The following is a 114,388-nucleotide window of genomic DNA, read 5'->3' on the forward strand; positions in this document are numbered from 1 at the left end:
TGTCCGCTTTGGCCTCCCAAAGTGCTGGGATTGCAGGCGTGAGCCACCGCGCCCGGACTTTTTTTTGTTTTTGTTTTAGAGACAAGATCTTGCCCTGCTGCCCAGGCTGGAGTGCAATGGTGTGATCATGGCTCACTGCAGCTTTGAACTTTTGGGCTCAAGCCATCCTCCCACCTTCTTGGCCTCCCAAGTAACTGCAACTACAGGTGTGAACCACCATGCCTGGCTAATTTTATTTTTATTTTGTAGAAACAGAGTCTTGCTGTGTTGACTGTTCTTGAACTCCTGGCCTTAAGCAATCCTCCCATCTTAGCCTCCCAAAGTGTTGGGATTACAGGCATGAGCCACTGTGCCTGGCCTTTTACTACAAATAAAAATAAACTTATAAGTGTATAAATCCCTTATTATGGAGTTTCTATCCCTTGCAGAACCCAGTTGTAGCACACATACTTCATGCTATCTCAGACTTGGAGCTTATTAATGAGGTTTGATTTCTCCTTGGAGTTACCAAGGGGAATAGAGCACAGGTGCTTTTGGTTTTAGATCTTCAGATTTATTTGGGGATTCTATCATGCATTCTCCTTCTCAGAGACACTCACCAGTGCCTAATCTGGGACTTCTTTTCTGGCTTTTTTTTTCTCCCTTCACTCAATTCAGAGATTCTTAATCTCTTAATCTAGAGCCGGAAAAAAAAATATTCTCTTGCATTCATCCAAATCTATTAATTCTGCCATAAACTGCCTGTCCTGAGTTCCTTGGGGCTTTGACGGTTAACATTCAAACCTTTGTCTCTGCTGGGTGCTGTGGCTCATGCCTGTAATCCCAGCACTTTGGGAGGCCAAGGCAGGCGGATCTTCTGAGGTCAGGAGTTGAAGATCAGCTTGGCCAACATGGTGAAACCCCGTCTCTACTAAAAATACAAAAAAAAAAAAAAAGTTAGCTGGGCATGGTGGCATGCGTCTGTATTCCCAGCTACTCTGGAGGCTGAGGCAGGAGAATCGCTTGAACCCGGGAGGCAAAGTTTGCAGTGAGCCAAGATCACGCCACTGCACTCCAGCCTGGGTGGCAGAGTGAGCTTCCGTCTCAAAAAACAAAACAAAAAAAAAACTTTGTCTCCTTTTGTTGTCTCAAAGATGTACTTTGAAAACCAGAAATTCAGAATGGACATTTTTGCATTTCTGTGCCCCTCTTTCCCTGGGACCGGGAGCCTGGAGTGCTGTAGTGGATGCCCAATAGGGGAAAGGTCACAGGGACCAGGAATGACCAGGGTGAAGACACATTGGCTAGTTTATCAAATGATCCTGCCACATGAGCATTCACCTAGATGTAGTATCAGAAAATGCCAATACAGAAAACATGAAAAGTCTTCAAGAAACTTTCCCCCCAAAAGATTCTGTGTTCAAGTAAGTTTGAGAAACACTTGGAGCTTCTAATATGCTAATATTCACTGTGAGATGGATAGAGTACTATATTTCCAAAATTTACTCCCCGACTCCCCGAACCACTTACTAACACATCAAAGCACACACAGGGTTCTATGTTCTAAAATGCATTTCTGTGTAAGTACATGGGGTGTGTGGATGCAGAGATGATGTCCGGGAGGAAACAGAAGATGCAGGTACAAACAGTCGCCTCAGGGAGACGAGGTGGGAAGGAGACCCCTTTTCACTGCGTATCTTTTGGTATTTTTGGCTTCTGTTTACCATGTGCATGTATTAAAATAGATGAAATTAATTTGTGGAAGCTTAGATGAGCCCAAAGCTGAAAATGTATTGACATCATATTTAACTGAATGCTTATGAATGATAACTACCGGACTTACTGAGGGTCATCTTAAGAAATATCCCTCATTGGTGAGGATGTGGAGAAAAGGGAACCCTTGTACACTGTTGGTGGGAATGTAAATTAGTACAGCCATTTCAAAACCCATGGAGGTTCCTCAAAAAACTAAAAATAGAATTACCATATGATGCAGCAATCCCACTTCTGGGTATATTTCCAAAGGAACTGAAATCAGTGTGCCAATGAGATGCCTGCACTCCCATGTCCATTGCTGTGTTACTCACAATAACTAAGATACGGCAACAACAAAAGTGCCCATCAATGGGTGAATGGATTTTTTAAAGGGGGCAAATATACGTAATGGAATACTACTCAGCCTTTAAACAGCAGGAAATTCTGTCTTCTGTAACAGCATGAATGGGCCTAAAAGGACCCAAGAGAAATAAGCCAGGCACAGAGAGACAAATACCAAATGATCTCATTTATAGGTGGAATCTAAAAAAGTTGAACTCGAAGAAGTAGAAAGTAGAATGGTAGTTGCCAGAGGCTGGGCCAGTGGGAGTAGTGGGGAATGTGGGTGGGAAAAGGGGGGATGTTGGTCAAAGGATACATTTCAGTTAGACAGGAAGACTAGGTTCTGGTAATCTATTCTACAACCTTAATCCTAACCCTAACCTAATTATCTACAGCATGGTGACTATAGACAATGTATTGTATATTTCAAAATAGCCAAAAGAATGGATTTTAAATATTCTCATCACAAAGAAAAGATGAGTATCTGAGGTGATGGATATGCTAATAAGCCTGATTTGATTACTGCACACCATACATATATTGAAACGTCACATTGTACCCCATAAATATATCTGGTTATTATTGTCAACTAAAAATAAAATAAAATGAAAAATGAAGAGAAATATCTCTCAGAAACTTTTCATTGAACCTGATATAAGAATGGCATTGAAGATGCTATAAAAGAAGAAGCAAGAAAAATAAAAACAAAAAATGAATTTAACTGGTGTGGTGTGGAACTGACGCTACTAAATTTTTTTTAAAGCTCTAATGTGCAGCTGGAGTTGAGACCTATTGGGATTTAGGGAGATCTTTAAGAGGTCCTCACTCAATAGCCATTTCCCTTGTATTAGACAAGGTACTAGACAATGGGAAATTTTAAAGTGATACTCAGTCTCTATCCTCAAATGGCTCATGGAGATGGAAGTCACTTGGTTTCTTATCAAAGATGTGTCCAGAAACAGCCTTTTCTGCACCCATTGAGCCCAGCCCCCTTGTGTATGTGCTAGGGAAGGGCTTGGCATCAAAGTGAGGCCAGAGATGGGCTTGCCCAGATAATGACTAAAAGGAGCTTATCAAGTCAGCCTAGGAAGCTAAAGAGCTTTGGGTCACCTGCAACCCTGAGGGCAGCCTGGTCCTTCCAGGCACTGCAGGGAGTTCTACATCCCTGGTGACATTCTCAGGCCTAGGAAGTGCAGGAGGGGGTCAGCTTGAATAGCAGTGGCTCCTGGATTTTGCTCTAAAAAAGCTTTTCCACTTGCCAGGCCTCTAATCACATTTTTTTTTTTTTAAGCATCTCAGATATAGAATCACCCAGCTTCTATTTTAAACTCCAGCAAATGGAGAAATCACCGTTTCAGGGAAGAGAGCATGTCAGTTTTGGACAACTCTAATTTTATTTTATCTCAAACTTTCTATTGGAAATAATTATAAACTCAGAGAAAATTACAAAATTAGTACAGAGTCCTTTCCCTGCATAGTGACGCCTTCCATGGGTATAGTGCAATATCAAAGCTGGGAAATTTGCATTGGCACATTACTGTTTTAGACTACAGGTTTTATTTCACCATTAAAAAAATCCTTCATGCATTTTTTGTGTATGTATATTCTTCAATGCAATTTTATCCCATGTAGAAATTTGTGTAACCACCACCACAATTAAGATGCAGAACTGTTCTGTCACTGCAAAAGACCTCTCTCCTGCTACTTTATACTCACACCTACTCCTTCACTCCCCACCCCTCCCCTGGAAACCACTTATCTTTTTTCTCCATCTCTACACAGACAATGTTATATAAATGGAATCATTCAGGATGCAATCTTTAAATATAACAGCTTTATTGAGATATAATTAATATAACATGTAATTCCTCCATTAAAAGTGTACAATTCAATGGTTTTTAATCTATTAAAAGAGTCATGCAACGATCACCACAATCAATTTTAGAACTTTTTCATCACTGAAAAAGGAAACCTTATATCCATTAGCAGTCACTCCCTATTTCTCCCAAACTCTCAATCTTAGGCAACCACTGATCCACTTTCTTTTTTATTTATTTTTTGACTGTGTGCTGAACTCTTAATTTGCTTTCTGTACCTATAGATTTGTCTATTCTGGACATTTCATATAAATAGAATTACACAACATGTGGTCTTTTGTGACTGGCTTCTTTCACTTACTATAATGTTTTCCAAGTTCATGTATGTTGCAACACATACCTCATTATTTTTTATAGCTGAATAATAATCCAATGGATAGATCACATTTTGTTTACCTATTTGTCAGCTGATGAACATTTGGAGGTTTCCATTTGTTGGCTGTTATGAATTATGCTACTATGAACATTTGCATACGAGCTTTTGTGTGCACACAGTGTTTTCATTTCTCTCAGGTATACACGTGGAAGTGGAATGCCAGATCATATGACAACTCTATGTTTAACTTTTTCAGGAACCGTCAAACTATTTTCCAAAAGCTGTACTATTTTACCATCCCACCAGCAGCGTATGAGGGATCCAATTTCTCCACAACCTTATCAACACTTATTATCATCTATTTATTTTATATTTTTTTGAGACAGGGTCTTGCTCTGTTGCCTAGGATGGAGTGCAGTGGCGTGTGCATGGCTCGCTACAGCCTCAGCATCCCAGGTTCAAATGATCCTCCCGCCTCAGCCTCCTGAGTAGCTGGGACTATAGGAGCATGCCCTGACACCTGGCTAATTTTTAATTTTTTTGTAGAGATGCGATCTCATTATGTTGCCCAGGCTGGTCTCGCAAGCAATCCTTTTGCCTTGGCCTCCCAAAGTGCTGGGATTACAGGCATGAGCCTTGATTATAGGATGGCTATAATCAAGAGCCATCTGTCTTAATTATAGCCATCCTACTCGGTGTGAAGTAGGAGCTCGCTGTGGTTTTAATTTGCAATTTCACTAATGACTAATGATGTTGAGGGTCTTTTCATTTGCTTATTAGCCATTTGCCTATATTCTTTGGAGAAATATTCAGATTCTTTGCCCATTTTAAAATCGAATTATTAGTCTTTTTATTATTGAGTTGGAAGAGTTTTTTTAATATATGCTAGATATAAGTCCTTTATCAGATACACAGTTTGAAAATATTTTTTTCCATTCCATGAGTTGTCTTTATGCTTTCTTCATGGTATCCCTTGAAGAAAACAAGTTTTTAATTTTGTTTTGGCTTCTGTTTATGAAACACAGTCTTGCTCTGTCACCCAGGCTGGAGTGCAGTGGTACGATCTCCACTCACTGCAACCTCCACCTTTCGGTTCAAGCAATTCTCCTGCTGCAGCCTCCCGAGTAGCTGGGATTACAGGCGCCTGCTACCACACTCGGCTAATTTTTGAATTTTTAGTAGAGACAGGATTTCACCATGTTGGCCAGGTTGGTCTCAAACTCCTGACATCAAGTGGTCCACCTGCCTTGGCCTCCCAAAGTGCTGGGATTACAGTTGTAAGTCACCACACTTGACTACTTTTTGTATTTTTAGTAGAGCTGGGATTTCATCATGTTGGCCAGATTGGTCTTGAATTCCTGACATCAAGTGATCTGCTCACTTCAGCCTCCCAAAGTGATGGGATTATAGGCATGAGCCATTACACCCAGCCCAAAAGAGTCTGTTTTGTCAGTCTTTTTTTTTTTGAGATGGAGTTTCACTCTTGTTGCCCAGGCTGGAGTGCAACTGCACACGATCTTGACTCACCGCAACCTCCGCCTCCCAGGTTCAATTTTGCCTCAGCCTCCCGAGTAGCTGGGATTACAGGCATGTGCCACCAGGCCTGGCTAATCAGCTCACTGCAACCTCCGCCTCCCAGTATGCACCACCATGCCCAGTTAGTTTTTTTTTTTTTTTTGTATTTTTAGTAGAGACGGGGTTTCTCCATGTTGGTCAAGCTGGTCTCGAACTCCCAACCTCAGGCAATCCACCTGCCTCGGCCTCCCAAAGTGCTGGGATTACAGGCATGAGCCACCGCACCCAGCCTTGTCAGTCTTAAGAACTCTGTTTTAATGTTAATGTTGGTCAACTGTTCTGAATTCCAAAGGGAGGGAGGTACAATGAGGCATCCTGGACCCCTCCTTTCCATCGTGACCTTAACTAGATGTTCAAGTTTACATTGGAATGCCCTTGGCTGAGAGGGGGTCCATCAGTTGATTGGGGGGGCTCAGAATTTTATTTTTGGTTTATATTTTTCACGTATAGTTTGAGGAAGAAGTTCAATTTTATTTGCATGTGGATATTCAGTTGTCCCAGCGCCATTTTGTTAAAAAGACTTTCTTCCCCTTTTGAATTATTTTGGCACCCTTGTCAAAAATCAATTGATCATAAATGTAAGGGTTTGTTTCTAGACTTTCAAGTCTATTTCATTGATCTATTTGTCTATTCTTATGTCAGTACCACACAGTCGTGATTACTCTAGCTTTGTAATAAGTTTTGATATCATGAGGTGTGACTGCTCCAACTTTGTTCTTTTCTAAGATTGTTTTGACTGTTCTGGATCCCCTGAATTTCCATATGAATTTTAGAATCAGCTTGTCAGTTTCCTTGAAAAAATTAGCAGAGTTTTGATAAGAATTCCACTAAATATGTAGATCATTTAGGGGAGTATTGCTATCTTAGCAATACTGTATTAATTCTTCCAAACCAGTATGTTTTCTATTTATGTAAGTCTTCTGTAATTTCTTTCAGCAAATTTTTGTAATTTTCAGGCTATAAGTTTTCCAATTCTTTTTTTCTTTTTTTGAGACAGAGTCTTGCTCTGTCACCCAGGCTGGAGTGCAGTGGCACAATCTCAGCTCACTGCAACCTCCGCCTCCTGGGTTCAAGCCATTCTCCTGCCTTGGCCTCCTGAGTAGCTGGGATTACAGGTGCACCCCACCACCCCCAGCTAGTTTTTGTATTTTTAGTAGAGACAGGGTTTCACCATGTTAGCCAGGCTGGTCTTGAACTCCTGTCGTCGTGATCCAACCTCCTTGGCCTCCCAAAGTGCTGGGTGTGAGCCACTGTGCCTGGCCAAGTTTTCCAATTCTTTTGTTAAATTTATTCCTAGGTATTTTATTCTTTTGAAACAATTATAAGTGGAATTGATAATACGACTTAAGAAGAAATCACTTAAGCAGATAGTAAGGGTATGGGAGTCCTCGACAAGGCTTTTCTCTTTAATGAAAAGCAGCCCAAATCATTTTCTATCAAAGAGCAGCCGGTAAAGCTGAGCTGCAGACATAGACAAGCAAGCTGGGAGCTTGCAGGGGTGAATGCTGGCAGGAACTGGGGACTAGACATGTTCAAGATGGAGGCTCCATCTTCCCTTCTCAGCCAGACACGCGTACAGTAAGGAGCAGACAAGATGGCGCAGTCCAAGGAGAATTCATCTGCATAATAAGATTAGAGTGGGGCAACCAGCCTTCCCCCGCTCTCCACCGCCCCCGCCCCCACCCCCACCCCCACCCCCACCCCCACCCTCCGCCCCACACTATGTAAATGTCATACCTGATCAAACCAATCTGTGAGCCCTATGTAAATCAGACACCGCCTCCTCAAGCCGGACTATAAAATAAGGTACATTTGCGCCAGCCAGTCTTTTCTGCTCAGAAGACCCCTCTCCATATGTAGAAAGAGTTGTTTTTCTTTATCTTCTCTTCTGCCTATTAAACCTCCGTTCCTAAACTCCTGGTGTGTGTCTGGTCCTAAATTTCCCTGGCATGAGACGACGAACCCTAGGGTATGTAACCCAGACAACGTAGCCACTTCAGAATTATTATGTTTTAAAAATCACTTTTGTTGGGTTGTTTATAGCTGGTGAATAGAAATGGAATTGACTTTTGTATATTGATCTTCTTCTACTCTGCAATCATACTGAACTCGTTTATGAGTTCAATTAATTTTTAATGGATTCTTTAGGATTTTCTGTACACAGCATTATGTCACCTGCAAACAGAGTTATATTTCTCTCTTCCTGTGGTGTTATTTTATATATATATAGGTTTTTATCCGTGGTTCCTGGCCCATAGCCTTTTATAGTCTCTTGTTATAATGTTGGGTGTGTTAGGCCTCAGGAAACAGAATCTCTTGCCTGCCCTCCTTTCACCTGTCCCAAGGCAGGACTCTAATCTTCCCAACTTTCTGATTGTGGGTCTTATGACCCTCCTCTGAGAGGATCCTGCCTCATACCCTGGGGGAAGGAATGCTGACTTCCTGAAGCTTCCATAGAAACCCAAGAGAATTGGGTTCAGGAGTTTCCAAATAGCTGAAAATGTGGAGGTTCCTGGAGGGCGGTGCCCCAGGGAGGGCATGAGATCCCTTAGCCCGTTCCCCCACACCTTACCCTATGTACCTCTTCATCTGTATGCTTTGTAATATCCTTTATAATAAGCTGATAAATGTGTTTCCTGAGTTCTGTGAGCTGCTCCAGCAAACTAATTAAACCCAAAGAGGAGATTGTGGGAACCCTGACCCAAACCCAGTGGTCAGAAGTTCTGGAGGCCCAGGTTTGTGGTTGATGTCTGTGGAGCAAGGGTAGTCTTGGGGACAGAGTATTCAACCAGTGGAATCTGATGCTATCTCCAGATAGATAGTGTCAGACTTGAATTGGAGGACAACCAGCTGGTGACCCCTGCTTGACAGTAGGGAGAAACTCCTAAAATTTTGTCACAGAAGTCTTCTTCTATATAGATGATTATTGTTGTGGTGTAAGAGTAGAGGAAAAATGTGGTTTGAGAGAGTTTTTCCTGACATAATTTGTGTCAGTGAATTGGGATTTGCTGGAAAGGCCCTGACCACAGAAACATGTGGTTTGGGAAAAGAAAGAAAAAAAAGGGTGGGCGGGGGGGTGGGGCAGTGGTGAGAAATCTTTGATTCCTGGGTGGCCACGTGGTCACCCATGTATGAGGCGGCAGCTGTGTTGAGATTGTAAACCGAAAATAAAATTCTAAGCCCCGTGACCAACTGAATGGGCCTACTCCCTCTTGGCTAAGGAGATCACACCTAAAACCTGAAAAACTAGTTCAGGCCATGACAGGAATGAGGGTGCTGATGTTAGAGTAGGTAGCTAGGCAGACATGAGAAGGGCAGGAGAGGAGGTTTCCCCTGCCCAATCGCCAGCAATGTTAGGCAACCATCAGGTGAAGGTGGTTGTTAAACTGCCTAAAATAATAATTGGTAGTCTCCCAATAGATGGAAAACACCTGAAGCTGGTGATCAGCAGCTTTCCAAAAAGATCTGAGGATTTGGGCAAGCAGGGTTAATCATGCACACTAAGGGGCAAAATGGCAGAGTTTCACTGGTGTATGACCTTCTTCTAGGAACATTTGACTGGTGTGGGAAAAAAATGCCTCAGACGAGCACATTGCACAACTTCAGTAAACACGCTGCTCATGTGGCCCCTCTCAAGTGCTGACAGGCCACTGTGTGTTTGGACAGCCCACCCCAAAGGAAGAATCAAGGGAGAGGAAACACAAACCCTGGAACGATGCCAGTGTATAAAACCCCTATTTGGCCAGGTGTGGTGGCTCACACCTGTAATCCCAGCACTTTGGGAGGCTGAAGTGGGTGGATCACAAGGTCAAGAGATCGAGACCATCCTGGCCAACATGGTGAAACCCCATCTGTACTAAAAATATATAAGTTAGCTGGGCCTGGTGGCATGCGCCTGTAGTCCCAGCTACTTGGGAGGCTGGGGCAGGAGAATTGCTTGAACCTGAGAGGCAGAGGTGGCAGTGAGCCAAGATTGCACCACTGCACTCCAGCCTGGTGACAGAGCAAGATTCCATCTCAAAAAAAAAAAAAAAAGAAAATTCAAGGATTGGATGGGGCACTTAGATCTCTCAAGTCACCTGCTTGGCCTTCTTCCAAGTGTAATTTGCTTCCTTTTGTTCTTGCCCTAAGGCTTTTTAATAAACTCTCGCTCCTGCCCTAAACTTGCCTTATTCTCTCACTCTGCCTTATGCCCCTTTTCTGAATTCTTTCCTTTGAGGAAGCAAGAATCAAGTTTGCTGCAGACCCATCGGATTCTTACTGCCAATACAGACATGTCTCATTATACTCTCCTCCCTTTAGAATTCAGGCACAATTGACCAGCATTAACATTAAAACAGAGATCTTAAGACTGTCAAAACAGACAGTTTGTAGCAATAAGATACCAAATTTCAAACCAGTGCTAATATAGCATCACATGACAGATAGCAGGACCTGAAGAAAATCCAAAACATATTTCTTTGACATATTTTGAAATGACCCTCAAAGCCTCTTTGTGTGTGGGGAAATTTTGCGTATGTAAAGAGTCTCTATTAACATAGCTAGAGCTTTCCCGTTCCAGGTGCTCCCAATCCTGAAGAGACTCACTGAAAGTCTAGCATCTTTTAAAGGTCTACATAGGAAACATTTGCCATCTATTATCTCTAAGGTCGCTACCTATGAGACTTCATCTATATAATAGGAACCTTGGTCTCCACAACCCCTTATCTTACCCTAGACACTTCTTTCTATTGAGTCCAGGTTTTTAGGTAATAACTCTTTCAACTAATTGCCAATCAGAAAATCTTTGAATCCATCTATAACCTGAAAGCCCCCTTCCCCACTTCTCCAGCTTCAAGTTGTCCTGCCTTTCAAGACAGAATTAAGGCATGTATATGAGGTATCAGTTGATGTCTTATGTCCCCCTAAATTGTATAAAATCCAGCCATAACTCAACCACCTTGGGCACATGTTCTCAGGACCTCTTGAGACTTTGCCTTGGGCCATGGCCACTCATATTTGGCTCAGAATATTAAAAATTTTAGAGTGTCTTTTTTCATCAATAAGGTAAATGTTTCCAGTGGAATTTAAAGATGTATCCAACTCCCAGGGAGTTGGGTCAGTGGAGGCATAAGGAAATGCAAACTAATAAGAAAAAAATAAAATATTCAATCTCTTGGCTACTGTTATCTATAATAGCTAAAATGAAAGTAAAAGAGGCTGGGCACGATGGCTCACACCTGTAATCCCAGCCCTTTGGGAGGCTGAGGCGGGTGGATCATGAGGTCAGGAGATTGAGACCATGCTGGCTAACAGGGTGAAACCCCGTCTCCACTAAAAAATACAAAAAAAAAAAAAAAAAATTAGCCAGGCGTAGTGGCGGGTGGCTGTGGTCCCAGCTACTCAGGAGGCTGAGGCAGGAGAATGGAGTGAACCTGGGAGGTGGAGCTTGCAGTGAGCTGAGATCACGCCATTGCACTCTGGCCTGGGCAACAGAGTGAGACTCTGTCTCAAAAAAAAAAGAAAGTAAAAGAGAGTGTGAAGTTGGGTCTTGAGGCTGGACCAAGCTCAGATGTAGGTCTGAGCTCAGGCCACTAGCCTCAATGCTACCCACAAATGGGAACATTATGCCAGGACAACAAAAAGTACCTCTAAGAACTGTGGTTACCAAGAAGGTATTCAACGTGGCAGAAGGACGAAACCAAATAACGACTGAAGCCGGAGGGAATACTGTGAAGGAATTGTTTCATTTTGTGGATTGGTATCATCAGCTTCCTAAGGCATCTTTACAAAAATGGATTATGAGAATAACTAATTCAGGAGCAGTATCTTTGGTTTTAAATGCTGAGAGTGGAAGAGCATGTTTGGGTTGATGCAGGACCCATAGCTCACTATTGAACAGTCACAGATGGGTATATATGATCTGGACACACAGGAGGTTATGCCCGAGGGAACAGCCAGCCTGGTGCACTGGATAAAAGCCACTGTGAGGTCTGTTTACCCTGGGAAGGGAAACTGTTTAACTTCACCTATAAAGGCCAATGGACACCCCAGATGAGGCAGCTGATTCACTTCATATGCAAGCCATGTGCAATTGACTCTATGACCTCAGGGATATTCACCCACTGAATATGTCTGCTACCCAGGTCATAGATAATTAATTTTATAATTTTTTATACAGACAGTGTCTCATCATCTTGCCCAGGTTGGTCTCAAACTCCTGGGCTCAAGCCATCCTCCCTGGCTCAAGACATCCTCCCACCACAGCCTCTCAAAGTGCTGGGATTACAGGTATGACCCACCATGCCCAGCCCTATTTTAATTTTAATTTTGTTTCTTTTTTTTTTTTTTTGGAGACAGAGTCTCGCTTTGATGCCCAGGCTAGAGTGCAGTGGCGTGAGCTCGGCTTACTGCAACCTCCATCTCCTGGGTTCAAGCGATTCTCCTGCCTCAGCCTCCTGAGTAGCTGGGACTACAGGTGCATGCTGCCACACCCAACTAATTTTTGGTATTTTAGTAGAGACAGGGTTTCACTGTTGTTGCCCAGGCTGGTCTCGAACTCCTGAGCTCAGGCAATCCACCCGCCTTGGCCTCCCAAATTGCTAGGATTACAGGCATGAGCCACTGCGCCTGGCCAATTTTGTTTCTTTTAAAGACAGAGTTCTCACTATGTTACCTAGGCTGGTCTCAAATTTCTGGCCTGAAGTGATCCTGCCCCCTCAGCTTCCCAAAGCATTGGGATTACAGGCATGAACCACCAAGCCTAGCCTATTCTCTCTACTCTTAGGAATGGATCCAAAATTTTCCATAATAAAAAGTTAAAATGTTAACACTGCTCAATGAAAGTTAATGGCTTAGTGACTCTGCATTTCTTTCTTCTTTTTGTCGTCTTCAATGACACTTCCTATGTTGTTTTACACTGTTCACAGAGTCTGCCTCTCTTTCTCCTGAAGTGTCCTGGTGGGCAGGAACTGTGTCCTGTTCACAGTCTTATCTCTGCAACAACGCCACTCACTCCAACAAATACATGATGATGTAAAATACATGTCCTGGGGACATGATAGTGTGTAAAAGCAGATATGGTTGCCAAATCATTGAACTCAGAGTTCAGGGGAACCCTCAATCATTAATTAAATAGTTGTGCCCGTAAACGTACAATTGCTCCTAAGTGTTGCATAGGAGGATATGTAGAGTTAACAGGTGGGGACTCGATTAGTTAGGCAGCTCAGGGAGGCCTCCCTTAGAAAGTAACAATCAGCCTGAGGGATAAGAAGCTTCAGTCTGAAGGATGAGAAGGAATTAACCTTGTTTATCAGTTAGGATGCTTTTGGCTTCAAGTATTGAAAACCGTAACTTAGTTGACTCAACAATAAGGAAAATGGATCATCCCATATAAGATGCCCAGAAATAAAGAAACTTCAACATTGGACAACTCAGTAGTTCAACAATGTCATCAAGAACCCAGGTCCCTTGGGAGGCTGAGGTGGGAGGATTGCTTAAGGCAAGGAGCTTCAGACCAGCCTGGACAATGTAGCAAGACCTCATCTCTACAAATATTTTAAAAATTAGCCAGGCATGGTGGCATGTGCCTATAGTCCCAGCTAATTGGGAGGCTGAGGTGAGAGGATCACTTTACCCAGGAGTTTGAGGCAGCACTGAGCTATGATTGCATTACTGCACTCCAGCATGGTTGACAGAGCAAGATCTTGTCAATAATTAAAATAAACAAACAACAACAACAACGACAAAAACCCACGTCCCCTTCATCTTCCTCTTGCTATTGTCAGTGTTGGCTCATTTCCCCTCATATTGCAAAAATGGCTTTCACAGTTCCAGATGTTATGTGCAGAGACAAACGTGACCAACAGAAGAGGAGCCACTACTCCCTGTGCATCTACATTTAGCAGAAAATCTTCCCATGAAGTCTTGAGACAGCATCCCAAGTCTTATTGGCTAGAATCACATGATGCCTAGTCCAGTCGATGGCAGGGGGAATGGAATCATCCTATTTGCTTAGACCAATCAAACATGATTTACTCCCTGGAGCTAGAATTGAGCCTTCAGCCTCTTTTCATACAGAAAAGAATGGATTCCTGAACAAAACTGGGCTGTACCAGAAAGGAAAATGGTTGGTGGAGGAATAAATTTGGGGTAGGAACCAATGTTGTTTGCTATGCTTGACAAAGAGGAATGTGAAAGAGGTTTTCCAGCAGTGGGACTAGCATGTGCAAAGGCTCTGAATTGGGAAGGGATACAAGAAACGAGTGTGGCTGAAACATGGAGTGCCAGGGGAAGGGAGCACAGCATAAGATGGGGAGAGCTTGCAAGGCCCAGTGAGTCTTGTGCATTAGTTTCCTGTTGCTGATATGACAAATTATCTCAAATTTAGTGACTTGAAACAGCACAGACTTATCTTACAGTCCTGAAGATCAGAAGCCCAAAATGGGTTTTATGGAGCTAAAATCAAGGTGTCAGCAGAGCTGCATGTGTTCCTTCTGGAGGCTCTAGTGGGGAATCTGCTTTTTGGCATTTCCCACTTCTAGAGGCTGCCTGCATTCCTGGGCTCCTGGCGTCACAACTCTCATTCTCTGCTTGCATCTTCCCATCTCCTTCTCTGACTCTCTGACTCTTACTCTCCTGCCTCCATCTTAGAAGGACCCTTAAGATTACACTGGACCCACCGAGATAATCTGGGATAGTCATCTCATCTCAAAATCCTTAACTTAATCATACCTGCAAAGTCCCTTTTGCCATATAAGATAATAACATATCCACAGGTTATGGGAATTAGGAAATGGACATCTTTGGGGGGCTATTTTGCAGCTCACCACACTATTTTTGGAGTCCTGTATTTATCTTAAAAAGACTGCTCTCACAGGTTGTTGAGTGCCTGTGGCTTTTCCAAGTGCAGGATGCAAGCTGCTGGTCTATCTACCATTCTCCGATCTGGATGGTGGGTGGTCCCTTCTCACAGCTCCACTAGAAGGTGTCCCAGTGGGGAATCTATGTGGGGGCTCCAACCCCACATTTTCCCTTGGTACTACCCTAAATAGAAGTTCTTTTTGAGGGCTCCACCCCTGTAGCAGGCTTCTGCCTGGACACCCAGGCTTTTCCATACTGAAATCTAGGCAGAGGCTCCCAAGCCTCCTTCACTTTTGCATTCTGTGTGCCTGCAGGCTTAACACCAAGTGGAAGTCATCAAGGCTTAAGGCTTACATTCTCCCAAGTGGCAGCTCAAGCTGTACCTGGGCCCCTTTGTGCCCTGGCTGGAGCTGGAATGGCCAGGATGCAGGGAGCGATGTCCCAAGCTATGTAGGACAGCAGGGCCCTGGGTCTGGCCCATGAAACCATTCTTTCCTCCTTGGCCTCTGGGCCTATGATGGGAGGGGCTGCCACAAAGTTCTCTGAAATGCCTTTGAGGCCTTTTCCCCATTGTTTTGGTTATCAGCACTTGCCTCCCTTTTAGTTTTGCAAATTTCTCTAGCAAATGGTTGCTCCACAACCTGCTTGAATTCCTCTCCTAGAAAAGCTTTTTCTTCCTCTGCTACATGGCCAGGCTGCAAATTTTCCAAATTTTTATGCTCTGCTTCCCTTTTAAATATAAATTCCAGCTGCTTATGCCTGTAATTCCAACACTTCGGGTGGCTGAGGCAGATGGATCTCTTGAGTCTAGGAGTTTGAGACCAGACTGGGCAACATGGCAAAACCCTGTATCTACTAAAAAAACAAAAACAAAAAACGTTAGCGGGGTGTGGTGGTGCATGTCTATATTCCCAACTAGTGAGCAGGCAAAGGCAGGAGAATTGCTTGAACTCAGGAGGCGGAGGTTGCAGTGAGCCAAGATCATGCCATTGCACTCCAGCCTGGGTGACAGAGGGAGACCCTGTCTCAAAAAAATTAATAAGGTTTATTAAAAAATGAATATAAATTCCAACTTTAAGTCATTTCTTTGCTCCTGCATTTGAGCATAGGCTGTTAGAAGCAGCCAGGCCATATCTCAAATGCTTTTCTGCTTAGAAATTTATTCCACCAGATACCCTAAATCAATCATCACACTTTAGTTCAAACTTCCAAAGACCCTTAGAGCATGGACACAATGTAGCCAAGCTCTTTGCTAAGGTGTAACATACATGACCTTTCCTCCAGTTCCCAATAAGTTTGCCATTTCCATCTAAGACCTCAGAAGCCTGGACTTCATTTTCCATATCACTATCACCATTTTGGTCACAATCATTTAACCCATCTCTAAGAAGTTTCAAACTTTCCCTCATCTTCCTGTTTTCTGAGCCCTCCAAACTCTTCCAACCTTGGCCCGTTACCCAATTCTAAAGTTGCTCCCACATTTTCAGGTCTCCTTATAGCAATACCCCCTCCTGGTACCAATTTTCTGTATTAGTCTGTTCTTGCATTGCTATAAAGAAATACCTGAAACTAAGTAATCTATAAAGAAAAGAGGTTTAATTGGCTCATGGTTCTGCAGGCTATACAGGAAGCATGGCGCCAACATCAGCTCAGCTTCTTGGGAGGCCTCAGGAAGCTTACAATCATGGCAGAAAAGGGGGCGGACATGTCACATGGTGAAAGCAGGAGCAAGTGAGATGGAAGGGGAGGTACCACACACTTTTTAATGACCAGATTTCATGAGAACTCACCATCATGAAGACAGCACCAAGCCATGAGGGATCCACCTCCTGCCATGACCCAAACACCTCCCACCAGGGCCCACCTCCAGCACTGGGGATTTCAATTCAACATGAGATTTGAGTGGGGACAGATATCCAACATATATCACCTGCTGAGCCCTGCATACCCTGACAATCACTAGCTGTCCTTTTAAGGCTCATTTGTCATGATAACTTGTCAGAAGGTTTGTGGCTTCTCTCTTGGAAATGGTTATTGACCTTTGAATAAGGACAGTGCTTCATCTGAAGCCTCCTCCCAGCAGTGGAGCAAACTTACAAAGCAGTTGTCAATTTCCCGGAATCTAATGTTTCCTTCTCTCTTTGGCAGATATGTAGTGGGACAGGGGGATTACCTAGATATGCTACTGGCCAGCCTTTTCACCAGAGGCTGCAGCTGCTGCTCAGCATTTTCCTGTTTTCCTTTTTCTATTGTTTAAAAATTCTGTGTTGATACAAGCTCTTGATGTTAATGTGTCTCAGAATAAATACAACTGTGACATAGGCTTCACAATGTGTTTTGCTGATTTCATCATGTATTATCATTCTCATTTACTATCACTTTCCTGAGACAGTATTTTCTTTCTGGGACTGTGAGAGTGTGATGTGCTGGGGGCAGGATAAGAGAGACACAAGATGTGATGTGATATGCAGGTGTCTGTGCACCTTCACCTCCATGCTCCACTTATGCTATTGGCCCTCTCAAGAAGATTTGCCTTTGGTGATGCAAGCTGACCCCCAAAATAGAGAATCAAGGTGAAGGCAGGCTGCTTTCGTTTAGTGGTTTGAATCAGTGAACCACCTCATAATTCCCAAAATGCAGCCTCGCTCACATCCAATGCAATGGGGCCTGAAAATCAAACCCCACAAACTCTTGGAGCCGGTATCTCAGGTTGCTCTAAAAAATTCTTCAAGAATGAAATTCTTCGTCAGTGCTTAACCATGTGCTCTCTATATATCTAGGGTCAAAACATTGAATGATTCAATCTCTCCAGTCTCTCAGTCAATGAGTAAAAGTGTATTGAAGGCCTCTTCTAAGTCAGAACTTTCGTATCAGGGGCCAAAGAGAATATTCATCCCCACATTAATGGTCTCTCGAGTTTGCCTCTCCCCCGGTGCTCCAGGCCTTCAGTGAGGCTGAGAGAGGAGCCTTCTCTGTAACTAGTCAGGTATCTCTGACCTGTCCTTCCTTCTAGGGTCCTTATGCTCCATATCCCCATCTTCCTGGCAGGAACTCCAGATATTGTTGAAAGATACTAGAGTGGGATAGAAAGAACACGAGAGACTCAGCCAGCAGTGCAAGATTAAGTCTTCCTAGCTGTGACCTTGCACAGGCCACCTGGTCTCTGCAGACTTCACTTCTTTGTTCCCATGACTTGCCATCTGAGGGTACTTTCAGTGCTAAGACTCAGTGAATACAAAGGTGTGGCAACCTGAATCTCTGGTTCCTTAAACTAGAGTCTCCCAGTTTCTTCTTTCCAACATAAAACATGGACTTCAGGGGTATTGTCAATGGTTTCATTGGTGCCAAGCAGAATGTCACACAGAAACTGCTTTTACAGAGAATAGGGGGCCAGCCACAGAGAGAACTTTTCTCTGCATTTAAAATATATATACCCTGTACTAAAAATAGCTTATTTTTTTGTAAAATCCTCACAATAACCCTAGGAATTAGGCACTGACTAGGAGTTTCACAGTGAAGAACCTGGGGTTCAAGGAAGTTCCTCAAGGCAAATGAGAAAGGATGGAGGCCAAATTTGAATTTCAGTTCATCACACTCTGAGAACCCTCAGACTATTGTGCTGTCTCCATTTAAAGCACCCTCAGCCCCCACCCAGAACTTGGAAAGGTAAATAGGAAGAGCTTGAAATTAGCAGACTGATGACTCGGCTGGATGTGGTGGCTTACGCCTCTAGTCTCAGCTACTCAGGAGGCTGAAGTAGGAGGATCACTAGAGTCCAGGAGGTCGAGGCTGCAGTGAGCTATGATCATGCCACTGTACTCCAGCCTGGGCAACAGAATGAGACCCTGTCTCTAAAAAAAAAGACAAAGATGACAGATGCTTTTTTTTTTTTTCGATGGGGGTCTCACTTTGTTGCCCAGGCTGGTCTCAAACTCCTGGGCTCAAGTGATCCTCCCATCTCACCCTCCATAGGCATGAACCACCATGACTTTTTCTTTTTCCTTTTTTAATTGAAGCTCTGCATTCTAATTTTGCTTCTTATGTTACTTCGGTGATCCTGTGCAAATTATCTTTCTTCCGATCTATAAACTGAGGGAATGGCTCCTAAGGTGCCTTTTAGGCCAACTTCTAGGATTCTAGGAAAACCATCTAAATATCTACCCATTGAATCCGTTGAATCTGGCATTCTTTTTTGTTGTTGTTGTTGTTGTTGTTTGAGATGGAGTCTTACTCTGTCACCCAGGCTGGAGTGCAGTGGTGCAATCTCTGCTCACAGCCAACCTCCACCTCCCAGGTTCAAGCAATTCTCTTGCCTCAGGCTCCCAAGTAGCTGGGATTATAGGTGTGCACCACCGTGCCCAACTAATTTTTGTAATTTTAGTAGAGACAGGGTTTCACCATGTTGGCTAGGCTGGTCTCAAACTCCTGACTTTTGGTGATCCACCCGCTTTGGCCTCCCAAAGTGCTGGGATTACAGGTGGGAGCCACTGCGCCCAGCCGAATCTGGCACTCTTTACAAAGACCAGTCCATAAACAAATAAAAGAGCTGGCATGTGATGATGCAGCTCTCAGGGCTATAACCTGAAATCCACTTCACTTCCATCATAGACCAGTTACCTGTCAGCAGAGGCTCAGAAGTTAGCTCTAATACCTGCTTCCAATTCAACAAGCCCCAAAATTGTCTTCAGGAGTATTTTCTAAGTACTATATGCTTGCAAGCACCTAAATGCTTTTCTGTTTATTTTCCTTGGGGCTTTTGATGAAAGCAATCTTTTATCAGATATCTGACAGTTTTTCTATCAGATTAGCCTTGCAAGTTTTCATGTGTCTCATATCCTCTCTTAAACAGATGTTAACTGTTCCTCCACCCTGTCCCCAGCCCCATCAATGGTGCCTGGGTCCTGATTGAGAATAGATGACCAAACCTCACTTCCTGCCCATTTGCCGTGCACCCACAAGGTATTGTCTACAGTAGCTGCATGCAGAACTGCTACAGTAGAGGACTGAAATGATTTTGCAGTTAAAAAAATATGGGAGGAAAGCTCTGAGCTGCCAAAGGAATGCTGCCTCTTTACTGATGTTATGGAAAAAGCAGAGTCAGACCTGGCTCCACAGCTAAGCTCTGCACAAGGTTTTGCCTCTTGGCTCTTGATCCTCTTAGCAACCAGGCTGCAAGCACAAGAAGCCTCTTTCCCATTCACACAGCAACATCTGCAAGCTTTCAGTCATTCAAGAGGCTGCAGCCCTGGGGAAATCTCGGGTGTTTCCCACTTTAGTATAGCCAATAACTAACTGTAATCTGAGCTCCATTCTGTTGCTTCTCCACTGTGCAGTGATTAATAAGAGCACGGACTCAGAGCCAGACTACTTTGCTTCCAATCTCAGTTAATAATGACCAGTTCTGTGGCCTTGGGGAAGTTATTCAAATTCTCTATGCCTCAGTTCCAACATCTGCAAAGTAAGGATTAATGGCACTATCTACCTCATTGGGTTAAGTATTAAATTTAGATATATAAAAATACAGTATCTTGCATGTCAGATATACTCTTTGCTAATATTATATGGATTGACGATCATTAAGAAATAAGGGGCCTAGTTCGGCATAAGGAGAATGAGACCACCTCTAATCTTTTTGAAACTTCACTTCCTCTCCTTATACATGGGGTACTTTCTTCAGTATGAATCTCTGCAATTGTCCCTTACGCCTGTTTGTCCTTCACTTGCGTATTCCCAACCGAACCCACAGCAGGCAGTCCATCAAAATCTATTGAATACTAAAGGCACAAAGACCTCTACTGACCTGCCATTCTTGACTTCAGACACCAAAGGAGGCTTTTTTTTTTTTTAAATACAGATAGGGTCTCACTTTGTCCCCAGTGGCTGAAGTGGCTTGTTCATAGCTCAATGCTGCCTCGAAATCCTGGGCTCAGTGGATCCTCCTGCCTCAGCCTCCCTGGTAGCTGGGATTACAGGCGCGTGTCACTGTGCCTGGCTAATTTTTTGATTTTTTTGTAGACATGAGGTCTCACCATGTTGCCCAGGCTAGTCTTCACTCTTGGGCTCAAGCAACCTGCCCACTATGGCCTCCCAAAGTGCTGGGATTACAGACTTCGCCTAAAGGAGACTTCTGACACTGGATTACTCTGAAACCTCTACAGAAATTTTAGTAAATGCTTTGATAGCTTAAGGTAGTAACATAAAGTTGCCAAATTTTTACGTTCTTCTCACAAAATTTTGGGACATGACTTTCTAACTCCTTCAGGTGAGCAAGACCATGCCCAGCTAATTTTTTAATTTTTTTGTAAATGGGGCTATGTTGTCCAGGCTGGTCTCGAACTCTTGGGCTCAAGCAAACCTCCTGCCTTGGCCTCTCAAAATGCTGGGATTATGAGGCATAGTATTTAACATCATATTCCATATTGGTGTTAAGGATCTGTACACACAATGAGATTTAAAATTATGCCAATTATTACTTAAATGTGCTCATTCTAGCACTGCTTATGAGTTACGAAATTAAAATGAACCAGATTTTGAAAGGCTGTGCTCAATATTGGGCCGGATTGTTTCTAACTTGCAGGCTATTCGATAGTTAATAGGCCACGCTTCCCTCAAACGTTGGCCTGAAGCTTGGTGAAATGGTACAGGGTGTCATTCTTCCCACAGTTTGGAAATTGTCTCTGGGGGTCATTCTGATTAGAAAATGAATATAAAGCTGTCACCTATTCATTCTAGAGTTTGGAGCATTCTAAAAGTAATGTACACATTTGTCATTTCATGACGGCATAGAATATCTTCAATGTAGTTGTACACGAGTCCTTCCATTTCTGAGCCTTGATTAAATCTGAGCAATGCTGACACTGTTATTTAGGAAATCTGGCATTACACAAAAGAAGTCTCCAAACTGAGAGCTCAAAAGATTTAGTTTGGTAAAGATGCCTCATTCGATACATTTGAATGTTACGTGTTACATTGTAAACACCAAGTAACACCACAAACATTTTAAAAAAGGAAGTTTATTGGTCTTTAAATGGCTCAAATTGCAAATAAACAAATCGGGTAGTGGCATCAGCCTAAGATACGTGATGCATCTTTGTCAGTTGGCTTCATAGCACCTCAGTACCCAGGAGAGGAAAGGTCTCAAAGCAAAGTCACAATGTTAGTGGTTAGGACCCCTGGTTAAATAAGACTGTAATGAGTACACATGGAGATTGTTGGGCCCGCTGGCCAGTGTTACATTGGTAACTTGAATTCCGCACATGGCATAGCCTATGAGAAATACGAAATGAAAGATGTACATCTCAAACCCTTTAAGGACAAATATTTAACATGAGAAGCTGGATGTAAATATCTAAAGAGTGAGTTCCTAAAAAGACTATTTTTAACTTTACATACACACCTGTTACCTGGAATGCCTGAACACATCTTTGACCTGTTCAAATTAGGACTGAGAAAAAAGAAAAAAATACTTTGTTGAATCAACTGTCCTAGCCCCACTGCAAAGAGGAAAAAAAAAAATCTGACAGTGGCATATTTCCCACTGAAATTATGTCCCCAAGTAGCATGCTAGAATTCTTCCAGCAGGTACACCACACAATGGTGACACAGCCTAACGTGTGGTCAGTGTGTGCCACACGTTTTCTGCACTATACCCAGGTTTGATGGCTTGATGTTAACTTCTGAAAATGCAGCTACAGTGTTCATTATAAACATAAACAAAAGAATTACTCCTAATAATTCCTGTATCAAACTGTAACTTTATGAATATAAATTTAGAAATGAACAGATGGCAAGCATGAATATTTTCCCGAAGTGTTCTAGTGCAAAATGCATTAGCACTACTGACATTTTCTTCCTATGCCCTGCTCCCAGATTAAAAACTTAACACTTACATGCTCACCACTAGCAGAAAGGAATTTCCAGGGACCAGAATCTCAGAGAAAAGGAGGGTTCATTCAAACGTAACTGGTGCTGAATCCTCGCAGTTGAAAATTATCTTGCAAGTATATGCTGGCCCTTCATTTAAAATGAAATTGCAGTTTATTATAAAGCGATCAAAGAGCTCTGGAATCTTATTTTCAAGAACCAGAGTATGGCACACATTTTAAATTTGGACAGACTTCTAGCGGACAGTTACTTCTCAAGAATTTTCTATACAAAAGCTGTGCCAGGCATGTATTTTCTCACCAGGACACATGGGGCAGCAGACCCCTGGCGTCAGTAAGAACACACCCAGAATGATACAACCGGATATTTTTCAGTTTCTAAATTAAGGCATATTCAAAAAATTCCATGTACAAGTTTACACCACTTTTCTAAGTTACTCACCAGGTAATTAAAGCAGATTCACAGATGAATTACTCTCAGTTTAACTATATGCAACAACCATGCCAATAACTTTTCTTCTAAATTTTGCATAATAATGGTTAAAAAAAGTGGTAGTTTAACTATCATGTTCACAATTGTCATTTTTCAAGGCAGTAGAAGACCAAGACATTTTAAAATGATATAAAATTTAAGCTTTATAATAAACACCAGAGGAAGTCACCTTTCCTCCCACTCCCCACCCCCATTTCACCTCTTCAATTTCAAGAAAGACTGCCCGAGAAACACAAGCTTACACGCTACATTCAGGACCATGATAAATGTAGGCAATTATGAAATAAGTTGAACTCTGCTTCTTGGTGAAGCCACATTAATTTCTTTTTAAAGTAAATTTGACTTTCATTGCAGTTCCAATTCATGCTTTTAGTGATATACAACAATTTCCAAAATGTTAAAGTAATTTCAGTCAATTAAGCCTTCAATGGCAATGCTTATAAATTATATTTATTAGTATGGTCAAGATAAGAAAGGAGTTTGGGCTTTGATTATAAAATGCAGCATCTTTCTCTGATTCTCTTGGCTAAACTTTTCCTCTTCTTTTTTCCATTCTTTTCTTTGCTGTCTTCCATCTTTCTCGCTCGAATTTCTCTCATTAAATCAAAAAATACCTAGAAAGAAAAAAAATAGGATAAATAAAGCAAACAGATACATGAACTTGGTACTTCTCCAAATCACAGCAGTAAACTTTGGGGGTAACAGAAGTATAAATATTTAAGAGCTCTTGTTTGGGAGTACAGAGCGGAAAGCATAAAACTAAAGCCTGATTTTCCTAGTATCTTCAAAAAAGGAGGAAACTAGGAAGTTTTCTGAATTACACTTTATGGTAAAAATGTTCATATGTAATAAAACCTGATCTTTCTGTTCCAGTTTTCGAGGCAAAAGTCTAAAAAGTTCTATAAGGTGACGACAGACCCAAAGATAGAACTCAATGGATTATATTTAAGTACTTTATAATCAATAAATGTATTTTATTAATTTATATTTAATAATATATGCTTAAATTTATATTTAATAATTTGATTATATTTCATAACTTGGTTTCCTCAGTTCCATTTTTAGAAATGAAGCTGAGGAAGATGGGTGTATGCTTTATCATCTTGATACCAGACACTATGAAACAACTTTGTCTGTTACTCTGTATTTGAGAATTTATCAGTTTTTGTCTGATGTCTAGGAACCGGTAAATAATGAGATATTAGCATAGTAACTAAGAAAATTAAGAGTATAACAATTCAAAGTTAAATTTCAATAAGAAATTCCTCTGTTCTATAACATAGAAGGGTCTGGAAGGCTACACACTCACACTCCTACTCCACATAAACGGCTGAGAGTATATGATAAAAGGAGGAATAACTTTTATGATCACTTTTGAATTCTGGATTTAAAAAATGTTTTTACTTATACAATTAAAAAACTCAGTAAGACTAAAGCAAGAAATATGAAAGCGACAATGAGTGCTGTGAGTAAAGAAGCGTGTGTATGTCATGACTGATGTGGCCTTTCCTAACGCGTCTGAAAAAAGCAAGGCACAGAATAGCAGATGGAGTGCTACCTGTGTGTGTGTGTAGGGCAGGAGTATACATGGATTTGTTCGCCCTTGCACAAAGAACAATGAAATAATAAACCAAACCCTAATAATCAATTTCATTTTGAAGAAGGGAGGAGGGTACAAGGAAGAGTGAGGCATCTCTGAGTGTATCTTGTTATAGAATTTCTACTTTAGAGACATAGGTGTTTTACGTATTCAAAAATAAAATTAGGCCAGGCATGGTGACTCACACCTGTAATCTCAGCACTCTGGGAGGCCGAGGCGGGCAGATCACCTGAGGTCAGGAGTTCTAGACTACCCTGGCCAACATGGTGAAACCTTGTCTCTACAAAAAATACAAAAATTAGCTGGGTGTGGTGGCGGGCACTTGTAATCCCAGCTACTGGGAAGGCTGAGGCACAAGAATTGCTTGAACCCAGGAGGTGGAGGTTGCACTGAGCCGAGATTGTGCCACTGCACTCCAGCCTGGGCGAAAGAGCAAGACTCAGTCTCAAAAAAATAAAATTAAAAAAAAAATTGAAAATAAAACAAAATAGCAAATCCTAAAAATTGAAAATCAAATTAAAATAAATTAAGACTGGCCGGGCGTGGTGGTTCATGCCTGTAGTCCCAGTACTTTGGGAGGCTGAGGTGGGCGGATCACCTGAGGTCAGGAGTTCAAGACCAGCCTGGCCAACATAGAGAAATCCCATCTCTACTAAAAATACAAAAATTAGCCAGGTGTGGTGGCGTATGCCTGTAATCCCAGCTACTCGAGAGGCTGAGGCAGATCACTTGAATTCAGGAGGCGGAGGTTGCGGTGAGCTGAGATCGTGCCGCTGAACTCCAGCCTGGGCAACAGAGTGAGACTCCATTTCAAAAAACAAACAAACAAACAAGACACAAACAAGTAAGACTGACTAGAGGAATTATTTCAAAGGTCTATAAGACAGCATAGAAAGTATCTATTTTAGAATAGATGCTAAGGATAAAAATAGAAACAAAATTCCAACAAAACAAAACAAAGACAAATCTTAAACTTTTTTTTTTTTTTTTGAGAGAGTCTCTGTTGCCCAGGTTGGAGTGCGATGGCGTGATCTCAGCTCACTGCAACCTCTGCCTCCCGGGTTCAAGAGATTCTCCTGCCTCAGCCTCCCAAGTAGCTGGGATTACAGACAGGCACCACCATGTCTGGCTAATTTTTGTATTTTTAATAGAGACGGGGTTTTGCCATGTTGGCCAGGCTGGTCTCGAACTCCTGACCTCAAGTGATCTACCTGTCTCAGCCTCCAAATGTGCTGGAATTACAGATGTGAGCCACAACACCCAGCCAAACTTCATTTTGTAGTTTGTTTGTGGCAGCAATGTTGCTCTTTTGGAACTATTTTATTAATGCAAGGGAGGAATTATGTTAATGTAATTTAGGAACCAAGATCTTCAGTGTAAGAGAAAAGATACAAGTACAAAATCAAAGATGTAAACATTTGTAATGTTAAATTTGAATTGGAAATAACAATATGATCACATTTTTTTCTTTTAATAATACCTATTTCCTAGAACTATTCACTGAAAAATGACAACACAATAGCAACAAGCAAATTATGTCATTATGCTGTGGCTGCTAAATATCATTCCTCCTAAACAGAACCTGAGTTCCTTAGATGAATGGCTGATTCCTGATCTGCAGCAAGAAGCATAAAATTTAAGTCAGAAAGCAACGAAACTATCAAAGATGAATGGGCTGAGTCAAACGGACATAGGACCAACATGAAGGAGCATAAACGGTTAAAGGGAAAAAAGTATAAAACACACACCCACACACAAAGTATGCAACAGAACGGAACACAATGATGACATAAAAGCCATGAGTTTTTGCCCCTAGTGGTTGTGATTCTATTTCCCCAGAGACTAGGAATTTCAGAAGACCTCTGTTTCAAGTCTCTGGCTAACTAGCTAGGACAGGAGGTCTCGATTCTGACTAAATGTAATTATTGGAATACTCCCAGTATTGCTTTCTAATGCAGATAAATCACTATGAAAAGGAAACTAGACGAAGGTTTAATTTCTGATTTTATTTTCAATTGAATTTTTTCTGTTTAATTGACACATATTCACAGAGTACACAGTGATGTTTTGATACATATAACGTACAGTGACTAAGACCAGGGTAATTAGCACATCCATCATCTCAATCATTTATTATTTGTGTTGGGAACATTCAATATCCTCCTTTCAGGTATTTGAAACTATACATTATTGTTAAGTATAGTCATCTACAATAGTATAGTACACCAGAGCTCATTCCTCATATCTAGCTGTAATTCTGTATAATTTAACAAATCTCTACCTATCCCTCCCATTCCAGCCTCTAGTATTCTCTGTTCTATTTTTTACTTCTATGAGATCAACTTTTTCTAAGCTTTTACATATGAATGAGAACATGCAGTGTTTAACTGCCTGTTCCTGGCTTATTTCACTTAATTGTCTCCAGTTCTATCCATATTGCCATGAATGACAGGATTTCATCCTTTTCAATGATTGAATAGTACTCTATAGTGTATATCTATCACATTTTCTTTATCCATTCATCTGTTGTTGGCACTTGGGTTGGTTCTGTATCTTGGCTATTGTGAACAGTGCTGTAACAAACAAATGTCATTAGTAGGAAAATGGCTGAATTATGGAAAAGTCTAACCATGGAATACTTTGTGGTTTTAAAAAGAATGTGGATACATCTATATGCAGTGACATGGAAGAGCTGTAGGATTTGTCATAAAATTTAAAAAGCGCACCACAGAAATATGCTCTATATATACAGATACAAAATATATTACGTGTGTGTATATATATACACAAATCCTATTAACACAGGAAGAAAAAACAAGCAAATGCAAACTTTCCCTTAGAGATATGTATGCCTGCTATTAACGTCTGGAAAGACACACCCGTGTTAGCACTGGTTACTGAAAGGGAGGGGAAAGGAGTGAACTATGGGAGAAAAATGACTCATTTTTCCTCCTTATGTTTCTATATTATGAATTTTTCTTTATATAAGCATGTATCCATGTATTACTTATACAATGAAAAAACCCAAATATGATATTTTCCAAAAAATACAATGTATTTCTACCAAAATTCTTCCCTCAACATAAAACTGATTCTCTTGACATAATAAATCACACTGCCCCTTTGGACATCTGTTAATATTTGCTCAACTTCTCTCTATTCTGCCAAAATGTTCCTTAAAATCAAGAGCAACCCTGGACTCGTGAATTAAGACCCAGAGCATTTAGCTAGAAGGATACTAACAAGGTCACTGAATGAATCCAATGAGTACACAAGTAGGATTGCCCAGATGTTCCTCTAGCCTCGGAGTGATTCCTCTGTGACAAGCATGGCTTCCTGAGACATGCCATGCCCCAGCTCTGGTGGCTATGACACTTTTTCATGACTAGATTTAAAATCTGCATCTTTGAAACTTCCACCTAATGGTCTATTTGGACTCCAGATGAGGATAACGCATGAGCTAATGATCTTATGGAGAGCTAGCATTTGTTCTGTGACAAAGCATGACACTTCACAATTTAATAAAAGGAAATAACACTTGCTATTCCTGAAAATTTGTGATCAGGCTTCTAGTAGTGGATGACATAAGAAATGGGAGATACACTAGCTATTCCAACCATTGTTTTGTTTTGTTTTTGAGATAGGGTCTCACTCCATTACCCAGGCTGGAGGGTAGTGGTTATGATCTCGGCTCACTGCAGCCTCCACCTCCCAGGCTCAAGCAATCCTCCTGTCTCAGCCTCCCAAGTAACGGTGACTACAGACATTCGCCACCACACCTGGCTAGTTTTTGTATTTTTTGTAGAGATAGGCTTTTGCCATGTTGCCCAGGCTGGTCTCAAACTCCTGGGCTCAAGTAATCTGCCTGCCTCGGCCTACCAGAGTGCAGGGATTATAGGTGCGGTGGCACCTGGCCCCAACCATTGTTTTGAGTAAAATATTGAAGAAAGAATGTGAGCATGTGAGCGCCAGAGTTGGCCAGACCCAGAAGCTGCAGATGCCACCACGAACCCTGTGACCTTGAGCCAGTTATGTAATCTCCCCACACCGCAGCTTCCTTGTCTAAAAAGTGAGCATCAGAAGAGTATCTATGCCTCACACAATTAAGGATTAAATAGTTGGTACTTACCACAGTGCCTGGCTCTTATAAACACAAACAAATATTAGCTTTTCTGATTATTAGATTATTTCCTCAGGAAAACAACCACGAACACAAGTATAACCTAATTCTGGAAACTGAATAGTTGCTGCAAATGACTTTTACATAGCCACTGAGGTACTTTATCTGGTAGCCACTCTGCAGGATGTAGCAGTACATGAAATTATAGTCTTCAGTATGGATTTGCACCTCACTTTACAAGCAGCCTCGTTTAATGTAATTCTGTTTTGGACAGGTGACCACCGACTGCAGACTGTATTAACTGAAACTGGCCACAGCAATGTTTCCTATGTGCTTTTCCAGAATCCTGCCACTTTTCATCAAGAGCTGAAGTCTATTCCCCTTCCTTCTCAACCTAGGTGAGACTTTGTGACTATCTCCAACCTGTAGAATGAGGTAGAAATAATGCTGCATAACTTCAGAGACTATGTCATAAAAGGCCGTATGGTTTCTGCCTGGTTCTTTTTCTCTTGTGACACTTGCCCTTGGAGACTCTGCCCACTGTGCTGTCAGGAAGCCTAAACTAGCACATATGGAAAAGGCCACATGGAGGAGCCCACCTGGAGAGGAACTGAGGCATCCTTGGATAATGGCCAGCATCATCTGGCTGAGCCAGACATGTGCGAACAAGCCTTCAGAACCTAAGTTTAGGTACTTCCAGTGCCTAGACTTGAAGCTTTCAGCTGAGGCAGCAGACACTGTAGAGCCAAGCCATTTCCACTGTGCCCCGTTCAAATTCTTGGCCACAGAATGTATAAGCAGAATAAATGACTGTTTTACCCATAAAGGTTCTGGGGTGTACTTTGTTATACAGCCATAGTAACTAAAACGGCCTTATACCTTTATTTTATTTTTTATTTTTTGAAAAAGTAACACAGTCGTACCTCAGTATCTATGGGGGATTGGTTCCAGAATGCCCGTGGATCCCAAAATCTCTACCTACTCAAGTCCCGCAGCTGGCCCTGCAGAACCCATGGATGCAAAAAGCCAGCCCTCCGCATATGCAGGTTTCACATCCTGCTGTATTCTCTGTCTGCATTTGGTTGTGGATGCAGAGCCCACCGACATGGAGGCAGACTGCATCTGTGAAAAAAAAATCTGCCCAGCTCAAATCCGTGTTGTTTGAGGGCCAAGTGTCCATGAATATGGCAAAAAGTTCACAAGGGTATTTACAGTGAAAAAAGCATAAACTGTGGCTTAATTCTCTGGAGGCAACCACAGGTACCAGAGTCTTACATATCCTTATGATGTGTACATAGATAATGTGTATGTATGTGTGTTTAAAACACATGGCAGCAAGCTACAGACACCACTCTGTACTTTGTTTCACTTACTTTATAATTGAAGATCATCTGATACCAGCACATTTAGTTCTATCCTCATTTCTTTTTAATGGTTGGGCAAAACTCCATTATTTAAACCAGTCCATTACTGAACACTTGGATATTTCCAGTCTTTTGCTTCTAAAAATAATGCTTCACTGACTACCACTGAACATACATGTATACGTGAGTGCATAATTTGTTCTGTATAATAACATTTTTAGCACTTAAATTGCTGGGTCATAATTCTGATGGGTATCACAAAACTGCCCTTCCACCAACGTATGAGAGGTTCCTGTTTTTCTATACTCTTGCTAACAGTATATTCTATTCTCAACCTCTTTGCTTTTTTTCTCCCAAAGTGACGGGTAAAAAAAGGACATCCCACTATATTTTAAAGTTGTACTTCCCTTTTTATAAGTGAGACCGAGCCTCTCTTCCAGTTTAAAGGCCATTTGTGTTTCCTTTCTACGACATGCCAGTTGCTGTTTTTGGGCCATTTTCCCTAGGCTTTTGTCCTGTAAGAGCTGTGCTAATACAGACACCATACTTCCCAGGGCCTCTGATGCCAACAGATGATCACCACAAGGACTGTTACAATATAGCTTTCTATCTTGGACTGCCAGTGTCTGCATCTCTTCCCCACTCCCCTTAGGTTCAAATAGTTTTTATAGTGTGTTCTACAACCTACTCGAAACATCGATTAGAAAAGTATATATATGCTATGAGAATGTTCAACGTTGCCTTTTAAAACCTCAAACACCCTCAATCTTAACATATATTTTCATTAGTACTTTAAAAATATTTGCCATACAAATTGTCTCTTCAAATCTATAATTTTCTAATGACTTAGAAATGGCAGGCACAGGCTGGGCATTTTACATACGTGATTTCATTTCATCTTTACAATAATCCTATGAAGCAGGTATTCTTGTTCCCATTTCCAAATGGAAGCTAACTGAAATACCCAAGCCCTAGTTACTGTGTTCAGAAACCATGGTTCCCAGGAAACTATGATAGGGCATGCTATGGACTGAATGTTTGTGTCACCCCAAAATTCATATACTGAAACCCGAATTCCTTATGTGATGGCAATAAGAGATGGGGCCTTTGGGTCGTAATTACGTCACTAGGGTAGGGTTGTCATAATGGAATTAGTATCCTAAGAAGAATCAGGAGAGCTATCTCTCTCTCTCTGTCATGTGAGGATACAGCAGGAAGGTATAAGGAAATCCAGCAAATCAAGAAGAAAGCCCTCTCCAGAATCATATTGTCTAAGACCTTGATCTTGGACTCGCCAGCCTCCAGAACTGTGAGAAATAACTTTGTTATTTAAGCAAAACACACATACACACACATACACACACACACAGACACACACACACACACACACACACTTGCCCTAGTCCTAACCTTAGAAAAAACTAGTATCCTGAATAGAATCCTGTAGTACTCACTTTGTACAGGTATCTTAGACCTAAAGGAATCTGACACTGTCTTAAAAAGTTAAGAAGCTTAAGACAGCAATGACACTGTCTTAAGACCTACAGCAAAATAACAGAACAAATCTCAAACTTTTTTTTTAACCTAGTACTTTCTGGATCAGGGTTATAAATCTACAAGCACATGCAGCACTTGCTAGAAGCGTAAATTCTCAGGCCCCATTCCAGACCAAATGAATCCAAATCTCTAGGGGTAAGACCCAAGAATGTGTGTTTATCAAGATTTACAGGCAGCTCTTTTGCCTACTGGAGCTTGAGAGGCACACTATAGAGCCTAGATACTTGCAGGCTGAAGAAAGACCCCACTTGGAGGCCTTTAAGATTCTGTACTACCTCAGCCCAGTGAGCAGTCTTTCTAGATACTGGAGCTGGTCTAGGGCAGTGAGATGAAATGTACTTGCGGGTGTTCCACATCTGGTCTTCAGGAAGGGCCACTCTGAACAAAGCGAGAAGACAAGAAAGGAGGGCAGAGTGTTTACTTTCCTTTCTTTCTCTTTCAGGAGAAAACAAAGGTTGAGGGTGGGGAGTGGAGAGTGGCAGGAGAGATTTTAAAATGCTCTTATCTGGGGGCTTCTTCATCTTGGGAGGTACCCTTATTTTTAAGAACTTAAGTGGGGTTGGGTAGACGTCAGGTCAGAGGTAAGAACGGTTTAGTGCTGGAATCTTGGGACTCACACGATTCCTTCTAAATTATCCAAAGACTCAATAGGATAAGGGGGGAAAAAAAGTCAGGAATGCCATCAGTGCTTTAAAAAAAAAAAAAGTACATTTAGCTGTAGTGTCTCATGTTTTAATGTCTCTTGGGAAGCTAAGGACAAGGTGAACTAAAATTCCTAACATGTATCTGAGTATTCAGGGATGATAAAAATCAACAAGCATTAAATCTCTATTTGAAAGTTTCATAGACTCTCCAGACAAAATGGAGCCAAGTTAAAGCAAACCAACCTATTTTAACATGATGCAGTAGTAAAGAGTCACGTGTTACCTTGTCAACATTAGCTCGTGTTTTAGCAGATGTTTCCACGTAGTTAACATTCCACTGCTCAGCTCTGTTTTTTGCCTCTTCTACAGAAACCTGTCTTTTATCTTCTAAATCTGATTTGTTACCAACCAGTAGAAATGGAACATTCTCATCTTCTTTTACTCTTAAAATCTGCTCCCTGGATAAGAGAAAATGAAAAAGAAATATTAACATTATAAGGATAGCACAGAAAGTTCTTGTTTGCCCCATACCTAGTTTTCCCTATTGTTAACATCTACTACTGTGGTACACAAATCACAATTAATGAACCAATATTGATACAGTATTAGCAACTAAGGTCCAAACTTTATTCAAATGTGCTTGCTTTTTGCCTGACATCCTTTTTCTGTTCCAGGATCCCATCCAGGTTGCCACATGACATTTAGTTTCATCATGTCTCTTTAGCCTTGAGTTGGCCATGGTAATTCTCAGACTTTCCTTGTTTTTGATGACCTTAATAGTTTTGAGGACTGCTGGCTGGCAGTTTGTAGAATGTCTCTCAATTGGGATTTGTCAGATGTTTTCCTCATGATTAAAGTAGGGTTATTGGTTCTTGGGAGGAAGATTTAGAGAGTGCTATTCTTATTGCATCATATCAAGGGTCCCACCAATTGTTTTTTAAAACCCAAATGTGCCAGAAATTACTGGAAGTCAGACCTTGAGCATAGATTTTGCATTGAGAGGTAAGTTATCCACTGTGAAAGTGTCATCAATTTTAAAGTACCATGGTTCTGCTCTTCCTAGTCATGTAAGTCTGAGCAAAGTGCAAAGTACTTCTTACCTCAGTTTCCTCATCTATAAAATGGAGCCAACAATTATACCTTCCTTATAAAGTTGCTGAGGGTTAAATGTGAAGTGCTTATAACTGCACTGACAGAGTAAATATTCAAAAAATGTTAGCTCATTATTAATCTACTGGAAGAAATGTTTTCTTGTAAAATCAACAAACAAAAGGAAATCTGTAAGACTTAGGTTCAATAATTTGCTACCTTAAAAATGTCTCTCCTTTGAAATTATTAAGAGCTGTTGAAGCTATAGGAACGTAAGTAAAGTCAGCCCTCTGTATCCACAGACTCAACTAACTGCAAATAAAAAATATCTTTTAAAACCCCAAAAACAGCCAGGTGCAGTGGCTCATACCTGTAAACCCAGCACTTTGGGAGGCTGAGGCAGGAGGATTGCTTGAGGCTAGGAGTTCAATACCAGCCCAGGCAACACAGTGAGACCCCCATATCTATAAAAAATAGAAAAAAAAATTGGCTGGGTGTAGTAGTGTGCACCTGTAGTCCTAGCTACTCAGGAAGATCGCTTGAGCCCAGGAGTTCAAGGCTGCAGTGAGCCATGATTACATCACTGTACTCTAGCCTGGATGACAGAGTAAGATCCTGTCTCAAAAAAAAACCAAAAACCAAAAAAATGCCACAATAAAAAGTAAAAGAAAATTTAAAATGCAGAATAACAACTATTTACATAGCAATTACACTGTATTAGCTATTAAAAGTAATCTAGAGATGACTTAAGGTACATGGGAGGATGTGCATAGGCTATCTGCAAATACCACACCATTTTATAGAAGAGACTTGAATATCCATGAATGTCGGTATCCATAAGGAGTCCTGGAACCAATCCCTGCCCCGCCCTGATACTGAGGGACGACTATATTTTAGAATAAGAGAAAATGAGAAAATTAAAGGGATATTAGAATGGCAAATCAGCAAAGTACACTTGGTTTTGCAGACTTTTTTTTTTTTTTTTTTTTTTGAGACAGGGTCTTACTCTGTCACCCAGGCTGGAGTGCAGTGGCATGATCATGGCTCACTGCAGCCTCAACCTCCTGGGCTCAAGCAATTCTCTTACCTCAACTTCCCGAGTAGCACACCTATACTATAGGCACGCACCACCACACCCAGCTAATTTTTTTTTCTTTTTTTCTTTTTTTTGTAGAGATGGGGTTTCACCATGTTGTCCAGACTGGTCTTGAACTCCTGAGCTCAAGTGATCTGCCTGCTTCAGCCTCCCAAAGTGCTGGGATTACTGCTGTGAGCCACCGTACCTGGCTGCAGGCATTTTATAGTGATGCTTGAAAAACTGGGAAAAATCTTCTTGCCTTATTTTCAGATTATTCTATTCTGTGCTTCTTAGACAATGTTTCCTAAATACCACCACCACACTACTACCACTAACATTTTACTCAGTGCTCACAAAGTGCCAAACACTGCTTTCAGGACTTACATACATTTTCTCATTTAATCCTTACCTAAACCTATGAAGTTAGTATCATTATTATTCTTGTCCTACAGATGAGGAAACTGATGCACACAGAAATTATGTTAACTTGCTCAGAGACACACTTAAGTAGAACCAGGACTAAGAAATCCAACTCCAGAGCACACAATGAACTTGTACAGTAGATACCAAGAGAATACAAAGGCAGACCTCCTGCATTTTAACTCTATGCTATTCCTGACTGCACAACCTGGGGCAAGCCACTTAACCTCCCTGCATTTCTGTTTCTTCATTTATAAATTTGGATGTCACTTTTTTAAAAAAAGTCAAATTTAAGACATCACTAGTTCTCAATCTTATTTTATGGACTCTAAGAAAAACTGCTGGCAATTATAACTGTATGGTGCCATATCATAAGACATAGCCCTCAGAGATGTTAAAATGTACATCTTATAATCTATGAAATCCAGTAGTATCTATCTCACAGTGTTGTTTGAGAAACTAGTTTATATATGTGAATGCTTAGAACAGTCTGGCTCCTGGTAAGTGTTGCATGAGTATGAGGCAGTGTTACTATTATTGTTACTTCATTCACTTGATTACTCACGATGTAGCAAACATTCTAACACATTCAACACTCATAGGAAGTTCTTTGGACCTGAACTCTCAGTTCTTCTAATGTGAATAGACTATAGGCCGCACAGACTATGGGCCACAGAGAAAGTAAACTCCATTCTTCACTGATTTGTATTTGTCTTAAACATCCTTTTAGAAGTCAAACAAGCACGGTATCTGGGTGATGCAGGCTAAGACGTACAGCACTACACAGTGCTATGATGCTTCCTACCACTCACATGATTTCTTGCAAAAACCATGTCAACTTTCACCATGATTACTATTAAATATATGCAGTACTTGTGAAGGGCATTTTGGCCAATCACAATCTTTTTCTAGGGCGTGCTGTGACTTTCTTAACCAGTTTCCTTTGTGAATGAGGGCCTGAATGCTGTTCTTTTTTCTTTTTTTAATTATACTTTAAGTTGTAGGGTACATGTGCACAACGTGCAGGTTTGTTACATAGGTATACATGTGCCATGTTGGTTTGCTGCACCCATCAACTCGTCATTTACATTAGGTATTTCTCCTAATGCTATCCCTCCCCCAGTCCCCCACCCCACAACAGGCCCCAGTGTGTGATGTTCCCTGCCCTGTGTCCAAGTGTTCTCATTGTTCAATTCCCACCTATGAGTGAAAATATGCAGTGTCTGGTTTTCTGTCCTTGTGATAGTTTGCTCAGAATGATGGTTTCCAGCTTCATCCATGTCCCTGCGAAGGACATGAACTCATCCTTTTTTATGGCTGCATAGTATTCCATGGTGTATATGTGCCATATTTTCTTAATTCAGTCTATCATTGATGGACATTTGAGTTGATTCCAAGTCTTTACTATTGTGAGTAGTGCCGCAGTAAACATACATGTGCATGTGTCTTCATAGCAGCATGATTTATAATCCTTTGGGTATATACCCAGTAATGGGATCGCTGGGTCAAATGGTATTTCTATTCTAGATCCTTGAGGAATCGCCACACTGTCTTCCACAATGGTTAAACTAATTTACACTCTCATCAACAGTGTAAAAGCATTCCTATTTCTCCACATCCTCTCCAGCATCTGTTGTTTCCTGACTTTCTAATGATCGCCACTGAATGAAGCTGTTAACAACAACTAACCTGCCACTCAGTCTCACCACTTGGAAGGTGAGACTGACTCAGGTGTTTGTAACTCTAGCACCTCTGGTCATATGTGTGTATATATAGTCATTAATTTATTTCTTAATAAATACCTACTAAGCTACTCTGAGTCAGGTGCTGCAGGAAAACCAATACTGAAAAAGCATAGTGTGATTGATGCTGGCAGAAACACGGCTGTAGAAAACCTGGACCTACTGGGTTCCGAGGTGAGAAGATGTTATTTTTTTAGAGTTAATAGATTGGTTTTATTAGCAACTTTGCTGGATGTCAGAGAAAAGTAATTCTATGGTATAAACTTCATATACATTTTGCTTAATATAATACTCCCTTTAAATACAGTTTTAGAGGCTATTACAGAATTTCAGAATAGGGAAGTACAATCTGGTCCAACTTCATTTTTGACATAGGAAAGTAAAAACCAAAAGGTAAAGGTTTTTGAATCAAGACAAATGTTTACTAAACATGTACTTACTATAGATTATATGCTATGAACTATGTCATATATAGGTACTGGGGATACTGAGACAGGAAAGGAATGGGTGTTAAGTGTGATACTGGAGCTGCAGCAAGGACATTGCATATATAGATGAGGAAGCAATGGATTTTGTGGATCACAGAGATGACCAGGAAGGCTAAAGGGAGGAGCTGATATTTATGCTACTGTTTTATTTATTTATGCTACTCTTGCAGTTTAGACCACGTGGAGTGCCCACTGTAACCATTCAGACCTTTTCAAAAAAGCCTTTCATATTGTTGGTGAGTCACTAGGGTCATTTTTATTTATGGCAGGGGCATTGGAGGTACGCCCTAAGAGTAATGAATCATCCTTATTTTCTATAATAGTAATAGCCCAAGATTCTTGCATGAAAATACCTTATTCTCTTGAAATATCACTTTGACTTTGGTGACTATGGTGATAACATTTATTCCATTACTTAGAACAAGACTTGCTACATTATAAGCACTCAAATATCTGCTGAATGAATAAGCATTGGCATTTATATAACTTTCAACATGTCTCCCACAATTACAAGCTACCAGAGTCTGCCATCCTTTGCATGTCATCATATATGAAATTTCTTCCTCATAGAAACCAACAAACTTTATGAATAAATCTATACTTCAGAGTTTCTCAATTACCTGCTTTTTGCAAAGAATGCTCTCTTAGAATAAGTTCTTGAGATTTTCAAGTGTGCATAAAAAGGAATGCTCTGTATAAGCCTTGGTTTAGTTTTTTGCTCACCCACCTGAAATGCCCTCTTTCCTTATGTGTGAAAATCCTTCTTTTCTTCAAGCTCATCTATTTCATGAAGGTTTCCCAGCTTCTTTCCCCTCCCGGATCCTCTGCACTAACCACTGCCCATGTTTCCTACTTTGTCACTAACTTGCTCTTGGTTAAATGCCTTATATATTCATCTAGGCTGTGTGAATCTTGAAAATAGAGGATACATTGCATGCTTCTTTTCTGTCCTCCATAATCAAGTAGACACTTCACACAGAAATAAAAATATGTATCATTTAATTAAAGAACACTTGATTTATGCATGTAGTATTTGCAAGACCACGCAAGAACTCTATGCCAAATTCCTCTTAGATATAGAGGACCACCTCTTTCCCCTTCACCAAAACCACCTCCTCTAAAACCAAATGGATTCCAGATTTTAATTAAACAATAAATAATAAAAATATTATATAACAATCTAATGTGCCCATCTACAGAGATATTATTTCTATTAAAAATTCATTCATTCTGAAGGTTCCCATATAATAAGAAAAAGAAACAAAAAATTCAGTCTGTGCTATCAGGGCATCTATATTTTGAGGAGGATGGCAACGTGCCTACTGAGCATTACATAGGTGCTGAGAAACCATGACTAACAGAGAAAGATGTAAAACCTGAGTAAGCTCCATTATGTGCTCTAAGTATGAACTGTTATGGCAGTAGTAGTTTACACTATAGAGAAATACTTCAGTAACTCATAGAGACTCTGGGTAACTGAAGCTGTCACAAAATCAAACTCCAATACAGGTGACACCGGGAGAGCTGTAAGACTATGCAAAGTATCCTAACTGTGTGTACATAACACAGTAGAGAGAGTCGTATACTGATATCAAAAAGGGAATAAACACAATTAGAGACAGAGTAAAAGACTAACAAGTTAGAACCTCTAGTTGTCTACTTGTTTCTGTGGGAAGAAATTGTTGTATAGTATGTCACAAGCAACAACATTACTCTAGGACATACCTGAAGTCAGCTGTAGCTGCAAAGGATTCCATTTCTGTAATAGAGAAAACACAGAGGAACCCCTCCCCACTTCGGAAGTAGTTGTCTCTAATTGCAGCGTAGTCCTCCTGCCCAGCTGTATCTAAGATATCGATCTGGACTTCCTCCCCATCTAGCACTACCTTCTTCCGATAGCTGTCTGCTTTGGTAGGCTCATAGTCCTCCACAAACTAGAAAATATAAAAACACACCAATTTTTTAATTATTACGTTTCAAAACTTCTTATTCTGAAATAATTATAAATTCATGTGAAGCTGCCAAAATAGTACAAGAAGAGTTCTGTATACCCTTTGCCCAGATTCCTCCAATGGTAAAAACTACACTAATTTTAATTTTAGACAATTTCTTGGTTTCCTCATTTGCAAACAGAGAGGGCTGAATTATTACCTCTAGGCTGTTTACAGCTTGAAAACAGCTTTTCTTCCTTAAAACACAATACCTGCAAAAACTATTACACATATATTTTACCAAATTTATAATAGTCTTTTTTCTATTTAACTCTGAATATAAATTTTCATGCTAGAATTGTGGAAATAATTTAAAGGTCAATATTTTGGTAAGCACTGAAAGTATCATTAAATCCTTTCTTTTTCTAAAATGAACTAAGTCAATAAAGTGATTTACACTACTCAACAGAAAGTCAAATCTTAAACTTTATGAGACTTCTTCCCAAACTTTTGATTTTTTAAATAGTACAATTCAACAACTTTACATTCCCACTCCTATCGTCAGCCCCATAAATCTCACTTTAATATACCTTGATAAACCGTAGGCAGGCAGATGATAAGTATGTGTATATGTATGCAGACAAGGCCTTACTATGTTGCCCAGGCTGGTCTTGAACTCCTGGGCTCAAATAATCCTACTGCCTTGGTCTCCCAAAGTGTTGGGATCAAAGGTGTGAGCCACCAGGCCCGGCCTATCTTTTGATATCATTGTTAGCATGTATTCATTTACACACAGACATTTGTGGGTTTTTTATTAGCTCTTGTAAATATTTTCATTATCTGATATATTCTTATTTATTTGCTATGACTGTATCTTGTCATTAGAATGTAACCCCTCAGAGCAGGGACCTTGCATATGCTATTCATCATTATATCTCTAAAGCCTATAACAGTGCCTGTTACATGGTAGATACTCAATAAATAATTATTTTAAAAATGGACACAGTGTATTTGTAACTGTAAAAGTTAAATAACATTCCACCACATTTACATGCTATTAATGTGCTTAGTCATTCATTACAAGTTAGGCATGTGGGCTGGGTGTGGTGGCTCATGCCTGTAATGCCAGCAGTTAGGGAGGCTGAGGTGAGTGGATCACTTGAGCCCAGGAGTTCAAGATCAGACTGGGACACATGGCAAAACCCCGTGATATGGTTTGGCTCTGTGTCCCCACCCAAATCTCATGTTGAACTGTAATTCCCAATGCTGGGGGAGGGATCAGGTGGGAGGTGACTGGATCGTGGGGGCAGATTTCCCTCATGCTGTTCTCAAGATTGTGAGTTCTCACGAGATCTGATGGTTTTCAAAGTGTGTGGCACTTCCTCCCTTGCTCGCGTGTGCTCGCTCACACTCTCTCTCTCTCCCTCCCCTGCCCCAACATGTGAGGATGCACTTGCTTTCCCTTCACCCTCTGCCACAATTGTAGGTCTCCTGAAGCCTCCTAGTCATGCTTCCTGTTAAGCCTGTGGAACTGTGAGTCAATTAAATCTCTTTTCTTCATAAATTACCCCAGTGTCAGGTAGTTCTTTATAGCAGTGTGAGAACAGACGGATACACCCCGTCTCTACAAAAATATACAACAATTAGCTGGGCATAGTGGCACATGCCTATAGTCTCAGCTACTTGGAAGGCTGAAATGGGAGGATCGCTTGAGCCTGGAAGGTGGAGGTTGCAGTGAGCTGAGACTGCATCACTGCCAGGGCAACAGAGCAAGACGTTATCTTTAAAAAAAAAAAAAATTAGGCATGTGAATATTCTTACTTTTGGCTTCCTTATTGTCAAGAGGAGACTGATTTAAGGATTAGTCTGAGAGAAGATTAGCTCTTAAATAAACAGTATGAAACAAAGAATTCAATGAATAAATCAGTAATTTCATTTAAAGTACCATTTCAATCCACTCTCCACAAACTTTTTTTTTTTTTAAGAGACAGGGGTCTTGCTCTGTTGTGTAGGCTGGAATGCAGTGGCACAGTCATTGCTCACTGTGACCTCCAATGCCAATGATCCTCCTGCCTCAGCCTCCTAAGTAACTAGGAAAACAGGCATGCAGCACCACGCCCAGCTAATTTTTTAATTTTTTCATAGAGATAGGGTCTCACTTTGTTGCCAGCTGGTTCAAGCTCCTAGCCTCAAGTGATTCTCCAGCCTACGCCTTCCCTAAACTTTTTAATTCGCTCACTAACAAGCATGGCAACTGACAGATTTAAGGGTTTTACGTATGTGTGTAAAAAGAATGGTGAGACACAGGCAACAGAAAAAGACATGGGGGGTTGGGTGCACTGGCTCATACCTGTAATCCCAGCTTTGGGAGCCCAAGGTGGGAGGATCGCCCTGGGCAACAGAGTGAGACCCTGGTCTCTATTTAAAAAAAATAAAAGGTAAAAAAAGAGATAAAGACATGGGGTGGGAAAAATCTGTAGGGATATTTTTAGTCAAAAGGCTAGGTTTAACACTTTGTTGCTCATCACAGATCACTTTTCTTGGGTAAGTTGGGTAACTCTCTGAGGTTCTGTTTTCACATCTGTAAAATGGGGATATCACCATCTCCCACACAAGATTGTTACGAGGACTAAGTTGTCTGCAACCATAAAACCTGGCTTTTGTTGGGAGAAAACAGAAGTGAGGATAAATGCTTACATTGGATTACCAACTCTTAAATCATTAAGACTTGATAACATTCCTGCAGGGAAAGACTATATTGCTATATACAGGCTACATCTTAACTCAGGGATGATGAAGTCTGATATGAATACATGCATACAAATCTGTAACCTGTGTGGTAATTATAAATTTTAGTGACTTGGCCTGCTTAATGATGAATGTAGTGCCATGCCAAACACACAATAAACGACTTTTTCATCAAGTTTATTAGAATAATTTTTTTGGGGGGGGATGGAGTCTTGCTCTGTCGCCCAGGCTGGAGTGCAGTGGTGCGATCTCGGCTCACTGCAAGCTCCGCCTCCCAGGTTCACACCATTCTCCTGCCTCAGCCTCCCGAGTAGCTGGGACTACAGGCACCCGCCACCATGCCCAGTTAATTTTTTGTATTTTTAGTATAGACGGGGTTTCACTGTGTTAGCCAGGATGGTCTCGATCTCCTAACCTTGTGATCTGCCTGTCTCGGCCTCCCAAAGTGCTGAGATTAGGCGTGAGCCACCGTGCGTGCCCAGCCTAAAAGATATTTTATATATGTTAACCTCAAGTCTCTCTTAAGTATTATACACACCACTTCTATTAATTAAAGGTAGGAATCGCCAATAAAACCTAAAAACAAAAAAGCTAAAGTTAGATTACTAAAAAAAAGGTGTACTGTTTTTAGTTTAGCTTTGTTTTTAAAGCCTGAGGTTTTTAAGGACCATAAGTTCCTGATTTGTAAAATCAAGTTATGTACAGATGGCTCTAAACACAAAAATGAAAAAAAAAATTATTAGTAATTTGAAGGATTCAAAGAATCCATACAAAATAGCACCAAAACTAAGCTAGGGAAATACTCTCTGAAAGCCTAAACTTTGATCCATTATAAAATTAGCACTTACCTCATCGTACATGAACTGTAGAGTCAGAGCTGACTTGCCCACGCCACCACTGCCCACCATGATGACTTTGTGTAAGGCCAAAGAATTCTGACCCTTGGGCTTATTTGCAGCCATTTTGTGTCTCAGTTTTCACCAAAGGATTAAGAAGAATCTAAGAAGAATGAAAGAATAAGTAATGCTCAGTATATTCTTCTTTAGAATTCCAGTGTAAGAAAGAGATATGTCCTTAGAGTTCAATATACTAGTTTTCAATCTGTAGTGATTTTAAACAGATGGCAAATGAAGTATGCTCACTTAGGGGAAAAACCATGAACCATTTATCAGAGAATACCATGGCAATAAAACAAGCCTATGACTCAAAGGCATTTCTCTTAAAATAGTTGGGTTTCAGTAATGAGCTATGATCAAAAGTGAAAATTTCCCAGTACAACTGCATGCTGACAATAATGGGGGTATCAGCTGCACTGCAATATGTCCACACAGATATGAAAGCAGGCTAAAGGATCTCTGTTTTCACACTAATTTATATTGGCAATAATTAAAGAGATGTTTCTTCCCTTTTTTTTTTTTTTTTTTTTGAGACGGAGTCTCGCTCTGTTGTCCAGGCTGGGGTGCAGTGGCGTGATCTCGGCTAACTGCAGCCTCCACCTCCCAGGTTCAAGCGATTCTTGTGCCTCAGCCTCCTGAGTAGCTGGGACTACAAGCGCGCACCACCATGCTTGGCTAGCTTTTGCATTTTTAGTAGAGACAGGGTTTCGCCATGTTGGCCAGGCTGGTCTCAAACTCCTGGCCTCTAATGATCCGCCTGCCTTGGCCTCCCAAAGTGCTGGGATTACAGGCGTGAGCCACCGTACCCCCGACCAAGATGTTTCTCTTGAGTAAGAAACAAGTGACCAAAAAAAGACTGCTAATGTGTTTACTACATCATGCCTCACATTAAGGACCTCATTGAAATGCTTACTTACTGCTATTTTATAGAAGAAGACATCCCATCCCAACAACTTGGTAGTAGAATTATAAACAGAATTCAACACTGTATACCCCAACTAACAGATTACTGGAACATCTGTTTCTTGGGATGGCTGGCCAATCTAATTTAAATGCTTGGATCTAGCATGCCTTCACTTTTCTCAGAGCATCCACTGTTTAATACATTTTTACACTCAGTGTGGAGAGGCCAGGTTCTTACAGAAGTTGTAGTGACCTTTGGCCATGCTGACTTGGCCTTAGAAAAAATCCTGTGAGGCCACAACAAACACTCTGAACGTGTGTGGAGATCCAAGCAAAGAGACTTTTTGTTATTGGGGGTTGAGGGGGTTGCACCCCTTGTCCTCAGCAACTCTTTGACTTGTTTCGGACACAAACAGCTTTCTAAGTTGCAGCTCCCATAACCACGCCCCCTCCTGTTTACCTCTCTATCTTGGGCCAATCTTTCCTAGCTCAGCTGCATCAGACCCACAACGGTCTCCTTCTGTTCTTCACTTTTCTAAGCCTCTTGGCCTTTGCCCATGCAGCTTCCTCTGTCTGGCATATTCTTATTCCATCTGGCTAACTCCTCTTGGTTTTTGGGTCTCAGCCTTACCTGAAACTCTCAACCTAAATTAGGTTCTCCTCTGCTCTGTGCTCTCAGATAGCATCTGATACTTTTCCTTCATAATCCTTATCACAAGTTGAAATTGCCTGAATATGTATTAGGTTGGCGCCAAAGTAATTGCGGTTTTGGCCATTACTTTCAATGGCAAACCGCAATTACTTTTGCACCAACTTAATAGTGTAAGTATTCCTCTAGTATACCAGAAACAGTGAGTTCAGGACCATGTTCACTTGGGTTAATAGTCTGCTTAATGTAACTAACATGGCTGGCAAAATCAGCCATTTAGTGCAAAAGCATTGAATGAATGAATGAATACACAAATGTTTGCAGTCTGACTTAACCCTGAGAAATGCTTTAAGCCAAGCTTGTCCAACCTGCGGCCCGTGGGCCACATGCGGCCCTTTGAATGCCCAACACAAATTTGTAAACTTTCTTAAAACATTATGCGACTTTTTTTTTTTTTTTAGCTCATCAGCTATCGTTAGTGTATTTTATGTCTGGCCCAAGACAATTCTTCTTCCAATGTGGCCCGGGGAAGCCAGAAGATTGGACACCCCTGCTTTTAGGTTGTACCGGTTAAAGTAGCTCTTGCTACTAGAGGTTCAATCACAAACGGGCCAGGACAATCTGCCATGGGTCTGTGCCTCACATACGGGCTGTACGGGGCACCCAAGAACTGGGTGCGGCTTCAGGTCTCACCCATAAATCATTCCCATATGCCTGCTTGCCCAATATATAAAAGTATTAAGAAAAATCCCCCATAATCCTACTGTCCATTTAGCAATATGAACAGGCTAACATACCTCCTTGGAGACTGCTTTCAATCTACATTTAACATAACTGAGATCACATATACATAAATGCATTTTTTTCATCCTGTTCTTATTCTATCAAAAGCATTTTAGCAGAAGCAGTTTGAACTGTTTAGCGTATGGCAAAAAATTTACACTTACAGGCTAAGAGTTCAATTTAACTCAACAAACACAAATTCAGCCACTCTTTTACTTGAGTATTGAGAACATGACCATTAGATTGTGAGTGCTTATCACTGCTCAAAAACAGTGAAAATTATAGTACACTGCAGGTAACTAAAAGTCTGAAAGATACCAAGTCTAAGCCAGTTTATGAAGCATGCTGTTGCTGGTGTTCCTAAATACATCAGGAAGTGACTTCTTTATTATGATCATTACTTGCTGGCAGTTATAATCATGTCACAGCTAATATATCTACTGTTTTATTTTTAAAACAGTACATATCACATGAGCTCAGGGCATTACCATATCAATTAATACTCTAAGAGTTGTGTGTGTGTGTGTGTGTGTTCAAAAGAAAAAACTTAGCAGTCACTACAACTGGGTTAAAACACTTTTCCTTCTAGAATAATTTAAAATACAATCTGTGACTCAGAAGCAGAAAAGACAGAGATTTCCAAGGATGTTTTTCCAAAGTGCAAACATTTCCTAATAACTATGAGCTGCACATTCCAGACTATTAAGAGGCTATCCAGGAAAAGAAGCTTCTGCCAAGGAAAAACTACTCGACCCCCATTTTAAAAGACTTGGCACTCCACCACTTAATTCCCAAGCCCTGGTCTAGATATTGTTTTGAATGATAAACAAGCCATAGCCCCTGCCTATGTGGAACTTAAGACAAACACATACACAAATAAGCAAACACCATTAGTGCTAAGTGCAATGAAAAAAAATAAGACAGCAATGGGGGGAGGAGCTACTTTAACCAGATGGTCAAGGATGACTCTGAAGAGGTGGCATTTGAGCTGAGACCTGAATGTTTTGAAGAAACCAGTCAGCTCTGAGGGAAGAGCGCTCCAGACACAGGGAATAACAAGTACAAAGAACTTAGAAGAGGGTGGGAGTGGGGAGCATGTTCTAGGAAGCAAAGAAGGCCAGAGTAGATGAAGCCTAGTGTCAGTCTGTTTCCTGTTGCTATAACAGAGTATCTGAGACTGGGTAATTTATTTTTTAAAAAGAAATTTATCTCTTACACTTCTGAAGGCTGGGAATCCCAAGAGCATGGTGGCAGCATCTACATGGCTTCTGGTGGAAGGCATCACATGGCAAGTGGGCAAGTTTGCTGCCTCTTACAAAGCCACCAGTCTCATCACGGGGGCCCTACCCTGATGATCTTATCTAATCCTAATTACTTCCCAAAGCCCCACTGCCAATCAACATATGAATTTGGGGATTAAATTTCCAACACATGGCCAGGTGCAGTGGCTCATGCCTGTAATCCCAGCACTTTGGGAGGTCAAGGTGGGCGGATCACTTGAGGTCAGGAGACCAGCCTGGCCAACATGGTGAAACCCCACATCTACTAAAAATACAAAAAAAATTAGTGGGGTGTGGTGGCAGGTGCCTGTAATCCCAGCTACAAGGGAGGCTGAGGCAGGAGAATCGTTTGAACTCAGGAGGCGGAGGTTGCAGTGAGCCAAGATCGTGCCACTGCACTCCAGCCTAGGCAACAGAGTGAGACTCCGTCTTAGAAAGAAAAAAAAATTGCCAACACATGAAATTTGCAGGACACATTTAAACCACAGCACTTAGTGAATGACTGGAGAGTAAGAGGAGGTAAAATTGACAGGTAGGCAGAGGCCAAATCACAAAAAGCCTTGAAGGCCCCGGAAGTGTTTGGATTTTACTAGAACTGCAATGGGAAGCCTCTGGAGTTTTTAAGAAGGATAGTGGTAAAATTTGTGTTTTTAAAAAGATTACCCTGGTTGGTGTGTAGAGAATGGACAGTGGAAGTATCAAGAGTTGAAAGTACAGGAGGCTATCCCAGTAATCCATGCAAGAGAGGACAGAGGCTTGGGGTACAGCAGCAGCAGCAGCAGTAATGGTATTACCAGTTCCCGTATAACTACTAATACCACCTATACTGAGGACAACCAACATTTACTGACCACTCACTAAGTGCAAGGCACTGTTCTGAGCACTCTGCACATACTAATTCAGCTGAGTACTACATTTCAGATATTTACAATCCTAGGCGGTATGTACTATTTTAACTTCATTTAACAGATGAGGAATCTGGGTCACAGATGTCAACTTGCTCAAGACCGAGCCAGAATTCAAACTGAGGGAGCCTGCTCTCCTAACCACTATGTTATTTGGGATACATTTTGAAGAAACAGTTGATAGGACTTCCTGATTGACTGGATGGGAGAAAACAAGACTAACCTTTAAGTTTTTGTCCCAAATATCTGAATGTTAGGCATCTATACCTAAGATGGAGAAGGACCAAGAAGGAATAGGTCTGGGAAAGAAATCCCAAGCTCTGCTTGCACATTAGACATTTCAACTAGAGTTGAACAAGAAAAACTGAATGTTTTAGTCTAGAGTTCAGGGATGAGGGTAGAGATGGAAAAAAAAATTGCATGTCAGTTTACAGATGATATTTGAAGTCACAAAATGGCATGAGCTTTCTTAGGGAGAAGATGAAGATAGACACGAGAAAGTGGCAAAGGAAAGAGCCCTGAAACAACTCAACAGGCTAGTTCAGCAGGAGATCTAGTAATCGCACAGTCACTGAGGCTGGCTGACTTAAATCCTGCCGACCGACTGAGGTGAGATATGAGGAGAGACAAAAAAGAGCTAATTCTGTGCAAGATGGAGGTTGTTGTTAATCTTGGGAAGAGTCATTTCACCAATTGAGGTAAGAATGGGGTGGGTAGTGCATGCCAGTAATCCCAGCTACTTGCGGGGCTGAGGCATGAGAATCGCCTGAACCCGGGAGGTGGAGGCTCCAGTGAGCCAAGATCCAAGATTGCACCATTGCACTCCAGCCTGGGCTAGAGAGTAAGACTCTGTCTCAAAAAAAAAAAAAAAAAAAAAAGGAATAGGGTGGGTTTGGGTTGAGGAGAAACAGAAGGTACAGAATTGGATTTTTACTCTCAAGATGAATGGAGAAATGCAATCATAATGGGAAGGTGTTGTTAGGAAAAGGGCTTTTTGTTTGGCTGCTTTTTAAATGTTATTAGGGGATGTTTGCATGACAATCATCCAAGAGAGGCATAAATTAATGATCTAGAAGACAGAGTGAACTCTAGGAGCAAAGTTCTGGAGTGAACCAGAAGAATTAGGACCTGGAACATAACAGGAGCAGGGACATCTCTTCCTTTGTAATGGGAGGTAAGACAATGCAAAGAATAGGGGTATAGATGCCGGCTGCAGGTAGATTTATTTCTTTGACTGTATCTAAATTTATTCAATGAAATATAACCACAGATAATTTTGCGAGGGAGCCGGAATACAAAAGCAAGCCTGTCTAGATAGATCAATAGAACAGAATATACAAAACCAGACTCAAATACATACTGTAGTGTAGTGTGTAATAAACGGTGGCACTTCAAATGGGGGTGGGGGAAGACGGAGAATAATTCAACAGGTAGTGTTTGGACAACTGTCAAGCCAACTGGAAAAAAATAAAAGTTGGATCTATTCTCCTCATACCAATATAAAGCCTAAGTAGATCAAAGATTTAAGTGACAAAATGAAATCACAAAGGCACAAGAAAAAAAAAATGAAAGAATTGATCTTTTTTTAATCTTTTTTTTTTTTTTTTTTTTTTGAGACAGTCTCGCTCTGTCACCCAGGCTACAGTGCAGTAGCACACTCTCGGCTCACTGCAAACTCTGCCTCCTGGGTTCATGTGATTCTCCTGCCTCAGCCTTCCGAGCAGCTGGGATTACAGGCATGAACCACCATGCTCAGCTAGTTTATATATATATATATATATATATTTGTGTTTTTTTTGTTTTTGTTTTTTTTTTTTGAGACAGAGTCTCACTCTTGTTGCCCAGGCTGGAGTGCAATGGTGCGATCTCAGCTCACTGCAACCTCCGCCTCACCAACCCCAGGTTCAAGCAATTCTCTTGCCTCAGCCTCCCGAGTAGCTGGGACTACAGGTGCATGCCACCACACCTGGCTAATTTTGTATTTTTAGTAGAGACGGGGTTTCTCCATGTTGGTCAGCTGGTCTCAAACTCCTGACCTCAGGTGATCTGCCTGCCTTGGCCTCCCAAAGTGTTGGGACTACAGGAGTGAGCCACTGCGCCCAGCCTGTTTCATAACCTTAGAGTGGGGAAGGTCTAAAGTATTACATAAAACCCGTCATAAGTTTGAAAAATTGTACTACTGAAAAAAATTTCTGGCCAGGCGCGGTGGCTCACGCCTGTAATTCCAGCACTTTGGGAGGGTGATCATGAGGTCAGGAGTTTGAGACCAGTCTGGCCAACACAGTGAAGCCCCATCTCTACTAAAAATATAAAAATTAGCCAGGCATGGTGGCGCACGGCTGTAGTCCCAGCTACTCAGGAGGCTGAGGCAGGAAACTCACTTGAAACCGGGAGGCAGAGGTTGCAGTGAGCCAAGACTGCGCCATTGCACTCCAGCCTGGGCAACAGAGAGTCCGTCTCAAAAAAAAAAAATTCTGCATGGCAAAATCTTCTAGAAGCAAAGTAAAAAGATAAAACTGTGGAAAACATTTGCAATTCATTTTACACATAAGAGATGATTTCTCTATATAAAAAGCTATACTGCACTTCTCACTACTGCACTTGACTAGTCTTTAAAATAGTTACTATAAATAAAAAACTGCAGGAAATTGGGCAAAAAATATGAATAGTCACAGAAAAGGATATACAAATGACTCAGTATACTTGACCTCACTGATAAGATAAATACAAATAAAGCTATACTGGGATAACGTTTTATCCACCAAATTGATAACTGTATGTTTGCAAGGGCCAGCAAACCAGAGCCCCCTTGACTTGTTTTCATATGGCCTGTAAGTTAAGAATGGTTTTTGTTTTTGAAGGGTTGTAATTAAAATCAAACCAAACCAAGAAGAATACGTAACAGAGAATGTGGCTTGCAAGCCTAAAATATTTTCTGTCGGCCCTTTACAGAAAATTTTTGTCTATCCATGGTGTAGAGAAATAGGCATATTCAATGATTGCTGGTGGAACTGTAAATCTGATACATGGAATAATATGTAACCACAAAAAATGAGGAAGCTCTTTACGCACTGAAATAGAAGGAACTCCAACACAGAGCTAAAGTGAAAAAAAAAAAAAAAAGATACAGAACAACATATCCCATATGCTATGCGTTGCCTAAAAACATTAAAACAAAAAAGGAACATTCAGGATTTGCCTGTTCATATATTTGGAAGGATATTTTTTTTAAAATGGTAACACAAGGTTGTCTGTGAAAATGGAAACTAAGTCACTACAGAGGTGAGAGAGTATACCATTTTGTACATTTGATTTTTGTATCATGTAAATGTATACTTTATTTAAAAAATATAATTAAAACTAGTCATAAAATAAATCAACAAAGCCCACTTATTTATTGTACTTGGCAAAACTGCAATTAACTATGTTCTTGGTACCTTATATAAACTAGAAATTGGAGGTATGAGCTTGAATTTTAATTAAAATACAACTTATCCACATGTACATGCCTTTGTATTTTTTCCCCTTCAAAGGAACAGGGGTCCTTGAATTCCAAATTGTGTGACTTATTTGGCTCCTCAATTATTTTCTGTCTCTTACCGTTCAACTTTTTAAAGTGATATCCTAGAATAATACTATAGAACCTATTTGGGGTGATGGGTGGGCTTCAAGTTTTCAAGCTCACTTCAAGCTTTGCTTCATCCAGAAACTAGACAACTACACCATGCTCATACGAGCTACTTATTTCCTTTCTTCTTTCCTCCATTTTTCCTTCTCTCCAAAAATACACCAAGGGCCTACCTTACTACGTAAGGCACTGTGCTAGGTGCTGAGGCTATGGAATCCCGCCCTTGTATGTTTAGTTAACAGGTTCCACAATGTATTAGTTTCCCGTTTCTGCTGCAGCAAATTACCACAAAATTAGTGGCTTAAAACAACACACATTTATTCTGTTACAGTACTGGATGCCAGAAGCCCAAAATGAATCTTAAAGGGCTAAAAAGAAGATGCCAACAGGGTTGGTTCCTTGAGGGGGCTTCAGGGGAGAATGTGTTCCTTGCCTCTTTCGCTTCTAGAGCCTGGGGCATCCCTTGGCCCCTGGCCGCATCACAGAAGCACCACTCTGCTTCTGTGGCCATACTACCTTCTCCTCTACTTTAGCCAAACTCAAACCTCCCTCTACTTCCCTTTTATGACACTGGTGATTCATTTGGCCCAACCAGATGATCCAGAATAATCTCCTCACCTCAAAATCCTTAATTATACTGGCAGAATTCCTTTTTGCCACACAGAGCAACATTCACAGATTCTAGGAGTTAGGACATGGATATTTTGTGGGGCCATTACTCAGCCTACTGCTTACCACACACAGGAAAGTGGGTCAAAGAGCTTCGGACCACAAATCTCCAATCCAGACTCTAAACTCTCTATCTTAAACTTTAAAAATTATTCTAAAAAACAATCAACCCGGTTTTTTCAATACTTACTAAGGAATACTCTACCAAGTAAGGTGTCAAATACCCCATGCCTGCCAAAACAAAAACCCCAATGATCTTTGTATGTCCAGAATTCATTATTATCTTCTTTAGATTTTCGATAGAGAAGCTCATTACAGGATAAGCACAGCTAATCCAAAAATCCAAAATGTGAAATGCTCCCAAATCCAGCATTTTTTAGTGATGATATGACCCTCAAAGGAAATGCTCATAGGAGCATTTGGGATTTTTGGATTAGGGATGCTGAACCGGTAAGTATAATGCAAATATTCTAAAAGCTGAAGAAAATCCAAAATCCCAAACACTTCTGATCCCAGGCATTTCAGATAAAGGATACATAACCTGTTTTAGGCTTCAGTCTAATAAAAATATTGGCTGGTAAAAGTTGTGAGAGTCCTTTTTAATAAACTGATTCAAGGAAGCATTTCCCTTGCCTCTGATATGAACAGTGCATTAAAGGCTTATGATCGGCTGGGTGCGGTGGCTCATGCCTGTAATCCCAGCACTTTGGGAAGCCGAGGCAGGCAGATCACCAGGTCAGGAGATCGAGACCATCCTGGCTAACACAGTGGAACCCCGTATCTACTAAAAATACAAAAAATTAGCCCGGCGTGGTGGTGGGCGCCTGTAGTCCCAGCTACTCTGGAGGCTGAGGCAGGAGAATGGCGTGAACCCAGGAGGCGGAGCTTGCAGTGAGCCTAGATCAGGCCACTGCATTCCAGCTTGGGTGACAGAGTGAGACTGCCTCAAAAAAAAATAAAAAGACTTATGATCATTAAAGTTCTGCCCCTATCAAATCATTATAAATCACAAGTAGGTAAAGGCCGTCTTAGTGAATGGAAAGTATTTCATATAAACAACTCACACATGACACTCCCTATCTGCATTAAGAATATTTGCTCAATTAAAAAAACACAGGTAATATAAAATGAACAATTTCAGAAGAGGTAGAATATACATGACCAAGAAAAGGAGATATACAGTTTTTTTTGTTTTGTTTTTTGTTTTTTTAATTTCCCAGACATGGTCTCACTCTGTTGCCCAGGCTAGAGTGTAGAATGTAATGGTACCATCACAGCTCACTGCAGACTTGACCTGCTGGGCTTAAGTGATCCTCCCATCTCAGCCACCTGAGTAACTAGGACTACAGGCACGCACCACCCTCAGCTAATTTTTAAAATATTTTGTAGAGACAGGGTCTGTGTTGCCCAGGCTGGTCTTGAACGCCTGGGCTCAAGTGATCCTCCCGCCTAGGCCTCCATGTTAGGATTACGGGCTGAACCACTGTGCCAGGCCCACAAGTGTATTTTCCTAACTGACAGAAGAACAAGTATCAATACAGGTTGAGCATCTCTAACCTGAAGATCGGACATGCTCCAAAATCTGAAACATTTTGAGCATTGACATGATGCCACAAGTAGAAAATTCTACACCTGACCTCATGTGACCTCATGTGGTCAAAACGCAAGTGCCCAATACAGTTTATTCAGCATCCCCAGGACCCTGCTAGCTCTCTTCAGCTGCAATGTATCTTTTCTGCACATGCCCAGATTCTCTCATGCAAGCATTCCCACAGAGCAGCAAAATGGTTCCACATATACAAACTTTGTTTCACACACATAATTATTAAAAACTGGTTCACGCCTGTAATCCCAGCACCTTGGGAGGCCAAGGCAGCCAGAGCACCTGAGGTAAGGAGTTTGAGACCAGCCTGGCCAAAACGGTGAAACCCCGTCTCCACCGAAAATACAACAAAATTAGCGGGGTGTGGTAGCGTGTGCCTGTAATCCCAGCTATGCAGGAGGCTGAAGCAGGAGAATTGCTTGAACCCAGGAGGTGGAGGTTGCAGTGAGCTGAGATCATGTCACTGTACTCCAGCCTGGGCAACAGAGGAAGACTTTGACTCAAAAAAAAAAAACATAAAATTACCTTCAGGCTGCTATATGTATAAAGTGTATATAAAACATAAATGCATTTCATGTTTAGACTTGGGTCCCATCCCCCAAGATATCTCAATATGCATTTGCAAATATTCCAAAATCCAAAAAAATCTTGAAACACTTCTGGTCCCAAGCACTTAGGATAAAGGATACTCAATCTGTACTATTTAATGTCTCAGAGCACAGGGAAAGCTTCCAAATTCTTTTTAGCAAGCTAGGCTAACAGTGATGCAGAGTACTGACAAAAATAGAATAAAGACAAAATAGAATGATTGGACTATCACATGAATATGGGGCAAAGAATTCTAAGTGAAAAATGTTAACAGATAGAATCTAGCACATTAAAAGAATAAACCCAAGTGACCAGGTGTGATTCAAACCAGATACGAGAATGGCTTAGTAAGTCATAATTTCTGATATTAATAGATGAAAAAAATCATATGAGTATCTCTACAGGTTCTAGAATAATATTTGATAAAATTGTTCATAAAACAAGTAGAAATAGATTATTGTTCACTTAATTACACGGAAACTGTCTTAAAACCCAAATCAGGCCCAGTACAGCGGCTCTAATCGGTAATCCCAGTGCTTTAGAAGGCTAAGGTAGGAGGATGGTTTGAGCCGAGGAGTTTGAGGTTACAGTGAGATATGATTTTGCCACTGCATTACAGCCTGGGCTACAGAGTAAGACCCCCCCCCACCACCTTTTTTTTTTTTTTTTTTTTTTTTTTACAGTGCATGCCTGTAGTCCCAGGTAATTACTTCCAGGCTAATTTTCTTTGTTGAATTTTTAGTAGAGACGAGGTCTCACTATGTTGCCTGGGCTGGTCTTGAACTGCTGAGCTCAAGCAATCCACCTGCCTCGGCCTCCCAAAGTGCTGGGATTATAAGTTTGAGCCACTAGGTCTGGCCAACCCTCTTAAGGGAGACCCTGTCTCTTAAAAATCATTTTTAATGACAAAATAAAAGCACTTCCATTAACATCAGGAGTACGATAAGGGTGGCTGCTAGCATCACTCTTACTTGGCACTGTTCTGGAAGTGGTACCATATTAGAAAAGGAAAGAAAGAGGCAAATGATCATTATTAACTGATAATATGATTTCATACCTAGAAAGACCAAAGGAATCAACTTCAAAATTACTACAAATAAGAGATTTCAAAGGGTAAATGGTTATATAAGGAATATAACATATACAATTAAATTTCTTCTCAAATGACAGAATATATAATGAAAGACCCAATTTACAACCTCACTCACAAAGAGTATATAACTAAGAATAAAATTACCACTATCTGTGTAAGATATACATGAAGACAGTTTAATAATAACACTTAAGTAACATAAAGCATGACTTGAATAAATGAAGACAACCTGTTCTTGAGACATAAAGAGTGTATTTTGGTAAGGGTACAAAACTCTGATAGTAAAAAAAGACTATTAATTATGAAAATTAAAAATATCTTCATGATTAAAAAAAACCTAGTAAGTCAAAACACAAAGCACCTGACTCAGAAGTCTTCTGATCTGTCTCCTAAAGTTTTCTTCACCATAAAATTTGTGAAGATAATTTCTCTCCTTTTTTTGAGACAGAGTCTCGCTCTGTCGCCCAGGCTGGAGTGCAGGGGCACGATCTCGGCTCACTGCAACCTCCGTCTCTCAAGCTCAAGCAATCCTCCCACCTCAGCCTCCTGAGTAGCTGGGATTACAGGCGTGCACCACCATGCTCAGCTAATTTTTGTATTTTTAGTAGAGAAAGTGTTTTGCCATATGTTGAAAACTGACTCGAACTTTCTGAGGGAAGGTTGATTTACATACAATAAAATTCACCCTTTTAAGTGTATAGTTTAATGAGTTTTGATAAATGTATACAGTCATGTAACTACCATCACAATCAAGGTACGGAACATTTCCATTACCCCAAAAAGTTTCCTCTTGTCCCTTTGCAGATAATCTTCTTCATCACACTGGCAGCCACTGATAGGATTTTAGGCCTTACTGTTCTGCCTTTTGGATCATAATGTATGTAGCTTTTTATGCCTGGCTTCTTTCTGTTAGACAAGGCTTTTGAGACACACAAATATTGTTGCATGTATCAGTGCATGCATCTTTTTTTTTTTTTTACGACTGAATAGTATTCCATTGTCTGGATGTATCATGATTTATGTTGTTTCCATTTTTTAAAATTTTATAAGTAAAGCTGTCATAAACTTTTGTGTACAGGTCTACACATGTTTTCATTTTTCTTGGGTAAACAACAGATGCAGAACTGGTAGGTTGTATGGTGTGTGATTAAATGTTTTTCAAAGTGGCTGTACCTTTTTGCATTTCCACTAACAATGTATGAGATTTTCAGTTGCTTTCACATCCTGGCACTGTTCCAGGCTTCTAATTTTAGGCAGTCTAGTGAATGTGTAGTGGTATTTCCTTTTAATTTGCACTTTCCTAATAACTAATCATGTTGAGCTCTTTTCATGTAGTTACTTGCCATCCATATGACTCTGGTGTTCAAATCTTTTGTCCATTAAAAAACTTTTGTTTTGTCTTTTGAGTGAGTTTTAAGAGTTCTTTATATATTCTGAATCAAATCCTTTCCAGAGATGTGTTTTGAAAATATTTTCTTCCAGTTTGTGGCTTATCTTTTCATTTTCTTGACATATTTTTTGATGAGTATTTTTCTTTATGCTTTTGGTGTCTCAAAAATGTTTGACATTTTAAGTGGCAAAGTAACTACTATGTTTTGAATATTTACAAATAAAGGCTTATTATTTAGTTAATAATTTATTATAAAGAGATGGAAGGAAGTCCAGTCAAAAAAATGACATTAGTTATAACTGACATCCTAAATAGTTAAACCCTCCATTTTAAATACACCATCAAGCTCGGTAGAAACAACATTCAAAGAAAATCCCTGCGGCATTTTTCTACTTTTGAAACATAACAACTTAGTATTTTCACGTTACTCTAATTGTACTGAATAAGGAGAACACAAAATAATAACAAAGACTGAACTAAGAAAAGTAATATTCTGTTTTAAGGGTACAGTAGTTGATGGCTTAAAGATGGTTTAACGTTTTGCCTTGTCTGCAAAATAAAATTTATTTATAAGACTTGCCAGACATGTTGTCAGACATCAAAGCACAGAATCTTAACATAATGAAGGGTCAAGTTTTATCTCCCTGGGTTTCAGCTTGTTTGTAACACTAAGGTTAACATTAATAAAACAGCATATGTAAGATACCTAATATGCATAAATAATTATTCAATAAAGGGTAACAAATATTCAGGCGTCTTTTTAGAAGACCCTAACTTTATATGCCACATATACTCAGTCCACAGTCAGTGCAAAATCATTACCAGTAGCACAAAGGTAAAGCCCTTACCACAGTTAAAACTTATAAAAAATTTCTAAAACACATGAGAAAGTGATGGCTGAGACTTGAAAGACAAAGCATTAGCAAATTAAGTGAACCTTGGGGTGACAGTAAGAAAGAAAGCTATAAAAAGTAAAAGGGTCAAAGACAGAACTTTATAAACCAAGTCTTTAGATTTTTATCCTTAGAGCAATGGAGAAGCACCAGGAGTTTTAAAAAAAGAGACTGGGACTCAGAAGGCAGGAAGAACAGGTGGAAGGCTACAGGTCAATGATGACTTGAGTTAGGACTAGGGAGGTGGGACAGATGGATCTAAAAGATATTAAGAAAAAAAAAGAGTCAAATGAACTAGATTAGTTGTGAGGGGTAAAGGAAAGTGAGAATTTAAGCCAAAACAAGAAACTTCCTAGCTTAAGTGACTATGGTAAGGAAAGGAAAGGGAACAAGCAGCTTCTGTGGGACCAGGTGGGAGTAGGAGGGGAGAGAAGAGTTACTGTAAGGAAATGATGGAAATCAATATTGATCTATTAAAAGATCAAAATATTTAATAAGAAAAATCTGAGAGTAGCTTAAGAATAAGCAGTTTTCTTACCCCAGACCCAGTGGTTTTGCTACTAGACTATGACCTGAATGTTTTCAGCAATATTGAGAAATAAGTAACAGGGTAGAACCTGAAAGGTGGAAAAGGAAATAAAAGACTCATAAACTGCTATTTATATTTTAATATTTGTTTTTAAACCCCTGTGTTTTCAAAATAAGATATAGTTTAGAAAAGCATTAATAATTAATTGCAAAGATATATGTGTGCTTCCATATTCCTATGCTAATTCTGGAAGGATACATCACCTTTTGAATTTTGATCCATATGAATGTATTACATATTTGGAAATTAAATACATACGTTTTTATTTACTGAATTTAACAGCTTACAAAATTGAATAAAGAACTAATGTTCAGCTGAGCATGGTGGCTAACACCTGTAATCCCAGCATTTTGGGAGGCTGAGGTGGGAGGATCACTTGAGACCAGGTGTTTGAGACCAGCCTGGGCAACACAGTGAGACTTTGTCTCTACAAAAAATAATAAAAATTACCTGGATGTGGTGGCACACGCCCGTAGTCCTAGCTACTCAGGAGGCTGAGGTGAGAAGATCACTTAAGCTCAGGAATTTGAGGCTGCAATGAGCTAAGATTGCACAACTGTACTTTGGCCTAGGCAAGACAGCAAGACCCTGTCTCTACAAAAATAATAATAATGCAGGCTTAGATGTTTAATAGATCTAATCTTTAAAAGTATAATTTACGTAATTTATACCTGCTTTAGGTTCTATGTATGAGCTACTACAAATTAAGCATATATATAGCCTGGTAGTTTGAGTTTCTGTTATTGATATATTTATGAACTTGATATTGTCTATGAGAGCTTTGTTAATTTTAAAAAATGCAGCCAGAAAAAATAACTGAATTAACCATGCCTGAATGATCCAGTTTAAAAATGAGTAGGGCACTTGCTTAACTGATTAAGACTTACATCAAACCATGTATTAGAATAGTGACAGAAAGTTTACTAGCAGGCTTTTTTTTTTTTTTTTTTTTAAAGAGACAGAGTCTCGGTCTATCACCCAGGCTGGAGTGCAGTGGTGCTATTATACCTCACTACAGCCCTAAACTCCTGGGCTCAAGCAATCCTCCTGCCTCAGCCTCCTGAGTAGTTGGGACTACAGGCATGCCTGGTTAATTTTTTTCTATTTTTTTTGTACAGACAGGGTCTCACTATGTTGCTCAGGCTGGTCTTGAACTCCTGGCCTCAAGTGAACTTCTCACCTTGGCTTCCCAAAGTGCTGATATTATAGGCATAAGCCACCGTGCCTGGCCCACAAATGAAATATTTTAAAAGAAAAATCTAAGCATAGCCTCTGGTTTACATGAAGACATCTGTTAAATCCCACTCTTTAACACACGTTTCATCTGTAAGTTGGCTCTCTTTGTATAGCTGCTTCTCTGATCTTTTGGTATGCTTCTGGATTTCCTTTTTCTTTTTCCTATGACTATATTCTGCACCAACATGTATTTATTGAGTCAGGTACCATGCTAGGCATTGGGAGAGGGTGGGGGATAGGTTCATAGGTGAGCAAGTCAAGATCCTTGACTTCAAAGATCTTAAAATCAAGTACAGAGATGGAGCAAGAGGGGGAGGGAAAGGATGTATTAAATTCTTACACATCATTTTGCCTTTTGCATTCCTTACCACTTACGTCCCACTTGTATTTTTATTTTATTTATTTATTTATTCAGACAGAATCTTGCTCTGTCGCTAGGCTGGAGTGCAGTGGTGCGATCTCGGTTCACTGCAACCTCTGCCTCCCGGGTTCAAGCGATTCTCCTGCCTCAGCCTCCTGAGTAGCTGGGACTACAGGCAACTGCCACCATGCCCAGCTAATTTTTGTATTTTTAGTAGAGATGGGGTTTCACCATGTCGGCCTGGATGGTCTCGATCTCTTGACCTCATGATCCGCCCGCCTTGGCCTCCCAAAGTGCTAGAATTACAGGCGTGAGCCACTGCGCCTGGCCTTACTTTATCTTTTCTTTTCTTTTTTTTGGAGATGGAATTTTGCTCTTGTTGCTCAGGCTGGAGTGCAACGGTGCGATCTCGGCTCACCACAATCTCTACCTCCTGGGTTCAAGTGATCTCCTGCCTCAGCTTCCCGAGTAGCTGGGATTACAGGCATGCACCACCATGCCCAGCTGATTTTTGTATTTTTAGTAGAGATGGGGTTTCTCCACGTTGGTCAAGCTGGTCTCAACTCCCGACCTCAGGTGATCCACCCACCTCAGCCTCCCAAAGTGCTGGGATTACAGGCATGAGTCACTGCGCCCAGCCTTATGTTGTTTTACTGACTTCATAGCTGTAATTTTTAATGGCTATGTAATGTATCATCCTGTAGACACAAAGCAATTTACTTACCATAAACCATAATATAAGACATTAGAGCTGTTTTGAATTCTTCAAAATTATAATGGATGACCCCCTATTTCTACATTTAAAGTACTTTCCATGAGATAGAATCTAAGAAATGGAAAATTAATAAATTGACTGTTTAAGGTTTATCATGCACATTGTCCAAATGCTTTCTTAAAGTGCTGTACTTTAGCACAGTAACTATGCTAGTATTGCTAGTATCCCTACTGGCATTGTGTATTCTTTTAAAAAACCTGCTACTTGTATACTGTGAAAAATATCTCATTGTTATTTCTAATTATATCTCTGATTTCTTAAAGAGGGTGGATACTTTTTCTATGTAGTATTTATTTTGTGAATTGCTAGTTCTCATCCTTTACTCATCTGGCAATAATATCTTCTATCACATTTTGTGTAATTTCATGTCACCATTGGCTAGACTTTCTTTTATCTTGCTCTCCCAGTCCACTATAGTAAGTTTCCTCCGTTGTTGGGTAGATCTGCTTCTCACAACAGATCAGGAAGACACTTTAAATTCACTGGGTATTTAAAGTTTCACTTTAGGTTCATGGGCAAGAAACAGGTTGACAGATTGGCTCCTTCTCCAAATATCAAAAAAATAGAGTTTACCCTGGGTTGTTAACATGTTCATTAGAACTCCTAGTCCTCCCAGGCTGTGAGTTCAAAAAGAAATGTTTTTCGAAGTAGATTTCCAAAATTAGCACGGAACAGATGTTGCTGCAATCTTTGTATGGGCTGGTTGTGTGGGAAGGGTATCAAGCTAGCTTTTCACATATATTCCTTTAATTAATAGCAAGACCTATCATCTCTTCTGCCCTCTGTTCCTATTGACTCATTGCTTAAAGTCTCTTCAGGACTCAGTGGGGAAGAAGAGATTCCCCTTACAGGCCTCCCTCACGGGAATGCTGGGTAGCCCTTCCTTCGCCCTGCTTCAACAATCAGCACCATCTGTCTTCTGTCTTCTACAACCTAGAAAGTCTCTGCTTTGCTGATGGTCACTCCATCTGTTCTCATTCTCAGTGCTATTACAGAATTACAAATTTCTGTCTGTAAATTCTTTTTCCTGTCTTTTCACAGGGAGTTGGGGATAAGAGGAGGTAGACACATATATTTAGTCTACTGGCTTTCATTACCATGAACTTGAGTTAAAATCCTGAGTTGACTTGATTTGGAACCCCAAAATATTTCAAATTTAGAAAGTATAAAAAAAATTCCAAGACATTCAATTAAAATTAGCCTGAGTTTTAAAGAATACTATTTTTCAATACCAACTTCAAGAGTAAATCAGTTTTCTGATATGGATGACCAAAGAATCATAAATAAACACAAAAGTTTAAGATGGGGCAAGACCTGGCATCAAAAAGAGTGGGAGTGAGGCAGAAATAGGAGAGAAGAGAAAGGAAAGCTAATGGTCTGAACTGCTACAGAGAAGTACTGAAGTGATTTTTTTCCCCAAAAATGTTTTTTTTCTTCAGCATTGGGACAAGCTGGCTAAAACTCAAAATTTATAAGAAGATGTATTGATCAAAGCCTTGAAAATTAAGCATTGACATTATTTTTACAAACCAGGAATGTAAAGCTAAAGACTGACTCTATAGCAACAAAGATTCCCTTTGTGCCAATTAACCTTTACTACAGCTCTTTTACAGACCACCTGCTGAATTCTTACTTTGTGGAACTGCAGGTGAATAGCCAATTCTTTTTAAGGAGTAACAGCGAGCAGCTAAGAAGAAAGAAAGAAAATATAAAGTAGTAATCTCTTAAATTCTGACTTGTATATGTGGCACCCCACATCCATCCAGTCAGGTTAACCTCTTAGTATGTACTGTTAAGATCCTTCCTGTATAAGTAAGGCATTGCGAATGTCACTTTTTAAATTTAAAGAATCCCTTTGGCACTGAATATAAAATACATTACCCGAAACTATGTTTAATGACAACTATTATCAGTTACATTCTCCATCACAAATCTGTTTAGCACAGACTCCCTTCCACGGGTGATCTTGAATGCTGTTGAATACGCCTAACCCTACCATTTGAGTTCATCACCTCCCAACACACACAGGCACAGGTGGGACTTGAGCTCCTCCTACCCTCAGTGTCTTTTCATGACTATAAAAGTAACATATATTCATTATATATAACTTAGAGAGTAAAGTCAGAAAAAGTCACCTTTGTGGCCCTGACACCCAGTATACATTTTTTTTTGAATTTTTACTCTCTTCTAGGACTATCTTAAACAAAGTAGTCAACCAGTCACAAAGTTCAGCAAGCTAAGAGAAAAATTCCAAGGAAAGCAGGAAAAAGAAAGAGAAAAAAGGGAGATTAAAAAATCCAAATAACTGGATAGGACAAAAACCTTGGGGAAAAATTAATATCTTCCTATTTGTTGAGTGCTTATTCTGTGTCAGACACTTTTTCAACTACGTACTTAATTATCTCATGAAACCCTCAAACAACTTTAGACCTATCATTCACATTTTATAGGTGAGAAAATTGAGCCATATCAAGCTTTAAAAATGTGCCCTAGGACACACTATTGATGTGAAGCCAGGATTAAAAAAAAAAATTCACATCCTAAGTGTTTGCCAACTAAACTTTATCACCACTATGGAAGAAACTAGTAAGAATGACCTTACACAAAGGTTAGAGGCAATTTCTCTTAAACATAAAAAGATAATTCTCATGGGTGGCACAGAAAAGCTACCCAAATCATTTTATAAGGTCAGTGGTATAAAATAGCAATAATCACACCAAAAAAAAAAACAACTACATTGCAATCTCATTTATGAACAGAGAAATTCCATAAAATACCAACACCTGAAATTTACCTCTCAGCACACAAATAATCCATTACTGTATAGTGTGTTATACAGTCGACTCTTGGATAACACATGGATTGGGGTACTGAACCAACTCCTCCAACCCCACTGTGTGCAGTCGAAAATCCAACTTTTGACTCCCCCAAAACTTAACTACAAATGCTTATTTGACTGGAAGCCTTACCAATAACATAATAGTTGATTAACACATATGTTATATGTATTATATACTGTATTCTGACAATAAAGTAAGCTAGAGAAAAGATAATGTTAAGAAAATTTTAAGGAAGGAAAAATACACTTACTAGTCATTAAGTGAAAGTGGATCATCATAAAGGTCTTCATTCTCATCATTTTCATGTTGAGTAGGCTGAAGAGGAGGAGGAAGAGGAAGGATTGGTCCTGCTGTCTCAGGGGTAGCAGAGGAAAAAGAGGTGGAGGAGGTGGAAAGGAGGCAGAAAAAGCAGGCACACTCATTGTAGCTAAAGAAATGCACTGTAATTAGACTTTTTCGCTTTTTCATTTTTCTAAAAATGTTTCTATGTGGTACCAATCCTTCTTCCACCATTTGCTTTAGTTTTAGTGTTTGTATCACAGAAGAGTCTATGTTGTAAACGAAGTCAAAAGCAGTCTTGAATAATAAGAACCCTTCTGCTAGATTATCTAACGTCACTTTGTTTTATGGGTTTGCTTCTTCTAGGACTCCTTTCTCATCACCCGGCACCAGTTCAGAAGCATTGATCTCTATCAAGCAGACTTTTGTTCCCCCTCCCACTTTTTTTTTTTTTGGCACATCCACAAACTCTTTCAAGATTTCCTTGACTGGCTATGTCATAAATCTTGTGAAGTCATACACAACATTCGGACACAGTTTTCTCCAGCAGGAATTTATTGTTTGGGGCTTAATGGCTTTCACAGCTTTTTCTATAACAATGATGGTATCTTCAATGGTGTGAGCCTTCTAGGCTTTCATGATGTTCCTCTATTGGGGTCCTCCAATAGAGTGCTATGTGTAATGAGCCTTCCAGGTCCTTACGACCCCCAATCTAGAAGCTGAATTCAGAGACGTTGTGTTTGGTGGCAAGTAGACCACTTCAGTGCCTTCAGTTTCGACCTCATAGGGTTTGGGGTGGCCAGGGGCATTATCCAATATCAAAAGAACTTTAAAAACCAATCCTTTACTGGCAAGGTACTTTCTGACTTCAGGGACAAAGCATTGATGAAAGCAATCCAGAAAAAGGGTTCTTGTTGTCCATGCCTTCTTGTTGTACAACAACCTAAAGACTGGCAGCTGGTGTTTATCTCTTCCTTTCAAGACTTGGGGATTAGCAGCTTTACAGATAAGGGCAGCCCTGATCATAAACCCGACTGCACTTGCACAAAATAGTAGTTAGCCTATTCCTTCCTGCCTTAAATCCTGGTGCTTGCTTTTCTTCCCTACCAACAGAAGTTCCTTGTGGCTTTTAAAATTTTTTCCAGAATGGGGCAATTTTGTCTGCATTAAAAATCTGTTCAAGCAGATATCCTTTCTCCTCAATGTTTTTCTTAATGGCTTCTGGGAATTCACCTGCTGCCTCTTGGTTGGCAGTAGCTGCTTCTCATGTTATCTTGACATTTAAAAAGCCAAACCTCTTTCTAAAATTATCAAACCATCCTTTGCTGGCATTAAATTCTCCAGCTTTAGATCCTTCACCTTCCTTTTGCTTTAAGTTGTCATATAATGACTTTGCTTTTTCTGGAATCACATTGGAGTCTACAGCTATGGCTTTTTTTCGTTAGACCCAGGGACAGATTGGAAAGGTATGCCTTTCTTACAGCAACCCTGCACCCTCATAAAAGCTGAATTTTCAATATGATAAAAATGTATTTTGCAACAAATGCAAAGCTTCTGTGCCTGCTGCTGTAGCTGCAGTGAAGGCTTCATATATTTTTCCTTTTTTTTTTTTTCTACAATGTCCCTTACTCTGGATTCATTCATCTTGAAATGATGGGCAATCACAGCTGAAGACCTCAATCTATGGTACATATCAGGCAATTAAACTTGTTTCTTGTAATGTTGACTTTTCTCTGCTTCTTGGGAGCACTTCCAGCATCACTAGTAACATTTCTTATGGGTCCCACGGTGTTATTTAAAGTTTACAGTGTTGTACAAACACTACATTTACTGGAGAGATGAACTGCTCACACAGAGATAATTAGTGTCACATGGCATTTGAAGTAGGTATTTGCAACATTTGAGCTCAATAATAGCAACAGGAGGTAGTTATAAAATTATTACAGTAGTATCATATGCACTACAGTTAATTTTATGCAGTTATAATTTAATACTGAATCTTTACATTGGTTTACATTTCTCTTGACTGCAAATGGCACCACATATAGTTGTGTTTGTATGTGATATGATTTGGTTGTGTCCCCACCCAATCTCATCTTGAATTGTAGCTCCCATGATTCCTACATGTTGTGGGAGGGACTCAGTGGGAGACAACTGAATCATGGGGGCAGTTTCCCCCACACTATTCTTATGGTAGTGAATAAGTCTCACTTAGCTTGGCTCTCTCACTCTCTCATCTGCCACCATGTAAAATGTGCCTTTTACCTTCTGCCATGATTGTGAGGCCTTTCCAGCCACAGGAAACTGAGAGTCTGTTAGACCTCTTTTTCTTTATAAATTACCCAGTCTTGGATGTGTCTTTATCAGCAGCATGAAAACAGACCAATACAGGAAACTGGTACTGGTAGAGTGGGGTGCTGTCATAAAGATACCCAAAAATGTGGAAGCGACTTTGGAACTGGGTAATGGGCAGAGATTGGAACAGTTTGGAGGGCTCCAAAGAAGACAGAAAAATGTGGGAAAGTCTGGAACTTCCTACAGACTTGTTGAATGGCTTGGACTCAAATGCTGATAATGATATATAGACAATGAAATCCAGGCTGAGGTGGTCTCAGATGGAGATGAGGAACTTGTTGGGAATTGGAGTAAAGGTGACTCTTGCTATGTTTTAGCAAAGAGACTGAGAATTTTGCCCCTGAACTAGAGATCTGTGGAACTCTAAACTTGATGGCGATGATTTAGGGCATCTGGTGGAAGAAATTTCTAAGCAGCAAAGCACTGAAAAGGTGACTTTGGTGCTGTTAAAAGCATTCAGTTTTAAAAGGGAAACAGCATAGAAGTCTGACAAATTTGCAGCCTGACAATGCAATAGGAAAAAAAAGCCAATTTTCTGAGGAGTAATTCAAGCCGTCTGCAGAAATCTGCGGAGCCGAATGTTAATCACCAAGACAATGGGGAAAATGTCTCCGGAGCCGAATGTTAATCACCAAGACAATGGGGAAAATGTCTCCAGGGCATGTCAGAGACCTTTGCGGCAGCCTCTCCCATCACAGGACTGAGGCATAGGAGGAAAAAATGGTTTCATAAGCTGGGCTAAGGGCCCCCCCACCCATGCTGTGTGTAGCCTAGGGACTTGGTGCCCTACCTCCCAGCCACTCCAGCTATGACTAAAAGGGGCCAGGGTACAGGTCGGGTTGTGGTTTCAGAAGGTGCAAGCTCCAAGCCTTGGCAGCTGCTTCCACGTGGTGTTGAGCCTGTGAGTGCACAGAAGTCAAGAACTGAGGTTTGGGAACCTCTGCCTAAATTTCAGAGGATGTATAGAAACGCCTGGATGTCCAGGCAGGGGCAGGGCCCTCATGGAGAACTTCTGCTAAGGCAGTGCAGAAGGGAAATGTGGGGTTGAAGCCCCCCAACAAAGTCCCCACTGGGACACTGTCTAGTGGAGCTGTGAGAAGAGGGCCACTGTCCTCCAGACCCTAGAATGGTAAATCCACTGACAGCTTGCACCATGAGTCTGGAAAAGCCACAGACACTCAACATCAGTTCATGAAAGCAGCCAGAAGGGAGGCTGTACCTGGCAAAGCCACAGAAGCAGAGCTGCCCAAGACCATGGGAACCCACCTCTTGCATCAGAGTGACCTGGATGTGAGACATGGAGTCAAAGGAGATCATTTTGGAGCTTGGATTTGACCGCCCTGCTGGATTTTGGACTTGCATAGGGCCTTTGGCCCCTTTGTTTTGGCCAATTTCTCCCATTTGGAATGGGTGCATTTACCCAATGCCTGCATCCTCATTGTATCCAGGAACTAACTAACTTGCTTTTGATTTTACAGACTCATAGGCTGAAGGGACTTGCCTTGTCTAGATGTGACTTTGAACTGTGGACTTTTGAGTTAATGCTGAAATGAGTTAAGACTTTGAGGGACTGTTGGGAAGGCATGATTGGTTTTGAAATGTGAGGACATGAGATTTGGGAGGGGCCAGGGGCAGAATGACATGGGTTTGGTTGTGTCCCCACCCAAATCTCAACTTGAATTGTAGCTCCCATGATTCCCAGGTATTGTGGTAGGGACCCGCTGGGAGATAACTGAATCATGGGGGCAGTTTCCCCCACACTATTCTTTTGGTAGTGAATAAGTCTCATGAGATCTGATTGTTTCATAAGGAGTTTCCCTTTTAGCTCGGCTCTCTCATTCTCTCGTCTGCCACCATGTAAGACATGCCTTTCACCTTCTGCCATGATTGTGAGGTCTCTCCAGCCACAGGAAAAGTTTGAGTCCATTAAACCTCTTTTTCTTTATAAATTACTCACTCTTGGTTATGTCTTTCATGTCAGCAGCATGAAAACAGACTAATATAGTATGCATGTATTTTGATAAATTTTAACTTTTTATAAGATTTGTGTACATGATAGTAAATAATAAACTAGTATCTGCATATATTTAATGCATTCATGATATACCTATCTTGTTTTCAATATTTCTAGGTTATACAGCTCACCTGCAAGTTTTTTCAAATTGTTGTAAATCTGTAAAAAAATTTCCAATATATTTATTGAAAAAATCTGCGTAAGTAAACTATTGTGGTTCAAACCTGTGTTGTTCAAGGGTCAACTGTATTCCAAAAATGCAATATTAGATTAATAGTAAGCATAAAAATACAATCACATGAATGGCCCCAGTAAGAAAATCAATATAATCAATGCAAGTGAAAAGAAAAAGTTATGCAGAGAAGGCAAATTCATTAAAAAAAGAGAGACAGAAAAGAAATAAGCATTGGATAAAATTCAATATTCTTTCTTGATAAGAATTCTTGTGAGTTAAGCACTAGAGACTGCCTCTTATAAGTGTTATGTATTTCTAAAGAAATGGATCACAAGTGGGAGTCATTTTACAATTTTTTTTTTTTTTTTTTTGAGATGGAGTCTCTGTTGCCCCAGCTGGAGTTCAGTGCTGTGATCTTGGCTCACTGCAACCTCTGCCTCCCGGGTTCAAGCAATTCTCTCGCCTCAGCCTCCCAACTAGCTGGGACTACAGGTGCACACCACCACACCCGGCTAATTTTTGTACTTTTAAGTAGAGGTGGGGTTTCACCATATTGGCCAGGCTGGTCTTGAACTCCTGACTTTGTGATCCGCCTGCCTGGGCCTCCCAAAGTGCTGGGATTACAGTCGTGAGCCACTGTGCCTGGCCTTAAATTGTTTTTAATTAAAAAAAAATTTTTTTTAAAGAGGGGGCCATGGGCAGACACATTCAGACTCCCAGCCACAGGCATCCAAGGGCCAAGAGCTGCACATAGCTCCCTTGGAGAGCATGTTCCTTTTATTACTATTTTTTGAGAGTCATTTTTATACAGGAGCCACACTAAACTTATCTGTATTTTTAAAAAATATACATGCCACTAAAGCAAGTGCAACTCATTTTTAAGGAATGCAAATTAGAGAGAACACGCTAGTGAGAGATAGAAGGAAGCTCAGAACTCTTTTCTGGGCTTTAGTACTCCTTTCTGCAGTGGCCAATGAATTAACAGACAACTTTTGCTCATATTTTTGGGCTTATTTAGAGCCTATTTACCCAGAGATTCCAAAAACAGTGATTAATAATAATAGCATAACACACAAATTACCAGCAGTGAAGGGAGACAGATGCTGTTCAAAGAAACTCCATTTTCTCTTGGCTACGATAAAATTATGAATCATGTAGGGTAAGCTGCATTGTGAGTCATAATTAAGTTAATAACCAACTACAGCCTGCTCACTACTGTTAACTCCTTTTCGTGAAAGATAAAAGTGTATTTGAAAAGTACAAAATCTTAAGTTGAAGTTATACAAAACATAATGTGAAGTTACAAACTAGGGGGAAAAAAAAAGACTTGACAATTCCCTGAAAATCATAAAACATCTTGTAGCACTTATATTTTTCTTCCTAAGAGTACTGAAAAATCTAAATTTAAGATTTGATCATATTTATTTTTTATTTTTGAGACAGAGTCTCTCTCACTTGCCCAGGCTGAGGGGTAGTGGTGCAATGCAATCTCAGCTCACTGCAGCCTTGACCTCCTGGGGTCAAGCAATCCTCCTGCCTCAGCCCATTTCATCCCCACCACAGCAGAACCACCATACCTGACTAATTTTTTCGCTGTGTTTTTTTCTAGAGGGGTTCTGCCATTTTGCCCCAGGCTGGTCTGGAACTCCTGGGCTCAAGTGATCTGCCTGCCTCGGCCTCCCAAAGCGCAGGAATTACAGGTATGAGCCATCACACCCGGTCCATATCTTAAAATTTTAAATAATAGTAATTTATGAAGTCATAGACTTAAAAGTTTCAGTTCATATCAGACAACTGATTACACCAAAAACATACGCATCTGTATGCAGTCTGCTTGAGGCAGGCTCGGTCGTGCACGCCTGTAGTTCCAGCTACTCAGGAGGCTAGGGTGGGAGGATTGCTTGATCCCAGGATTTTGAGGCCAGCCTGGGCAACATGGTAAGACTCCATCTCTAAAAAAAATTAAAATAAAAAAACTAAAAATAGCCTAGAGGGAAGATTCGCTTACAGGTGTTTTTAACCAGGAGTATGATTCAGAATCAGGTTTTTAAAAAATGCATTTACTCTGGAACCATCCATGAAGATCCTAATTCACTGGTCAAGGATGCAGACAGTGTGTGTGTATATATATATTTTGTAAAAAACTGCCTAGGTAACTGTAGTTCATATCTCTGGTTAAAAATCATCACTGTGTATATTTATAAAGTGAAACCATATAAAACTGCAAACATTATATATATATATATACATACAAAAACAGCAGTTTCCTATGGTTTATCTAATAGAAAGTGGCTAGGGGATAAAAATATCCAACAGACTGAACATACTACTTTGCACCAGTGCTCTTTACTAAGTTCTTTATACTAGTTGTTCAAAGTATTGATAACACTAGGCAAGAAATGGGCAAAAATATACCCAGACTTTGTATGGGGAGGTGAGAGGGTCGGAGAGGCGGCTGAAGGAGAAAAAGGAGCAAAGTCATGGATGCCACAGTGCAAACCACTGTTATGTCTGGGATGAAGACCACTGGGGTTAATGATGGAGTGAGATGGTAATAGAAGACACCAGAGAACATTAATTTAAGACAAGCCCTGCATTTAGCAACTGTCGTGTGCTCAAGAAAGGGACAACGCTCCTCAGTCATTTCCAACATGTCTTAACATCAAGAATGTGGACTAGAATGCATGTGCTATTAATACTCTTAACTCAAAGAAAGAGAAGTAGGAGGAAGAGTACCCTCTCTTTAAGGGACTTAGTGGGTACAGTCATGGCTCATCAGGAATGAACTAGTATCACACAGGCTGGGCATCAGGCCCATGCACAAGTAAACCTCCAGTCTTTTAAAACTATCATTAAAAGACAATCATATTTAAAATTGAAATACTAAACACATGCACCTACATTCAAACTAGTGGTTGGAAGCAGAATTGTAGCATTTCATTAACAATTTTTTTTTTCTTTTTTTGTGGAGACAGGCTCTTGCTGTGTTGCCCAGGCTGATCTTTAACTCCTGGGCTCAAGCAATCCTCCTGCCCCAGCCTTCCAAAGTGCTGGGATTACAGGTGTCAGCCACCATGTCTGGCTGCATTTCATTATCACTTAAGGCTTACAGGCCTCAATTAATATAGAGGACAGGTTAATGACCAAAAAGATAATGTTTAGAAGGTCCAGACCCCACAGAAAGTAGGGCTTTCCTGGGACCGTCTCCAATACAATATCCTTCAGTATACTAGTTTATTTCTTTCCATTTTACAATTTTTAACAAGTTGCTTTTATGTTTACCTAGAAGTTTCATTGAACAATTTTTAAAAGTAAACATAATGAAATTGAAGAATCACAGAAGGAAGCCTTAAAATAATCCAAACCCTTCATTTTTTATATGAGGAAATAAGGGTTCGATAAGAGTTACATCACTGGCATGAAGTTCCAGAGAGTTGTGGTGGAGTTAAAATGAACTGGGCTGGGCGTGGTGGCTCATACCTGTAATCCCAGCACCTTGGGAGGCCGAGGTGGGCAGATCACCTGAGGTCAGCAGTTCAAGACCAGCCTGGCCAACATGGTGAAACCCTGTCACTACAAAAATACAAAAATCACCTGAGCATGATGGCAGGTGCCTGTAATCCCAGCTACCTGGGAGACTGAACGGGAGAATCGCTTAAACCCGGGAGGTGCAGGTTGTAGTGAGCCGAGATCACACCACTGCACTCCAGCCTGGGTGACCGAGCAAGACTCTGTCTCAAAAACAAACAAACAAAAAAACACAAAAACAAACAAACAAACAAAACTGGAACAGAGCCAGGATGGTATGATCCAAGAGATTCTATATATCCATGCCAGGGTAGTCAGATGTGACATCACTGGAAACTCCCCAATGACTTTTGAAGTGAACAACCCTTACCCTCATCCCTTCACTTTATCCCAAAATCCAGGGTCCAGATCAAGAGATGGGCTGAGCATGTTTGTTTTACTTAGTAACTGGTACCCACTTCCACATTCACCAATCTGTCATGCTGGAGGACTGAGTTTAAATAAATGAGCCAGAGTTCAACTAACTTCCTTCAGGATTAGCCACAATATAACCTAACAGTTTCATGTTATGCCAGGTGTTCAAAAACACGGTCTTGTTGCACAGTAACAGGTGCTGTATGAAGACAAAGAAACTTGTTACTATAGACTCTTAACAACAAGGCATTCTGGTTGCCAGATAATTGGCTGCAGCTCATAAATTACCTTTTTTTCCTTTCCTGGGTTCTTGTTCCTATCAAAAATCAGTAGTAGCATCATAGAGTCATAACTAATCCCAAATTAGTGAGTCTTAACTCTAAAGGATTGAAAGAAAGACAAATAAAATGCTAATGCTCTTACATGCTATAGGATTTTAAATTGAGAAATAGCAAACATGAATAGATGGGACCTGTATTTGCTTAATTCCAGTAGACTAAATACTTTGGCCTAAATAGAGTTGTCAATCTCATAAACCCAAGAAATACTCAGAAACAAGAACATTCAAGTAACTCTGAATTTTGAATTGCTAGTTACAGTTCACTTGACAGGATGCAACTATAATGTACAAGGCTTGGGAATAAATTTAAGATATCAGAATAGGGGTTTTGACTCTGCCACTACAAAAAACTATATACTCACTAAAACACCAAAGGGACTGATGCAAATCCCCTTAGATAAATACTGCCTGCTTTTTTATGTAAGTTCAGCTGATCACAATAAAAAGTGAAATTAGTTTAACTCAGCTTACTTAAAATTCTTCAGAGACTCCACATTGCTCATAGGTGAAAATCTAAATTCCTTAATTCTGCCCCTGCGCATTTCTTTTTTTACTCCTCTCCCCTTAATCTTTATATGCCTTGATCCTGATGTATTCTGTAATTTCTATTAATAATATAATTGTGGAAAATTTGGGGAAGTTTGGGTTAAATTATAATAAGCAAAGTGAAACAATGATACCAAGTAAGGTTAACAGACTCTGTAGGGACTGGCATGACATAACTCAAAGAAACAGAAGATATACTTGAAGTGACTTTACAACAATCAATTATTTTCCAAATGCTATATTCAGATCTACATACCTTTTTAAGAAGAACAATAAACTGGAGTTACAGTATGAAAAAAAAATTAAGAAATGGGAAAAGAAAAACCTTGGTTATCAAAAGCTTATCTAGCCACTATGTTATTCTATATAAATTTTAGAATTATATTTGGAGCAGCTTTATTGAGGTACAACATACGACAAACTGCACATATTTAAGCCTGTTCAACTGTAATCCCTCCCTTTCCTTTCCCTCCATCTCCCCTCCATACACTGATCTGCTTTCTGTAAATATAGATTAGTTAGTACTTTCTTCAGTTTCACATAAAAGGAATTACACAATATGTACTCTTTTATCTGGCTTCTTTCAGTAAGCATAATTTTGACATTTATCCCTGTTGCTTGTATCTATAGCTCATTTCCTTTTATTGCTGAGTAGTATTCCATGGTATGGATATCTTACAATTTGTTTATTCATTCACCTGTTGATGGACACTTGAGTGGTTTGTAGTTTTCAGCATCTGCTGACAAAGGTGCAAAAGGCAATTCAGTAAAGAAAGAATCACTTTTTTAACAATGATGCTAGAACAATTAGATGCAAAAATACAATTGCAAAAAAGAATTTAGAGGTTGGGCGTGGTGGCTCATGATTATAATCCCAGCATTTTGGGAGGCCAAAGAAGGAGGATTGCTTGAGCTCAGGAGTTCACGACCAGCCTGGGCAACATAGTGAGATACAGTCTCTACAAAAAGTAAATTAGCTGGGTACAGTGTGGCACACGCCTATAGCCCCAGCTGCTTGGGAGGTTGAGGTGGGAGAACTGCTTGAGCCTGGGAAAGCGAGGCTGCAGTGAGCCATGATCACACCACTGCACTCCAGCCTTGGTGACAGAGCAAGATCCTCCCTCAAACAAACAAACAAACAAACAAACAAAAATTTAGATTCACATATAAACCATATACAAAAAAATTAACTCAAAATGGATTGTTTCTAAATGTAAAACCTAAAGCCACAAAAGTTCTAGAAGAAAGCATAGAGTTAGGCATGTGACCTTGGGTTAGGCATTCGATGATTTCCTAGATACAACGTCAAATGCAAAATCTATCAAATTGATAAGTTGGACTGCATCAAAATAAAAAACTTCCAGTCTTTGAAGGTTAAGAAAATGAAAGGATAAGTCACAGACTGGGAGATAATTTTTACAATTTAAAACTAAAATTACTGAGGAGAAGACAAAAAGAGGCAGATTTGGCTCACTAGCAAGATCTTTCCAATTACTTATTACTGTAAAAATCGGAATAAACTGTCTGTAAGCCCCATCAAAGAATTCAAACAGATAAAGAAAGAGGATTGGAGACTGAGCTGATTAAATTCAAATACCTTCTTATTCTATAAATACATATTTTAGCCATTTCTAAGACGACCAATTTAATGCATATTTGATAACATATTATTCAATGGTGAAAGAAGCAATTATGTTCTTGATTCATACAATTCAATAAAAATGTTTTCAATTAAAACATTTTTACTGATAGGGTGATGTGACTGTGTACATAAAGGTAAAGAAAGTTGTTCAAATAGAACCCCCTGTGAAGTGTCCTCTGCCTTCCAATTGCTCTCCAGCCTTCAATGGGCTTGTTTCATTGTTCCCCAGTATTCTGGATATAACTTCTATCAGTGCTACTCATTAAATTAATTATTGGGAGCTGAGAGCTGTCTTTCTCAGTTCTGTAATCTCAGCATCTAGCACAGTATATGAAAATAACTAGTACATATTCAGATGGAAAAAAACCCTAAACTCTAGAAAATGATTTTGTAGAACAGTTCATCAGTATTGGCAAAATTCTGAGACATCCACCCAGGAGGAATAGGAACTCTGCTTAACGCTGTTTTATCACCTGGAAGTACAATGTACTACAAACAAATTAAATGCTGGTCTCAGAAGCTATAAGCTACTACAAGACTAATGTTCAAAAAGGTCCTAAAAAATAAAATGGAATTGTGAGGGAGAATTCTGCTGAGCTGAGGTGACACTTCATATAATTATTCTAAATAAATAAATTCTAAATAAATTATTCTAAATAAATTATTACAACTAGGTAGGAGGATTATAGGAGCTCAGGAGTTTGAGACCAGCCTGGGCAACATAGCAAGATCTCATCTCTACTAAAAATGTTTTAAAAATTGGCCAGGCATGGTGGCACACATCTGTGGTCTCAGTTCTCAGAAGGCTGAGGTAGGAGAATGGCTTAAGCCAGGTAGTCAAAGCTGCAGTGAGCCATGATTGTGCCACTGCACTTCAGCCTGGGTGACAGAGCAAGACCCTATCTCAAAAAACAATAATAATAGGCCGGGCGTGGTGGCTCACGCCTGTAATCTCAGCACTTTGGGAGGCTGACGCAGGCAGATGATAAGGTCAGGAGTTTGAGACCAGCCTGACCAACATGGTGAAACCCCGTCTCTACTAAAAATACAAAAATTAGCCAGGCATGGTGGCGCATGCCTGTAATCCCAGCTACTCAGGAGGCTGAGGCAGGAGAATCGCTTTAACCTGGGAGGTGGAGGTTGCAGTGAGCCAAGATCGCACCACTGCACTCCAGCCTGGGCAACAGACCATCTCAAATAATAATAATAATAATAAAATTAATTAATTCAACTACATCAAGATTTGACTACAAAGAAATTCAAATCCTCTGATAGGCATTTACTAAAATCACTCTAGAAAGTAGCAAACCTCTGTAAAACTTTTCTTGCTTCTTACCTTATACAGGTATTATGAAGTTTAGGAGTCTGAGGAATATTAGAATTGCTTTATTCTTATATCCACTCCAACAGGTTTATGTTACTCCTATGATTACAGCAACTGAACAATTTTTGCAAATTAACTGAGGATTTGAATATCCTAGTCATCCTTGAGAACCCAATAAAACCAATGGACCTTCATCCTAGAAGCCCTACTATGGTCCTGTTTAAAAACTAATGCAAATATCATACCTACAATTATTACTTTTGGTGAATTTGTATGTGAATTATTAGTAAGAATTGATATGGGGTGGGGAATGGCTATTACAGTTTGAATGTTTGTCCCAACTCATGTTGAAATGTAACTGCCATTGCCACAGTATTAAGATGTGGGACCTTGAAGAAGTGAGTAAACCATAAGAGGCCACCCTCATGGGTGGGACTGGTGCCCTTATAAAAGGACAGGTTCATCACTTTTCACCTTGCCCTTTCACCCTCTCTTGCTCTGCTGCCATAGGAGGACACCACATTCCTCCTCCCTAGAGGATGCAGCAATAAGGGACCATCTTGGAACCAGAGACTGAATCTGCTGATACTTTGATCTTAAACCTCCCAGCCTCCAGAATATGAAAAGGAAATTTCTATTCTTTACTAATTACCCAGTCTGTGGTACTTTGCTCTAGCAGCAGGAAATGGACTGAGACAATGGCTATCAGTGTCATGATTATCCACAGAAAATTAGTGATAAGAATATTTATTGTAACATTATTCATCATAGTAAAAAATTATGGATAGCCATGAACCATAAAACAGTCATTTAAAAATGACACTGAGTACTGAATAACACTGAAAAACGTTCAGAAAATAAAAGCTGCTTACAAACAGTATTTATATATTAACTTTATTTTGAACAGATATGTATTACTACAAACATGAAAAAATTAGATAGCAAAATTAAAGTTCACTAAGAGTAATCTGAACAAGGGAATATGAAAAATGTTTAACTTCCAGGGCTTTCTGCCTAACTGTATTCCAGTTTTCTACCACAAATGTTACTTTCGTAATCAGGAAAAAAAAAAAAAGCTTAGTGAAAAAGGAAAAATATTTAAAATATTTGTGGTTAGGCTCCAATATAATCAAACTGTCACAAATAGCTGCTTCAGCAATTGTAGAAACACCGGTCACATGACACGGAGTTTTGCAGACACTCAAGTGGATCAGTGTGGTGAGGAGCCTCCAAGATGGCTTCCAACAATCCCCACACATCCTAGTATTCACGCCCTTATGTAGGCTTCTATGTTGTACCAGGGTCGGTCTGTGTGACAAATATACAGATGTTCCTTAACATACAATAGAGTTACATCCCAACAAAACCACTGTTAGGTTGAAAACATCATAAGTCGAAAATGCATTTAATACACCTAGCCTACCCTGAACATGCTCAGAAGACTTATATTAGCTTACAGTTGGGCAAAATCAACTAACACAAAGCCTATTTTATAATAAAGTGTTTGTTGACTATCTCATACAATTTATTGAATACTGGGTTGAAAGTGAAAAACATAATGATGGTACACCATTGTAAAGCTGAAAAATCCTAAGTCGGGGACTGTCTACGATACAGAAGTAAAGGCATGTCACTTCCAAAGATTAGGATATAAAAGGCTGAGGCTTCTGTCCTGGGCACTCTGTCTCATTACTTTCTACAGGGGAAGCCACATTATGACTAGTCCAAAGGAGAGGCTGATGTGGCAAGGAACTGAAGCCTCCTGCCAATAGCCATGAATAAGATACGAAGCCGACTCTCTAGACCCAGCCAAGTCTCAGAAGTCTGCAGCCCTGGCTGACACTTTGATTGCAGCCTCACGGGAGATTCTAAGTCAGAACCATCCAGCTAAGCCGCTTTCACACTGCTGACCCACAGGAACTGTGGTAATAAATGTTTGTTGTTTTAAGCAGCTAAGATATTGGTAATTTATAACACAGCCCCAATAGATAACTATATAGTTAGCTTACAGTTTGAGACTAGGGCCCCTTCCAAGAACCCGCCTTAGGAAAAAGCACCGAGACTGCAAGTCTAAATTCAAAGTTCTGATTTTCTATGTGGTTTGACCAAAACCAGAAAAGGGGTCTTACTACCTTCTTCAAAATGTTCAATTCCCTAGATTTGATACCTATTTCTTCCCCTCTCCCACTCATATTTCATCCTATCTTTTCTTCAGTTACTGTAAATCTAAGGGTTGGCAAACTCTTTCTAGTAAAAATTTTAGGCTTCTCTGTAGCACTACTCAACTCTGCTGCCATAGTTTGAAAGCAGTCACAGACAATACCTAAATAAATGCACAAGGTTATGTTCCAACAAAACTTTATTTTAAAAACAGGCAGCAGGCTGAATTTGGCTCCAGAGCTGGGGTTTGCCAACCCCTGCTATAAATGAAACTGATCAAGATCCCAGTAAGCCCGATGCTTCCACTCATGCCGATCTCATTCCCTCTAGCCAACTCAACAGAGACTGCTACAGAAATTCTCCCCCTTTCATCCATGAATTTGTTCCTCTCTACTGGATTCAAATGTATTTTTTTCTATCTTAAAAATAAAACAAAAACTCTCAACCCTACTTCATTTCTCAAACTCACTGTCTCCAATTCTGTTCCTTTTATTCTCTCCCAAGCCTACTCATATAAAGCTTTTGTTAAGGTCACCTCCACACTGCTAAATCCAACAGTCAATTTTCAATCTTCGTTATACCTCACTTATCAGTAGCAGCTGACCCAGATCATCACTCCCTCTTTCTTAAAACATTTTCTTTATTTGGTTTCCAGGATACCACAATCACCTGGTTTTCCAAAGTCATTATGGCTTCTCTTTTTCCATCCATCTCTTTTTGGACCTCTTTTTTCTATCTACATTCATTCCTTTCATGAGTTCACTTAGGCTGTTTGAGTTGCTGTAACAAAACATGTAAGCCTGGGTAATTTATAAAGAACAGAAATTTATTTCTCATAGTTCTGTGGCCTAGAAGTCCAAATTGAAGCAGGTTCGGTGTCTGGTGAGGACCATCATCTGCTCCAAGATGGCACCCTGTTGCTGCATCCTCCAGCGGGGACGAATGCTGTGTCCTCACTAGGAAAAGGAGCAGAAGAGCAAAAAAGGGCCTAGCTAGTTCCTTTAGCCTTTTTATAAAGTTGCTGATCTCATTCATGAGGACTCTGCCCTCGTGAACTAATCACCTCCTATTGGCACCATCTCTTAATATTGTTGAATTAAGGATTAAGTTTCAACATGAATTTTGGAGGCAACACAAACATTCAAACCATAATACTCAGTATAGCATCTATATGGGGATGACATCCAAATTTATATCTCTGGATTTCATCTCTCCCCTGAACATCAGATTCACATGTAACTGCCTACTTAACACATAAAACTAGTTGTCTAATAGGCAACTTAACTGTCCAAATTTCAAATTGTCCAAAACCCCATGCCTGGTTTAACCTACTCCAACCTGCTTCTCTCTTAGCTTTCCCTCTATCAGTAAATGGCAACCTCATTCTTTAGGTTGCTCACACTGAAACTCCTGGAGTCATTCTTTTATTTTTATTGAGACAGGGTCTCGCTCTGTCACACAGGCTGGAGTGCAATGGCATGATCACAGCTCAGTACAGCCTTGATCTCCTGGGCTCTCCCACCTCAAGCCTCCTGAGTAGCTGGGATTACAGGCGCACGCCACCATGCCCAGCTAATTTTTGTATTTTTTGTAGATACTGGATTTTGACTTATTGCCTCTACTGTCTCAAACTCTTGGGCTCAAGTGATCCGCTTGCCTCGACCTCCCAAAGTGCTGGGATTACAGGGGTGAGCCATTGCACCTGGCCCCTTGGAGTCATTCTTAACTCTTTTTCTTTCACAGCCCACATCTGAGTTGCTGGCAAATCTGTCACCTCTACTCTCAAAATACAGCCATTCCTAAGACTTCTCATATCACTGGGAATAAAAGCCTTATGAGGTCTAAGAGATCCTAAATTACTCTGCCATTCCTTCTACTGGAAGATTAGCACATGGCTCACTCCCTCACATCCTTTAGGATTCCTCTCTGCAGAACATAAGATCCATGAGGGCAGAATTTTGCCCATTGTATTTACTGTTGTAGCTCCACTACCTTAGACAGTGCCTGACACATGAGGCCCTTAATATCTGCTGGACGAAGGAGTTAACTGTGAAAAGGGACAAAAAAAAAAAAAAGCTATTAAGTTGATAGAAAACTTACTGGCAAAACAAACTGTATATATTAACTCCTTTTTCATTTTCACACTGTTTTTAAACATAAAGCTCTGGATTACACATGATAGCAGAAAGAAGACTAGAGTATGAGTCAATGGGCCTAGGTTCTACCACCTAATAGCCTCTAAAGATTTCGGTTTTCTGCCACTACAAACCTCTGAAGACCATGGTTTTCAGATATGTAAAATGAGAGGACTGAACCCAGGCCACTGGGCCCCTGTAAAACCTACAAAATTCCAAAATTTTGTATATGACTTTAGAAGCTTACATGATGACAGCCTCTATAAAGGTGTGTTAATAGGGAAGTATAAATCTGACTTCCTGAGAAAAATGTTATACCATATAGAAGTGGCATACCAGCTGATGCAGTTGTTGAAACAAAATGAAACAGACACTTACTTAAGGGCTTAAAATAGATCTAAGACTTTATGATAGATACTTGAAAAGTTATCTCTGTTTTCAATAATAACACTGAAAAGCAGGAAGAAATTTTCATTCTTTCTTTAAACAACAAAAATTTATTTCTTACAGTTCTGGAGTCTGGGAAGTCCAAGATCAAGGTGCCAGCAGATTCGGTGTCTGGTGAGGACCCATTTCCTCCTAGATGGCTGTGTTCTCACTGTAACCTCACATGGTGGAAGGAGCAAGGGATCTCTTTGGGGTCTTTTTCAATAAGGACACCAATTCCATTCATGAGGTCTCTTCCCTCATGACCTAATTACCTCCTAAAGGCCCCAACTCCTAATACCATCACCTTGCAGTCTAGGATTTCAACATACGAATTTGGGGGGAACATAAACATTCAGTCCAGTGCAAACATGTCCGGGATCACACAACAATAAGCTGGAATTCAAATGCAGGACTATGAAACTCCAGACCTACATTGTTTCAAATGTTTCCAACAATACCTCAAGTTTTAGTTACAGGATACACAATACACCTAGGATAGACACAGAACCTTTTGATCAGAAACAATCACAGAGTAAGCCTCATGAGCGGAGAAGCTATGTGGATTTCCACTAGAAACAATCTGCAGCCAGGCGTGGTGGCTCACGCCTGTAATCCTAGCACTTTGGGAGATCAAGGGGTGTATACCACTTGAGCGCAGGAGTTCGAGACCAGCCTGGGCAACATGGCAAAACTCTGTGTCTACAAAAAATACAAAAATCAGCTGGGCATGCTGGCACATGCCTGTAGTCCTAGCTACTTGGGAGGCTGAGGTCGGAGGACTGCTCAAGCCCGGGAGGTCGAGGCTGCAAAGAGCCATGACTGTGCCACTGCACTCCAGCCTGGGTGACACAGTGAGACCCTGTCCCCAAAATAAATAAATAAGAATCTGTTCATAAGCTAACAGGAATACTCAGTTATACTGATCTCACTAAACAATGGTTTAGTGCCAACACAACATTTATATACTATTAAAAATAAAATTTTACATTTTATAATAGCTTATCCAACCTCTCGTTATTTTCTTACTTTTTCTAACTTATTATTTTATGGTTTATAACGGAAACCATATAACTGAACAGCAGTACATGGGTAAGGCTGAAAAGTAAATATATACATGGGAGGCTCTAGAGTTCTGTACTGAGAGCATGCAGGACCAAAAAAACATTACTCCTCTGTAACAGAGGTACTCAAAGTGAAGTAGTTAATGACTAGAACAGAATAAATTTGAGAGTACACACTTAGAAACTTTTATAGAGAAACTAGAGCAATTTTATGTCTATTCAATGTTCAATCTTTTTTTAAGACAGGGTCTTGCTCTGTTACTCAGGCTGGAGTGCACAGCAAGAACATGGCTCACTAGAGCCTTGACCTCTGGGCTCAAGTGAAGTGATCCTCCTGCCTCAGCCTCCTGAGTAGCTGGGACCACAGATGTGTGCTGCCACATCTGGCTCATTTAAAAAAATTTTTTGTATAAATGGGGGTCTCACTGTGTTGCCCCGACTGATCTCAAGCAATCCTCCCACCTTAGCCTCCCAAAGTGCTAAGATTACAGGTGTGAGCCACTGTGCCCAGTCTGTTCAATCTAATTTAAAAGTGGGCTTGTTTTTATTTTTTATTTTTGGCGGGAGGGTTGTAGGGACAGGGTCTTGCTCTGTCATCCAGACTGGAGTGCAGTGGCATGATCATGGCTCATTGCGGCCTTGACCTCCCAGGCTCAAGTGATCCTCCCACCTCAGCCTCCCAAGTAGTTAGGACTATATGCATGAGCCAGCATAGTTTTATCTTTCAAACATTTCATTCTTCTAGTAATTCATTGTGGTTGTATTTTCCAAAGGTATCAGTTGGCCACTTATTAAAAATTTTTAAAATAGCCTTTCACCAGAGATAACTTTGAGAGCTCTGAAGTTGAGAATGGTCCAAGTCTGTCTAAAGGCAAATCTTATAATGCTTCTTAAATTGTTTTGATGACTCCCCACTGACCTGAAATAAGGTGTTTATGATCTGCCTACAACCTCCTGACACCTCTAATCAGCCTCTTTTCCCTCCCCTCTTCACCCCTTAGGAATATACTCTTGCTCTAAATTCATGGCATGAATTTTATTTCCCAGTTTTGAACATTCAGTGTCAAACTCAACCTGATGCATCTCCGTTATCAAATTCCTATTCGTCCTCCTGTGGTCACTTATGGAAAGCTTTCCTTGTTCCTTAAGCCTAGATTAAGTGCCAGTGCCTATTATTTGCCTAGTACAGTGCCTGGCACATAGTAGGTGTTTATTCATTCAAGAAACATTTTATTAAACAAGATTTGTGCTCATGTCACTATACCACACTGTCTCCCCTAAAAGGTTATATGCTTCCTTTACACTTTACTGACGATAAATGGACTTTTATCAGTTTCAAATATTAAAGGAAAAACAAACTATAATTTCTAAAGAAAAAACCCTCAATTACTATCATCACTCCCTCTCTCATTTCATTTATGAGGCCATAATTGACAATGTATCCCAGTTTAAGAATTAAGAAAACACACATTAGTAACAACATTCATCTCAAAATATTTTCATATTACTGCCTTAAAAACGAAACGTTCTTTCTGAACCCTTCTGCCCCCACCTCCCACACTGTCACACAGGATTTACAAAATAGGTTTATTGACTAATATAACAAAAATAGCTACAAAACCCTGCTGTTGTTTACCCTTGTCCCAAGAATTTTAATGTAAGTGGTGATAATACTTTATACTGACATTAAATTGGAAAAAAAATGAGTACTCAGTTCTGAACCTGGATGATGTTACAATTATAGTCTCAATATTTTAAGCCAAAGGACACTTCACACTTTTAACGTCTAGGAAAGTCATCAAAAAGTCTGATTGCATCAAACCGGCTTAATCCATCACTGTAAAGAAAGAGGAAAAAGTAATTTATAAGCAGAACTTGGGTTTCCTACAAATTTGCACAAATCTGTCACGTGATTAAATGTATTGTATACTGCACAACAAAACTTTTTTAAATGAAGTACCTAAAATTTCACTAAAGGCATAGAAAAGTTTACTACTTTTTAGTCTCAATGGTAGTGATCCTCTGACAAACATTACTTCTGGGTTTTAAACAATCAAGAAATAGCAGCATAAATATTCTGGACTATATATTTACCTAATCTTTTTTGGTTGAAGAACAAATTGTCAATATTTGCATCAAAGATTTAAAGATTAATGAAATTAGATAGTTTAAATCCACTAAGAATAAAGGGCAGTACTCTGTTTATGGCAAAATAGTAACCAAATGAACAGCTGGGGTTGAAGGAAAAAGAGATGAAGGATGAAACAAAGTATTTCAGTAGTAATGCAATCTTATTCTTTTATTTCCAAGTCTCTACAAGAAAGCAACTATTATCTAGATAATTTTAAAAGTATTCACATACATATTTATATGAAAAATTAAACTATGTTTCACTCAGGCTAATAATAACAGCATTCTCTAAATACTTAACAACTGATAGCAGGGAAAGTGGACCAGGATGTGCTAAGACACAAAGGGAAGTCAAGCTGGGATAAACCTCAACACAGTCAAGATGGGAAAACCTTGATGATTCAACCAAGGTTGCAAGAAATGATACATTCTAACTGTATGAATTAGCTCCCAAAATAAGCACCAATGGGTGAATACCTACTGAGTATCTTATTACACTTAACTCTTAACACATACAAATTAAAAAAAAAAAACATAGGAATTTCCCAGCAAGACCATAATCAATAAGAAACAATCAATTTAGCCACCAGAAGTAGTACTCAGGTAGAATAGTATTTTGATTTCTGAGTTACATTCAGTAAAGATTTTGAGTCCAGAATTTTGTCTCTCTCACAAATTCCTCAATTTAACTGAATAATTTTTTAAAAGATTTCTGAGGACCTGGAGTCATTATATGTTATTAACCTGCTCTCAGAGGCTATTATGAATTCAGGGCAGTATTCCTTGAATTCAATAGCCCTGTAATGTGGAACTCTGAATTCTTCTATCAGCACTGCATATTTCTTTTCTTTTCTTTCTCTCTTTCTCTCTTTATTTCTTTTGAGATGAAGTCTCAACTTTGTCACCCGGGCTGGAGTGCAGGTGGCGTGGATCTCGGCTCACTGCAACCTCTGCCTTCCAGGTTCAAGCCATTCTCCTGCCTCAGCCTCCTGAGATGGCTGGGATTACAGGCGTGTGCCACGACACCTGGCTAATTTTTGAATTTTTAGTAGAGACGGCGTTTTGATATGTAGGCCGGGCTGGTCTCGAACTCCTGACCTCAAGTGATCCACCTGCATCTGCCTCCCAAAGTGCTGGGATTACAGGCGTAAGCCACCACGCCTGGCTAATTTTTGTATTTTTAGTAGAGAGGGGATTTTGCCATGTCGGCCAGGCTAGTCTCGAACTCCTGACCTCAAGTGATCCCCCTGCCTCAGCCTCTCAGAGTGCTGGGATTATAGGTATGAGCCACTGCGCCTGGCCGTTTTTCTGCCTCTTTCTTCCCCTACATAGTTGTCCCCCGCTGATCACTACTGCCTATGTGCCTGCCTGCAGCAGCATCCTTTTACCCCTAAAAATTGTTTGGAAATAAACTATCAAGTTTACTACTAGGTATAAAGTAACAACAAGTAGGTTCTGGGTGATAACCTAATTATTCTCTTATGCATCAGATACATAATAGTCTTTAGTGCTAGGACTTTGGCATTTATATGGATGCTCAAAGGTGTTCTTTGTTTGTTTGAACTTTACTTCCTAATTCTTAATGGTATAGTCTTAAGTTTCCTTATCTTCTACCTCACAGGGTTTTACTGGATGATTAGATGTAAATAATGAATATAAAATTGCTTAGGTCAGGGCATGGGAACAGAAGGAAATCTACAGATTCCAGTAATTTCCTCCTGCCTTATGTGTTTCATACCTAAGCTGTAAAACCTGAGCTCCAAGTAAGGGAATGTTACAGTGTTATTTTCAGAAGTTTGCCATCAGGATGGTTAGAAACTAACTAAAGAAATGAATGATGTGTGGCCTGAACAGGCAGACTGCTTGGGAAACCAGTGGGAAAGTTTTACGACAGCCAGCTTCCATTATTTGATTAAAGGTATATGTAAAATGAATACTCTCAATTCTGTCAACAGATGCGCTATTTAACAAGTGCTCAAAAATACGTCTACTAAATGCTGCTCCTGATAGCAAACCAAGGAATAAAGAGAAGTCACAACAGTCTTCAGTTCAAAGAGGACATATTTTTAAATATAAACATCCAAAAATGAAGCAGATTTCCATAATATCACTACAGGGGTTTACGAATGGCTAATAGCTGGATAGTTTTGAGGGGATTTTTGTAAAGAGTGTGAAGGAAATCAGAATATATAACCCCAAAATATGCCTCTTTGATGTAAACACTACTTTTTAGATGAAGGCAACTGAGAGATAGCAAACCAAGGAAAATCTATCTCTACCCTCTCCCTTTTCTACCTAAAGGCAGGATATAGGATATAAATTCTGTTACTAGAGACAACTCTAGACTCATCAGCCCAGAGACAGCACCAGAGGAATCTGCAAACAAATCTTACTCCTTTACTTTCCCCCTATATCTTTACCTTTCCACCGTTTCCCACCCCTGGAAGCCTAAAACCCTTTCCTTTGTCCTGTCGTTTACCCACACATTTACTGTTCTTTGTTGAAGATGCTATATAAACCAGAGCTCTAAGCCACTGTGCTCTGAGTTCGTTTTCACTGAGGTTTCTCCCACATGTTGTATGCTGCACATGCTTGTTTTTCTATTGTTAAATTGCCTTTTGTTACAGCGGTTGTCCCAACTGAGGAACTAAGATGGGTAGAGGTGATCTTTAGTCTCTCTCTTGGGTAGAAAAATATACAAGATGACCCCTTAAGGGCTCTTCCAACTCTGACAGATAATATTTTATGCAGATAATCTCAAGCCAGAATTTTTCAATTCTGCAATTAATTTTCATATTAAAACAAATCCCAAAAAGTACTATATGGAAGAAATGTAAGTTCCACACAGTATCCAAAGATATCTGTTCAACTACATGAACAAATTCCAGTTATATCTATCTACTAAGGGTTTAGATAAGAAGCACTTCAAGTGATAAAAATGATTTCCTTTTTTGAGCAAGAAAATCATAAAAACTACATCAATAACACCATCACCATCACCATCCACATCATATACCCAACATCATGAAAATGAACTGGGAATTATCCTTACTTAAAAAAAATTATCCTTACTTAAAACAAAAATCACTTCAAATATGAATCATATAACATATGGACACTGACAGAGCTTGGGAATCCAAATATATGAACAGAGGGGAAGCAAACCAATAACAAAAAATTGATTTCAGTAATCTGTAGGAATATAGGAACTCCAAGATGGTCATAACCCCACTCAGAGAGCTAAAGAAAACTACATAAAAGAACGTCCATGAAAAATGGGGAGGTCAGCCACAATTATCAAGTTGTTATCATTGTTGATACAGGTCCCCTCCCTTCCTTGGGAGGTGGGAAGATGTATGTGGAATGTTTTAGCATAAACCAAGTATCATATATGTTTGTTTCAATATGAAAATGGTGCTATTAGTAAAGTCTGATTTAATGTTAAAATTAATCAGAAAATAAATGTGAGTTTTCAAAAATAGTCCAGGTATTAACCTTCTATTCATTACTTTTGGTTTAACCTCATAAAAATGGGCAAAAATGATATAACACCCACAAAGAAGTAGACATATGATTTGTCTGCCCAGCACCCCTCCAGCACCCCTTCCCCTCCTTACCCCATCACAACAGGACTAAATTAGGATGTGCTACTTCCCTCAAAAGTGAGGCATGAGACCCAAGCTGGCCAAAGCACTCCATTTCTTGGGCTCTTCTGATAGGGCTAGTGAGGAAGACTGTCTCTGCTAAGCTGGGAAGAACTGAATCTGGAGATAAAGGTGACTATATTCCTGACCACATGAAGAGAATCTGCCAGTAAAATGGAGAAGGAAGTAGAAGAAGAGAGGAAAAAAATGGCAAAATTCTGTTTTGCTGAACTGGATTTCTGGCTCTTACAACTGAAAGAGTCCTAATACCCACAGTATGACTATTTGCTTCACATGGTCCAAAGGGGAAGAGTTTCTCACGCTTAATTGTTGAATGAAGATGGAGGTGACTATTCTTTCTTTAATTGATTCTGCTTCAATACTATTAATAGATACATGGAAGAATTAAGACCAGAAGATTTAGCTTTTCTTCCAAGCCTCTAAGAAAGTCTCATGGGAAATTAGAAAACATCAAGAAAGGCTCATGGTCAACATCATTACAAAAAAACACAGCACTCTCTGAGAGAAAATATCTGCCATTCATATATATCTGATGTAAGATTTGTATCTGTAATAAACTCTTACAACTCAGTAACAAGAAAATAAATAACCCAATTTAAAAAGAAACAGGAAAAAGATTTGACTAAACATCTCACCAAAGAAGATATGTGAATGGCTAAGAAGCACATGAAAAGATGCTGAACACCATCAGTTATTAAGGAAATGCAAATGAAAACCACAGTAAGATACCATTTCACGCTGGGTACAGTGGCTCATGCCTGTAATCCCAGCACTTTGGGAGGCCAAGGCGGGTGGATCCCTTGAGCTCAGGAGTTTGAGACAAGCCTGGGCAACACGGCAAAATCCTGTTTCTACAAAAATTAGCCAGGAGTGATGCTATGCACCTGTAGTCCCAGCTGTTGGGGAGGCTGAGGTGGTAGGATTGCTTGACCTGTGAGGCTGAGCTGCAGTGTGCCAAGATCTCACCACTGCACTCCAGCCTGAACAACAGAGCAAGGCCCTGTCTCAAAACAAAACAAAACAAAACAAAACAAAAACCAGATACCATTTCATACACACTAGAATGGTTATAATACAGAAAAAACACTAACGTCAAAAAAGACTACAGCAGGTCCTCAAATAATGTTGTTTGGTTCATCATCATTCGGTTTTAATGAAATAAGGGGAAAAAAACCCATATTCCAAAGATGTGCGTAAGAGGTTCACAGGCATGTCTAAATTGTCCATGTCTGAGTGAGTGTGGGTGTGTGCATGAGGGCATCCTGCAACAGGACGGTGTCCTGTTCAAGGCTGGTTCCAGCCTGGTTCCCTGAGTTGCTGGAATAGGCTCTCACCATCCAAGAGCCTGAAAAAGCAGGTTGGAAAACGAATGGATGAATACAAATTATCAGAAAATAAAAATCTATAAAGTCTATGATCATAGGACAAATGCATGAAAACACAGGATATGATATAAAAGTGCTCAGAAAGCCTGCCATATTTGTTATTATTTCTCTCCCTCTATTTTTTAAAGGAACAGGGTCTCACTATGTTGCCATGGTTAAGAGTGCAATGGCTATGCAGTCTTAACCATAATGCACTACAGCCTCAAACTCTTGGGCTCAAGAGATCCTCCTATTTCAGCCTCTCGTGGAGCTGGGACTACGTGCGCACATCACCGCCATTTCTTTTTTAACTGTGGTGGCAGAAAGTGCTCCTTACAATTTTCACTTTGTAAAGATTTCTTCTTTGATTTGACCAACCAGCAATGCAACTGCTGTCACTCACTGATTCACCAAAAATTGGGTAAGTAATAATCTTACTTGTTTGTATCAATCTTTCTGAAAGGTATGTAAAGCTCACAATTCTTTCAATGTTTAGAAGTGTTTTGGGTCTTGATTTAGAAGTTTGTGATGTTTTTGTGACCAGAAATATGCTGCAGAAACTTAACTCTTGTATCAATTAACCTATGGTAAAATTGTTTTTGTTATACACCATTTCACTTAAAGTCACATTTTCCAAGAACCTACCTATAACATTAAGTGAGGACTTACTGTGTAACAACTGTCCATAAACATGCAGAGAAAGAGAAGCCCTCAAACACTGCTGGTGAGGATGCAAAGTAATGTGCAGCCACTCTGGAAAACAGTGTGGCAATTTCTTAAGAGGTTAAACATAAATGTACCATACAACCCAATAATTACTCTCCCAAGTATATATACATGAGAAATGAAAACTATGTCCACACAAAGACTTGTACATGAATGTTCACAGCAGGATTATTCACAACAACCAGAAAGTGGAAAAACTCCAAATGTCCACCAACTGATAAACAGATAAACAAGATGGCCTGGGCACAGTGGCTCATGCCTATTATCCCAGCATTCTGGGAGGCCAAAGGGGAGGACTGCTTGAGCCCAGGAGTTTCAGACCATCCTGGACAACACGGGGAGAACCCTATATCTACAAAAAAATTTAAAAAATTAGCCAGGCCTGGTGGCATGTGCCTGTGGTCCCAGCTACTTGGGAGGCTGAGGTGGGAGGAATGCTTGAGCCCAGGAGGTCAAGACTGCAGGGAGACATGATGATAAACAAAATGTGGTATATCCATATCCATAGAATAGAATACTACTAAGCAACAAAAAAGAACCACTGACACATGCCTTAACATTAATGAACCAGAAAGACACTATGCTAAGTAAAAGAAGCCGGACACAAAAACCACATATTGTATGATTTCATTTCTAAGTACCATCCGGAAAGGACAAATCTATGAAGATCCCTATTATAACCTTAGAAAAATCACTGACTTGACACTAAATATTGTTCTAAATCTATGAACAAGTGGCACACTCCTGTAATCCCAGCTGCTCAGGAGGCTTAAGCAGCAGGATCACTTGAGGCCAGGAGTTAGAGGTTAGAGTGAGCTGTGATCACACCATTGCACTCCAGCCTAGGTGACAGAGCATTCAGCCTAAGTGACAGAATAAGACCCTGTCTTTTAAAATAAAATTTTAAAAAAAGACAGAGAGAGACATTAGGAGACAACTGGGAAACCTGAATCTGAGTTAGATATTAGAGGATGTTATGGAATTGTTACTAATTTTCTTAGGTGTTACAATAGTATTACAACAGTATTATGCAGAAGAATGCCTTTATTCTCAGAAAATGCAAGCTGAAGTACACAAAGGTGAAGTTTCTCCAACTTACTTTCAAATAGCTCAAAAATCAATCAATAAATAAAAGCATCTATACTCAGAAAAAGCAAATGTGGCCAAAATGATAATTGGTGATTGGTGAATATAGGTGTAGGGTATGTAGGCATTCAATCCACTATGTTACTCTTTTCTATAGGTTTGAAATGTTTCAAAACAAAAAGCTAGGAGGAAATAGCACTCTCATTTGAAACCTAACCAAATGTAAATGGAATCACCAATACAGTTATCTGTGCATTTAGAAAAAAGCACATAGCTGGTGTATAAATACTGTCATCTTTTTGGTCTACCTGTGTTAACATACTGAAACTAACAGAGGGAACAAATGGAAACTAAAAGTATAAAATAATTATTCAGAGACTGAACCACTTAAAGCTTTACAAAAAATGCTATTGTTAAGGAATACTTTTTGAAGTATTACTTAAGTCAAAGTAACATAATGAATTGGTGTTAAAATCTTTAAGTTACAGGTGTGTTCAAAAGAATTGTTGAATGAAGGTTAATAAATGTGGAAGAACAGCCGTCCTCTCTATATCTCTTGGCTGATAATAAAGATCAAACAAGGATAATGTATACAAAAGTGCAGCTTCCATTAAAAAAAATTAGTCACACTTTGTGCCTTCCTGTTAATAGGGACAGAAATATAGGATTAAACCTAGCATCATTTTGGGTTACTTTGGCTATAACTGGGACTCCTCAATTATGTAGTCAACGCTGCGCTAAAAATTCACTTAGACAATGTCAGTATTCACTATGAATAATTCCCCTTCATTACTCTTAAACATTCTATTTGCTATACCACAAATTTTAACAGTGTGCTTTTAATAATTTAATGTTTTTAATAGCTTGAAACTCATCTGATATGGTTTGACTCTGTGTCCCCACCAAAATCTCATGTCAATTTGTAATCCCCACATCAGGGGACGGACCTGGTAGGAGGTGACTGGATCATGGGGGTGGTTTCCCCCATGCTGTTCTAGTGATAGTGAGTTCTCATGAGATCTGATGGTTTAAAAGTGTAGCACTTCCTTGCCCCCGTGTCTCTCTCCTGCTCCACCATAATGAGAATGTGCTTGCTTCCCCTTTGCTTTCCGCCATGATTGTAAGTTTCCTGAGGGCTCCCAGTCACGATTCTTGTTAAGTTTGCAGAACTCTGAGTCAATTAAACCTCTTCTCTTCATAAATTACCCAGTCTCAGGTAGTTCTTTATAGCAGTGAGAGAACAAACTAGTATAACATCAAACACACAAATGTAAAACAGAAATTTTGTTGATGAATCAAAAAGAAAGTCCACCTGGAAGTTCAAACAAAAAGTCATGTTTATAGCTTTTACAACAAAGAAAGTGTTCTTGGGACTGGACCTCAAACTTAGAGATCTAAGAAGAAAAGGCATACACGATATGCTAAAATATAGATAACTTAATAAACATAGGTGAGCTCAAAGTATCCTAGCAGATGAAGGAAGACAGAAATTATATTCACTAGAATGGCTATAATAAAAAAGATAAGACAATAACAACTGTTAGTGAAGTTGCGGAAAAACTGGGAACTCTCATACGCTGCCAGTGGGGATGTAAAATGGTGCAGCTGCTTTAGAAAAGTTTGGCTGGTCTTCAAAATGTTAAACATGGGAGTTATTATATGACCCAGCACTTCCACTCCTAGGTATATACACCCAAGAGAAATGAAAACATACATCTATGCAAAAACACATACATCAATGTTCATGTCAACATTATTCAATATAAGCCCCAAAGTAGAAACACCCACATGTCCATCAACTGATGAATGGATAAATTATGGCATACCCACACAATGGAACATTATTCAGCCATAAAAACAAATGAAGTATTGCCGCATGCTACAACACGGATGATCTTGAAAACATTATGTTAGGTGAAAGTAGCCAGACACAAAAGACCACCTATTGTATGATTCCATTTGTGGAATCCAAAAATTATCTGGAATAGGCAAGTCTGTAGAGCAGGCTCCCCAACCCCTGGGCCACAAACTGGTACCAGTCTGTGGCCTGTTACGAACGGGGCCGCACAGCAGGAGGTGAGCAGAGGGTGAGCAAGCATTACTGCCTGAGCTCCACCTCCTGTCAGATCAGTGGTGGCATTAGATTCTCATAGGAGTACAAACCTTATTGTGAACTGTGCACCTGAGCAATCTAGTTTGTACGCTCCTTATGAGAATCTAACTAATGCCTGATGATCTGAAGTGGAACAGTTTCATCCCAACGCCATCCTCCTCCCCATCTCCCCTGGTCCGTGGAAAAACTGTCTTCCACAAAACCAGTCCCTGGTGCCAATAAGGTTGGGGACCACTGCTGTAGAGAGAGAAAATAGATTAGTAGTTGCCAGGGGCTGAGGGGCAGAAGAAATCAGGACTGATGACTAATGAGTATGGCTTTCTTTTTGAAAGTAATGAAAATGTTCTGGAATTAGATATTGGTGATAATTGCACAACTTTGACTATATTAAAAACCACTAAATTGTACTTTTTCTTTTTCAAGACAGGTCTGGCTCTGTTGCCCAGGCTGGAGTGTAGTGGCACGATCTCGGCTCACTGCAACCTCCACCTCCTGGGCTCAAGCGATCCTCCCACCTCAGCATCCCGAGTAGCTAGGACTACAGACAGGCACGCGCCACCATGCTCGGCTAATTTTTCTGTATCTTTTGTAGAGATGCTTGGCTAATTTTTTTCTATTTTTTGCAGAGATGGGGTTTTGCCATGTTGAACTCCTGGACTCAAGCAATCTGCCTGCCTTGGCTGCCCAAAGTGCTGGAATTACACGCGTGAGCCACCACACCTGGCAAAACTGTACATTTAAAAGGTCAAATTTTATGGTATGTGAATTATATCCCAATAAATCTGTTATTATAAAGAAGATTCGAGTCCTCACTACAGAAAAATAATAAGCAAAGGAAATAAAGACAATTCACAGGCTAAGAAATATAAATGACCAATGAATGTGCAAAAAAGACAAGCAGTTGTAACCAGATAAGTAGAAACTTTAACAAAACAAAGAAATGGATTTTATGAACTGGATCAAAACAAAACATAAAAATAAATAAGCATAGCAACAAATGGCAACAAATAGCAACAAAATGATCAAGTTTTATTTTATTCTTAGGGACTAAGAAAGCTACTGAAAATCACAAGCAGCAAATAAGAATGAAGTAGCAGGCACCGAGAATTGTCTTAGCTGTATTATGTAGACATAAGAAATAGGAAGACCTTGGAGATTAATAGGATAGTGGGAAGGTTACCAATTATTCAAACATTAAATGACTAGGGCTGGTGTCCCAGAAACCTAAGACTTCTGGGGATGGATTAAATATTTTAGGCAGAAAGATGATGGAAGACAGATTTCCCTCAGACTAAAAATGGTGGGGGCAGGCAGAGGAAATAAGACAACAACAAAAAAGAACAGAAAAGATTACCCTCCTGCTGAAGTGTGCCATCAGGGTAGCTGCATGTACCACAGGACAAGATCTGAGGATCTTCAAGGCAGGAAACCCCCAAGTCTGCCCCACCCAAGTCTGAATTTCATACCAGTGAGGCAGCAAGACCCAGAGAGAAAAAGGTGACATGGGTCACAGGAAAAGTGAAAACAGACAGCTGGAATGGACCAAGGAATGGACCAAGGTGAGTGAGGGCTCCTCAACCTAGGGACAAGAAGAGATCATTAAATACTCTACCTACCAGCACTCCTGGGACGGCAAAGATGGACAACAGGCCATGGACTGAGAGTTGTAAGGAGTTCTAGGAAGGAACTCATTAGTATATGGGGCAATAAATTAATAAATACCCTACCACCCAGCCCTCCTGGGAGAGGAAACAATAGAATGACAGAGAAAGGCAACAGGATGTGGTCTGAGAGTTCACACAGGGACCTGGTAATCTTGAAATTATAAGAATCTACAGAAAATATGCTACTTGAACTTTCTGGATAAATTAGATGGCAGTGAAATAAAAACACTCTCCAGAACTTGGGAGACCAAGCACTGGTGTGCAATGACCATCACTGCCATGTGGATGGAACATGTGCAGGATGCTGGGCCAACACCTGATTTCACACCAACAAATCATTCCTGCCAGATGAGTGGATTCGCATAAATAAAACCTGGAGAAAGAACTGCCTCAAAGCCAGATGTCCCAGGCCTTACACACTTGTCAAGAACCACCCACAGATATGTACTCTAGGATTACCCCCCAGTGGATAAACTCATCTAATTACAAACCTGCTGATAGGGTTTGGCTGTGTCCCCACCAAAATCTCATCTTGAATTATAATCGCCATAACCCCACTTGTTGAGGGAGGGACTAGGTGGGAGGTGACTGGATCATGGAAGCGGTTTCCTCCATGCTGTTCTCGTGACAGTGAGTGAGTTCTCACGAGATCTGATGGTTTTATAAGGCAGTTTTTCCTGCTCTTGCGTGCACATGCTCGCTCTTGCTCACTCTCATGCATTCTCATTCTCTCTCTCCCCTTCTCTCTCTTTTCTGCTGACATGTAAGACACGCCTGCTTCATCTTCTGCCATGATTTTAAGTTTCCTGAGGCCTCCCCAGCCATGTGGAACTGTGAGTTAATTAAACCTCTTTTCTTTATAAATTACCCATTCTCGGGTATGTCTTTATAGCAGTGCGAGAACAGACTAACATTTACCTTGCTATATGATCTAGAAATCCAAGAAGTCAAGGCAGCAACATATCAATACAAAACAAGCCTTGCTCATCTGCAAAGCATGCACACCACTTAAGACTATGAAGCCTAGAAGGGAATCCCTAGATTTTCATAGACCTATGACAGCTTTAGCCTAGAAGGGAAAAGGAGGTCACCCTGTGGCATCTATAACTAGCTGGGTAAAAAACAAAATGAAATCCAGAAAACTGTGTACAGAAGCAAGAAAACTCAGGGCTGCTTGTATAAACTGAGAAACCATGGAGCAGTTATCATGCTAAACACCGTATTTTGCTACCATGCACTAGGAAAGTTGACCTTTCCTGCTTCTTACCACATCCATCTCCTTAAGTATCTTTTGTTAAAATTTAATTTTTTAAAAATTGAGATGGGGTCTCACTCTGTCACCCAGGCTGGAGTGTAGTGGCATGATCTCAGCTCACTGAAGCCTCCCCTCCTGGGCTCAAGTGATCCTCCCACCTCAGCCTCCCTAGTAGCTGGGACCACAAGCACACGCCACCATACTCAGCTAATTTTTGTAGTCTTTGTAGAGACAGGGTTTCACCATCTTACTCAACCTGGTCTCAAACTCATGAGCTCAAGCTACCTGCTAGCCTCAGCCTCCCAAAGTACTGGGATTACAGGCCTTAGCCACCACGCCCAGCCAATCTCCATAAGCATCTCTTAAAGACACAGCGAAAGACTGTGTGCAACCCTTGTAAGGTATATACATAGCCAAACTATTATCTATGTTGAAATGTACACATTTGTATATCCATGGTGAAGATAATACAATGAAGCAATCAGTACCTCTATTAAAGACATTGTTACACTGCTATTTAATCTTGTTCTGGAGATATTAGTCAGTGCAATTAGATAAGATAAATAGTTAAAGGCATAAACACTGGAAAAGAAGGAAAAAAAACTATTTACAGATGACACGATAGTATATCTGGAAAGTCTGAGAGAAGCAATGATGGAAGTAATTGATATGATTTGGATGTGTGTCTCTTCCAAGTTTCATGTTGAAATGTAATTCCCACGGTTGGAGGCGGGCCTAGTCGGGGGATGTTTCCGTCATACGGCAGATTCCTCACGAATGGCTTGGTGCTGTCCTCACAGTAATGAGCAAGTTCTTACTCTATTAGTTCACGTGAGAGCTGGTTGTTTAAAAGAGCCCAGAACCTCCTCCTCTCTCTCTCTCTTCTTTTGCCATGTGTCACACCTGCTCACCCTTCGCCTTCTTCCATGAGTAAAAACTTCCTGAGGCCTCAACTCGCCAAGCAGATGTTGGTGTCATGCCAGTACAGCCTGCAGAACCGTGAGCCAAACAAAGCTCTTTCCTTTATGAATTACCCAGTCATAGGTATACTTTCATAGCAATGCAAAAGACGCTAACATAGTCAACTTAGTAACAATTTGGCAAGGTGGCAGGAAAATATGCAGAAATCAACAATATTCGTATAAATGGACAATAACCAGTTAAAATACATAAATGATAAGAAAACTATAATAGCAACAAAAAAGATAAAATAGCTTAGGAATAAGCAAGAAATGTTGAAAACTTGTATGAAGAAAACTATAAACCATTCCTCAAAGACACAAAAGTAGAATGTAAAAAATAAAAAGACATTGTTTTAGGTTAAGATGTCTCAATACCATCAAGATGTCAATTCTCTAGCGGGGCATGGTGGCACACACCTGTACTATCATCTACTTGGGTGGCTGAGGCAGGAGGATCACTTGAGCCCAGGAGTTCAAGGCTGCAGTGAGCTATGATGGCACCACTGCACTCCAGCCTGGGCAACAGAGGGAGACCCTTTCTCCAAAAAAAAGATGTCAGTTCTTCATAAGTTAGTATAAGTTCAATGTGATCCCAATAAAAACAGCAATGAGGCCGGGCACCATGGCTCACGCCTGTAATCCCAGCACTTTGGAAGGCCGAGGCAGGTGGATCACTTGAGGCCAGGAGTTTGAGACCAGCCTGGCCAATATGGCGAAACCCTGTCTCTACTAAAAATAAAAAAATAAGCTGGACATGGTGGCACACGCCTGTGGTTCCAGCTACATGGGAGGCTGAGGCAGGAGAATCACTTGAACCTGGGAGGCAGAGGGTACAGTGAGCTGAGATCGCACCACCGCACTCCAGCCTGGGTGACACAGTGAAACTCTTGTCTCAAAAAAAAAAAACAAAAACAAAAAACCAGCAATGAATTGTTTCATAGACTTAGACAAATTGATGCTAAAATTCATACAAGAAGGCAAGAAAAACAATGAAGAGGAAGCGCTATAATGGGGGACTAGCCCTACCAAACATTAAAACATACTACAAAGCCTCTATGATTAAAATGATGTGGTATTGGTGCATGAATGGTGAGATAATCCAATAGAAAAAAAATATACCCAACTGCATATAGAAGGAACAAGAATTTTTTTTTCTTTTTTAAATAAATGTCATTGGGGCAACTGGATAGCCACTTGGAAAAGGATAAAATTAGATGCATTCCTTGTATCATACATAGAAATAAACTCTGAATGGAACTAAATGTGAGAAATGAAACTATATGAGTACCAGAAGAAAGCATGTGTGAATTTCTCTATAACCTGAAGGTAAGAAGTTTCCTAAATATGACTAAAACTTCAGATGCAGTAAATTTAAAATTTATATATTTGACTATATAAAAACAATCTTTTGCATGGCAAAAAATCACCACAAGCAATGCCAAAAGATGACTAGCAAAAATATCTGCAACATATGTCAAAATTAAACGGTTAATATTCTTAAATAGAAAGGACTTTTCAAAGCTGAGAGGAAAAAAGACTGAAAGTCATATAGAAAATGGGCAAATTGGTCGGGCACGATAGCTCATGCCTGTAATTCCAGCACTTTGGGAAGCTGAAGTGGGCAGATGGCTTGAGCCCAGGAGTTTAAGACCAGTCTGGGCAACATGTTAAAACCCCATCTCGACAAAAAAAAAAAAAAAAAATTAGCAAGGCATGGTGGCATGCACCTATAATTCCAGCTACTCAGGAGGCTGAGGTGGGAAGATCACTTGAGTCTTGGAGGCTGAGGCTGCAGTGAGCTGTGATCGCACCATTGCACCGCTGCACTCCAGCCTGGAGGGTCCAGCAAGACTCTGTCTCAAAAAAAAGAAAAAAAGTAAAAAAAGCTCGGCATGGTGGCTCACGCCTGTAATCCTAGCACTTGGGGAGGCTGAGGTGGACGGATCACGAGGTCAGGAGTTTGAGACCAGCCTGACCAACATGGTGAAACCCCATCTCTACTAAAAATACAAAATTAGGGCCAGGCACGGTGGCTCATGCCTGTAATCCCAACACTTTTGGAGGCCGAGGCAGGTGGATCACGAGGTCAGGAGATCGAGACCATCCTGGCTAACGCGGTGAAACCCCATCTCTACTAAAAGTACAAAAAATTAGCCAGGCGTGGTGGCACGTGCCTGTAGTCCCAGCTACACGGGAGGCTGAGGCAGGAAAATCGCTTGAACCTAGGAAGCAGAGGTTGCAGTGAGCTGAGATGGCGCCACTGCACTCCAGCCTGGCAGAGTGAGACCCCATCTCAAAATAAATAAATAAATACACACACACATACAAAAATTAGCTAGGCGTGGTGGCGTGCACCTGTAATCCCAGCTACTCAGGAGGCTGAGGCAGGAGAATCGCTTGAACCTGGGAGGCGGAGGTTGCAGTGAGCAGAGATCGTGCCACTGCACTCCAGCCTGGGCAACAGAGCGAAACTCCGTCTCAAAAACGAAAAAGAAAAGAAAAGAAAGTGAGCAAATAATATGAACAATAAAAATAAATATTAAAATGACCCTTAAACATATGAAAACATGTTCAATTCACTTGTAATAGAAGTACAAATGGAAAATACACTGAGATACAATTTCTTACCTATTAGATCAGCACAAATTCAAAAGCTGACAAAACACTGCTGGTGAGGCTGTGAGGAAATAAGCACTCTACTCTCATACACTGCTGGTAGGAATGCAAAATAGTATAACCCCACAGGATGAGGAGTTTGACAGTACCTAACAACTCTACATATGCATTTATCCTGAAGATGTATCTCTCCAACAATACAAAGACACATGTACACAAAGTTTTTCACTGTAACATCATTTGTAATTGCAAAATATTAGATATTACTTAAATGTTCAAACAGGACATTAGTCGAGAAAACTATGGTACATACACGATAGCAGTTAAGAATGAAAGTTACTGATTTTAGTTTATGTATTTTATCTTTTGACACAGCTACTGACTTGTTAGGAGATACATACTTATTAAGTTGTTCTGACCTAATTACTTAATAAATTAAACTGGCCAGGCATGGTTGCTGACGCCTGTAATCCCAGCACTTTGGGAGGCTGAGGCACATGGCTCACGAGGTCAGGAGTTCGAGACCAGCCTGGCCAGCATGGTGAAACCCCGTCTCTACTAAAAATACAAAAAATTAGCCAGGCATGGTGCCGCGTGCCTGTAATCCCAGCTACTCAGGAGGCTGAGGCAGGAGAATTGCTTGAACCTGGGAGGTGGAGGCGGCAGTGAGCCGAAATCGCGCCACTGCACTCCAGCATGGGTGAAGGAGCGAGACTCCGTCTCAAAAAACAAAAAACAAAAAAATTAAACTGTTAGGTGTTTCTTTTGACCTAGGGATGCTATGAAAAAAACTACTGCGATAATAAGGGTGCCATGAATTGAGAAAGTTTGGGCACTTGACTGATAAAGGCCTACGAAGAAGGCCTTTAAGAAAGAGAAAGAATGTGTGTGTGTGTGTGTGTTTGTGTGTGTGTGTGTGTGTGTAGTTATGAGGTTACTGTGGACTGCTGTCAACAAAATTTACAACAGGCTAATGAAAGTACTCTCTCCAGTGTAGTTAAGAGCTGTAACAGATATTATGACAGCACATAAGAGAAGCAACCAGCCCAGTCTTAAAGGTTTTTTGTTTTTTGTTTTTTTTGAGGGATGGGATCCAGAGAGAGAACCTAATTGTAATTTTTTGGAGAATTATAACCTAAACTGAGTTCTGAAGGACCAGTAGGAGTATACTAGATTAGGGGAAGGAAGAGAGGCTAGAATTCCAGGAAGAGGAAATGGAGGACTGAGTAAACAAACACTAGCATTCCAGAAGCTGGGTATTGGTAGAACAAAAGATCATCCAAGAAGAGAGATAAGGCTAAAGGGTTAGGTAAGAAAAAAAATGAAAAATATGAAAGATAAAGGGGAAAAAAAGAGAGTTAGGTAAGGAGCACATCTTGAAGGTTTTGTATATGAGATTAAGGATAAATGGAGTTTGAATTTTATTAATGGGCAAAAAAGAGCCACAAGAGGATTTTAAGCAGAGAAATATCACCATTGTTCTAAGCAAGAATGGGAAAAGTATCAGATGGGTTCCAACCATAGGCTAGAAGGCTGCTGTAGTAATCCAGAATATCTAGACAGGGCAGCTGAACTCAGTGTTTGGTCACGCAGTGTGGCAACCTCCGCTTTTAATGGAGTACTATGTTAGCTTCTCAACTACATAAGAAAACAGATCCTGTGGCTTAGATGACCATAATCATAATCTTTTGGAAACTGGGGGATCTTTGCCCACCTTCCCAATAAATCTGGGAGTATAAGCCATTTTATAATCTAACTATGTCTTATTGTCCAAAATAACATTACCAAACCCTGACATTTAGTTTCAAAAGTAAATTCAGCAATAAAATTGGATCCCAGACTTTAAGGAGACTATGTATGTCAGTGTTACATCTATTGCATCTAATATAGGACCCTAGCTGTGAAGGCCTTTAAGAATAGTATCATTTTATGGAAGCATGCCTTTTTTGGCTTGTAAAGACTACCCTCTTGACTTTGAGAAACTAAGTCATCACCTTCACGTATAATTAAATCAAAGATGCAAATTCTCACCTAAAATTTACTCATACATATTTTAGAAACCCATAGAACTTTAATTCCTTTTTTTCTATACGGCAACCCAAATCTTTATGAATGCGATAAGGTAATAAGAAAGATGTCTTAAAGAAAAAACAGAATAACTGTTACTTATGGGGGCCAGACAATCAGCTGTTTTTTACTTAAGGGTATATCTTTAAAAAAAAAAAAAAGAGAGAGAGAGAGAGATGGACACATTCTTCAAATTAAGCCTATTTAAAAGTGCATTTTAAAAAGTGCACAGGCTTAGAAGGAGGGAAGAGAATTCTACCAGCACTGAATAGCAGCTAAACCCTTACAAGACTTCTGCCACTTTTAAGCCTCCATCTTAAACCCAGAGAAAATGATTAATGGTCTCAAACGGTTAAAAACAGACCAAGCACATCTCTGCTTCTTTTACCATTCTTTCTACTGTCCCCCATAACTTCTCCCCCATTTCCATTAGTGAAAGAACAAACTAAAAAAAAATGTGATTTCAAGGAAAGGTCACTACAAATAGATTTATGGTATTCCTCTCAAATAGGGATGATTCTGTTACTTTAAAAAGCACTAATCAAACACCAGAATTGAGTCCAAATACTTTACCAGGACACCCACGGGAACAATGCCCAACCATTTTTCCATCATGGCACACATGGACGGTGATAACACTGTATTTGTAGGCACGCTGAAGATAAAAGAGAAGAATGGCTGCTGCCTGAGGCCACCTGGCCAGGACTGCTGGCAACCCCAGGCCACACTTGATGTCCAAGAGAGAGGAATCAGTATCTTCACCTTCCTGAAGCTCCAGTTCCAGCTCAGTCAGAACTGCCTTTTCCACAGCCATTTAGGATTAACTGCAATAATACTCAGTGCTCTCAGCAATTGTTACTTTCAAATCTAGGCCCTACTACACACAAGCTAGGTGCCTAGCCTCTGGCAAATAACTTCAATTTACCTTAATAAAGTATGGGAAAACTACCTGTCTTGCAGAAGTGTTGTGGAGATTAGAAATAATTTAAGTAAAGCTCTTATCACAGTGCTTGGCAGGCAATCAACACATGAGAACTCTTATTACCAAGAGGGTTGCTGAATTAAAGAAGGAAAATCTAACCTCTGTATAGTGGTAATGTCACTGAGGTAAGAAATTGCTGGCTTCCCTCTCCTTAGTGTCTAAGAGTTAAAATATTTTATAAAACAATGAAAATCATAAACTGTCTCCTTCAAAATCATAGTCTTTTTCCTCATTAACATTCACAGCCTCTTATTCCAGTATTTTAAAAGTAATTGTCCTTGCCACTCATCTACTAAAGAATACAAATGCATATTACACTGATATGCATATCTACAAGAATTGACACTGGTACATTTATTTATGTTCTGTAGAAGCTAAGCTTGGAAAAACAGTGCAGGACCACCACCACATACTTGGAGAGGAGAGAAAACGTCAGCACTTTCTTCTTATTTGAACCTCCCTAATGTGAAAATAATCCAACCATCTATAGACAAAAATATTCCCTCACAAATGGTAGACAAGATTCTTTTCTATAATTAGCCCTTTCTTCCTTTGGAAAGCCCTGTGAAGAAAGTGTTGTAATGAAGTACTGCTTCAAAATAAATGATCCATATTATTGCACACTCAGCAAACACACTAGAGAACAGCATCTGGATCTTGGAAAATAAATGTAAAAGAGGCTATTGGTAAATCATGCCAAGGTCACATCAGGATTTCAGAGGATTGCGTGTATTCACGGGAAGAATGAACCACTATAAGCATTCTGGGAAGCACCACGTTATCCAAACAATGGTAACTCCTAATTTCCTTTTTCATTAAGATAGGGTACAGTTATCAACCCCAAACATAAACTTGATGTGTATCACCAGGCAATCTCTTCCTACTAACTCTGAATATGCTCAAGTAGTAAAGCATTTAACACTAGAATACAAGTTATAATGCCCAGCACAATTTTAATATAATTTTAACCTTTCAGAGGAGGATAGTTTTGGAAGGCAAAGAACTCTGACTGCTGAAGAATGAAACACGAAGTAAAGTCTGTAAGTGGCAAGAACCTAAAACAAAACAAACAGCCTAGCCCAACAAAAATAAGCAACTCCTGGATGGTGACTGTGAGATAACCTATACACTCATTCATTCAGTGCAGAAATGTGTGAACAGCTTCTATGTTCAAGGCATACTGCACAGAAACAGTCATAAGTAGGACATGGCTCCTGCCCTAAAGAAATCCAAGGTCAAAAAACGGTGTTGTCAGATAATACTTTACAATAATAGTGTATTATTTTAATACAGGAGTCGGTTTAGAATAATATTATATTACCAGAGACAGAAAAACATGAGCTAATAACACACACTGAAATACATTAATAAACATACTGTAAGAGTTTACCAATGAAATCTGTTATCCAATTTCTGGAATATGATTAAATTTGCAATTTACTTTCTGGAAAAGAATTAACTTATGATACATGTTTTATAAAGGTTGTTCCCCCCACACACCACACAATTTGTAAATCAGGTGCTTTTCAGCTTGACACGTAGGGCGTGGCACGGGACTTCTCACACTACCTCAGCCACACTTGGATGAGCTCTTACAAGTCTGGACATTCAGGTTTCCGAGCACAGGCCAGTTAACTCCCTAATTCTCCCTAAATCCTGAAACAACACTGCCACCCCTGTGTGCCATCACCCCTGTCTACTTAAACACATATATCCAGGCTAAAGCATGCCAATCACATCTTCCACTTCTGGAAATCTTTCAGAAACGAACCACAGAGGAAACACCTCTCTCCCAAAATGTATTCTCTTCCTCATATTAGAAGCCAGATTACCTGAAAATGGGCTAAAGCTGTGCAAGCGCCCAAGGCCAGGTATTCAGTTCAGTGCGGAGAGTCTAATGACTTTAAGTCTGAAAAACCATTCCTTTAACTGGCAAAAAAAAAAAAAAACAAAAAAAAAACACACAAACAAACAAACAAAAAACCCTGGCGGAGATGCTTAAAAAGCAGCGGCTGTAGCACAGGCAAGGAGTGGAAAGAAAGGGAAGGAGGGGAGAGGGGTGGAGTGAGGCGCGGGGACTGCGGCGGCAGCGGGTTGCCCCAGGTCGCGGGCACCGCCCGGGCGGGAACTTGGGCGCCGTGGACGAAAGGTGCGGGGTGACCTTCGGACGAGGCCAACTGAGACCGGCTGCCGGGCGCAGGGGACCTCTCCGCAGCCGCCCACTCTCGGGGGCTCACTCGCCCCACAGCGGCGAACGCGGTGCCCCGGATTCCAGCCGGGCTCATCTCGCAGCTCGTCCCCGGGCAGAACGTGGGATGTGCAATCTCGGCAGCCCGAACCCGCGTCAGGGCCTCGGCCCGCCGCCGCCCGGACACACCCCCGCCGCCGCCCGGGTGGCCCCAGTCCCTCCCCGGGCGGCCCGAGTGGGCATCGCTCACCTGCACCGCGAGCCAGTCCGCCGCCCCGAGGGCTCCGGAAGCCGCGGCTGCGTGGCTCCGGCCGGAGGGTACTCGGTCCTTGTCGCCTGGAAGGCCCCGCGCCGGGAGCGGTCGAAGGAGGAGTCTGACGGGTGGCGGGGGAGCCTGGGCGGCTGGAGGAGGAGGAGGAGGAGGAGGAGGAGAAGGAGGAGGAGGACTCCGACGCTTTGCTCTGGGGAGATCCACCCTCCTCCTGGCGGCTCTGCAGCAGCCGCCACAGATCACTTCCGGGGCGCTGGGGAGCGGGGCGGGGCAGCTGGGGAGCGACTTCCTGTCCGTGGGCTGAGAGGAGGGTGATCATGGGCCTGGGCCGCAGAACAATGGCTTGGAGGGCGCAGGCTGCCCGGCCTCCGCCCCCTGCAAGCTGAGGGCTGTCCGCGCTGTCTTTCCGACGGCCCCACCCCCGGCTCTCTCAGCTCCGCGAGGTGAAGTCATCTCCCGGGGGCTCGGGAGTGGCCGCGGGCCTCGCGGAGGTTCCCGGATCTCGGCGTCGTTGCCGCGGTGTCCTTGTCTTTCTTTTGGGGACCAGGAGGGGGTTCTTGGGGGAAGGAGGGGAGAGCGGAGGCCGCCATCTTGCTTCTAGAGGGTCAGCTCATGTTCCCTGGGCGTCTCAGGGTTGAGGCCGCTCGTGTGGCGTGGCCGGGGGTATTCAGAGCGGAGCTGGCGTCGTGGCTTGTCACGGGCCAAATCCCAGGAGGCGGGTCAGCCGCCTACCCTGGCTGGAGGGTCTCGTGGCTGCCCTGGGCCTCATCTAACTGCTGACCCCCTGGAGAATTCGCTTTCTCGGACGGTCTGCGAGTTCTTTCTGAGGGGTGTCGGACCCGCCTGCGACTCTGCAGGTGTCGGTGTGGCACTGAGATCATCTTGCGGCCCCATGGCACTGTGATTTGGTAGCTTGTGAGAAGTAGTTTCACTAAATCCGTAAATTTAAGTTAGCAGCTACAGATTCTTATGTCTTGACATTTATTTGCTTCTCTCTCTTTGCTCCCCACAAATTGAGTACCAACTATATTCCTGGTATGAGCCATTCAAGGAATGTCCAGTCTAGTGGGCAGACATACATGAAAGCAAATCATTGCTATTGGAAGTATGGTTTATCAAGATGTACAGCGTAAAGAATGGATAGCTTTACTAACTGTAGGTTAGAGTTTTAAAGATAAATAGGCATTTTCTACTACAAAAATAGGGGTGGGATGGCAAATCCGGATCCGAACAGAAATGAGATGCAGCACGGGGACAAATAATGTGTTGAGAAGAATGAGTAATAATTACAGGTCTTGAAGTTCAAACTTAGGTTGCTGAAAAAGATGAGGCTGGAGAAGAAAACAGGAGCCAAATCACGAATCGTCTATGCCTTGGTGAGGCAATGAGTGGACAGATTACAATTTAAGGTATTCTTCTGTTGGTAGAGAACAGATAACTTGGGGGGTGGAGGTGAGGGGGCAGAGAAGGATAAGCAGAGAGCCCACAAGGGGGCCATTGCAGAAGCCAATAAGAGAAAACTTAAGGACCCTGTGTGAATGGTAGTGAGCATCCAAAGGAGATGGATTCCTAAAATATTCAAGAGGCCATATCAACTGGTAATTGGTTGCTAGGGGCAGCTGCCAGATAGGAGAATGGAAGAGGCAATGATGATGCGTTGTTTTGCTTTGAGGGAGGGGTAGGATAAGGGTGTATTTTACTAAATAAGATAAGGAAGAGTTAGGATGAGTCCTGGGAGGGGACATTTTTGCAGAAAAAAAATGAGTTCAGTTTTGGAGTTGATGAGTGAAGTAAGAGTGGTGCTGTCTAATGGTGGTTGCTATATGGGTCTAGAGCTCTAGGGAGGAGCTGGGCTGAAGTTGGAAACACCACAGGTTTACATTACCATATCCAAGCTGACTGCAGTCTTACGTCATTGAGCACAGTTTCAAAACCACTTCTCCTTTCTCCCTGCCTTTACTTGGGAAAATTACTGAAATACTGCATTAAAAAACCCAATATGGTGATATGTGTCCATCCATAGACCAATATTCTAATGTTTAATGGTCTTCTAAGGACCCTAAAGGTCAGGTTTAGCAGAAACTGGATGTAACAGTGGTAACTATTAATAGTATAGCATCATTAACTCATAAAATGAAATATCTATGTTTATATTTTAATATTTTAATTTTTTTCTTTTTTATTCTGTAGGAATTGCTCCATTCCAATAAAAATCTTTTAAATTTAATCATTGACAACAGTTAAGCTGGCCATAGGCTGAGGATTGAGGATGGTGGGTTGCACAAATATCTGCTGAATGGAGAGCTAGAAGGAGGATGACTTCAAGAAGAGTGAGCAATAGGAACGCAATGAAAGACAACCTCAAATTCATTAGTCAGCCTGTCTCAGCTGCTTTTTGGTGGCTCAGCTATGCTAACCTAGCATAAAGCAGTGAGAAATAGAATACTTCATTTTGAGCAGAGCTTCAGAAAACCACAAATAGTAAAAGCCCTATAAATAATAGCTACAGCTGCAAACCAAAGACTAATTATTAGTTTTTAACTCTATATCCCTGTAGAGCAGCATTTTTGAACACACAAAAAAAGAGAAACGCGTTCACTTACGTCTTAGACTATTTAAATACAGTATTCTCAATTTGTCTGGGATAAAAAAGCATTTAGGTGTATTGAACAACCATATAATGGATAATATACTGAACAGGAAATGAGAATAATTAGCTTGAGTCCCTTTTTTGTCAGTTGTTCACCGTATGACCCTAGCAATGTTACTTAACCTCTCTATGCCCTAGTTTCTCTGACTGTAAAATAGAGATAATAATAACTTTCTACCAGCCGCCTCTCAAAGATATTATAGGAAATAACAAATTAATGCTATGAAAGCTCTTTGAGGTACTTGGATGAAAGGGCATAATTGTAAGTACATATTATTAGTAATTAGCACTAATATCCAGTAGCACTCATGAGCATTCCTGACTTTGCTGCCTGGATTACTCAAAGAACATGAAGGATCCTGTTTTGAAATACACTTAGATCTTTTTTCTTAACTTGTGAATTGACTTTACTATTTATGATCAAACCTTGTGTATTAACAAATATAGTTAATGAAAGAGGGAAGTAAAAAGAAGTTTTGGTAACCACAACTTTTATATTCATGCTACTCATAGCTAATATATGCTTTGGGGGAAAATACAGGGTAGATAGGGATTTGCCAGAAGCATGTTTTAGAATTAATGATTAGTCTACTCCAGTCAGTTAACTGGAATTTTGTATTAAAAATATTATTCATGTCCCCATAGAATAACGCAGTCCCTATAGAATTTATAGACAGTTACATGTTTGACACAATTAAGTTGAACATTCCTGTGAAACTCTGTCATTCTCATCACTGTTTAATCACAAACATGTAATGAAATATATAGACTTGTGAAGTTTTGTCCAATGTCTATCCCTAAAGTAGATGAGAATTTTTTCCATTAAGTTGGTGACTTCAGTATTTCTTTTAGAGAGGTGTATGCATAATGTAAACATTTAAATATATTCATGACTACATAATGTGCATATTTATTTTTATACACTTGCTTATATACCAATTTATAAAATTATCATATAATGTATATTAACTATACATCTGGGAACAGCAATGACAAACAAGGCTTCTTTGTGTTTTAGGGCCAGATAAGAAAGTAATTGGTTAATAGCCATTTGTCACCACTGGTGAAAAATCAACTCAAAGTCATGTTTTATTATTTATTAGAGTTATGAGCATTATCTATAAGATTCATGACACCATGACTGGGTGTGGTGGCTCACACCTGTAATCCCAGCACTTTGGGAGGCCGAGGCATGTGGATCACTTGAATACAGGAGTTAAAGACTAGCTTGGACAGCATAGGGAGCCCTCATCTCTATTAAAAAAAAAAAATTAAAAAAAAAAACAACACTAGGCAGGCATAGTGGCATTCACCTGTGGTCCCAGTTACTCAGTAGGCTGAGGTGGATCCCTTGAACCCAGGAGGTCGAGGCTACAGTGCCTGTGATCATTACATTGTACTGCAGCCTGGGCAACAAAATGAAACCCTGTCTCAAAAAAGAAAAAAATTCCGTGACACCTTGACATGGGTACTATTTCATTTTGTTTTCACAATTTTGTGAGATACAAATTGTTGAAAGAAATAGGCTCAGAGTGCTGAAAGACTAGCGCTCTGAGACTAGTTTTTAAAGACTTAAAAATTCACTACAATTGTCAAGTAACATACCCAAACACACATTTTGAGATTCTCAAATATATTGTTTCTTTTAGTACTTTATACCAGGGTCACCAGCTTGATATGACAGTCCAGAATGTATTTATAATATGGACATTTCTGGCTTATTATTGATTGCCTGCAGCATCTCCAAAATTCAGCCAAACTTAACGTTTTTAAAACTGAAAACTACAATTCTTATGTTTATGGCTGTATCTTTACCAGCTTGAAGACAGGTACTTTGTTTTATTCATTTTTGTATCCTTCATGGTGCCCAAAATAAGTACTCAGAAAATATTTTGGGGATGAGTAAAATGTATATTGTGATGTTTAGTTGAATTAGCGGGAAAAAAGCTGATACAATCACCTCGGAAACTTTTTTAGGAGGTCGTACACATTTTCAGCACATTCATGTAAAGATAGTTTATTTGGGTTTGTACTTTAAATTGGTGGAACCATTGCCTCAATTTCCCACTTCATTTTTAATGACGTCATGCCTTGGAGAGATAGGCTTAAGTAGGTGATGCAGATGACAGTCACCTGTATGATATGCCTCTGGATATGTTTGTTGGGCTTAGATAGTCCGGATGACCCACAACAAAAGAGTCATCTAGAATATCTAAACACAGCTTTAATGAGAATGTGTAAAGAGTGGGGTTATGAGAGTTTGGGTCTTCATAATTCTCCCCTTCATGCCGACGACCCTTGTGGACCACATATTTCTATACATTTCTGTCAAGGGATTAGAGGATAAGACTACTCTATCAGTGGTTCCCAAATGTGACTGCTTATCACAATCACCTGTGTAGTTTCAAAGGAAATTCAGATTCTCAAGTCCCACTCTAAACAGAAAATATTTAGATTTAGGATTAGAAAATACTGGGTGAAGTCCAAGGCATCTGTAACTGTAATAACACTCTCCCTCGAATTCCAATGATCAGTCAGGTTTGGGAAGTTCTGGTTTCAATAACTTGTTCAAGGTCACACAGAACCCTAAATAGAGCCAGAAACTAACTCAAATCTTTTGAGTCCAAGTTAAATATATTTTCACTGGACTCCTGCTGTCCATTTACTGACAATATATGATGGGGTAGGATGAAGAGGTGGGGAGAAAAGTAGCAATTTTAGTTTTTTCATTTTTATTTTTTACCATATTCTATGACATGGTTTTAAGATTAAATGAGCTAACATCGATAGAGTGCTTAGAACAGTATCTGGCACATGGTAATTAGGTGTAACGGTTCAACGAATAAGTCCCCATTGTCCAGTCATGGCATTCACTTTGCCTGGGGTTACATTAGGTAACATTTTATTGGATATCAACTTTTTCTATGAAGAAAAAAATGTATGTAAATAAAGGTGGAATCTTTAGCCTTTATTTGTCATGGAAGCCCTGAATTTGTATAGCTGAAAATATTTCTATATTGTTTCTTTTCATCTTTTCTGATATATTAAGAAAATGTTAATGATATACTTATTAAATAAAATTGTGGATGTATAGCTGTGTAGTATTTTTATATTATCTAATTTAGCATATAAGATAAGGTATTTTACATTGTCTTCCTATCACTGAACTAGCTCCAAAATTGATTCTTATTGGTATGTAATTAAGCATTTAGTTTTTAGAAGTTATTGTTTGGATTGATCTTCCAGATGAAATATTTCCCCTTAACGAGGTAATAGATATACGTGGCTCTATTTTATTCCCTTATTTCTCTGCAAGTTTTTCAGTTTTTCAATCTTGAACAACTTTTTACACTTGTTAATTATAAATAAAATTATGCATTTTCATTACTAGTAAGTGAAGAACCCAATTTAATACTTTAAAATGCTCTTTGATACATTTGGACAAAGTCTGTGAAAATATGCCTTTGGTCAGTCCCTGTCACTATGAAAATTGACATCCATTTTTGTTTTTATTCAGTTTTATAAGTTATATTATTTTTGAGGGATTACCCTATACCTAGCATCAATTTCTAGTGGCTCCTGTAATCCCAGCACTTTGGGAGGCCGAGGCGGACGGATCACGAGGTCAGGGGACCAAGACCATCCTGGCTAACACGGTGAAACCCCCGTGCCTACTAAAAATACAAAAAATTAGCCGGGCATGGTGGCATGCTCCTGTAGTCCCAACTACTTGGGAGGCTGAGGCAGGAGAATGGCGTGAACCCGGGAGGCGGAGCTCGCAGTGAGCCGTGATCGCACCACTGCTCTCCAGCCTGGGCAACAAAGCGAGACTCCGTCTCAAAAAAAAAAAACAACAACAACAAAAAACAATTATTGTATTATAAATGAATTGATTTATCCTGGAAAAAGGTAGAAGTAGTGATAGACCAGAACAGAAGATATTTATAACCTCAGGAGGTATCTGGCAGGTAGAGTAGATCAGACTAATGGAGAAGCTAGAAAAAGAATCAGATATCATCAGTGATGAAGCCCCTAACTATTTGAATCCAGAGTCAGCCAAGGAAATGGGGTTAAATTACCACTTGTGAAATATCTGCAGTATTTCAGACATTGTATAAGGCACTTACCAAAACAAGAAATGGCTGGCTAGGTCCCATGAATCTAGGTAGTTTGAGTCTTGAGAGTCAGAGAAAATAGTAATAGTAAACAGGATATTTATATTACTCTATATTTCTACACTTATATACTTTATTATAAGAATTCAATTAATAATAACATGAGTGTGTGTTAGTTACTACTTACAATCAAATTAACAAGTTTTGAACTATACTCATTCCTTCCTCCATTCTTTTTACAATAGAGGCCATCATTCAATGTGTATTCTAGGTCTTGGCTACTCCTGTCTAGTTGGGACCTTGGTCCATCAATTATTCTCTTTCTGTTGTGTCTTCAGCCTCTCACTCTTTACTGGTTTCTTGCCATTAGCATTCTCATTTGTTAAAGTGTCTTCTTCATGCATATCCTCCTTCTAGCTTCTGCTCAAATTATCCTTTCCCCTAAGGAGAATTTTTGAGAAAATTGTCTATGCTTGCTTATCACCAATTCCTCACTTCCAGGTTACCCTCAACCATATATTAGACTTTTACCCCCAATACTGCTGTGAAACTACTCTTGATAAACTTACCAACATCATTCCTATTATGAGGTATATCTACTTTTCTTGTTGTTAATGTTTCAATAGTATTTGAAGCTATTGAACATTTTTTCCTTTCTGAAACAATCTTTTCTCTTGGCTTCTGTGATACCATGCCTAACTGTTTCATTGTCCTTTGCATGCTCTGTCTTTGCTTAAATATTGCCACTCCAAGGAATTGTAAGGCTCTTATCAATGTAGTCTAGTCTCCACATTCTTTTTGGATGATCTCATCTCCACCCATGGTTTTATACACCCATGGCTTTACTTTCTGTATATTGGTGACTTCTAGCTGTGAGCTCACTCCTAAGCTTGAAACCTATATATTTAATTCCCTATCTCATATCTCTTTGAGTGTTTTGTAGGTACCCAGCTCGAACTAGGCATGTCCAAACTGACTGATGATAGCCAAATGATCAAAGCCAGAAATCTAAATGTTTGCTTTGAATTTTCTCTCTACTTCTTACACATCCACTCATTTACCAGGATATGCTAAATCTTCCTCCTCATTATATCTCAAAATCATTCATTTCACTCTGCTTCTATCACCACGTCTCTAATCCAAGCCATTATTACCTCCTTACTATTATTGTAGTATAGATTCAATGGGTTCAGACTTTTCCTGCTCTAAACGCAGTCTTCACTGTGCAGCCATCATGATCTGGGAGGCAAATACAACTTCTCTGCCTAAACTACTTTAATACTTCCATTAATCTTAGGACGATCTGGAATGGCTTGTTTGTCTTTCTTACTAGGAGGGCAAGAACTCTGTTTCGTGTACTGTTATCACCCCCATATTGGCTCAATATTGATTCTTTTAAGATGAATCATGGGAAAATATTATGAAGGAAAGTGCCCTGTGTGTTAATCAAGATAAGCTAAGTTATATTGCAGTAGCAGAAAACTTCAAAATCTCAGTGGCTTACCATCACAAAAGCTTATTGCTTGCTCATGCTACATGTACAGTTTGCTAGGATTCTCTCCTTTTCACTGTTACCTAAGAACCTACCTGTTGGAGGCACCAAGTGACATGTGTTTTCACAGTCACTGCAGGTGACTGCCAGGTACATAGAACATGGCAAATCTTGCACTGGCTGTTAAAGTGACATACTTGCACTCATAATTCATTGACAAAGCAAGCCACATGTCATGCCTATTCAAAGTGGATAATCAAACCATATATCTGAAAGGAAAGGGAAACATAAACATTTGTATATAACCCAATGATATCATACCCTCTTAGTTGAGACTCTTTTGCTTGCAGATGACATAAAACCAGCTCAGTCTAGCTAAGGGATGATGAGAAAAATATCCCTTCAAATTTAAAAAGGGAATGAAAGACCAGTGTGGCAGCTCATGCCTATAATCCCAGCACTTTGGGAGGCTGAGGTGGGAGGATTGCTTGAGGCCAGGAGTTTGAGACCAGCCTAGGCAACTTAGCACAATGCTGTTTTGTTTTTGTTTTTGAGATGGAGTCTCACTCTGTCACCCAGGCTGGAGTGCAGTGGTGCGATCTGGGCTCACTGCAACCTCCGCCTCCTGGGTTCAAACAATTCTCCTGCCTCAGCCTCCTGAGTAGCTGGGATCACAGGTGCACACCACCATGCCCAGGTAATTTTCATATTTTTAGTGGAGATGGGGTGTCATCATGTTGGCCAGGATGATCTCGAACTCCTGACCTCAAGTGATCCTCCCACCTTGGCCTCCTAAAGTGATGGGATTACAGGTGTGAGCCACAGTACCTGGCCTCATTTATTTAAAAAAAAAAAAAAAATTAGCCGAGCATGAGGGCCTGCAGCTGTACTCCCAGCTACTCAGGAGGCTGAGGCATGAGGGACTGGTTGAGCTCAGGAGTTTAAGGTTACAGTGAGCTATGATTGCACCACAGCACTCCAGCCTGGGCAATGGAGCAAGACACTGTCTGTTAATCAAAAGGGGATGGGGAGGGGAATCATAAGACAGCAGATCATAAACTGAAAAAATTCAACAACTGAAAATGCAGGAGTATATCTGGGCCTCAGTGATAACTGGAACCAGGACTCTTTCTCCAAATCTTGTCTCTGTTTTGTAGGTTTGCTTCAGTCTCCTCCATTTCAGAATGACTGACTGTCCATATGGCCACTGATATCTCCCAATCCTCATACCTCATGGCTGCCATGACACTAGAGAGGGCTAGATGTCTTTCGGTTTTGTTTTTCCAGTTTCTTTAGCAAATCCTGGGTTGGGACTCTGAATGGTTTGGTGGGAGTCATATGTCCACTATTAGACTAGTGATCTATGGGCCAGGAGACAGAGTCATGGGGCACAACCGTGGTGCCTGCCACCCACCCCTCAAGGGGCCTGTGATGGTTAATTTTATGCATCAACTTGGATGGGCTGTGGTAACCAGCTATTTAATCAAACTCTAAGTATGGACGTGAAGGCATTTTGTATATGTGGTTAACACCAGCAATCAGTTCACTTTAAGTAAAGGAGAATACCCACAATAGTGTAGGTCAACCTCATCCAATCAGTTGAAGGCCTCATAAGCAAAAACGGAGGTTTCCTGGAGAAGAAGAAACTCTGCCTCAAGACTGCAGTGTCAACTCCTGCAGAGCTTCCAGCCTGCCCTGTGGATCTATGGATTTTGGA

General features: G+C 40.3%; 1 protein-coding gene across 2 annotated transcripts; it reads right to left on the reverse strand.

Annotated features, from left to right (window-relative positions):
- Positions 1–21,682: 21,682 nt before the first annotated feature.
- RALA (RAS like proto-oncogene A) lies at positions 21,683–110,149 on the reverse strand. 2 transcript variants are annotated; one of them, XM_063708519.1, is made up of 6 exons: positions 104,394–110,149; positions 63,174–63,238; positions 42,691–42,841; positions 38,889–39,097; positions 32,630–32,804; positions 21,683–23,675 (listed from the first exon to the last, which is right to left on the reverse strand). In XM_063708519.1, the coding sequence occupies exons 3-6, from the start codon at positions 42,802–42,804 to the stop codon at positions 23,553–23,555; spliced, it is 621 nt and encodes a 206-aa protein (XP_063564589.1). In that variant the 5' UTR covers positions 42,805–42,841; positions 63,174–63,238; positions 104,394–110,149; the 3' UTR covers positions 21,683–23,552. The 2 variants fall into 2 exon arrangements, with proteins under 2 accessions (XP_063564589.1, XP_030869102.1); XM_031013242.3 differs by lacking the exon at positions 63,174–63,238.
- Positions 110,150–114,388: the final 4,239 nt, after the last annotated feature.

Source organism: Gorilla gorilla, chromosome 6, assembly GCF_029281585.2.
Source record: "Gorilla gorilla gorilla isolate KB3781 chromosome 6, NHGRI_mGorGor1-v2.1_pri, whole genome shotgun sequence".
Lineage (NCBI taxonomy): Eukaryota > Metazoa > Chordata > Mammalia > Primates > Hominidae > Gorilla > Gorilla gorilla.

What these genes read in the sequence shown, in the direction of transcription:
- RALA (XM_031013242.3), bottom strand. Translation starts at nt 42,804, where the DNA reads ATGGCTGCAAATAAGCCCAAGGGTCAGAATTCTTTGGCCTTACACAAA. An exon ending in GCAGCTACAGCTGACTTCAG is followed by an intron (nt 32,805 to 38,888) that starts GTATGTCCTAGA and finishes TCTCTTATCCAG; the next exon opens with GGAGCAGATTTTAAGAGTAA. An exon ending in CACGAGCTAATGTTGACAAG is followed by an intron (nt 23,676 to 32,629) that starts GTAACACGTGAC and finishes TTTTCTTTCTAG; the next exon opens with GTATTTTTTGATTTAATGAG.